This window comes from Erythrolamprus reginae, chromosome 1, assembly GCF_031021105.1.
Source record: "Erythrolamprus reginae isolate rEryReg1 chromosome 1, rEryReg1.hap1, whole genome shotgun sequence".
In the NCBI taxonomy this organism is placed as follows: domain Eukaryota; kingdom Metazoa; phylum Chordata; class Lepidosauria; order Squamata; family Dipsadidae; genus Erythrolamprus; species Erythrolamprus reginae.
Genome location: NC_091950.1, coordinates 227,541,976 through 227,667,631, shown reverse-complemented (window position 1 = coordinate 227,667,631; position 125,656 = coordinate 227,541,976). Strand labels below are relative to the sequence as shown.

The following is a 125,656-nucleotide window of genomic DNA, read 5'->3' as shown; positions in this document are numbered from 1 at the left end:
AAAACAGCCTTTTGGGGACTATTTTGGCCATGTTCTGGTGCTCTGACACATGCAAGGACCAGCTGTACTGAAAACCAGAAGAACAACTGGTGGTGGCGTGCATGATCACAGAGAGGGCTCTGCCTGCCACCTCTGGCACGTGTGACATAGGTTTGCCATCAGGGGGCTAGACTGAAACTTTCAGGCTTTTCATCATTCCCTTCCCCTCCAATAGTTTAAAACAGCAATTAAAAAGGCACTTTTTGTTTTATACTTCAACATCTTAATGGTCCTGCACATACATTTGGAATAAAACATTGAGAGACATGGCCAAAATAATTTTAAAAGCTTCCCATCAACCCCTGATGATGACCTTCTTTGCTAACTTTCCTAACCTGCTTAGGCCAGAGAAAAACTTCTATGATCCATCCGAGGTCAAATATTCCCCCCTCATGCATTGGTCAGACCCCAACTAGTGTGACCCTCTGGTCAGTCTATCTAGCCCCTTTTAAAACAATTCACAATTATTGTTAGCAAATTCCAGTTTAACTGTCCACTATATAAAAAATGTTTCCTTCTATTGGTTCTGATTCTGTCTACATTTTATTAAAACAGGTGGCATGACATATTTGAACAGTGCTAATGCATTACATCACACATGATTTTAAATACCTCGATCATGTCTCCTCTGTATCAGTTCTGTTAAAACTTTAAATTGTATTAGTTATTAATTCTATTGATTGAATGAATAATTGATTGCCCTGGAGAAAATCTTATCTATGTGTTCACTAAGAATTGATACTGACTTGATGACAAATAATCATCAATCATTAGTTAATCATTACAATAATATTTGAGTCTAGTGTTTTATAGAACAGTCAGATAACAAGGAAGATAATGGGGTAGTTAGCATAGGTCATTTATAATTCCTAATTCTGAAGTCAGTTTTCTACTTCCTGAATTATAGGCAGTGTGCTATAAATACTGGATGATGGAAGGTGACAGTAGAGTAAATGTATACTGCTGTGTAAACTGAACTATAATGGTAAATGTATGGTTCTATGTCTAGTGCAAACAAAATCAATTGGGTTACTTCAATAAATCAGGTTTTACAAGTATAATTTGATGTGTTGTATGAATATAACCTACCAAAAATTGAGGATAAGATTCCGTTTATTATCTTGATATGATTTACTGGGCCAGAGATTTCTGTTTTGCTTCTAAAACCTTCCTGTAATTTCACATCATATTTTCATTGTGTAAGATTTAATTGTCTAAGGGGTGTCACAAACAAAAGGGAGGCAATTTATTCACCATAGCACCTGAGGCAGGACTAAAAGCAATGGGTGGAAACTCATGAAAAGACTTCTAACCTAGAACTAAGGAGGAAATTCCTGACAGTGGGAACAATTAATCAATGGAACTGCTTGCCTTCCAGAGTTATAGGTGCTCCATTGCTGGAGATTTTCAAGGAAAGGTTGAACAACCATTTGTCCAGCAGGGGTTTGGGGTAGAAGACTCCAAGGTCCCAGTGCTATGACTCTACCGTTTTTGTTCTTTAGTTAGATATTGGGGATTCTTAACCAGAAGACCATACCATAAACTGAAAAGAGGTTGTCCTAGGTTCATTACAGTTGTAATAATGTGTGTGTGTGTGTGTGAGTGTAGGTCTTGGTATATTCGGGTTTTTTCCCATATAAGATTGATAGAATTTTGGTGATGTTGCGATGAGGTCCCACTTATCATCTTCAGGCTAGTGTTTTTGGCTTTGTGCTAGGAGAAACAAAGGGTGATCAGAGCGGCCGTCTTTCTATAAATATTGATGGGTGGATATGGAATGCTGGCTTAATTGCTGTAAGCAGGTTGCTTAGCTATGTTGTAATATCTTGATTAGTTGATGGGGTAACACCTTGAGTAGTTGATGGAGTTGATATTTGCAGATTAATTGATGTTTGCAGATTAGGGGTGACATCCTGACTCGTTGTTGGAGTTGATGTTTGAAGATTAGTCGGCTGTTTTGTAGCATATGTCTGTAGTGTAACATCCCAGGTTTTGGTTTGGTTCTGTGTTTGTGGTCTGGCTATGGGTTTATTGCATGTGCCAGTTTGCTTTGTGTGTGTGTCAGGGGGATGCAGCAGTTGGAGGAGCCGCCATGGTTTGCTTCTGGGTGTGGGTATATTTTGTCTGTGGGGTGGGTATCGGTTTGGGTCTGGTGAGGGTGATTGGTGGTGGCACCCTGTGTTGTTCTGGTTCCGGTGTTGGGTTTCATGATTGGGATTTATTTGTTGATTAGGGCTAGTTTCCAGATGTCTGGTATTGTCACGTTTGTTCATGCTGTGGGGGTGTTTCTCTATTTCAATGGCTTCCATAATTATTCTCTTATTGAAGTTTTCGGTTTTGGAGATTAATTTGGTTCTTTCAAAATCAATTTCATGTCCTGTTATTTTGAGGTGTTGGAAAGGGGAGTTTTTTCTTCTTTTCTGACTGTGTTCTTGTGTGCGGCATACAAATCTAATTATTAAATAATAATAATAATAATAATAATAATAATAATAATAATAATAATAATAATATTTTTTAAAAAAAACAGAATTAGCCATGATAATCACAGAAGGAAAAATCAGAAATCCACACTAAGATAATATCTTTGCAGGTTTTTTGGCAAAGTGTTTGGGAAATGTTGCCATTATCTGCTTCCTACAGCTGAGAGAAAGTGACCGATCCAAGGTCTCCCTGCAGGCAGGGCTATAATTTATAATCTCAGAGTTTGTAGTCTGATGCTTTAACCATTGCACCAAACTGATTCTCAATACATTTATTAGGTTTCTTTCTTTACTGAATATGAATGCTTCCAGATCAAATAGACCCATGGCACCTTAAAGATTAACTATTAAATTATCCATAGGGTAACATAAAACATAAACATTCACTATAAAGTATAAAATACTAAATACCTCCATTACTTTTGCCATCCCATATTATATTAATATTATTTTCAAAAGAAACACATTGGGATTTTACATTTGTAAAACAACCTGTCATAATGTACGCATAATTTAATATTATGTTCCATTGGCATTTAAGACAGTAGAAATGATGTATGTCTAAGCTTCCTTTGGAAGGTTTGGAAGGTCCTCGGAGAGGGGTGGCATACAAATCTAATAAATGTTTATTATTATTATTATTATTAACCAGTCCCAAAGAAGAATTTATCATACGGAAAATGGTGTGTGAATGCTGTGCCCATGGTATCCCTTTTGTAAGGATGCGCTCAGTGTGTACTCAACATTCCAAAAAGGTCAATTTATGCTACCCACTCTTCCAAATTCTCTGCTTCATTTTCCTTATGCTTTTTAATTACAGTGGTACCTCGAGATACGAGTTTAATTCGTTCCGGACCTGCGCTCTTAAGTCGAGCAGCTCTTATCTTGAACGACTTTTCCCCATAGGAATTAATGTAAATAATTTTAATTGGTTCCAGCCCTCAAAAAACTCACAAAGTTAGTCTAAATTATGCAAAAAGACATTGCAAGAATAAATGTAACTTTACTTATTAATAAGATGATAAGCTGAGAGCTTTCCTTCCCTTCCTCTTTTTACCCAAAACAATCAACATGGCAAACTTTTATTTTTATTCATTAAACTGTAGTTATTTATTCAACTTCACTGCCACCCAATCCTGTAGAGGGAGGAAAGAATGGAGGAAGGAAAAGGAAAGCAAGAAATGGAGGGAGGAAAGGAAGGAAGGAAGGAAAGAAAGAAAGGAAGAAAGAAAGAAAGGAAGAAAGAAAGGGTGAAGGGACAGGAACAGAGGAAGGAAGCAAGGAAACTTATGAAAGGGGAGAGTAACTTCACTGCCACCCAATCCTGTAGAGGGAGGAAAGAAGGGAGGAAGGAAAAGGAAAGCAAGAAATAGAGGAAGGGAAGGTAAAAGAGAGAAAGAAAAAGAGCAAGAAAGAAAGCAAGCAAGAGAGAAAGAAAGAAAATGAAAGAGAAATAAAAATAGAGAGGGAGAATGAAAGAAATGGAAGGAGGGAAGGAAGGAGAGAAAGCAAGAGAAAGAAAGAAAGCAAGAGAAAGAGAGAAAGAAAGAAAGAGAAAGAAAGAAAGAAAGAAAGAGAAAGAAAAAAGAATGAAAGAGCAAGAGAGCAAGAGAGAAAAAGAAAGAGAGAGAGAAAGAAAGAAAGAAAGAAAGAAAGAAAGGCAACTTCAAAGAAAGGCTCACTGAGCATCTCTCACTCTCTCTCTCTTTCTATCCCTCTCTCTTTCTCTCCCCCCTCTCCCCCCCTTTCCCTCTCTCTTTCTCTCCCTCTCTTTCTCTCCCCCCTCTCCCCCCTTTCCCTCTCCCCCCCCAGGCCGGCAGCGATGTTTTAAAACAGCCGCGCCGTTTGCGAGCTAACTCCTGAGGTGCGGAAGTTCGCCTTTGGCATTTGGGCCACTCGGAATGTGAAATTCAAAACAGCGTTTGGATCCCCCCACCCCCAGCAGAAGCCAAGGACCCCCAGAGTGGGGCGGCAGGGGAGGCGACCGCCTCTCCACTCACCAAGTGCCGGGATACGAGCCGAGAAGAGCCGGGCTGGCTTACTTTCCTTCCTTCCCGCGCTGATGCAGAGCCACTCGAACAAAGCGTCACGCCCCCTGACGCTTTTGGCGGCAAAAGAGCCCAGCGTCGCTTCGGAAGCCGCCGAAAGCATCAGAGGGGCGCGACGCTTTGTTCGAGTGGCTCTGCATCAGCGCGGGAAGGAAGGAAAGTAAGCCAGCCCGGCTCTTCTCGGCTCGTATCGCGGAGAGGGGCGGCATACAAATCCAAGTAATAAATAAATAAAAAAAAAAATGTCTCTCCTCTCCCAGCTCTTATCTCGAGTAGCTCTTAAGTCGAGCAGCTCTTATGTCGGGGTTCCACTGTATACAGAAAAATATATGCACATTTCTTCCATTCATATAATTAAGACCAACATTTGCTTTGTCTTCCAGTTAACTGAAACAGAAATAAATCCTATGTCAGGCCAAAGCCATTTCAGTTGGGGTCTTTGGCCTGCCACACTTTGTGCTATTTAAAAATGTATTGTTTGCTATGGGAATTTGGGAAGAATCATTGCATGAGGGATGTCTGCATGTAGCCATAACAAATTCCTTTTGGATTGTGAAGGTCATCTTCTGCACCTGCATGGAAGGAGGTGGGAATTGCTGCCAACTTGGCAGATGAAAATTGATCAATGTGATGAACTTGTGTGTGGGGGAACAAGAGATTTAACTTTCAACTGGTTGAGAAACCCCTAGGACTTCAGATTTGGGTTTCTGCCAGCTGTGCCAACATGGCTCTGCTAATAAATTGGAACTTTGAGGAATACTTTGCCTCGGATTCTGATTTAATTTCCAATGCTATTTGGAACCCTGACACTCTTGGCCAGTGATGGTGAACCTATGGCACAGGTGCCACAGATGGCACATGGAGTGATATCTGCTGGCACGAGAGCCGTTGGCCTAGCTCAACTCCGATGTGCATGTCTATGCTGGCCAACTGATTTTTGGCTCGTACAGAGGGTCTGGGAGGGTGTTTTTGGCTTCCAGAGAGCCTTCGGAGGATGGGGGAGGGCATTTTTACCCTCCCCCAGCTCCAGGGAAGTTTTTGGAGCCTGAGGAATATGAGCCTACTGGGCCCACCAGAAGTTGGGAAGCAGGCCATTTTCAGCCTCCAGAGGGCCTCCAGGCAGTGAGGAAAGCTGTTTTTGCCCTCCCCAGGCATTGAATTATGGGTGTGGGCACACACATCTACATGATAGCACGCATATGCACATGCCTTTTTGGCACCCAAGGAACAAAAGGTTCGCCATCACTGCCCTAGGCTAATTTCTTAAATAGAATCCATAAAATCCATAAGAATATATGTAAGATTTTTTTTGTTTAATAGTATGATCAAGAATTCAAAATGATGAAACTAGGCAGCTACTAGTTAGAACATATAGATCTAAAAATCATTTCTTCTAACCAAAATACAATATTAAAATACACACCCCATTGTTTTCTGTTTCAGAAGGTGTGGTGGCCTAGAGGTGAAAACGCTTGACTCTAGCTCAGAAGGTTAAAAGTTCAATCTTCAGGGAGCAAAGAGAAAATATCTGCTGTGAACTCTCTGTAGACAATAAACACTCAACCCCATTCAGATCCTACCCTAATTAAGAGATTACAGGGTGATAGAAAGAAAAAAAGTAGAAACAAATGGTTGTATCTCAGAAAGCCTGCAGGATAATGAACTAATTCTAGCAGTGGAATTTGTTGTGATTTGTATATGAAAACAAAAAATGGTTTTTGTTATATATAACAAACAAATTTTTGTTATAACAAAAAGTTGTTTGCTGCTTGTTTACTCCATCCCGTCTTCATAGTATTGAAATTAACTGACTAAATAATTTGATCATATGCAAAATTCAACCCCAAAATGTCTTAGAGGATATATGATGAAAACCAGCCTTTCTTAACTGAGTTCTTGAAACAGTGAAGATGCTGTTAAAAATCCATGTTTACATCAGCTTTAAGGTACTATGTACCTGAGGTAAGGTGTCTGGTCTTGAAAAGAAACTTTTAACTGTGGCATATTTATGTCCACAATAGGCCATCTCAGATTGTTATCAAAGCATAAAAAACAACAGGCTCTCTGTCTAGTTAGTTCTCATGCAAGATGGAGGCCAGCTATCATGAGATGCATAAGAGAAAATTAACACAGGCAATGAAACATTAATAGTGAAGGGTTCCCATTAGGGAATATAGATCTGGTTCCATAGTTCTGTTAGAAATTAGCATTCCTCCATATAATCAGTTGTTCCTTCTCATTTCCCAAGGTGTACAAAACTCTCTTTCAAGCTATTGTGAGATGGGTGCAGTGGGGAATCAGAAGAAAGGCAATGGCAAAAAGAGAAAAGTGGGGGTAGGGAGCGGATGCCAGTGTATATGCTAGTTCATTCACATATAGTGAATAAAAGAGCAATTCCATTCTTTATTAATGTGCAATAAGTACCAAAATAAAATCATTGCCCTTTTACTGATAGCTAATATCTTCAATGCCTCCCGTTATCTATGTTGGCTAAAAGTAAGTACTACTATAAATATTTCTAAAACAAAGAAGAGAAGTAAATATTTTACACAGTGATTAGATTATAGATTTTCTAATTATCTACTTATTGTTTCTAACAGAAATGTAACCAAGAAAAGGAATTCAATGACCTGTTTAATTTATCTAGATTTTTCTCTGTAACTTGGTGAAATGTTGCATATGAAATCTCTATTAAAACAATTGCCAAATTTTAAAAATCTAAGAGATAATTCTGTTAAAGCAGTTTAAATTATTTTGCTGTATTTGTCACTTTTTAAGGTCATACCTTAGTATATCTATACTTCCACTTTCCACATTTGCAGGTTTAAATCCTATGTAAGGGCCATGCAAATTCAGTTCTTCATGAAATACTATAAATTTAAGAAGCTATAAAACCCCAATTCTTATTTAATATGTATAGTGATGATTAAGTAAAAAAGTAACTTTAAAAAAATTGTGCTATTTATATTAAAAGAAATTTTCTAATCTTTTCTGAAGTAATTTCTTTTCCAAATTCTTCAAGAGCTGAATTATTCAATGAAACATTTAATGGGAACATTTTATTAATCATTATAAATTATTAATAATTTATATCAATTCAAATCAAAGCATTTAAGTATAGAGGATGTTTTACAAGCACTTATTTTCCAAATACTGCCATTTAGATACAAAAAAACTATTTATCATAATGTTAAAAAAACAAGAATATATTAAAATTACTGCTAGTTGCCTTTTTCCCCTTGTTCCTTAACAATATTTGTGAGAATTGCCCTTCTGACTGTCCCAATTAATTAGTTACCAAATGTCATGAATTTATTCGTTTGAGGAAACACACCTTTTAATTTTCCCCATACTTCAACTGTTTCATTTTTCATCTCTTTATACCTTAATAATAAAATATTGCAACCTAAAAATATATTATAGTATCCAATTTGCTTTTCCAAAATCTGACTATCAGTATAGTGACCTCTAGTGGCGACATTAATATAATGGAATAGAGCATCTACGGTAGTTAGCAGAGATGGGAATACAACTACAGTGATCTCTCGATTATCGCGAGGGTTCCGTTCCAAGACCCCTCGCGATAATCGATTTTTCGCGATATAGCAGTGCGTAAGTAAAAACACCATCTGTGCATGCGCGCCCTTTTTTCCCATGGCCGCGCATGCGCAGATGGTGGAGCTGGGGAGCGACGAAAGTTCGGAAACCGACAGGTTGCTTTTAATGTCAGCTGCCCCCGCCCCCCAGCACCCGCTCGCCCGCCGTTCGCCGTTCGCCCGCCTGCCCGGCCGGCCGCTCACTCACTCGCCGCTCTCCCATTCGCTCGGCCGGCCGCTGCCCGGCTGGGGAGGTGGATTCGCCGCCCCCACCAGCCCGATCTCTCTCCGGTGGCTGGGGAGGTGGATTCGCCGCCCCCACCAGCCCGATCTCCCTCTGGTGGCTGCCGCCCCCACCAGCCCGATCTGGGGAGGTGGATTCGCCGCTCCTCGCCGCCTTCGCCTCGCTTCGCTTCAGCTGCTGCCCGCTGCCTTCATCTTCTCCCCAAACTCCTCCTTCCCTGCCAAAGCAGCCACCGCAGTCGAGCACGTGAGTGATGCAGGGCAGCCCAATGCCGCCGGGAGGGGAATCCAAGCCGGTGGCTGGGGACGCGGATCCACTGCCCTCGCAGCCCGATCTCCCTCTGTGTGGGGGGAGGGGCCACGAACCGACGATCGGGGGCTGTCCGTCCCTGTTGGGTGGTGCAGGGCAGGCACAGGGAGTGAGGGAGAGAAAGGAAAGAGAGAGAAAGGGAGGGAGAGAGAGAAAATTGAATGAAGAAGGGAGAGAAAGAAAGAGTAAGAGGTAGAAAGGATAGAGAAAAAGGAAGAGAAAGGGAGAGAGAAGTGACTCTTGGTGATGATGTATGACGTCATCAGATGGGGAAAACCGTGGAGTATTTTTTAATTATTATTTTTTGAAAAATCGCGATATAGCGTTTCGCGAAGATCGAGATCGCGAAAATCGAGGGATCGCTGTATTGTACTAGTGAAAATGAATTTAATGTAAAAATTAAGATACATAAGAAAAACACAATAGGTTTGAGAAAGTGACTATATGACTACAGTATGTTTGTCAGTTTTAGTAACTTTAAGATATGCGGACTTCAACTCCTATGCTGGTTGGGGAATTCTGAGAATTTTACTCCATTCTTCTTAAAATTACCAAGGATGGGAAAGACTACACACATCCTCATAAAACATGTACTAAAAACATACATGTGAATGCTAAAAAAATTATTTATTCTACTTTCTGCTTTACTTTGTTGCCTTTGTATCCAATCATTGCCAGTTATCTCCAAGGTGATAAGAGGACTAGTCCATTTTTGCATAATTCACTTAAGAAAATAGACTCAAGATTCAGAGGGCTTGACAGACACGAGCAATGGGTCCTATCCAACAAGAGGCAGTTCAATGGAAAGAAAAATAAGGTGTTGTACTTAGACAGGAAAATCAGCTACACAGGGATCAGGTAGGCAATAACTAACTGAACAGTAGGGCTTATGAGAGGGATCTAGATATGCAGCCCCTTCGCTGGGAGCGCTTTCATCCAGGGCTGTCAGCAAAGGGGCTGCAGGAGAGGCAGGGCGGGCGTTCTGGAAGCGCTCGGCAAAAGCGCCCCCAACGAAGCAGCTGCGAGCGCACTTTCTCTGAGCGTGGAACCCTGGTGGGGGCTGTAATCAAATGGGAAATCCCAGCGGTGACAGTCACAAGGCAGGGGAATCCCTGCGGCAGTCAGAGAGCGCACGCACAGTACGAGAGCCCACACATCCGGGCTCAGGTTCATAAAATGAAAATGGTTCTTAAGACAAGGCAAACAAATCGTAAACCCTGGGTTCGTATCACAAAAAGTTCATATGAAGGTGTGTTCGTAAGACGAGGTATCACTGTATTATCATAATTGTCCTTTTATATTGAACTACATTTTGTAGAGAGTGTTATTCCCAAATATGTAACCTTTTTCGTGATTCTAATTCCTAAAGTATCTTCTAGTTCTAGTCCTGCTTGGCCGTCATATTTTTAATTATTATCTTAGTTTTATTTTTGTTTATTTTTAAGCCAGCAACAATTCCAAATTTCTCAATCTCGTCTAATAGGGGTTTGCTGGTTTCTAAAATTCTGAGTTCAGGTTTCTTATATCTATCAAATGGAATAAATAGAGATAAATAACAAATCCTGTTAGATAATGAAGCCAGCGTACTCTCTCAAATTCTGCAGAAAAATATTCTGAATCTCAGGAAACTGAACAGATGCCTGGAGTTGGATTCTTCATTACAAAATTTGCCCCTTTTATTTCTGCTTTTGTGTTTTTCAAATAGTAAATACGGCAGCAGTGACAGCGGAATTCATGTCATTTTAGAATGGACTATCAAACTTTTTATGTCATTATGCCATTTTTCTGGTAGCACTCACTTTTCTTCCATATTTTCCTCCCACATGCAAACTGTATTTGGATAACATATTCCTTCATGGTTACCTGAATTTTAGTTTACTAAATCAGTCCAAATTCTGAGTTTGCACATTGTACCAAGTCATAAACCAATATATCTGCCTACCATGAGGTCCAAAGCCAGCCATGGCCACCCAACTCTCCTGGAGCAGCAAGGAATTGGAAAAACAACATGGAGGAAAAGGATTAAAATACTACCAAAATTATGATGCCACTTTTTGTATCTTTTATAGCAGGGCTGTCAAACTCACGGCCCGTAGGCTGTATGTGTCATGCTACACCAGGTTTAGGGAAGGGGAAAAAAGTCCAGATACATCACGTGATGCTGCCTGACAATGCAAGTTTGACACCTCATTCTATAGCCTCCAAAGTTTACATTATTTCCTCCAATCAGCTGGAACTGTGTTACCTTCTCCAAACTCTGATGACTGGCTTTCAAAGCACTGATTAGAAGTGATCTCCTTGCAGTTGGTGCCATTTAGGAAAAAGCATAAATCATCATGGACTATTAGCCAAAAATAGGTCTAAAAATTGAATCATAAACTATCAGCATAATGCTAATTATTTTTTGTAATTAGCAAAATTCACAAGATGCATTCTTCATATGAAAACTGTAAATTTACAATAATTTGTACAATTATATCTAGATGTAGTTTCATTGTATTTCTTCTTCATAGTCATAAATTATTCAGAAGTATTTATTAACAATGCATTTTCATTGGGTGTGTTACTGCTATTTTTACTAATAAAAGAATAAACCTATAAACTATCCTGCCACTAGATAGCAATTAAAACTTGATGTCCATATTTTAGAATTATTACTCTATAGAATTCATAAGAAGTCTTACACATTTTATATTTCAAGCTTTCCCTTGTTCATAAGTTTAAAGTTACACAGTGTACTTTACTAGATGTTTCATACTGCTCCACTTTGAAGACAGAGGTCTGAACATCTGTTTGAAAAGCAAATAAAGGGGATGATATAAATGCAGAAAAGGTTTTCTTAATTGGATTCCTTTCTAGCTGGTTTATACCTGATAGTCCAGCAGCTTAATCTTGCAGCGAAGGATAGTCCATAGTCATAGTTTCCTCAAGGTAGTGCTGCCTTGCATAGCGATGATGTAGGGTTCTCCTGAATGTGTAGGATTATTGAGTGAATAGTAATGGAAAAAATAAGTTGACAAATGAGTTTTTTGGTCCTCAGATGGACCAACGTTGACAGTGTTTTTAATACAAAGCTGTCCATTTATTGCAGGGCTGTCAAACTCACAGCCTGGGGCCCGGATGCATCATGTGCTGGCCATGTCCATGCCTGGTTTAGTGAAGGGGGAACTCATGATATGTCTCATAACACCGCTGTGACATGCGCGTTTGATACCTCGGATTTATTGTTTCCCATCTGTTGTCTTTCCCTGTACAATATACAAATGGTGTCCCGGGAAGGGAAAAAGGAGCATCATAAACAAGGGACTAGCTTGCAGTGATGGTCAAACATCTAAATAATATCTCTGGTACTTACCTGAAGTAAATCATGCTTAAATTTCTTAGGTAAATATCCTTTTATTGACAAGAAATCATCTTGGCAGCCAACTTCTGGAAGTTTGTGAAGAAGAAATTCAGTTGTATCATTTTGTTTTGGAAAAGGTAGATTGTAAAGCTTTCAGCAACATGCCCAAACTTGTATACTTTGTATTATACTTGGCACTTTGTATGCTGAACATATATTTTCCTGATTTAGGTTTAGTAAGGATGTAAAACCATTGGGCTTTTAAATTATTTTATAGAGCCTAGTTTCTCTCTTACTGACAAAAATATATCTGTTCATTCAGATAATATTTTGAGACACACATATGGCCATTTCCCCACTATGAGCCAGCCTTTTATTTGATTAAGAGCAGGGATCATAGGTGGCATCTAATGAGGCCATCTCACAACTGTCAAAGATAGTGGGTGTCTTAGTGGGAAGGCATCGTCATACCTTACAGAAAGCCCCATTTTTAGTTTAGCATGTTTAGTGGAAATACCAAGAAACCTGATGAGCTAATTATGCAGCATAGTGTTTTAAGTTCCAGGAGCCATTACAGCACAGAAAAAAAGCAGTGAGGGTACAGAGATGGATAAAATAGAGAACAGCATAAATGCTCTCTTTAAAAGTATTACGTAAGAAAGGGTTATAGATTACAACTTATTCTGGAATCAGTCTTAAAAATCATCTAAGAAAAAACATAAGTTAGCTATTTCTACATTTTGTTTTATTTAAAAGCAAAGACTTCTTACTTAGATCTTGCTTACTTAGTAAATATCCATCTGATTTTAAAGATTTTTCTTTGTAAAGCTTTACAAAAGTATTTTTTCTATAGAAATCAATTATAATCAGATTTCTGCATTTTCTTGATCACACGGGCAGTAGCAAACATCCTGCAACTACACTGTTTAGTGTGAACCTAGTTTTTAATTTGAGTATTTTTCGAAATATTTTTGTGTATTTTCAAATGTTTCTGTAAGCATTTTGAACACATAGAGACAAATCATACTAAAAATATTAATGCATTTGATACAGCTGCCAACAGACAAATGATACCATATGCTGGAAATTCAATCAAGGCCAAATTTGGGGATTTTTGTTTTATTCCCCATTTCACCATTAGGAGGCAATACTATTCCAGTTACTACTCAGATGTCACAAGAAACGTTTCCTGTTGGGGCCCTTTAGCTTTGCACAATAATAAAAATGTGTAGAAACAAAGTTATGAATATTGTATTTGTAGAAAGCTTTAGAGAAAAAGTTTTGGAAGTAACATTGGGATAAAAAAAGCCTAAGTTACCTAGTGTACCTGTAGGTTAAAGATAGCAAGGAACATCTGCAAAGGGTGTGGGCAGAGAGTGCATCAAGAAGAGCAAGGGATTGTAAGTCTTGAGAAGACATCAATTGGAGGCATATTATGTAAAAACATGTAAAATAAGCCTTCCTACACAAAGAGCATAAAGCTGCAGATTCCCTTGTCTAATCATCTCTCCATCAATTGATCAGGGTGGCCCACAAATCTGTGAATACAAGCTTGAATTTTCTAAGAGCAGCATTCTTCTCTATTGTTATAGCCAGTTCACTGTTATCACTTAGCATCTGAAAATAATGTAAAGTTGTGATTATGTCTTTTACAATTCCATATGGCTTGGAAGTAGACAATTTATAAATATTTGTTCTCCCATGCCAGCCTGTCCAAGGTTGAATGGGAAAATTAGGAAAATCCTTTCTTGTCTTCAGAGGAAATGCAAAAGGAGCTGGGCTTTTCAGACACAGGTCTCAGGCCCTGGAATGCCTTACTGTAAGCTGTCAACTATCTTTCTACTGTCAAAAGCATTTTATCTGATAGTCTTGTTGCTTGATATCTAGAATAAGTTTTAAGCTGGAAAACACTACTTGAAATTCAATTGTTTTAGTAATAAACAGATGAATCATTATCATTATATTTTAATGGAAATAGCACTCAGCTGTACTTTAATGTGGGCATTGCCTTCATTATCTCTAGGAGAATCTGTTCTTATTGTAATGGATAGATGGATGGACAGACGAACGGACAAACAGACAGACACCAATACATACATACTATATTGGCCAAGTGTGATTGGACATAGGGAATTTGTTTCTTCTGCATATGCTCTCAGTGAACATAAAGGGGGGGGGAAGAAAAAATACACACATCAAGAATCATAAGAGACAACAGTGATAATAAGCAATCAAATCATACTAGGAAACAAACAGAATATAAATTGTAAAAATTCAAGCAATATGGTTATAGTCATGAGTGGGAAGAGACAGATAATAGGTAGGATGAGAAAAATAATAGTATTACAGTGTTAAATAGTTTGATAGTGTTGCAGGAATTAGTTGTTTAACAGAGTGATGGCATTTCGGAAAATAATGTTATGTCTAATTGTTCTGGTGTGCAGTTTCTATAATGTCATTTTGAGGGTACAATTTGAAACAATTTATGTGCAAAATATATGTTGTCTATAGATATTTTGACAGTCCTCTTTTTGACTCCTGCAGTATAGAGGTCCTCAATAGAAAGCAGTTCTGCAGTTCTGATTACGAGACAATTATAGACATACAGATGACAGACTCAATTTCCCTGTAGAACTATATTAGCAGCTCTTTGGGCATATAGTATTATATTAGGCACAAAACAAAAGATAATTGAGTAGATAACAGAGATTTAAGAGCTTTTGATACACAGACATCTTTTCTTCCACTATAATCTGATCAAAGCAGTTTCACAAGCTTTTGAAGTGGTTTATTTCTCTGAAAAAAACTGCTTGTTTAAAATGGATGACCAGGCTCTAGGGGAAAAGATTTGCTCATCAGAGGCAGTGGTGAGTCTTAACGAGTTCCTGGAAACCTTCCAATCATTTTTAAAAATCCTCTCCAATAAGTCCGAAATATATTTTCTGTAGTATTATTTTTTCCTGGACACAAAGCAGAGAGCATTGAATGTTGCAAGAATCTATAGCCAAAGCTTGACTGAATCCCATGTGCATCAAACATGGCATGAAAAATTACACAAATAATCAGCAGTAATAGCCAAGAGTGTTTGTAGTGAAACAGTACCTGTTTTTGTTATCAGAAATTCATCTTTCAGCAAATCCATTCCTGCTTTTGAATGGATTTAAAGAAGCTTAGCGCTGATTGATGTCAATATTAAAATAGAGCAAGAAAGGTAGATACTTGGCATTCCTGAAGCATAATTACAGAGTAAGACTTTGCCTTCTCTTACCTTCCTGTTGGGACAGCCATGTTTGTCTCCCTTCTAATAAAAGATTCTATAATTACTGTTTAGGAATGTTTCACTGCAAACTCACAAACAATTTATTTTTAAAGTCTAGAAAAACATTTTGTAAATTGAAATGCCTGAATTTTATTCTATAGACTTGTCCTTGAATGTGCCTTTTGTTTGCACATAAAATAATATCCAGCTATTTCAAATTATTACATTTAAAATGAAAATATTCAAATGAAAGCCTTAAAAGAAAAATGACTTTTAATGAAGATTTATCACTTTAATTTAATTCAATTCAATTTAACTTAATTCAGGCTAGTGAATAGCTCTCATAGCTATCGTAGGTTCTATATGGAATATAACTCCTAAGAATAATTACGCTAAACTTAATAATTTTTGCTTTACCCCTATTTTATGAGATTTATAGCTATATATACCGGTAGTTATTTCCTACAAACATTAACTTTTCTTTGATTTATTTATAGGCTTTTTTGTCCCAAACATTTGATCAATTGATGGGGCAGCTAATAAATAGTAATTATTATAGTCAACAATAGTTTTAAAAGAATAAAAAAATTAGAATAACAAAAAAATTGTTCAAAATCCAGGATCCATGATTCCCATGGAACAGAAATTTGGCAAATTTTATAAAACATTTTATGACATCGTATTATCATTAAATAGTGATTCACATATTTCAGAATGTGATCTTTCCTGTGCTAATTTCTGACTACAAGTTTTTCAACACAAATATATCCCAGTTTTCCTGTGAAGCAATACAGAACTCTTATAACTGTTGAAGGCACTAAGGAATCTGATAAAGAAATACTTCTGAAAAGATGACTGAAGAGGTCACGGATTGTCTACACAAAGTACTAAGTTTCAGGAGAAAATTTACTTGATACTTTAGTAAAAAAAATGGCATCATAAATATGGGCTGGAAATATTTCAAATGTAATAACTACATTGAACATTTGCTTGATCTGTGACTTTTGAGCAATTGTCTCATGGCACCATAACTGCTACACTAAGGAATGTGCCAGGATTTCATTTATGGGACTAGAATTCTCTAAATGTGGAACATCTCTTGAGATAAGAAGAGTCCAGTATTATTTGAAATCATGGTGCATCTCCCCCCAAAAGCTACTTATGAGCCAGTACTGAAGGTACATCCAGTGCCACACACCTGTGATTGCACACCTGCGATTGCTGTTATGAATGAAAACAGATATTACAGTGCTGTCTATCTCATTCCCATCCCCCCCCCACTAGGTTTCCATAGGCTTTTTATTCCCTCATGGGGTTCCCATAGACCTTTCCCTCTCACAGAGGCCATTATCTCCCCCCCCCCAATGCCCATACATATTTTATAGTGGCAGAATGTCAGACAAAGCAGGGTACATCCTACCTGAGTTCCAGCTTTTTCATTTAGCTTAAAAAGTAAGCAAGGGATTGGCTGAGCAAGGAAAGCTTAGGGACTTGCAAAAACCAGTTTGTTATCTGTACACTTGCGGAAAATAATTGGTTCTTAATTTTTATTTAATAGGCATAAAATGTCTGGAGGAGAATAAATACCTTATCTCTCCTGATTCCAAACCAAACATGCCTCATTCACATTGTTTGGGGAGCCCTCAGAAAAAGCTAGGACTACCCTAGAACTAGTGGAACTGGTTTTTTGCAGTCTTTATCTACTAATCAAGTCATGATTTGATTTACTGATTGCTTTTCTTTGGTTGTATCATGCTGGGCATAGCTCTTTTGCTGGCCTTGTGATGAAATTTCACTAAAAGAGCTAGTCACTCATATGATGTTGCTGGTAAGATCTTGCTAGAGGTGCAAGAAATTGCTTTGCATCTTCATGACCACCTGAAGATTGTAAAGATAATAATAATAATAATAATAATAATAATAATAATAATAATAGCAACAACAATAACAACGAAAACTCCTTAAAACCCACCTTTGCCGTCAGGCATGGGGGAACTGAAACATCTTCTCCTGGGCATGTTTAATTTATATATGGTATGCCTGAGTGTATGTCTGTTAGTATATGGGGTCTTTTTTTTAAATCGTTAAATATTTTAAATCTGTTTAGATTATTTATGATTTGTTTCCACGTGTTGTGAGCCGCCCCGAGTCTTCGGAGAGGGGCGGCATACAAATCTAAATAATAATAATAATAATAATAATAATAATAATAATAACAACTGTAATTTAATAATTTAATAAAAAATGCTGACTTTGCAACGAGAAAGTTGAAACTGTTTCATACTTAATATGTGAGTGCAGCAAAATCATACAAACTGATGACAAAATTAGACATGATCGAGTTGCTAAATTAGCCCACTGCTCATTATGTAAATGCTATGACATACCTGTATCCAAAATGTCATGGGAGCACAAAGGGAGACAGTAAAGATCTTGTGAGACTTTTGAATACAGACAGTTAGTCATTTGGAACACAACACACCAGATATCATAGTTGTTGAGGGACGAAGAATACAGTTTATTGATATCGCTGCACCAGGAGATGCCAGAGTCAAAGAAAAAGAACAGGAAAAAATTACAAAATATCACAACCTGACCATTGAAACTACATGGCTATGGATGAAACATGTAACAGTGATACCCTTTGTCATCGTGGCACTTGGTACCATGTCCAAGAATTTCACAAAACACATCAAGAAAATGCAGTTTCCTGCAATAATACCAGTGGAACTGCAAAAAACTGTACTACTCAGAACATCATATATTTTAAGAAGATACTTGGTTGATATTTAGAATGATGGCAGCAACCAGTATCAACCATTAGCACTAGTCAGTGTTATTTGTGACCAACCTTTGAGGCCCTGGGTGTTCTGTGGAAGCTAGAGTCTGTGCCATCCCTGGATGGTCAGGGGACCAATCCCTATCTGTGGCTGTCCCTGCTAGGTCGGATTGAGTCAAGGGCAGTGTTGGATTGGTCTGATTTGATGGTGATAAGAATACTGGTTGCAAAGTCAAAGCTAAAGGCAATTGAAATTGAGAAAAAGCTGGAATGAAGGCCTGCTTTCGTGCCTGCCCCATTTGCTTCTCTAGAGCTCTGATTCTTTGCTCTGCCTCTTTAAGGGATACCAAAGAAGATGCAGAGGCCTTGCCCTTGCCCTTAGATGAATGACTTTTCTCTTTGGCTTTCATGGGAGTGGTAGCAATGGAAGACTCCTCTCCAGGGTATTGGTCCCCGTTAACAGCCATGATGGTAATGTGCACAAGCTGAAGGCAAGCTAAGCCAAAGAACCACAAGGTGGAAGTTCTAGCAGGCACTGAAGCACTGGAAACCAGTAACTATCCCTCAGCATGGGGGAGGGCGGAGAGAAACTCACCTCTAAGTGCAATTCTAGACCAAATAATATATCTCAATAATCGAGGTGCTGAACTCCAGAAGGCAAACTGCACAATCAGCAACTTTCCAACAACAAACTGCAGTCAAAATGGCCACTGACACATTCAGAGATGAGAAGAATGGTTACAGACCATTGAATTTCGTGTCTGAGGGTGTTGAGTCATAGGCCTAGCAAGCGATTCTCTGAAGAGGCTATTACTGCAACTGCGCAATTCAAATAAATTTGTTAGACTCTGCCTGGCAACAGATGATGTCAGTGATCCAAAATGGTGACCCGCCAGCCAAAGCCAATTGAATTTGAGTGCGCTGCTCCATTCCAATGCGATGGCGGAAAGCCAGATGCTGTGGAAGCAGTCTCCCAACACTGAAAAAGTGCGATCCCTGCCAATCTGGTATTTTTGGCACAGCAGAGAGACTGCAAGACAAGGCTGATTGCAAGCAAAGGAGTTATGCTCGTGAAGGACAGGGACTCCAAACTGGATTTTTGGAATGGCAGCTAGGCTAAGGAGTTATGCCCATGGAGGGAAGGGACTCTGACCATTGGATGATCTCACCCAATGGTTATTTTAATTAATAATTTTTTAATTAAATTGGGATGAATGTGTATGAATGAGATGGACTGATTGGATAGATTTTAGTGTTGTATAGTACTAAATGTATATTTTAAATGTATATTTTATTATTGTATTTCAGGTATTTAGTTAACTTATTTTTAAGGAAGATTATCTGTAACATTGGATGAATGGACATGATTGAATGTTTGAATTTGTAAATGAATGGGATGAATGGAAGGGTCAGTTCACCTGATGGCCTGAAGGCAGGAGGAGTGGGGGAGCCTATCTCTGGGGTGGTAGAGGGCCGAAACATCCCAGTGTTGCTGGGGAGAGGCAGATATGGCGGGAGACATGGGGTAGGCTGCTCTCGGGGAAAAAGGACCACTGTCTGAAAAAGAAATGTAGAGGAGGCAGTTCTTGCTGTAACCAGCCCTTGTCCAGACAAAATGACTTTTTTCCCCTTGAAATGAAGTCTGTGATTTATTAAAGGAGAGTCCAACTGGATTAATTAGTCAGGAGGAAGGAATATGACAGTTTTAAAAACTGACCTGCTAGGCAGCTAGAGGCTGCGCTTCAATTTGAATAAGTTAATAGTCAGTCCCTAGCAACCAACTAGAGTTGATTCATGTTGGACTCTCCTTAGCAGTGTATTGGAGAATAGTGATGTCTATAACTTGTTGCATGTATCTTTACAATTGATATTGATTGTTTCCTGATTGTTTATTTGTACCCTATGACAATCATTAAGTGTTGTACCTCATGATTCTTGACAAATGTATCTTTTCTTTTATGTACACTGAGAGCAAATTCCCTCTGTGCCCAATTACACTTGGCCAATAAAGAATTCTATTCTATTCTATTCTAATTGGATCTCCTGAACAAAATGAATAAAATTAGTCTACCAAGTTAAGAGTTTGGATTTAGTAAAAATTTCTATTTAAATTTTTCATTTGGGGGATCAATGGGGAAATAGTCCCAGTCCCAGGGCATTTTGATCCCTATAACGAAGGACAAAGGCTTCCATGTATTCAGTTTAGAAAAAGCCCCTGAATTGGCAGATGAATTTCAGTTCGACACCTAAGCAGTAGGATGAGATTATTTTTTCCTCCTAGCTACCTTGAAGGTTTTAGAACATCTGGTGTACAGAATGTGTTTTCTTCTTAAATGGCTGGCTGTCACTTCTTGCTCTACGCCTGCTCCTGCCTTAGTTTGTGTAATGATAGGCCCTACCTACCTACTCTCCTTGTTAAGTCTTAAAATGGATGGCCTCAGAAATCACAAACTGAAGAGAGTAGACAGGGATCCTGTTATTTATATGCCTACCCCAAATAGTACCTCTCAATCTAAAGTAAAGGAACTCCTAAAGAGGGTTAGTCCATTTTGTCTACTAAGCAAGCTTTAGTGCTGTTTTCTAAGCAATCAGGAAACAGTTTGAAAACAGGTTGAAGTTTTAGTTCCAACCAGCCCATCATGGTTTTCAGAGACTTTTTCCCCCATCATGGGCTACATCTTCCTTTTAACAGGAGACGCCCCAGATTGTCTCTAGAATCTTTACCCTGCAAACAATATTCCGGATCATTCCAGAAAGCCTTAAAGACCTGGCTCTGCCGGCAGGCCTGGGGCCATTGATCAAACAATACATCTCCAGATCCGGCTACAAGAAGGTTGCATGGCTGAGTTTTACGTTGTTTTAAATTGTCTTTTTAGATGTTGGCGCCGCCCAGAGTCCTTGGGGAGTTGGAGTTAATGTAATCAACAAATAATAAATAAATGTTATATCTCTCAGCTCTTATCCTCCCAAGCAGGTGGGACGGTCTCATAAAACTGCTGACGTTTCGCTGGAGGGTGGCTATGTAACAGCCTCTCAAAACAGACTCCTCTTGCCTGACAGACTCTTTCCAAAGTTATGTTGAAGTTAACGTGCTGCAAGAAAGACTGGGTACAAACTAGGATCAGCGGCGAATGGCGCCTGCACCTCCCCTTCCTCGTGTTGCTTTCCATTTAACACCGAACGGGCTCCTTATGGAAAGGCCGGGACATACCGAGCGCGCCAAGGACGGTTTCCTGTCCCTCCTCGCGGAGGCGGCACGGGTTCTCGAAAGGAAGGAGCAACCAGCACCGCCCGCACCTGGCAACCGCAGGCAGCTGGCAGCTCTGCCCGGCGCTACGGGAGGGGACGGGGAGCGGGCCCGCCGAGGTCTCGCGGGATTTGTCGCCCCCAGGCCGGCCCCCATTCCCGTGTCTGGCGGGCGGGCAGTACGCAAGGAAGAGGAAGCACGAGTGGACCTGGACCAGACTGCGGAACGCTGCCGCCGCCACCACTACCACCACCACGGAGCGAGCCCGACTCCTCCTGCCCAGGTCGTGCCGTGCGACTGCCGATGGGGGAGCTGCCGAGTCCGGCCTGAGCTTGGCGGCTGCTACAAGCGTGAGGCCCCCGGAGGCTGAGAGAGGAGCGGCGGCGGGGGGGTTGCAGCCCAGCCGGATTCGCGCAGCATGGGTAAGGCGGGAGAGGAGGGAGCCTTCGCTCCATTACGCCGCTGGAATGACCTTCCCTTCCTGGCCTTTGGGCCGCCCCAGAAGTCCGCCTCGTTAGCGGAACACAACCTGCCCCCCCCCCCGCTCCTCCACCTCCGCAGCCTCCACTCCGGGCTGGCTGGGGGCGGGTGGGGGACACACTACAGGAACCCCTCCCGGCGCCCCATAAAGTGTTACGCTGGACTCTTCCCTCTCCCCCCACCCTCCGTTAAGCAGTCTTGGCTGGTTTCGCCCTCTTCCCCAAGCCAGACCCAAACAGGATGGGGAAAAGTGGCTTTTCCCCCCCTTTGCGGTCCACCCCTCCTCCAGCATCAAAGGTTTCTACTAGTCCCTGGGCGCAAACGCTGGCGGAGGCGCATATTTTCTCATCCTGGAAGACTCCAGAGTATCCCAATTAGTCATAATTATGCGAACAGGTAGGATACGGGGCAGGAAGTCTGAATGGGCTTCCTCCCAAATTAAGGCTAGGGAACACCAGTTGACTTCCTGGTTCCTCTAAACTTTCCCCCCCTATATTTAGAAAGTATGTAGGAACTTTTATACCCTTACTGACTTGCTATTGATTTTATTTACGTTGGAAAGTGATGGGAAAGCAAACTCTCATTTATTCAGGTGAGCGTGCTTTTTAATATTATGGCTTGGTTTTTTGTTTCGGGTGGAAAACATGTTTGGACTAGTGAAAATCTGTTGCTGTTTTGCAAGGCGCTATGGTTGGGAGTCTCTAGATTTTTGTTGGATTACAGTTCAGACATTGTGTAGGTTTTTGCCTTGCTTCTGTGTTACGCAGATCAGTGTTATGATAAGTTGTTTGCCTAAAACGGATGCTTTTATGTATTGGGGGGTTTGTATCGGTTTCTTTAAAATAAAGGGGAAAAGGAAGTACTATCTGGATATTTTTGTTTTGAAAACAAAGTACTTGATTTATTGCTATAGAACAAAAACTGACAGTGTTATAATTGGAGGAAGTGGTAGTGGTTGCTAAAACCTAAATCTTGTTTTGGTTGCTAATTAGCAATTGCTTCAGGTCTACTTTAAAAGTTGTTTTCTATGGAAAAATTATGTAATGTTATTTGATAATGTTTCCTGAAGGGTTTTTTTAAAATTCCCAGTTAGGAATGACTTGTGGTTGACTGTGGATTTTACTTTAAACGTGATTGTTTATAAATTGGTATTGCTGAAGCAATGTTGTTGTTGTTAAATGTTGTTGATATTTATTTAGTGCAGCAGTAGTAGTATTAAATGTGTAGTATTAAATGTGTAAATGCTTTGTAGTTACATCCTGTTTCTTGAAGTTTTTTTTCTTTGCATGCAAATATACTATTCCCTGTTTAATACATATTTTAGCTAGTTTTTCATGTATTCAGTGTATTTCTTGATGAGCTATTGTATGTATTGTTTGCAAAGACAGAAGTTAAACAATAACTTTTATACACAAACTATAAACAATCACACCACCCTGAGTCGCCTCGAGAAGGGTGGCATAGAAATCTAATAAATAAATAATAAAAAATAAAATTCCAATCCAAAAGTATTCTGATGTAGGCCTGCCTAGTGTTACAATCCATTTATGGCTAAGCCAAATCCTCCATTGTGATTATTCTTGTATAATATCCTGTATAATTAGATGGAGTTGAATATATACAGTATGCTTCCAACACGGAAAACATTCTGTAAATATACGTATACTGATGTGGAAGTGTTTTCAAAATGCACTTAGGCTTGTTTGTCTGGTCTCAAAATTGACTTATCCTGCCCTATTTGAAATTGAGTAACATCTGGCCATTACACTTTCTTCAATATGATCATTATTTTGATAGAACATAAAATGAAAAACACTATTCACTTTACATAATATCTTGAAAGCCCTCCTGAAATGATAAATTTGATAAGAAAGGTATCAGTACAGTTAAACATAAAAATTGAGAGAACAACAAGGAAAATCCATGGCAAAGACTTGGATAGATGGTTTGGGATTAGTGGTGACCTATTTTTTCTTTCAAGTATTCCGTATATATTTTACAATTATTGATTTTAAGGAAGAAAGATGGGTTCCCCACTGTAAGGTTTCTCTGTGTCACTGATCTTATTCAAAGTCAATCCTAAAATATTAAGGATTGATCCTACTACTGGCAGAAGGATGGAGGTCTCAAAACATTTTCTTCCAAGAAGCTTTTGAGTCTTTCACACTTCAGCTGCTACCACAATGAAGGGGTTGACTAGTGATTTTTCTGAAGAAAAAGTTCCTCTCCTTTATTTACCTGGATGTCCTCCAGATATCTGGAAATTTTAATTAGGAGACATGAGGAAGAATTGTAGTCCTATGTTTTTCATATTTTAAAGGGATCAAACCTTGTTTTATTTCCATTAGAAGGATGGACTAAAACTGTGATGGCGAAACTATGGCACATGTTCCAGAGGTGGCATGCAGAGCCCTCTCTGTGGGCATGTGCGCAGTTACCAGCTGCACTTCTGGATTCCATTGTGTGCATACATGCTGGCCAGCTGGTCTATGCCCATGCGAAGGACAGAACCTGAAGTGCAGCTAGCGATGATGTGCGTGCATCCATGTACACTCTTCCAGGTTCTGTCAACCTGCAGACCCAATGATTAGCTGGTCACCCTGCATGTGCACGATGAAACTCAGAAGTGCAGCTGGCTGCTGCATGTATGCACACCACCCAGCTGCTCTCTTCCCGGTTTCGGTACTCCGGCATGCATTTCTGTTTGAGCACTCCATGCCAAAAAGGTTAGCCACCTCTGCACTAGAAAATTTTACTATTGTAAATGAACCAATAGAATCTCTCCTGAGGGGATGTGGATTGGCAATCCTGTCAGAGTCTGGCTAGTAGACGACATTATCAATGCTAATAACTATCATTTATTAACATGTATACCAAATTCATATCTATATCTCTATTATCTATCTATCTATCTATCTATCTATCTATCTATCTATCTATCTATCTATCTATCTATGAAATAAACTTCAATGAAATAGAAGTATGGAACATGAGGAAACAAAACACTGGATTTGCAAAATAGTTTAATTTCCTCTGAAAATGTCAAAAGGTGTGCCTGAAGAAAGGTATCCAAGAGAATGTTCAAGAACTAGGTTGTCACCAGAGTTTAGACTTGTTTCTTGCTTTCTTCACAGAGAATGTCAGAATGGATTTCTGATCTCAAAAATGCAGACAAGTGCGTATAGGCATTGGCTTAATAGGACATTACAGACAGTTGCAATTCAGTATAGGCTGCAGTTCCTGAACTATCTTTACAATTAGTTTCATGTATCATTGTTAAGTATTGGACAATGCAGTGCTCAAGTATAAATAATCATGAGAATTATTTCTGAGAATTTTTTTAATCTAGCAAGTTCTGCAACCATGTTTACAACATTGTAAAGTTCTGCTGGTAGAAAATTATTTACATGTTAATGATTTTTTTGTCCCTAATCTTCCAGTTTTCATGGAATCCTACTATTCCATTGAACACTTTGGGGAAAAAAATGGGTAAGGGCATGCCAGTTTCAGATTTCAGAGATGCGCTTATATTGGATAACAACAGTCACCCATTTAATATTCATTGTCAGTGAAACTTGAAGCTTAACATTATTATATCCAAATACAGCATAGAACAATGCATTTTTTAAAAAAAATCTTCACATAATAAGAAGGGGGAAGTGTACAAAACCAATCACAATTTTAGCCAAAATTCCCATAATAGATATTAAAAAACAGAATACATGTAATTTAAAAGTCTGTACTAGTGGGGGTATAAAATCCATATTGCTACTGTGCAGTTATTTTCCTTCTCCATCTGGGGAATATTTGGTATTTAGCCTAAATGGAATCCAGTTACCACTGCTTGGATCAAGATTGCAGCTCAGAAACAGCAAAAGGATCAAAAATACAGTAAGAACTTCAGTATTTGGCCAATAATCAGATGACAGAATTTTTCCTATAGTCTCGGTTTGTTGTAAATTTGTCATATACTTCCCTGCCATCTTATAGTTCAGAGGAAAGTTTTTAAAACTTAAAAAAACATTTCTTCCCTATATACATTCATTTCCTGCTTTTCCTGTTTCTGTACATGCTTTTATCTCCTATTCTCCCATGTTTCTTTATCAGGGTAGAGCTCCCTTTTAAAGCTACCAAGTTAAGCATTCAGTGATGTGGTGTCTTCATCAGGAAATACAAAATAGAATAATATAAATTAGTAATAGTAAAAATAAGAATAGAATAGTGAGATGCTAGAATTTCTGAATCTTATTTTAAATATTCTCATTCAAACTTTGAAATTTTTTAATGTTTTTTAAAACATAAACATAAAGTAATATCAGAAACTTGATATTTATGTAGTTTCTGAAGTTTCTAGAGAGTTGATACAAAACAAGATCCTTGGGCAGGTTGGTAATTGCCTTGCAGTAATATTAACTGGTTTCCACGAAATACATTAGCATGCACTAATACACACACACACACACACACACACACACACACACACACACTATTAGTATATTGTATAACTGCATTTTGTGGGGAGAAAATTAATATAAAAATGAATGTGTTCATTAATTTCAGTTGGAAAACAGAAAAAAGAGGACCGTGTGATTTGGATTTGGCCATATTTAGTATTAATTAGTTTTTTGACTGACTGACCTACAAATAGACAGACAATGTACATTAATTTGATAAGCAAATTTTAAAGAATAGGGAACAGGAAATGTCACAGAAGGAAACTGTCTTAATAGCTTAACAAAAATTTCAGCAGATCTTAGGACCATTATATTTATATAAAAGAGGAATGAGTAAATCATGTCTTTGGAGATGCAATGAGAATAATGTCTTATTAAAACATAAGTTTTTGCTTTGTTTTAAGGATATACATATATGCACAATAATACCATATATGATATTGACAAGGTTAAATATGTACTGATGTCCAGACTTATTTTTAACTGTGTATTTATTACATGAAAATTAATGTTTGGACAATGGAAATGGAGTCTAGGTTCTCCTTTTATTGTTAAGAAACTAGTCCTTCAAAATAGAAAATGTATGGCTTCAGTTACTGAATAAATAGAATATAACAAATAACTTGCCATTTATGCTACTGCAAGGGTCATCAATATAAAACCCTGTACAGTATCCATAGCATTCCAACATTAAATATATGAACATTAACCTTTTTAATGGCAGAAATCTCAGCTGTTTGTAGTTTTATATATAAGGAAGAATGAAGAAATCACAATATTTTCATACTCTTGCACAATTTCAGATTTTTATTACTGTATTTATAAAGTATAAGATGCACATTAAACCCCCCCCCCAAAAAAGAGGGTGGAAATGTAGGTGTGTCTTATACACTGAATACAACAATTTTTGGCCTCAAAGCCCCGCCCCACATCTCATTTTTACAAAAATGGGGTGCACAGAGGGTTTGGGAGGCCTGCAGAGAGCTCCTGGGGGCTGGGGGAAGACAGTGGGTCATATTTTGCTAAAACGGGGGCATTTTTTCCTTACCCAGGCCCCCAGAAGATCTCTGCAGGCTTCCCAAATCCTCTGCCCACACCATTTAAAAAAAAAAAATGGGGGGGAAATGGGGGTGGTTTTGCCGGCCCCCAGGAGCTCTCTGCAGGCTTCCCAGACCCTCTGCCCACACCATTTCCCCACAAAATGGATGAAAAATGTGTCATTTTTTGCAAAAAAAAGATGTCTTTGCCTTCCCCCAGCCCCCAGGGACTCTCTACAGGCCTCCCAAACCCCAATTTTACAAGAAACAGGTGGAAAACAGGTCTGTTTTTGCAAAAAAACAGGGTGCACAGAGGGTTTGTGAGGCCTGCAGAGTGCTCCTGGGGCCAGGGAGGACAAAAACTTTTTTTCTTACTTACCTCTTTGAAATCGTGGTGTATCTTATACACCAGTGCATTTTATAGTCCAAAAATACAGTATTTATTTGTATACCTAAGAGGAGTGATCTGTTACATGATGTACTGAAATCCTGCTAGATTCTGTGGTATTATTATATAAATAGAATGCAGCTGCGAGAGCAATCATGGGCTTTCCCAAATATGCCCATATTACACCAACACTCCACAGTCTGCATTGGTTGCCGATCAGTTTCCGGTCACAATTCAAAGTGTTGGTTATGACCTATAAAGCCCTTCATGGCACCGGACCAGATTATCTCAGGGACCGCCTTCTGTTGCACGAATCCCAGTGTCCAGTTAGGTCCCACAGAGTGGATCTTCTCCGGGTCCCGTCAACCGAACAATGTCGCTTGGCGGGACCCAGGGGAAGAGCCTTCTCTGTGGTGGCCCCGGCCCTCTGGAACCAACTGCCCCCAGAGATTAGAGTCGCCCCCACCCTCCTTGCCTTTCGTAAGCTACTTAAAACCCACCTCTGCCGTCAGGCATGGGGGAATTGAGATCCTCTTTCCACCTAGGCCTTTACAATTCTATGCATGGTATGTATGTATGTATGTTTGGTTTTTATATTAATGGGTTTTTAATCGTTCTTAGTATTGAATTACTATTGTACACTGTTTTATTGTTGCTGTTAGCCACCCCAAGTCTCTAGAGAGGGGCGGCATACAAATCCAATAAATAAATGATAAAATAAATACATTTGAAGCATTGCCTGTAGATATTCAAATGAAAGGAGTAGTATATTACAGTTGTCACATAAATTTCATACCCAAACAGAATAAATCATGTACAGTCTTATCTACAGTCAATGATTGACTTGTTTCAAACTATAAACTACATCTCCTTTTTCAATATACTGCTAGATCTTATATATGTAGTAATCTCTTATTTATAATATGTATTGATGTTTATGTACAGTGATAAATCTTAAAAACAAAAAGTTTGAACTGGTTATTTTTGTTTGTTTTTTGAAATTACTAGTTTACTCTAAAAAAACTAAGTACAGTTTTGTGCACTGGATGTAGCAAAAGTCATGTCTTCGGCATCCTAGTATTGATAATTGGATCAATGTCTTAATTCTTTTTCTGGAGAAACCTGACATGCTATATTGTAGGTAAGGTCTTTAAACATTGGTGATAATTTTGCATACAATGACTGCTGCTGTCATTCTAAACAGGATCAGCCTCCCTGGCCAAACATAGCCAAACTGTTTTGTTGTCTGTCTATAAATGTTTATATGTCGAAGTAACAGTGAGTCTGGAATCATTTTGGGATGTGTAGGCAAGCACATTTCAACCTGGAGCATTACTTGGCAATCTTAGGAGACATATTTCAGGCTATTAATAATTTCAACAAGTAAATTATATACTTCAATTTATGTTGTGGAAATTTAATAGCTGATTCACAATTAAATATTTCAGCCTTGGGATACACATTAGAAGTATAAAAGGCTCACATATTATCTAGAGGGCAGTTCAGACAGGGAACAGTGGAAATTGCTTCTGAGTAAATACAAATAGTATGCACTGCAGTATTAACAGTAATTTTGGAATAGGGTGGAGCAGAGCTTGAAAAAGAGAGAGCTACAGATTGACAGGCACTTTTTCAAGTAAGTTTCTTGGGCAAAATTATTTCATATAATCTCAAAGGTGGCGCTAACTCTATGTGAGAAATACCTTCCTGCTGTTACTGCCAGTGAGAAAATAATCACTTCAATTAATGTAATTGGGAGGAATTTCCATGCATCAAACTTTTGTTTGTACAATTTCCTCTCAAAATCATGGATTTGTTCTAATTCTTGGTTTTAAATAATTATTAATATTATCACTTCACATCTGTGCCCATACTGCTGCTTCCTACCATGATTTCCAGACTTTGACTTAATCTAGATTGTTCCAATAGCATAATTTTATGAAAAATTCAAATTCAGTGTAATGGGGCTTCAGCTCTATTGACGGCTTTTCTACTAGATAATTCAAATGAGTTTTATTTTGACAACATTTTACAAAATAGTATAACATAGTGCATATTAATTAAGAACATTTGAATACCAGTATAATTAATATGCTTGAGCTATAATCAGATATTGATTACTATAGCATTAGTATTCAGTATTATCATTCAAGTTTTAGCAATAAACTTCGGTTGCTTTTTTAAAATTGTGTTTCTGTCCTTTAAGTATAAAAATTCCATGTTTATATAAAATTCCTGAAAGCTTCCTTCTTTCTTCTTAAACTGCTTATTACTTGAACAGAAAACAGTTGCCTATGCAGTAAATGTTTTTGTGGCCTTTTATGTGGTAGAAAAATGGCAGATGCTCAAAGGCAACTAAAATTAACTCTTGATTATTGACTTCATAGGCAGGATAGTTCTAAGGCTATGATTTGGAACAGAAGTACCTGCCGATAACTTTTGTTTTACCACTGTACAAAGTTTATAGAAGTCAGTAGTGAAGTCTCATGTATTTATGATAAAGTTGTACCTAACTTTCTTCTTGGCCTTTCTCTGTAAGCACAGTGTTGGGTTCCAAACTTGCACAGGACAATATTTTGAAACATTTTCCTACTGGCAAATGTTATATCAATAGGCCCACACCAATGCTGTGGCTTTTTTCATTTCCTAAGAAATTATATGCAATATATCTCAGAACTAAAAAAAAATACAATTTTTCTCTGCACTGATAGATTTTGAGTACAATAAAAAAGCAGTACTAGAAATGCAGAGATCAGGGGCTAGAGTAGATAACTTTAGGATCATTTGGAGGAGTTACAGCACAAGAGTTAACACTACAGTAAAGGATATTTTGCAATGTGATACTCAGCACCAATATAATATAAAGAAGAGTAGTCATAGCATATCTCTCAGAACCTTTCCAATATTCAGTATACATCTTTTAAAATAATATGGCGAAATTCCTTCTAGATATATTACAATGCAGTGAAAGCTATTACAATACAGAAGTACACCTTTTTTCAGTTAAAAAAAGTTTCCCCAAACAGTTCCTAAATTTTAGAAATAAGGCTTTGCTTATGAAGGAGAAGAAAAAATGAGTTTTGTACAATAATTTACACGTAACAGACTTCCATAAAGGTAGGGATATGCACACATTATTAAGAACCAATGCTCCCCACCCCTTGCATGCCTTCTTCAATAGCAGAAAGTGAGTGGAGAGAAAGGCTTGATTTTTTCAAGTACTTGTTGATAGAATGGGAAGGATTTTAGCAGGTATTAGCGATTCAAACACGTGCCTTTGATAATTTTGAATGGGAGAAATAACCCAAAATACTTTGTCTAAAATATTTTTTTTAAAGTATTTTAGACAAAGAACTAATTTGGCTGAAATTTTTACAAGAATTCACACAACAGAAATATTGCAAAATTTTGGCATTTCAAAAATGAGGTCAATGAATACTAGTGCCATCTAGTGATATTTCTGACAAATATTTATGGCTTAGAAAACGTGTTTATAGAATTTGTAAATTTAGCTAGAATTGGTTTGTTGATAAAATTGAAGCAATTGAAATACAGTGGTTGTTAGGGATGTCCAACTCAAAATAGAACATTTGAACTTCTTCCATTGACAAAAGAATTTTGGAAAGAAAGTTTGGAGAAAATATACAATTAAATTATTCTTCAAAATGGTGTCTTTTTCCTAATTATCTTAATTTAGCAAGAAATTACTTTCTCTGGATATTTGCAGGATAATGCTCTTAATTTAGAACTTACCGGTAATTATTTGCTGTTTTCAGAGTTGCATCCCTAAATGGGTAAAAGAACCTCAGTTCCCAGCTTGGCCCTAAGAGTTTAGGCCTGTGATAGAAGTTCTTGAAGGGAATTGCCACATAGTTTGGCATATTCGCTATGAAAAAAGCTGATTTGCATGAAAGATTAAATTGGTGAAAATAACAAGTTTAACTAAGTCTCCCCAATACTATAATCAGGGATCTACAAGTTATTATTCAATTTGATAGTGAAGTGAGACAATTGGAACCCCACCGTTATATGTTATATGTATTTATCAATTTGAAAACTGTCAAATAATTATGATAAATCAGGACTTTAGATATTTTTCTTTCATTTTCAGTCCATTTCACTATACAGGTAGTCCTCAATGTATTACCACAATTGAGCACAAAATTTATGTTGCCAAGTGAGACATTTTTAAGTGTGCTTTTTGCCCCATTTCATTTTTGCCTCTATTGATGTTGCTTGTTGGAAGCCATGCCTCTTTCCTAGTGACAAGAGAGAGAGAGAAGGAGAGAGAGACTAGGTCTGATGTCACTTGTTGGAAGCCATGCCTCTTTCCTAGTGACAAGAGAGAGAGAGAAGGAGAGAGAGACTGGGTCTGATGTCACTTGTTGGAAGCAATGCCTCTTTCCTAGTGACAAGAGAGAGAGAGAAGGAGAGAGAGACTGGGTCTGATGTCACTTTGATGGTTTTGTGGCCTAAGGTGAGACCTGAACCGATGTTCTCCAGGTTTTCGTTTGATGCCTTAACTACCACAAAGGTGCTTTTTTTCCATAGACTCCATAGACACCAATTTGGCTCTCTTTAAACTGTTATAATTCATCCTTTAGATCAGACCTGTGCAAGGGGCGGCCCGCGGCCTGCATGTGGCCCGTCCGATGTCTGTGACCGGTCTGCAGAGGTTGGGGTCTGCTCCAGTGCGAGTATGAAAGAGTTTACCACGTCTGCCGGGACTCCTCTCATGAATCATGAGGAAAGCAGGAACCCGAGGAGTCCCAGCAGACACGATGATCTCTTTCATCCTTGCGCTGGAGTGGACCCCGACCTCCTACCGAGTGCAGCCGAGCACAGAAACCATGCAAACACTTCAGCGCAGTGACTGTGGTGGTGGTGGGGTCTATAGAGTGGGTCTGGGTGTTTAGGTCAGGCCAGGATCTGGGTCTTTACAGTATTGCGTAGAACTGAGTTAATTATATTAATCCGATCCTCTAAAACCATCCCAATTCCTCATGCGGCACCATGGCAAAATTAATTGCCCACCCCTGCTTTACAGTATCTAGATAATTAAGGAAGGTAATCAAACATTGCTGAATTGTTTTCTTAATCTCTCATTTCTGATATATAAATAGAATGAATTTAGAAATTTTAAATGTTAAAACTGAAATTGAATTTATTTCTTTAGTAAATGTATAGAGCTTCCCACTTCATATAAAGTGATTCTGGTTTTCCTTTCAAAGTTGCTAGGCCAGAATATATTTTTAAGAAAGTCAAGATCGGCCTTTTATTTCTTCTTTCTTATAAAATAATTTATAGTATACATTCTCTTGTAAAGTGATTGGTTTGGCTTGACGTAACTTCCCTCAGTTTGAACTTGAGTTATTCTGTTATAAATGTAATTAATACGCTCAAAGAAGCTTTAATGAGTTCATTCTTATATCTTCATTCATTCTTCATATCAGGAGGGCCTGCCTACATTCATTTTCTAATGAAGCATCTTAGAAAAGTATGTTAGATTTTGGTAATGGCTATCCTGATAAACAAATGCTAAAAAGAAGAAAGAAGCCAATATTTACTTTTAAAGATACAGTGGAACCTCTACCTAAGAACACCTCTACTTAAGAACTTTTCTAGATAAGAACTGGATGTTCAAGATTTTTTTGCCTCTTCTTAAGAATCATTTTCTACTTAAGGACCCGAGCCCGGAAAAATTTCCCAGGAAATTTGAAAGTGGCACAAAGGCCCGGCCAGTTTCGTGCCATTCCCCCTTTAATCCCAGCCATCTCGGTCTTTTCTGGGCTGCCAGAGAAGCCTTTCGGTGGCACTTAAGGAGGCTTTGGCAGTCCAGAGCAAAGGAAGCATTTTCCTTTCTCTGGGTGCTTGGAGAGGGAATAAACCACTTCACTGTGGTGACTCCCTCGGGTTGCCTCCCATACACCCGGCGCGAGGTTGCCTCCCGGAGCATCTAGACACAGAAAGGCAAAAGGGGGCGCTTCGCTCCAGCTGGATCAACTTAGCTTCAGCTAAATTGAGGAGTCACCACAGCGAAGGAAAGGCGCTGGCTACAAAGCGAGCGAGCCAGAGGAGAGGGGAGCCTTCAGCATGGGAAGGAAGAGGCAGCAGGTAGCAACAGCAGCCACCTTTCAGTCAAATGAGTGAGAGGTTTCCCCCTCTCACCGGCCAGGGTTTCTCTCTCCGGTGCAGTGTAATTGAGGGAGCCTCGCGCCCCGTGTACTGGAGGCACATGTTCCGCCTCAGAGTCCCTCTTTTTTTGTTTTTTAAGCCTTAAAGTTTTGGATTTTTTTGATTCCCCTCACTTCATCTTCCTTCAGCAGCGATTCTCCTCCTTTTCTTCTTCCTCCTCCTCCCACCCATATTCCAAGATTTTATTTTTTTCCTAATGAGTTTGCACGCATTATTTGCTTTTACATTGATTCCTATGAGAAAAATTGCTTCTTCTTAAGAACTTTTCTACTTAAGGCCCTGATCATGGAACGAATTAAGTTCTTAAGTAAAGATACCACTGTATACCTTTCCCTAAAATTAAAATTTCTTAAAATATATGACAGAAAAGTCCCTTTACTAGTATATTCAGTATAAAAATCTGGTGAATAGTTGGGGCTGTTGAGTTGGTGATCTCTGATGATTATATAAGAAAATTCCACTGTCAGTCTATAGCTCTTCCAAGAATATTTGTGTCCAAAAACATATTTATTGACTTCCTCTTCTTTTACTCCCAACAGCATTAACAACTATAGTCATTTCTTCCCAATCCATCTTCTTTTCTCACCACTTTGTAAAATTATATGGATTTCTAATCACTTCAATGGAACAATCAGCGGTCAAATATTGATGGTTCCACCAAATCTATCAGGCTTCTATATACTTTCTCTCATTTTTTCTCAGAGCTACAGTTCACAGATGTACATTAACATAGGTAAATCATCACATTAATTATCCTGAACTTCATTGTTATTGAAGTATTCTTCCAAGAAAGAGAAGTACCTCTGTATCTTCTATAAACTGCATCTCAATCTCTCTTATACTCCTGTAGCAGCACATTGCCAATTTTTATACTTTTATACTTGAGTTCAAGAAAACAAAACTACAGTGATCCCTCGAGTTTCGCGATGTCGAGCTTCGCTAAACGCTATATCGCGATTTTTCCACCCGATGACGTCACTCTCTTCCTTCCTTTCTCATCTTTCTTTCTCTCTCTCTTCTCTATCTTGCTTCTTCCTCTCTCACACTCTCTTCCTCCCTCTCTCATCTCTTTCTTTCCTTCTCTCTCTTTCTCTATCTCTCCCCCTCTTGCAGCGCAGCACCAGCGAGGAGCCGAAGATCCGGGTTTCCCCTTTCCGTGGGCAGCGGGGAAACCCGGATCTTCGGCTCCTCCTGCAGCTGCTAGGCGAACGAAGGAACCTTCCCTGGGTCTTCCCCCGCCGCCCACGGAAAGGGGAAACCCGGATCTTCGGCTCCTCGCTTCCTTACGCCAAACGCGTATTTTTTGAGCTGCTTCTGGGAGTGGCTTTGTGCAGAAGGAAAAGAGGGAGGAGGGAGAATGGCTGAGGGACCCCCCTCTCCCTCTGTAGCGAAGGGTGCGCGTGCTTGCGTTTGGCGTAAGGAAGCGAGGAGCCGAAGATCCGGGTTTCCCCTTTCTGTGGGCGGCGGGGGAAGACCCAGGGAAATGCCGAGCAGATCAGCTGCTAGGCGGACGAAGGAACCTTCCCTGGGTCTTCCCCGCCGCCCACGCAAACTCCACCATCTACGCATGCGCGGCCATAGAAAAAAGGGCGCGCATGCGCAGATGGTGTTTTTACTTCCGCAACCCTATATCCCGAAAAATCGATTATCGCGAGGGGTCTTGGAACGGAACCCTCGCGATAATAGAGGGATCACTCATATCCATTGCTTCATCTTAAACTTAACACTTAACATGTTAATTTTAACATATCAATGTTAATTTTAATAATGTTAAATGGTCATTTTAATTTTTTGATTTGAAATATTAACTTTTCTTTTTCATTTTTATTTTTATTTCCATAATGAACTCTTTTAGGAATTTTTTATTTTAGCTAATAGAGTTGTCTATAAGAGTTTCTATCTCCAGTTTTGTTCATTTTTCAATCCTGCAAATTTTATATTTGCTCTGTAATTTACAGATATGAGGACAATATTCATGTTTGCCCCATACTCTAGATCTCATAGTTTTGTTCCATATTTGTTCACACAGAACTGTTTATGTCCAACTGTTTTCTCTTCTGCAGATTTAAGTCGATGAAGGGGCATTTTACTTGCACCTGGTGATTTGGTATTTGATAAATGGTCTCTTATTTCCATTACAAGGTGTTTGCACTATCTTTCTTAACTTCATTTAACATTATGAAAATTCTTTCTTGACTACTCTTATGTCATAAATGGTAATTTTTCTGGTAATTTTGCTCATCTTCTTAAAAAGACCTCATTTTTGTTTTTATTTTGTTACTTTTGTCTGTTAATTGACATTTTTAATTGAGGTAGCTTTCCCTATTCCTTACATTTTTTGAAGTATAAGACGCACTTTTTTCCTCCCTAAAAGAGGCTGAAAATTTGGGAGCGTCTTATACTCTGAATGTAGCTTTTTTCGAAGCTTTTTTTTCCAGCCCTAACTAGATGCTAACAATCTTCCCAGCTTTTACCTTGCAGGCTCTTTCTGCAAAGAATGTTTTCCAATCCCTAAGTCTTTGCAGGCTTTAAAAAAAATTGCTCTACTTGCTCTGAATGTTTCCTTTCAGCCCTAATGAGGTACTAATGATGTTCCCAGCTCTTACCAGCCTACAAGGTCTGATTTCCCCCCCTATTTTCCTCCCCCAAAACTAAGGTTCGTCTTGTGCTCTGGTATGTCTTATACTCCAAAAAATATGGTAATTTTGCAAATTACTGTTCCATCATTGTACTTACTATTGAAAGCATTTATCCCCCATCTTTCCTATTGCTATCACTTATTATAAAAATCACATTAATCTTTTTTTTTAATTTGGGGATTTTTTTTCTCTTCAATCTTCATAGTGTTTCTTGTGCCTCCCCTTGTTCCTCAAGTTCTCTCATAAAAGTACCAAATAAATTCCTTATATTGATATTATAGTCTCACTACATACGCTCTCTAAGTCAACTCTTCCTGGCATATCTAGTTTTTCAATTTTCTAAGTTATCTGACACCAATAATTTGTGGCCTCCTCTGCACTGTACACTGGACAACACCCTGGCTGACATAATCACATTTTTCTATTTTCTATTTCTAATTACTTGATCCAACCTTGTTCATATAAGTAATGCCCAGTTCCAAAATAACTAGAGCACCATATAAAGACAGTTGGCATTAACAAAATGACAATATGTTAATTGTAAAAGGTAAGCTTTATTGGGGACAGCTTCCATCCTGCAATAATACCTTTAACACCATGAAGCAACAACATCTACCTACTTTGGGTCCTTGGGAAGGACTTGATAGGTGGGATGCCAAATCCAGTCTAAACTCTTGACTGGCTGGGTGACAAGCCATAATAATAATAATAATTTGTTCCTGACAGTCAGAAAAAAATTCAGATTGAACCTATTTTCTGTTGGTTTGCCAGCTAATTAACAAGCAGTTTATGTGGTGATATATTAAGGAATTGATTCAGTAACACTTTTTTATATTAGGAATTTTAAACCTTTATGATAGGGCTGAGATGAAAGTTTTCAGTCATTAAAAAAAATCAAAAGGATTTTGAATGACTGAAGAACTTCTTTTGCTTATACCTGCTTGATTGCAATAGCATAAATTAAAGAATCCATTCTTGAAAAGTTAGGGTAGCCAAGTTCTTTGGTAGGTTTGCAGTTGTCCCCAGGTTATCTTATGTGTACACAATCATTTCATTTTATGAATGATCTTTGTATACATGGTACCTGTATATACACATGCCATTTCAAAGCAGTCACTTGACTCTCAGAAGATAAGATTGTTTTAACTTCAAGGAATGTTTTGCTGTGCTAATATACTTTGCAAAGCAACCTTATTGAATACTTTGTGTAGCTCTTCTGAAAGCCCTGTGTTCATTTTCACTTTATATTTTCTAAAATGTAAATTATTTTCTTTTACATTTTTATTTTCAACTAAACTGACTTTTTCTTTCCTTACCTCAGTTGAATATGTTGTGGAATATAATTATGATGCTGTACATGATGATGAGCTAACCATTCGAGTTGGTGAAATCATAAGGAATGTGAAAAAGCTTGAAGAGGAAGGATGGCTAGAAGGAGAATTAAATGGGAAAAGGGGCATGTTTCCTGATAACTTTGTCAAGGTAAGCATTCATTCTTCATTAAAGTTGTTGGTTAACTTTATTTATTATTTATTCATTCTTCATTAAAGTTGTTGGTTAACTTTATTTATTATATCTATATTAAGAGCCATGGTGGTGCAATGGTTAGAGTGCAGTACTGCAGGCTACTTTTGCTTACTCCTGGCAACCAACAGTTCGGCAGTTTGATTCTGAGTGACTCAAGGTTGACTCAACCTTCCATCTTTCCAAGGTCGGTAAAGTGAGGACCCAGATTATTGGCAGCAATATGCTCTCTGTAAATCACTTAGAGAAGGCTGTGAAATGGTGTACAGTGTTCCCTCGATTTTCACGGGTTCGAACTTCACGAAAAGTCTATACCACGATTTTTCAAAAATATTACCGTATTTTCCGGCGTATAAGACGACTGGGTGTATAAGACGACCCCCTAACTTTTCCAGTTAAAATATAGAATTTGAGATATACTCACCGTATAAGACTACCCCCGGCAGGGAGAGCAAAGGTGGCAGCGGGAGTAGCGGAGGCGAGGCGGAGAAGAAAGAAGCGGCGGAAAAGTATAGTGTCTGAGCGGCAGTCCCCTTGGGACTGGGCAGCATAGAAGTATAAATAAATAAATAAATAAATAAATAAATAAATAAATAAATAAATAAATAAATAAATAAATAAATAAATAAATAATAAAAAATCTCTACTTTTTTATTAAAATAAATTAATAATAAAACCAAACCAAACTATTACTATTAAAACTAAAACAACCAGCAAATCCAAAAACATAACTATTAATAAAAACAGGTGAGGGCTGGGTTTTTTTTTCTCTGTTATTATTTAAGTGCTTTTACCATATGCTTTAAATCAAGAGTCACTTCTCTCTCTATTTAGAAACATAGAAACATAGAAACATAGAAGACTGACGGCAGAAAAAGACCCCATGGTCCATCTAGTCTGCCCTTTTACTATTTCCTGTATTTTATCTTACAATGGATATATGTTTATCCCAGGCATGTTTAAATTCGGTTACTGTGGATTTACCAACCACGTCTGCTGGAAGTTTGTTCCAAGGATCTACTACTCTTTCAGTAAAATAATACTTTCTCATGTTGCCTTTGATCTTTCCCCCAACTAACTTCAGATTGTGTCCCCTTGTTCTTGTGTTCACTTTCCTGTTAAAAACACTTCCCTCCTGAACCCTATTTAACCCTTTAACATATTTAAATGTTTCGATCATGTCCCCCCTTTTCCTTCTGTCTTCCAGACTATACAGATTGAGTTCATTAAGTCTTTCCTGATACGTTTTATACTTCAGACCTTCCACCATTCTTGTAGCCCGTCTTTGGACCCGTTCAATTTTGTCAATATCTTTTTGTAGGTGAGGTCTCCAGAACTGAACACAGTACTCCAAATGTGGTCTCACCAGCGCTCTATATAAGGGGATCACAATCTCCCTCTTCCTGCTTGTTATACCTCTAGCTATGCAGCCAAGCATCCTACTTGCCTTTCCTACTGCCCGACCACACTGCTCACCCATTTTGAGACTGTCAGAAATCACTACCCCTAAATCCTTCTCTCTCTTTCCTGTCATTCTCTGCCTCAATCATTTTCTCATTTCTCTTCCCCCCTTTTTTCTATCATTTCTCTCTCCCTCTCTCTTCCTTCCACTCCTTTCTCTCTCTTGCTTTCTTCCTCTCTCTCACTCTCTCTCTCTTCCTTCCTCTCTCCTCTCTCACTCTTTCTTTCTTTCCCTCTCTCACTCTCTCTTCCTTCCTGTCTTCTCTCTTTCTCTCTCCCTTTCTTTCCTTCTCTCTTCCTTCCACTTTTTTATCTTTTTCTTTTCCTTCCTTCCCCTCCCTCTCTCCCTTTATATTTATCTCTTCATTCCTTCCTCTCTTCCTCCCTTTCTCTCTCCCTCTCGTTCATTTTTCTCTCCCTTCCCTCCCTCCCTCCTTCTTTCCTCTCCTCTATCCCTCCCTCTCTTTCCTTTCTCTCCACGTCTCCGGCTTTGCTGACATGCACAAGGCTCAAGCCAGCTGCCCGGAAAAGCCATGAAGGTCCTCCTGCCCCCCACCCCCAGCAGAAAACACAACGGAGGTCTTCCGGTACCAGCTTGAGCCTCGCATTGCTCCACCCCGCTTCGCCTGTCATCCTGGACCTCCGTTGTGTTTTCGGGTGGAAGCGGTGGGAAAGCCCTGTGCTGGCCAGGAAAGCCGGGTTTGCTTTCCGTGAAAGCAGCGCGCCTTTTAAACACGCTGCTTTCTTGCAACATTTTCCTGGGTGGGTGGGGGAGGAGGCCACTCCCCTCCCCCCCCCCCAGGAAAGAGGTCCAGGAAACAGCGTGTTTAAAAGGCACGCTGCTATCACGGAAAGCACAGGATTTTCCAGCCGCTTCCCCCCCCCCCCCCGAAAACACAACGGAGGATTACAGGCAGGACGAAGCAGGGTGGAGCAATGCGAGGCTTGGCGCGTTTCTTTTGGCGGAAGAGGAGGCGAGGGAGCGGATCGGGCGGGGGCAGCACCTTCTACTGTCGGCGCCTACCCGCCCCCGACCCCCATGGGCTGGCAGGGGGATGGAGACTGCGTGCCCATGGAAAAGGGCGCATGGGGCGGTATTTTGGTCTGTGCGGGCGCAGCCTACGGGGAACGGTGCTATGGAATCAGTATCCGGCGTACAAGACGACCCCCCACTTTGGGAAAGATTTTCAGGGGTCAAAAAGTCGTCTTATACGCCGGAAAATACGGTAATTAAAAAACTATACCACGGTTTTTCCTGCCCGATGACGTCATATGTCATCACCAAACTTTCATCCATAGAAACATAGAAACATAGAAGACTGACGGCAGAAAAAGACCTCATGGTCCATCTACTCTGCCCTTATACTATTTCCTGTATTTTATCTTACAATGGATATATGTTTATCCCAGGCATGTTTAAATTCAGTTACTGTGGATTTACCAACCACGTCTGCTGGAAGTTTATTCCAATGACCTACTACTCTTTCAGTGAAATAATATTTTCTCATGTTGCTTTTGATCTTTCCCCCAACTAACTTCAGATTGTGTCCCCTTGTTCTTGTGTTCACTTTCCTATTAAAAACACTTCCCTCCTGAACCTTATTTAACCCTTTAACATATTTAAATGTTTCGATCATGTCCCCCCTTTTCCTTCTGTCCTCCAGACTATACAGATTGAGTTCATTAAGTCTTTCCTGATACGTTTTATGCTTAAGACCTTCCACCATTCTTGTAGCCCGTCTTTGGATCCACTTTTAATAATTTTTTTAAAAATAAACTTTAATAAAGAAACATGGTGAGTAATACTCTAAATGGTTGCTAAGGGAATGGGAAATTGCAATTTAGGGGTTTAAAGTGTTAAGGGATGGCTTGTGATACTGTTCATAGCCAAAAATAGTGTATTTACTTCTGCATCTCTACTTCGCGGAAATTCGACTTTCGCGGGCGGTCTCAGAATGCATGCCCCGCGGAAATGGAGGGAACACTAAGTGCTATTGCTATACTAGTGAGAATTTAGCTTAGAGATGAAAATAATCAGAAAAAGGGTTTTCAAACAATGATGTAACATAGCATATTTACATAAGATATTTCAGTGTGCTTTTTTTATCCTGCTTTTATTATTTTTATAAATAACTCAATAAATAACTCAATAAATAAGTAAGTAAGTAAGTAAGTAAGTAAGTAAGTAAGTAAGTAAGTAAGTAAGTAAGTAAGTAAGTAAGTAAGTAAATAAGTAAATAACCTCGTGAGGTGGGTTGGGCTGAGAAGTGAGTAACTGACCCAAAGTCACCTAGCCGGCTTTCATGCCTAAGGCAGGACTGATGGCATTTCCTTTTGTTAATATTTCTGTAGTGAGTAATCACTACATCCTTTCTATATGTAGATGCTAGTTGTACATTGAACTGAAAATAGAATAGTAGGTATTCAATTCATGCTAATCTGGTCATGATAAAAATAATGTACAGTACTGTACTTGCCTTCAGGGACCTAGTCTATTGATATGTCTAGTCTTGACCTTTCCTTCCGAAATACTTAATGGAATTCAGGAAATTGTGACATCAATATATCCTGATAGGTAATAAAGAAAAGTAATATGTTTTACTAGTAGATACTATTTCACTGATAGGTAAAAATCATTTTTTTAAAAAAAATAATTTTTTTTTTTTTGTGGAGCAAAACTAAAAATATACTTGGATAGTTCTAAATGTTATTTATTTATATTTTTTTGTAAAAATTCAAAGTCTAGTATTTCCATAATTTTAAGCCAGGAAACATGACTTATGATTCAGGCTTCTTTGCACACATAGCATTCAAAAAAAGAAGACAATCACCCTGTACCTATAAATATTGAAAATATTGAAATAGGAGCAACCAGAAGCAAACTACTGTATAATGTTATAATTATTCATTATATTACCTAAAAGTAATGTAATGAATAATTTAAAACCAGTGATATCACAACAAGAAAACTCATATGCAAAATAATGATAATTTACAGCTGAGGAAGACTCAATTCTCAGTCATGCCTAAAAACCTCTGAAGAAAGCCATGTTGGAATGCTGTTCCCTAGCAGAGATTTGGTAGCAGAAAAGACCCTTGTTTTCCAGAGTGGGGACCAAACCTGAGCACTCAGTTTTTAATCTTATTAGATGGGCAGAGTTAGTTCATCCAAAAACTGTCCAGATACCTTTAAAAGTGACAAAACAATACATTAAATGTACCCAGAAACCAACCAGTAATTGTGTAACTCTTGAGTTAGAGGTGCTAACTCACATAGAATAAATTCTTTATATTACAATGCTAATATGTTTCACAAGCAAAATTGTACTGCTTCCTTGAATTCCTTTGAATTCCAAAAATTATCAATCTTTATCTAGCCAAAGAATCCCTCCCTGCCTTCCAAATTCCAACAATATTTTGTATCATGACAAGTAGGAACCATAAAATAAAAATTCATTAAAAAATTTCTTTTGTTACTGGTTCCAAAATAGAATGAATTACTATTAATTACCAAATTAATAGTAATTATGCCTATTTTTAAAGAACCCTCAGATTATTTTAATCTGGATTTAATTAGCTGTGGAAATCTTGAGGGCATCAAGAGCACATTATTAAAAATAATGTATTGATATATATGTCATCCAACTCCCAATGACTCTGGGTAGTTAGCACCAATTTAAAACAGGTGAATAATGCAGTATTATAGTATTTTCCCATGAAATATTCCATTGTTAAATCAAATGATATTCATGGTCAGGACATAAACTTATACTGGGATTTGTCAAATGCTTTGGACAAAGCATGAGCTGAGTCACCATTTTGTACCTAATACATCTTTGATGAAACCAAGTAATTTAGCCAAATTAGAGTGTTGCAACCACTTCCAAATTTCTATCTGAAGAAATTTGAAGTTAGCATGCATTTGTGAATCTGGATTTATGTTATTGCAGTACAACCTCTATTAACTGAGAGGGAGATCCTTAGAGCTGCACAGAAACCCTTCTTTGTCCTTTTCCATCCTTGAAGCAATAGGATGCATTTGCAGCACATGGCAAAACTTTGTTCAGAACACTTGTTAATGTTGTATATAGGATGGTGCCCTTAGCATCTCTGCAGGCCCAAGCTTGCCTGTGTTGGCACACAATGCAAGCCATGATTTAGCAACTGCAATGACTGGGTCACACAGCACCGATAGGAAAGACTGCAAATATAACTCTTTTTATACTAATATGGGTTAAGCGGCAGCACCAAAAAAGACTAGGCAAGCATTTTGGTTGAATTAACATTTAAAAAAAAATATTTTTAATAATTCTTTAATAATCCTTTTATATTCACAGATCCCAAATTCATAGACATAAAAGGCAAGAGATACAAAGCATATGTCTAAGCTTTTTCTTTTCTTTTTCTAGGAAAAGAGATGGGAAAAGATCTGAGAAGTATAAATAGCAGGTTCCTTACTGACAATGAACATTATTAATTTTGTAAAAAAGTATTTTTTGAAAAGGGTAATGGTCAGTACCATAAAGTTGCTGACAGTTTCTTAGGTGAACTGTACCATTAAGTACAAAGGGATAATAACTTTTGTGGGGGGTGGAGGATTGTTGATCTTCTTTCATAGGTGTAAGTAGGTAATGCTGCAAGCGTAGGCAAACCAGGAAATGTTTGCTTAGTTAATATTTGAACTTTGGCCACTGCAACAACTAGGTAAAAATTTCTGCAGCACATACACCTGGGTGTGTTGAAGCAAATATGTCTTTAGAACCAGTAAGTTTTTTAAAAAAACAATCTTGCTAGAAGTTACTACCTAAACCTAGTTAAATCATGATTTTTTTAATGTAATGTCACAGCATTGTCTAAAGGACTGTTTGCAAATAATATATTTTTTCAGCCTCAGACAGCTGTTTATTTTTCATAAACTTTATTTATTTGGATTTACATAATGTTTTAATTAGGATATGGATTTAGATATTGCTTCCATTTTATGGGCTTTAATGACTTTAACAAGGTAAAGTTAAGCTTATTTCATTGTGCATTTCTTTTTGAATCTTGCTGAAAGGAAAAAACAAAGCAGGCACTTAAGATGTTTTCAAATAAAAGTCAGCTCTTTTGTGGAAAAAAACCTGACTAACTCTATAACTATTGTTAAGGCTGAAACAAATGGAATGCTTTATTTTCTTTTGCATCCAGTTATTTAAATCAGCTTCTTTGTGGTAACTATGCTGGGAAACTGTTATTTTTGGTGAGGAATTTTTAATTGGTTGGTAACTGAAATAATAATATTATAATTTCTAAATTATTTTTATTCCTGTGTTAGAGATTTTTTATCTCTTCCTGAGCTCTAATGGAGAAAGGCATTGATGATGGGTTTATTGGTATATAATTGTGTATACAATTATATACCAATAAAGTAATAGAATGCATACTGTGTATCAGTGTTTTATCTAGGTAATACTGGCAATTGTGATGCAGTACATAGGTAACAGTATTAATTTAAAATAATACAAAGGAAATACTCAAATGTTTTCTGCTAAACTGCTTATATACAGTGGTACCTTGTCTTACAAACAATTCGTTCCATGACGAGGTTCGTAAGGTGAAAAGTTCATAAGATGAAACAATGTTTCCCATAGGAATCAATGTAAAAGCGAATAATGCGTGCAATCCCAAAACTCACCCCTTTCGCCTTACGCCGCTGGGAATCCCCACCTGCAGACTTATCTTGCCAGCTGAAGCACCCATTCTTGCGCTGCTGGGATTCCACTGAGGCTCTCCTCGCTGGGAATCCCCAACTCCGGACTTCCGTTGCCAGTGAAGCGCCTGTTTTTACACTGCTGGGATTCCCCTGAGGTTCCCCTTGCTGGGAAACCCCGGACTTCAGTGTTTTTGTGATGTTGCGATTTCCCTGAGGCTCCCATCACTGGGAAAACCCACCTCCGGACTTCCGTTGCCAGTGAAGCACCCGTTTTTGCACTGCTGGGATTCCCCTGAGGCTCCCCTTGCTCCGGACTTCTGTGTTTTTGCGATGTTGCGATTTCCCTGAGGCTCCCCTCACTGGGATTCAAAGCAAAAATTCAAATTCAAAATGAAGGGAATCCCAGCGAGGGGAGCCTCAGGGAAATCGCAACAGCGCAAAAACAGGCACTTTGCTGGCAACGGAAGTCCGGAGGTGTGGTTTCCCAGCGAGGGGAACCTCAGGTGAATCCCAGCAGTGCACAAGCGTGCAATCCCAGCAGTGCACAAGCGGGCACTTCTGGCAACAGAAATCCGGAGGTGGGGTTTCCCAGCGAGGGGAGTCTTCGGCTGGCAGTGGAAGTCTGGAGATGGGGCATCCCAGCGGCGGTGGCTTGGGTTCATAAGGTGAAAATAGTTCAGAAGTAGAGGCAAAAAAATCTTAGACACCGGGTTCGTCTCATGAAAAGTTCGTTATATGAGGCGTTCATAAGACGAGTTACCACTGTACTTGCATTAGGTTAACCTTAAAAGGTTTTTACCTGTTGTTCACTATTTGTTGCATTGCTAATGTAATGGTAGTTTAAATTTTAATAATCTGACTAGGATGTCATGTAAGGATATAAATAGTACACAGAAATCTATAGTTTGAAATGAGGGAAGCATTTCCTATTAGGAAACCCAATAGTTTACGCAGCCAAAAGGGTAATCCAAAAATATTTGGGAACGTACTTGCAAATGCTGCAATCAGAGCTGAGCATGTGTTGTTCAGTGACTAAGGAATATTGAATGAAGAGTCAAATAATGGAAAATTAGGAGGAAGTGAAATGGGATGCAGTGGAAAGGAGTAGATGGAAATATAGTACGGTGGTACCTCTACTTACGAATTTAATTCGTTCCGTGACCAGGTTCTTAAGTAGAAAAGTTTGTAAGTAGAAGCATAGGAATCAATGTAAAAGCAAATAATGTGTGCAAACCCATTAAGAAAGAAATAAAAGCTCAGAATTTGGGTGGGAGGAGGAGGAGGAAGAAGAAGAGGAGGAGGACAGTCGCTGTGGAAGGAGGAAGGTGAGGTGAGGGGAATAAAAAAAATCCAAAACTTTAAAGCTTAAAAAAAAAAGAGGGAATCTGAGGCAGCGAGGAGGAGCCCAGAAAAGCCTGAGATGGCCGGGATTAAAGGGGGAATGGCAGGAAACTGGCCAGGCCTTTGTGCTGCTCTCAAATTTCCTGGGAAATTTTTCCGGGCTCGGGTTCTTAAGTAGAAAATGGTTCTTAAGAAGAGGCAAAAAATTTTTGAACATCAGGTTCTTATCATGAAAAGTTCTTAAGTAGAGGCGTTCTTAAGTAGAGGTACCACTGTACCTGGAATTCTATGAAGGACTCCAAACGCTGCAGATTTCACTTTGTGTTCAAATAAGGGATTGTGTTGTTTTGCTGAGTTATGTTGTTGCTGAACTGAAAACAAAAGTAATAAGAAATGAAAAGAAGAGAAGCATTCCCTCCCCTCCAATTTTACAGGTAGTTCTCAATTTACAACCATTCGTTTAGTGACAGTTAAAAGTCACAATAGTACCAAAAAAGTGATTCTACATTTGATCTTAGCCAAAAGGGTGAGAAACAATCATTCCTCCTTATTTATTAACAAAAACTTTTCATACTGATGACTATTGCAGCATCCCCATGGTCGCATGATCAAAATTCAGACGCTTGGCAACTGACTCATATTTATGATAGTTTCAGTATCCTAGGGTCATGTGATTTTTGCAATCTTCTGACAAGCAAGTCAATGGAATCCGGATTCACTTGAGAACTGAGTTACTAACTTAACACCTTCAACGATTCCCTTAACAATTGTGGCAGGAAAGGTCATAAAATGGAACAAAACTCACTGAACACCTGTCCCACCTAACAACTGAAATTTTGGACCCACCCGTCTACATGGATGGAAGTAAGCAGTGGGGTCCCAAATGTTTTGCCTTAGGTTCAATATATTCATAAACAATTTGGATGAGGGAATAGAAGGGGAACTCACCAGATTTGCCGATGACACTGAAATGATAGGAAAAGCCAGCACCCCAGAAGATAGGCTCAAGATCCAGAAGAAACTTGACAGATGAATATTGGGACCTAACTAACAAAATGAAATTCAATATAGAGAAAATAAAGATTTTAAACTTAGGTATAGAATAGGTGGAACCTGGCTCAATAGCAGCAACTGTGAATGGGATATAGAGTCCTAGAGACAGCGATTTAATTATGAGCAGGCTGTATACTAAACCACCAAAAAAGCTAATGCAGTCCTAGGCTGCATTAACAGAAGGATAGAATCAAGATCACATAGGCAGTGATGGTGAACCTTTGGCACGGGTGCCACATATGGCACACAGAGCCATGGAAAGGTCAGACCGATAAAGGTCCCACAGAGTTGGCCTTCTCTGGGTCCCGTCGACTAAGCAATGTTGTCTGGCGGGCCCCAGGGGAAGAGCCTTCTCTGTGGCGGCCCCGCCCCTCTGGAATCAAATCCCCCCGGAGATTAGAACGGCCCCCACCCTCCTTGCCTTTCACAAGTTACTCAAGACCCACCTTTGTCGCCAGGCATGGGGTAACTGAGATACCCCTGAGCACACATAGCTTTTATGAATGGTATGATTGTATTGTATGATTCTTAATGATAGGTTTTTAAATGTTTTTGTTTTCTTTTTAAATATTGGATTTGTATATTGTTGTGATTGTTGTGAGCCGCTCCGAGTCTCCGGAGAGGGGTGGCATACAAATCTAATAAAAAAATTAAATTAAATAAAAAAATTAAATTAAATAAAAAAATTAAATTAAATAAAAAAATTAAATTAAATAAAAAAATTAAATTAAATTAAATTAAATTAAATTAAATTAAATTAAATTAAATTAAATTAAATTAAATTAAATTAAATTAAATTAAATTAAATTAAATTAGCTGGCGTGCAAGCTGTTACCCTAGCTCAGCTCCAATGTGTATGTGCGTGCTGGCCTCCAGGAGCCTGGGGAGGGCAAAAAATGAGCCTACCAGGCCCACCAGAGGATGGGAAATAGGCTGTTTCAGGCCTCCAGAGGGCCTCCGGGAGGGGTTGGGAAGGCCATTTGCACCGTCCCCAGGCATTGAATTATGGGTGTGGGCACTCACAAATGCCTGATAGCATATCATACACGCTTTCAACACCCAAGGAAAAAAGATTCACCATCACTGACGTAGGGGATTCAACCAAAAGCATCACGGTGAGACAGGGTGAGAAATAGCGAGCTCCGATGAGCTTCACAAAATTCAGACTGACAAACCACTGCTGGGGGTTTTTCAGACCAGAAGTGTCCTAAAGGAATGGTGAAGAAGGAGAAGCATGTCGGATGACATCCAGGAGCAGGCAATTTCCTCAATTGGCCAGAGACAGCTCTTTGGACTGGCTGCGGGGGCAAAGGCCATTTTTGAATGACCACTACAAAGCTGGGGCAACCAGACCACATTTATGTGCAGGAGCGGTGTTTGGACAAAGTGCTGAAACCAGGTGAGATAGTGACCAACTCACAGCTAAAAGGCAATTTTTAATGTGGAATTTAAAAGAATTTCCCATGCTGAAATAGCAGCTAATTGGCACCAGAAAACTGCAAAGAGGAAAGGAGAAAACAAACAAACATGGAGGCTAAATTATTAAAGCCCAAGAAGATAATTTGTATCTTGGATATAATTTCAATTGGAGAAATATAAAATAACAAAAGGAAGAAATTTGGGAGAAAGTCCTTTTGTTTTGTTTTGTGGATTTCAAGTTATCTTTTGACAGCTTTGACCATCAGCTGTGTGAGTATATTGGGGATTGGAGAGTGCCATCTACCAGAGAGAAGAAAATACTGCAACAACTTGTGGATTGTAGGAGAGAAAGTGCAACTGTCTCACCTTGGCTCTAAGAAGATAATGCGGAAAGGCTCAGAAATTTTAAGGAGTCTTTGTTTTGGCTATATTGTTTGGCTTTATTTTTCTACAGTTGTGGAGGACAATAAATGTAATTGGAATGGATTGAACTATTATTTGAATGGGACACAATAAGAAATTGAAAATAAAAAGAGACTATATGGACTAAGTTTTAATTTAGTGTGATATAATATAAAAAGCTTAAATTGGCAATATGGAGATTTGGTTGTATGAGGAATTATCTGTCGTGTTAAAAATGTGCATGAAACTGTAAAAGTGATAAAAAATAAGAAATTTTGCTGAAATACACAGTGCAAGGAGCAGGAGAGGAGGTGGTAAAAGAGATAAAGACAAACAAGAAAATTACATTGAAGAAGAAGGGACTGAAAGTAAAAAACAACTTGATGATTTCACTGGGATATATAGTGGCAAGAAAAGAGTTGAGAGAGGGGAATATCCTTCTAAAAAGAATCATCAAGGGGTAAAATGGGAAATAGTGGGAAGAGATCAGAGAAAAGTGGGTGGAGAACCAATTTTCACGAACTGAAAACAAATAATAAATTCAAAAAAGAGAAAAAGGACTCTGGAGAAAGGATATAAGACACATAAAAGTAAAATGATTGATATATTGACAAGGAAATTATAAGATTGTATTTATGTATTAAATATATAACAATTGTTAAAAGGAAGATATTCCTTTGTAAATGAGACGTAAGCTGCACATAAATTACACTACTCTTCAAGTAGTGCAAATTGTAAATAATGATACCAAATATGTTATGTATAAAGCAGGATGCTTTATTGCTTTTCTTTTTCTTTTACTTTTTCTCATCCTCTTCTCCCTTCCTCTTTTTTTCATATCTGTCTTATATGTATATATTGTCAATATGTTGTCCCTTGTTGTGTATTTTTAATGTACATACTTAATAAAACTTTTTTCAAAAAAAAAAAGATATTGAGATCTGGAAAAAGTGCAGAGAAGAACAACAAAGATGATTAGGGGACTGGAGGCTAAAACATATGAAGAATGGTTGCAGGAACTGGGTATGTCTAGTTTAATGAAAAGAAGGATTAGGGGAGACATGATAGCAGTGTTCCAATATACCATGGGTTGCCACAAAGAAGAAGGAGTCAACCTATTCTCCAAAATACCTGAAGCAGAACAAGAAGCAATGGGTGGAAACTGATTAAGGAGGGAAGCAACTTAGAACTAAGGAGAAATTTCCTGGTAGTTAGAACAATTAATCCATGGAACAGCTTGCCTCCAGAAATTGTGAGTGCTCTTATCACTGGAGGTTTCTAAGTCAGTGAAGCAGTGGAAGTGATGTGCTGGTGCCTGGAGGCTGTTGGGGTTTGGATGGGTGTCAACAGACTCAAACTCAACCCTGATAAGACGGAGTGGCTGTGGGTTTTGCCTCCCAAGAACAACTCCATCTGTCCATCCATTACCCTGGGGGGGGATCACTAACCCCCTCAGAGAGGGTCCGCAACTTGGGCGTCCTCCTCAATCCACAGCTCACATTAGAGAAACATCTTTCAGCTGTGGCGAGGGGGGCGTTTGCCCAGGTTCGCCTGGTGCACCAGTTGCGGCCCTATTTGGATCGGGAGTCACTGCTCACAGTCAGTCATGCCCTCATCACCTCGAGGCTCGACTCCTGTAAACGCTCTCTACATGGGGCTACCTTTGAAAAGTGTTCGGAAACTTCAGGCCGTGCAGAATGCAGCTGCAAGAGCTATCATGGGCTTCCCTAAATATGCCCATGTTACACTAACACTCCGCAGTCTGCACTGGTTGCCGATCGGTTTACGGTCACAATTCAAAGTGTTGGCTATGACCTATAAAGCCCTTCATGGCATTGGACCAGTATATCTCCAGGACCGCCTTCTGCCGCACGAATCCCAGCGACCAGTTAGGTCCCACAGAGTTGGCCTTCTCCGGGTTCCGTCAACTAAACAATGTCATTTGGCGGGACCCAGGGGAAGAGCCTTCTCTGTGGTGGCCCCGACCCTCTGGAACCAACTCCCCCCAGAGATCAGAGTTGCCCCCATCCTCCTTGCCTTTCGTAAGCTCCTTAAAACCCACCTCTGTCGTCAGGCATGGGGGGACTGAGATATTCTCCTCCCCCTAGGCTTACAAAAAAATTTATGCATGGTATGTCTGTATGTATGATTGGTTTATTAAATTAGGGTTTTTAAATTAACTTAAATATTAGATTTGTTTATATTGTCTTATTATTGTTGTTAGCCGCCCCAACTCTACGGAGAGGGGCGGCATACAAATCAAATAAATAAATAAATAAAGAAAGAAAGAAAGAAAGAAAGAAAGAAAGAAAGAAAGAAAGAAAGAAAGAAAGAAAGAAAGAGTTTGGACAGCTATTTATCCAGAATGGTACAAGGAGGTTGGACAAGAAGACTTCCCAGGTCCCTTCCAACTCAGTCTGTTATTCTATCTACAAAGTGTGGGTGAGGGCTTGGGCTTCCCTGGCATCACTCCAGCCAGTGACAGGAGACAAGCTGACTTTACTCTTGCCAAAAGACAATAGCATAAAGAAATTTAAAAGAGTGCATTGCCATCACTAAGCAATGTAGTCAAGCTTAATGACTGCATCACTTAATGATGGGAATTCAATGTCGAGGACTATCATCACAATTCAGATCAAATTGAGATAGCATTGGTGGTATGTGCAGATGACTTCTGGGAAGGTCAGACTTGGGCTGGCACATTCATCCTGGCCTTTTTGGATCTCAGCATCACTATTTGCTAAGGTAAGGCTGGAGCCCAGCAAATATATGACAAGGTGCTTTGGGAGTGGCAGGGCAAAGTGTATTTTTTTGCTGCTAATATTATTGTCCCCTTTTGAGTGATGCTTTGGCCTAGAAATGAAGATGCTCACCTTCCAGTTAGAAGATTGTGTGTCCAATTCTAGGCAGCAACAGATATTTCTCTATCAGAGTTCAAAGAAAATATCTGCTGCAAACTCCATTTGGGTTTCAGGAAGGGCATCCAGCCAGTAAACACTCAGCTACTTTCAGTTGCCCTGACATCTCCCTGAAAAAAGAAATATGCCCCTTTTTGTGCTTTATTGTTGTGAACTGACAGAGATTGTTGTTTAAAAGTTAAGAAGCCATAATAGTATTTTAAACAAACGAAATAAAATATATTAATAAACAAAGTAGTAATATCTTTGGGGGGGGGGTCAAATTCTGAAGTATGCTATGCAAAAACAACACTCCTTTCAAAGGGGATCATCTTTATTATGGATAAATATTAAATAAGGGAATCTGAAACTGATTTCAGAATGTAAAAGCATGTGAACTTAAAATCCCTGGCTAAGTTGCTTCTGCTTAACTTTTCTAGGTGTGTACCTGTTAAATGTGCTCATTTTTGCAATTTATATTTATATGGCAGGAAAATGACACTAATCATGTTACATTTATTTTCCTATGAACCAAACAGTTAACATGGGCCATTAATTTCCCATTTTATATTTACCAGGAAGTTAAAAGAGAAACGGAATCTAAAGAAGATGATTTGCCAGTCAAAAGAGAAAGGCATGGAAATGTAGCCAACCTTGTTCAGCGTATGAGTACTTATGGGCTTCCAACTGGAGCATTTCAGCCTCAGGGTAAAGGCTTCAGAAGAAGTATGTATTGCAATTGATTTCTCCAGTACGGTACTTTTAAAAATATGTTATGTTGTATTATGTTACGTTACTTTAGGTTATGTTATTATATTAAAATATAATATTTATAATATATTTGTGAAGTCACAAAGGAATCGAGAGAGGCTTAATTTGATCTTTATTGGGTTAGAAAAAGTGGTATTGTATTTTTGAATTTATCTTTTTATTCATAAAGTGGGAAATTTGAACGCTCTATTTAGAGCAACCCTTTAAATATTCATAAATTGCAAAAGTAAAGAAGTCAGAGTGACCTGTTTCTTTCCTGCCTTCTTGGAAAAAACAAATGGGATGTCCCTTCTTACAGGGCAACTCTGAACTTGCATTATTCTTTGCTAAGGGTAGGTTCTGAGTAGCGATAACTGGAATATTAAACATTCCAGTCACTCTCAGTGTCTGCCAATCCATTGAAATGATTATTCTACTAAATGTAGTGTTTTTGGTGTTCTCTGAGCTTTCTTGTTGTTTGCAGAAAAAAATTATTATCCAGCTAGGTAACATCATCAGTACAAGTGAGTGTTGAATTTGCTCCCATATTATCTGTAATAACCTGCCCTGGGTCAACCCCAAACCCAAAGATTATGCAGCGAGATCCAGTTGAATCAAAACCTTTATTTGCTTAGATCTAATGGGCAGAATCTTGCCAAACCAAAACTATAATCTTTTAATCTACTAGATTTATCTTGAGAGATTCTAGGGTGTGGCTACCCTCATTCCCTTCTCCCCCTCCATTCAGCGCAGAACTGCATAGTCTTTTGATCTGGCCCTCTCTCGGGTAAAGCTCTGTGTTTACTAAAACTCTTAAAGTATTGATTCTCCTGTGCACATTCCATCACATCCTGCCAATGTTGTTGGGAGTGTGGTTTTCTTTTTGTTACTTCCTTGCTTCAAATATTTTCTGCTTGATTATTTGTCTGTTGTTAATCCCTGCTTGTATTGGCCAATGGAGAGGATATGTTCTGGGTTTTGAGTGTTTTTTTCTTTTTGTTAGTTTTCTTTTTTTGGGGGGGGGGGGGTTATTGCTGTTTTGGATAGTGTGTAAATATGGTTTATCTCAGTGGTAGGTGGCTATTGATGGCTCATTTATTTGGATCCCAAGCTTCCAGTAATTCCCTAGCATTTAGGGATTTAGCTTGGTTCAAGATGCCTGCAATTTATGAGCTGTGGTTGTGTCCATCCATGTGTTGTAAGATTCAGGAGTTTTTATTACATCTTTTGATTGCTAGTTGTTATTCATGAATTCACTCTGCTAGTTTTCTGCCTAACTGTTCTACGCACAGGTAGTCCTTGTACTGTCACAATTGGGATCAGAATTTTGGTCACTATGCTATGGGATCATTAAGTGAGTCATCACATGACTGATCTGATTTTATGCCCATTTTATATGGTTGTTAAGCAAATCACCATGGTTATTATGAATCATGTGGCCTTTAAATAAATCACATAGTTATGTGACTGGCTTCCTCATTGGACTTGGCTTGCTTGGAAGCCGGCTGGGCAGGTTACAAATTGCAGTCATGTGATATCTCCCAGATACTGCAACTGTCATAAATGCACACTGGTTGCTAGGCATCCAAATTGCAATCACATTCTTGCAAGGATGGTGTAAGAGTTGTAACTTTAAGGACGGGTTGCCAGTCATTTTTCCAAAGCCATTATAACTTTGAGCTATGTGAGGACTAACTATAGTAACTCTTACAGCCCTTCCACTGTATGTGGCAGATGACTCCTGGTTTTTCTTCTTTGGCTTCATTCTAATTCCCTGAGAGGCAATTAGCAGCACAGATGACCATTATGACAGTTGGGGATGACCGTTACGACAGTTGGGGGGGGACCGTTATGACAGTTGGGGGCGACTGTTTTGGCAGTTGGTGATGACTGTTATGACAGTTGGGGACAACCTTATGACAGTTGGGGATGACCGTTATGACAGTTGGAGGTGACTGTTATGACAGTTGGGGGTGACCGTTATGACAGTTGGGGGGGACCGTTATGACAGTTGGGGGGGACCGTTATGACAGTTGGGAGGACCGTTATGACAGTTGGAGAAGACTGTTATGACAGTTGGGGTCGTCCCCAACTGTCATAACGGTCTTCCTCAACGGTCATAACGGTCGTCCCCAACTGTCATAACGGTCATCCCCAACTGTCATAACGGTCATCACGAAGTGTCATAACGGTCGCCCCCAACTGTCATAACGGTCATCCCCAATTGTCATAACGGTCGTCCCCAACTGTCATAACGGTCATCCCCAACTGTCATAACGGTCACCCCCAACTGTCATAACGGTCATCACCAACTGTCATAATGGTCATCCTCAACTGTCATAACGGTCGCCACCAACAACTGTCATAAAGGTCATCCCCAACTGTCATAACTGTCACCCCCAACTGTCATAACGGTCATTTCCAACTGTCATAACGGGCGTCCCCAACTGTCATAACGGACGACCCCAACTGTCATAATGGTCATCCCCAACTGTCATAACTGTCATCCCCAACTGCCATAACGGTGGTCCCCAACTGTCATAACGGTCGCTCCCAACTGTCATAACGATCGCCCCCAACTGTCATAACTGTCGTCCCCAACAGCATTTTCCAATATATAAAGGTTTAGGCACTTTAGCCTTCAAATTGTAGATTTCGCTAAGTGAAATGATGCTAATACAACCTTTGCGCGGTATTTACCGGTATTTATTTTATTTATTTATTTATTTTGTCCAATACACAATAATACACAATGAAGGTTATAGAGGATATAGTAGAGAAGAAATACGAGATATAGAAACATAGTCTGACGGCAGAAAAAGACCTCATGGTCCATCTAGTCTGCCCTTATACTATTTTCTGTATTTTATATTAGGATGGATATATGTTTATCCCAGGCATGTTTAAATTCAGTTACTGTGGATTTATCTACCACAAAGACTATAGGACAGGGGACGGAAGGCACTCTAGTGCGCTTATATACGCCCCTTACTGACCTCTTAGGAATCTGGAGATGTCAGCCATGGATAGTCTAAGGGTAAAATCTTGGGGGTTAGGGGATGATACAATAGAGTCCTGTAAGGAGTTCCATGCTTCGACAACCCGATTACTAAAGTCATATTTTTTACAGTCACGTTTGGAGCAGTTAATATTAAGCATGAATCTGTTGTGTGCTCTTGTGTTGTTGTGGTTGAAGCTGAAGTATAGCTTTAAGCATACAGAACTTTTGTGTTTACAGTTAAAGTTGTTTACAGATGAAAAACAGAAATGCACTGAGTTGGAATAAGTTGGTCATCCTTCCCGCTAAACTAAAATGAATATGATCCAGAGTCCAAATTCTCTCCATCCATTTCTGATGAGCTGATATCTCTGGTGGGATTTCAAGAAGGGAAAGTCATTCCCTAAAGTACTTTACTTCAATCTTTTTTTCTTGCAGTATAAAAAAGGAATTATTTCAATGTGCCTGAGGTTATTCTTCCCTTCATTACGTATATTGTGCTTTTCTCCTTGTCTGGATATTTGTGAGCTCAGAGTTACTTCTCTGAAGGAAAAGGAAACAGTCATCCACAACTCTTTCAATACAAAAAGAGTGGGGTGTTGGAGAGAGGGGCTGATACTTTAGGCCAAGAACAGAAGCCTTTTATAGTACTTTATACCCAGTTTGCTGCCTAAGATTCTAACTCTGGGGGGATAGTGTGCTACAAATTTTATGCCAAAATATATGCATATTTTTAAAGGACTTACAAATCAACTTATTTCTTTTATAGATCAATGAACTTTCTACATTTACACTTATCATTTAAGTATCCTTAAGTATCCTTAACAATAGAATCTTGCTGTTTTAATGAAACTTTATTTTGAATACCTTTTCTTATTATCAACAGGGTCAAAAAAGCGACCATGTAAAGTTCTGTTTGAATATATTCCTCAGAATGAGGATGAGTTAGAACTGAAAGTAGGTGACATTGTAGATGTGAATGAAGAGGTAAGCTATTTAAAAGAATTTTTGTGAAGAATTAAATCTGAAAGTCATAATTGAATTGAATTCTAGAAATATCTGTTTTGCTATTACAATTCCAAGCTATCAAAAAGACAATGACTATCTTACTTTCTATCTTACAATTTCTGTCTTTCTATCTTACAGCTAACTAGACAGTTACTAGAGTATATTTCTTGTTTATGATATAAATAAGGATTGAAAAATTGAAATAGGAAAATTAGGTCTGATAGTATTATTATATAGATTTACTGTAGTAAGTAAAATACTAGAAATGACAGATCCATTCAATGGGCTGCAAGTTTGACACCCCTGATCTGGAAGTATCTCTCAGTTTAATTTAAAGAACCACATAAACCAAATTCAAACTCATGCACTACAGTGATCCCTCGATTAGTGCGGTCTCGATTAGTGCGAAACGCTATACAACGGTTTTTCAAAAAATATTAATTAAAAAATACTCCACGGTTTTTTTGCTATACCACGATTTTTCCCACCCGATGACGTCATACGTCATCACCAAGAGTCACTTCTCTGTCTCTTTCTCTTTCTTTCCTGTCATTCTCTGCTTCAATCATTTTCTCATTTCTCTTTTTTTCTCCCCTTTTTTCTATCATTTCTCTCTCTCTTCCTTCCACTCTTCTCTCTCTCTCTCTTTCTTCCTCTCTCTCACTCTCTTCCTTCCTTTCTCATCTTTCTTTTTCTCTCTCTTTCTCTATCTTGTTTCTTCCTCTCACACTCTCTTCCTCCCTCTCTCATCTCTTTCTTTCCTTCTCTCTCTTTCTCTATCTCTCCCCCTCTTGCTCTCGAGCGGCGAGCGAGCGGCCGGGCGGGTGAACGGGCGAGCAGCGAGCGAGCGGCCGGGCGGGTGAACGGGCGAGCGAGCGAGAGGGCGGGCGGGTGAACGGGCGAGCGAGCGGCCAGGCAGGCGGGTGAATGGCGGGCGGGCGGGTGTTGGGGGGGTGGGGGCAGCCGACATTCAAAGCGATCTTTGTCGGCTTCCGCACTTTCGTTGCTCCCCGGCTCCACCATCTGCGCATGCATGGTCATGGAAAAAGGGCGCGCATGCGCAGATGGTGTTTTTACTTCCGCACCACTATACCGCGGAAAATCGATTAGTGCGGGAGGTCTTGGAACGTAACCCCCGCACTAATCAAGGGATCACTGTAGTATAAATTTTTAAAAAAATGTTTTAGATATTTTCATTTCTGTCTTCTTTCACTATGAGAAAGATAGGGACTACAATTGACTCTATATAAATAGCTTGTTTACCAACTACTTGTATGACTTCAGAATTAGTGGTGCTGCAAAAAATAACTTTGTGACTATAGTATGCACTGACCATCTTCAATGTGTTTGTCTTGGTCAGGTGTTTGCCATTATAGTTAGTACACATTGTCTTGTGTTTGACCATTTCCCCCCTTTTCTTCCCTCTGACAGTGAAGAGATTGCTTAAAACAATTGATCTCTTCCTGATCTGTTTTTCTCTGCAGTGCTTTTCCAAAAGGTGCTAACTGCAACTTAACAAGCTCTGCTCTGTTACCTTAATTATCTGGCTGCCAGCTGCTGCCTATAACTGACAATACATTAATAATTTTCACACCTTGGGCTTTTGTTTTCCTCCTAACCATGGGTACTTGAAGTCACAAATACATTAGGCAGATAGCTGCTGCTGCACATTCCTTTCCATGTGTATTCCCCATTGTGTGCCTGTTTGCTCTCTTGTAATCCCTTCCTTTCTCAGTGAATGTAAATACCAACTTTAATTCCCTTCTTGCTAATTATCCCAGTGCTGATCTGAGCATTCCAAAGGGCAGGGAAGTAAGGAAAAAAGGAATGTAAGAAAGTAAGTAAGGAAAAAGGAAATAAAATTATAAGCATAGAAGCAGTCACATGATTTTCTTTTTAATGACTGCATTACTTAGCCACTGAGTTACTTGTTAAGTTGTGTGAATGATGACAGGAAATAGAATTCAGAATAGCTCTTTACTCAGCAACTGCTCAAGACAACCAACAACTTGCAGTCTGACAGCTAGCCCTTTTATAGGGAACTGTCAGATGCAACAACCAATAGCGTTTGAGCATTCTCCCATTTAAATGCTGGACCTGAATGAAACCGTGTACAACTTTCAGTACATAACATTACAAGTGCCAATTGTAGTGACTAAATGAGGAGCACTTGTGTTGCAGATTTTTCAAAAGTACCAGTTGTACATCCTCAGCAAAAACAAATATGCTACAGATCTTACAAGCCATTGAAACAGTTCTCTTCTCAGCCTTCTAAGAGTCCTCATCAAACTTATCTTCTAAACTTCTTGCTTACAGTAGTTTTCAGACTCCTTAGAACTTGCAATCATTTACTAATGTAAGGGAAAAGAAAACTAAAGACTATTCTTTTTTCCTTTCAATTTATACTGCCACTATACAGTATTTTCTCTCTTCTGGTTGCAAGACATTGGCCCAGAATGTCAGTTTTCCTAAATAGTTTTTACTTTGTTATTTATAATATATTTGGTCATACTTATGTTGGGAGTAAAGTTGAACAGAGTAGTATCACCCACTGCTCTGTTTTCTTAGTATCATACTCAGACGGGAGTTGAAACTTACCTCTACTACTGGTGCCGATGCGCTTGCAGGTTTGGGTGACCGGCGTGTGTGCACGTGGGAGTGAGATTTGGCTTCTGCACATGCACAGGAAGCAAATTTTGTGAGAAGACGCGCGAGTGTGCCAGATTTTGGTAATTTTGCTTTTGTGCATGAACGGAAACAAAAAATCGCCGAAAATCATCAAAATCTTTCGCATCCATGCAGCCTCTTTCAAGATTTTGCTTCCTACGAATGCACAGAAGCCAAATCACAGTTCGCCGCACCTGCTCACTGGTCACCCAGAGCTGCACATGCAGCTCCATTTTTGCTACCGGAACGCCGTCCCACCCTGGTCCAGGTAGGAACCCAATATTGAACATAGCGTTAGGTAGAGCAATTTCTATCCATTTGTGAACGATTTATTCTTTGTCCAACATCACTATTCCTTGCCTCACATTGTCTGACCATTTAAGTATGGTCACTATATGTACTAGTCCTGCATAGTAGTGAGTTCCTACCACTGCAGTCTAGTTCGCAATTTCCTGCTATTTTTTTTTAGTGTGTCTGTGTTGAAAGAAGCCCTCCCACCTGTCCTGTCTTTATTCTTTGTCCAAGCACAGCTGAGAAACTCCTCAGCTATGTTTCAGCTTGCAATGTGGCCCTGAGCATGTGAAATTGTGCGGTGGGACACGTGAATGTACACAGATGCGCACTGGTAGAAAAATTCAACTGAAACCTGCCCTTAGTCCTGCATATTCAATGTACTCCTGAATTCCTGCATATTTCTGATGGTATTTTGTTCTAATGGTGAGAACCATTACCTTTGGTGAGCATCTTTACTTTTCATGTTAGAGGTAATCCAACATCATTTTTCTCCACAGGTGGAAGAAGGCTGGTGGAGTGGGACTTTAAATGGCAAGACAGGCCTTTTTCCTTCTAATTTTGTAAAAGAACTAGAGATAACAGATGATGGAGATGTACAAGAAAGCTTAGAAGACACAGGTAATAACATGCAGACAATCAGAAGGTAGACTAATTATCTGGATTTATTTTTTTTTCAGTTTCAGGCTGCGATTCAATACAAAGACTGCATTGGTCATACATGCTGATGACCTAGTGGAGCCAGGATGGAGAGTTGGGTGCGTCCTTGCTCTCCCTGATCTTCTCAGTATCTTTTGATACTATTGATCATGATGTCCTTGTGGATCGACTGTAGGCTTAGAAAGTGAAGGCACTGTAATGTGGTGATTTCCTCCTTTCCTCAGCAGTCAGTTCCAGTTGGCATTGACAGGAATCAGCATCATAGCACTGAAAGGCACTGTGGTGGCCTTCCAGTCCAACCAAGATGGTGTTCTCTGCCCCTCAACCGTGGGATGCCTTAAGAATCAATACTATCTCCTTCTGTTTACCATTTACCTAAAACTGCAGAAAAAGGTCAGCCATAGTTTGGAGTCCAGCACATGTAATTCTGTACTGGTTAGCCATTAGGTCATTAGGCATATATCCATTGTAAGATAAAATACAGGAAATAGTAAAAGGGCAGACTAGATGGACCATGGGGTCTTTTTCTGCCGTCAGTCTTCTATGTTTCTAAGATACAGAATAGTAATAAGATAATGTTTTAAAAAATAGAATAAAAAACATAAGTAAAATGGATTACTGCAGTGTGTTTCAAGGGAGTTGAAGACAACTAAAAAGGTTCAACTGGTCCCAAATGTGAAGGTGCACACAGTATTGGGTTTTGGTAGGTTTGCCCACATTACACCTCTTGCATGAACTGCATTGATTTTCAGCTTCCGCCACGGTGCAATTAAACATACTGGATATCACTTTTAAATAGCATGATCAGACCATTTGCAAGACTACCTATCTCTAAAAACATCTGCCTATATCTCCAGATTGAATAGGATAGGTACCCTCCAAGGGGGTTCCTTCTCTGAAATCCTGCCACTTAGTGGTATCTCAGAATTGTGTCTTTTCCATGGCTGCCGCGACCTTATGGAACACATCCCCCCCTTGATGATTTTGGTAGCTCCCACTCATTTAAATTTTTGGAAAACTATGAAAATATGGCCTTTTACCCAGGTGCTGAATAGAATAGAGTACATAGACTAGATTAGAATAAGGGTAATTGGAATTGGCTAAGGACATGATTAAGGTTGTCATTTTCATTTGACCATTTTATGGTTTTATAGTTATGTTTTACAGTAATTGGATTTTATTGTTGTTGTGACCAGCCCAGTTTGGTTTAAGATGGACAGCCATACAAATAAAAGAAAATGCAAATAATATTACAGTGGTACCTCTATCTAAGAACGCCTCTACTTACTAACTTTTCTAGATAAGAACCGGGTGTTAAAGGTTTTTTTGCCTCTTCTCAAGAACCATTTTCCACTTACAAACCCAAGCCTCCAAAACTAACTGGAAAAGGCAGGGAGAAGCCTCTGTGGGGTCTCTCTAGGAATCTTCTGGGAGGAAAAGGGCCGGAAAAGGCAGGGAGAAGCCTCTGTGGGACATCTCTAGGAATCTCCTTGGAGGAAACGGCCTCCACCCTCCCTGTGGCTTCCACAATTGCACACATTATTTGCTTTTACATTGATTCCTATGGGAAAAATTGCTTCTTCTTACAAACTTTTCTACTTAAGAACCTGGTCACAGAGCAAATTAAGTTCCTAAGTAGAGGTACCACTGTATGTAAAAGATATTTAGGTGTACATTTCTAGTCAGCCAAGTGAACTTCAGTGACTTGTCCCTGGGTCTGAAGGTCTGGTGGGGAAAAAGGAATTCAGGTTCCTTCATGCCAAGACTGAGTAGTTGTGGATTTTTCATTTTCCCAGATCTGGAGTCTTTCCTTCTTTAGTCTTAAATAGACTTGCACTAGTGAACAACCTGAAATTGTCTTGGACTTATATCGTTTGCTTAGAGAGCCAAGAGGCTAGTGAGCATCTGTATCTCCATGGCATAGAACCAAATTATTTGAGAGACTACTTATTTTCCATAGTTTTCTCAGCCAGGTTGGATTGATGTATTAGGACCCATATCTTTTTCACTGCAGCACCTATCTTCTAAAATGCTATTCCCCCAGTGATCCACATCCATTTGGATGATGTTCCGGATGTCTTTAAAAACATGGCCTTGGAGTAGGGTGCTTGCAGAGCCTCTGATAGTTGTATTTCTTGGCTATAGAATATAGCTTGTCCAATGCATATAATTTTTAAAAATTGTTTTTTATTTTTTGCGAGTACACTTCACAGAGTCATTCTGAAATTGGGCAATTCCAAACTAGCATTACTCTAAATTAGTAATATGTAGTATCATTTATATAGAGTGCAGTTAAAGATTAGTTTTAGTTAATTGCATGAGGTAGTTAATTTTAAGCACATTTATTAGTCCATTTAGAGATGCTCAAAACTAAACATATGTAAGTATTTGAAGAATTTAAATTTATATTCCTCATCATTTGGAAGCAAACTTACACATGTTACTGTGTAATCCTAGTTAGATACAACCTTGTTTTGATCAACAGCCCTTCCACGATAGTGTAATTATTATTATTAAGTATTGCTACATTTAATTAAATATGTCAAGGATAGATTCTACTCCGTGGAGAGGAGGAGTCACCAGTCAGGATAGGTTGTACTTGCTCGTCAGAGGCGTGGCCGGGTCAGAAGAATATAAAAGCACTGGAACTACCCATAGGCCCCAATTTTTCTGACTCGCTTCCACAGAGCTTGACGTGGCAGCACAACCAGATCACTGACTTTCCTCTCCATTGAGAATTGTTCTTTTCCTGTCATCTTTATCTTTTCACCCCATTCTAGTGTTTCATTTCTTTACACAAGTAATGAGGAGAAAGGTTACAGTCATAAAAACATCATGTAATGGAACCTCATCAGTTAGATCTCAGACAGAGCTTGAGATTAAGGGCATCCTAGTGAAAACAGCCCCAATTGTCTCAGAATAGATAACTTTTCATTCTCATGCCTTGTGGATGCTTTGGTTTCAAACTTCAGGCCTCCCTGCACTTGCACGATGCTGCACTATCTTTCTTCCCTGTGGTTCTGCATGGCCTACACTGGGTCTCCCTGGCCTCCATACCTGCTTCCCATCTAACAACCTGCACTTCCTGGAGTTACAATGAAAGCTAGCAGTACCAGGATTGCTACTAAGTGATACTATCATCTGATGTGCTTTACAACCACATCATTTAGCAAAACAATCCCGGTCCCTATTGCCATTGTAACTTGAGGGTTACTATATACAACACAAAAGTAAAATCTAATGGTTGAGCTAGAATCAAAGAGTCTCCACAATAAAAGTATAACATAAACTACTATAATAAGACCCCTCATGAGTTTGGTGAGATGATTAATACCCTGGACTAGAAACAGGCAGAGCAAAAATAGAATTCACCGACCTTTTTAAAAATGTATATTAAAGTCTGCGGAGAGGGGCGGCATACAAATCTAAATAATAAATAAATAAATAATTATATTATTAAGGACAGAGTGTAAGTGGACCTAACATTCCTGTAGAAGTTACAATGTAATAGATCCTGCAATGAAAATCCCAATGCTAGCATATACTTAATTAGTCCTATGTGGATGTTTGACATAAGTGCTAACCTAATTTTTCCATTTTTAGAATCTGTTTTTCATGGACCACAGTCTCCTACCTCAGCAGGGAATGGTAGTGAGTCTCCACAGATAGCACAACCAAAGAAAATCAGAGGAGTTGGGTTTGGAGATATTTTCAAAGAAGGCTCAGTAAAACTTAAGCCGAGATTGTCTAGTAATGATTCAGAAGAAAAAAAGCAAGATAAGGTAATGGGCCTAAATGATACAGACTTCAAAATGTAGCAATTGTATATGTTGTGATAAAAAGCTTGGTACTTTGTACATTTATAAAAACAAGATTGTTTATTTTTTGAATAAGTTTATTCTACCTCTTCTTAAGAGTTGCTGTTTCACATGTAATATTATTCTGGATCAGTGGTTGTAAAAGGCATCCAATTGATGCCTTCTACATTAAGCAGTTTACCATATTCTGCACATCTTTAAAATTCCATTCTTATGTATAATTTGGAAAAAGTTGAGAGCCAGAAAAAGTCTGACCAGAAGTGGGAAGATCTATGTTCTAATTCACCCTCAGCCACAGAAGCTCACAGAAGCTCACTAACTTTGTTGCAGTCACTCTTAATCCAAACCCTCTTGCAAATAGATATGGGAGATCACTGTGGATACTTATTTTTCTCCCCGAGTTAATGGTGGGATACAATTAAAAAAAAACAACCAGTGGCATAAACTGTCATTTGAAAGCTTTATCCAAATTAAAAAGGGAGGTTGTCAAGAGTATGGCGAGCTGCAGCAAAAAACACATCGGGAGTCAGGCAGTATACAAATTGAATGGATAAGTCACTAAAAGGAAGCAAAAACTTCCAGATGCCTGCTCATGTCTGTACCAGCAGGGGTGGGATACTGCCCGGACAAAGGGGAACGCAGTGGGATAGCGAAAATGGAGCTCCACCACAGAGCACCCAATTTGCACTGAAAGATGTTGAAAGAAAATGCAGAGCACCCTGCATAAACCACGCCCACAGTGTGGTAGTAAAAATTTTGGTAGCCCTTCACTGTGTATGAGTAAAATAGCACATGAGATTGGCATTAAAATTAGCAGTGGGTTTGACTAGTTTGACTAGTTTTTGGGAAAATTTCTAAAAGAGGACTATGCATATAATCTGACTTTACGTTGGGTACTTAAGGCAGCACAGAGTGCTCCTTTGTAAATGATGCATTCTGATAATAAAACTATGTAAAGGCCTTTTGCTGCCATGGCTCAGAAAAAATAGCACTTGTGTAGTTGTACTTTCATTGCTCAAAATCCATTTGGGAAAAATTCATAGTTTAATGTTGCAGTTGTAACCTTTTCCATAAACTGAGATAGTTTTTAAAGGCTATTTGACCCTTTTAAATGTTATGGCCAACCGTCCATAGCATATCTATTATTTGATCTATACTTTCTTCTGAGATGCAATCTTATCTTCATGTCTGTTGTTGTGATTTATTATATATAAACACTTTATACATACATGTTTGTGTATCTATATTTTGGCGGGATTAATTGTGGTTTCTAGTATAAGAACCTTTGCAAAATAAACTTTAGAAGTCTTTCACAGGTACTTGAGGTTAGTTTTATTGCCATGTGTAATTTCCTTCCAGTTATATAAAGGGTTGTCCTGCCTTGTTTATTTTGTATTTCTTATATTTAAAGTTGCCCTCTTGTCATTAGATGAAGTTGTTGTTATTCCAGTAGTGTTGAAACTTTAATGCACATTAATAACACTCAATGAAAAAACATGGAATGCTAATAAAGATGAAACACATTGGAGAAGATGAGCTGATACCCAGAGAAATCTGAAGGCTGGTTCAAAAAATTGATTATATCTAAATAACATATGTTTTGACTTGCAGCTTATTATTAGTCTTTCCAATAGATAGATAATATTTTGATTTACAAGCAGTATATATTTTATTGCATTTAAATGCATTAAAAATAAATACATTTTATTAACTTCTTGTTCTGTAAGATTTATAATTTGCAATTTATTTTTCTGGAGTGATTCAGAGATACAAATTAAAATGCATTTGGTGTTTGCCTAATTCTTGTTTTTATCTCCGTGTTCTTATGTAGCCATTACCTAATCTTCCATCTGGACCAAAAGTAACCTCATTCCATGGCACAACAAAATCAGAAATGGCCACAGAAATAGTAAAAGCAGAAATGGAAAGCAAACAAAAACGTATGATTTTATATCTACTTTATTCTAATTTTAAAATATTTAATATACAGTACAATATTCTCAAAGGCAGACAATTTATTCCTGTTTTTTGATGAAAATATCCTTAAAAGCTGAGTGAAGAATATGTATCCTAGTATAATTTCCATTTGACTTCACTAATTCTTTCTATCTTTTCCTAATGATTTTGTGGAGTGATTCTATATCCTTTACTAACATAGCTTTTAAATAATTAATAGTAATGTGCCACACTTCATGTAAAGTAATACAAATGAAATACATAAAATAGAGTAAATCCTTGACTAAAGTGATCATGGCTCATTTGACTATGAATGCATTGGGCAGAATCTTTCTGTGACTCATGTCTGCAATATGCATTACATAATCTTATCAGTGGTTTTATGTATGTGTAAAATATGCATGCATAAAATCCATATACAGTGGTACCTCTACTTAAGAATGCCTCTACTTAAGAATTTTTCTAGATAAGAACTGGGTGTTCAAGATTATTTTGCCTCTACTTAAGAACAATTTTCTACTTAAGAACCTGAGCCCTGAAAAATTCCCCAGGAAATTTGAGAGTGGCATGAAGACTCAGCCAGTTTCCTGCCATTCCCCCTTTAATCCTGGCCATCTTGGGCTTTTCTGGGCTGCCAGAGGAGCCTTTTGGTAAGTAGGCTTTGGTAGTCCATAGCGAACAAATCATTTTTCTTTCTCTGGGCTCTTGGAGAGGAAATAAAACTCTATCAGCACCCAGAGAAAAGAAATGCTCCCTTCGCTCTGGGCAGCCGAGGAGTCACCACAGTGAAGGAAAGGCGCCCGCTACAAAGTGAGCGAGTGAGAGGAAAAGGAAACCCTTCAGCATGGGAAGGAAGAGGCAGCAGGTAGAAGCAGCAGCAGCCAGTGTATGGGAGGCACCCTCACACCGGATGTATGGGAGTCCCTCTTTTTTTTTAAGCCTTAAAGTTTTGGATTTTTTTTATTTCCCTCACCTCACCTTCTTCCTTCAGCAGCAACTCTCCTCCTCCTCTTCTTCCTTCCCCTCCTCCCACCCAAATTCCAAGCTTTTATTTCTTTCCTAATGGTTTTGCATGCATTACTTGCTTTTACATTGATTCCTATGGGAAAAAATGCTTCTACTTAAGAATGTTTCTACTTAAGAACCTGGTCACTGAACAAATTAAGTTCTTAAGTAGAGGTACCACTGTATATAACATTCACTTCCCATATGCAAGATCCTATTCAGATTTAATAGACATTCCACTTTCACCTGAGCTCCACATTAATTACTTCTTATGAAATGTAGACATTTGTATTCAAGCAACAACCATTGGAATGTGCTCAGTGTTCACAACTTTTATTCCTTCCTTTAAGCTAAAGAATACTGCAAAACTGTGTTTGCCTATGAAGGTACCAATGAAGATGAACTTAATTTTAAAGAAGGTGATATTATCCAAATAATAAGTAAGGTAAGTTACACTGGTCTATAAGAAGAAGACGTCAGAAATTAAAGTAGTTTAACCTTACCAGCTAATTGGGTCATTAATAAAGGAAAATTAAGTTCTGAGAATTAATTGGCTCCAATTTCCAAGAAATAGCTTCAGGTCAAAATTACATGGAAATTATTCAAAATTACGAAGCTCCATAACTTTTCTGCAAAATGTGGCATAGCAGTGAGAATGGTGCCACACCAATTATTATAACTTTATCTTTTTATTTATACCAGTATAACTTTCCATTCATTTATTGATTTTTCATGTAACATCTTCATGCTTTTTGCATGAAAAACTGACAAGCTCTACAATCGGATTAAATGGCAAGGTTCCATCTTTATTCAGTATCTAAACTGCACTTTTTTGTCATTTCTCTTGTGAACTGCAATAGGATCATCCCTGGGGAGATTCTAGCAGTAATCAGCAAGCATGGACAGATTCCATTTCCCTTGGTATCTTTTCTCCATGCCTGCAATATCCTGGTGGAATCTCTCCCCATGCTCATCCCTCATTGCCCCACAGTTCAAAGGGAATTTGTCTAAATGTGAGTGTAAGAAGTGAATTTTCAGTGACATGCTTGCATCAAGTGCTTTAAAGAACCTAAGCAAATTTCCATGTGTTTTTTATAGTCATCTGCCTTGCTATTCTCAAAAGGAAAATAAATTTATACACTTCCATGTAGTACCATTCTCCATTGTAGAATGGTACCATTGAGCTAGCATCCAGGAATAGGTTGACCTCATCCATTTAGCATACAGGACTGAGTCTATTTGAGTTTAGAAGCTCTGCCTCTGTTGCCGGGACTCCCAGTTACAACTCAGTCCTAAGATTGGACGGACATGTCTAATTTTTTCACATTTTTGTTGACTACCTAGTGGATTGTTACAGCTTTATTCCTGACCATGAGTTATCTCTATCTCTAGACCCATTTTCCATCTTGAGTTGCTTAGTGGATCGCTACTTCGTGGATTTTTCAACACCCTATCCTTCTCTGAGTTGTCCCCAGTTGACTCATTTCCAACTAGAGTCACTGGGTAGATTACACCATGGAGCTTTCCCAGGGGGAAATAAGAAAAGCAGCATTCAAGAGGGCTAGCAGAGACTTCCTTGATGGGTATGCTTTGCTGCCCATCTGCAGCCTAGTCACACGTCACAGGAGCCTAGCACTCAAGCAACTTTGGCCACAGGAGGCCATGCTCCAATCCAGATACTGCCAATCGCTGAGGCTGCTATTGATGGGGAGACTGTGTCGCAGGAGCTTCACACTCGAGCGACTGTGGGAGAAGTATTACTTTCCCGCCCCTGGGAACTGGAGCTCCAGCTCTTTCCCGCTTGCACTATTTTGATCACCATCTTGCTGCCTCACAGCTGATTCCCGCTCACACGGCCTACCGCCTTACATCTGATTCTCTTTGACCATGTGGTCTAATTTCTCACAGCTGATTCCACCTGGTCAAGCGCTCTAAGCATGCCATGCTACAACTGGGGAAGAGGATCTTTTAGTGGGCCATCTTATTTAGGCGCCATTTTGTTAGCGGCAAGAAAATCAGTCTACAAGATGGAAGACTAAGCCTCTGTAGTGACAGCTAGCAAGGCTAAGTCTGGTAAGCAGAATACAAAATCTACACCTCCCCCTTTCCCTGAAGAACAGCCTGGCACTTTTAGGAAAGACCCTAATAGGGTCAAGAAGTGCCAAGATAAACCCAGAGCATTGAAAACTACAGAATGTGATGAGCGTCATAGGGACAGACAAAAAATCTGCTACAAAAAATGTGCACGCAGTCTGCTATTACACTTCCTCCCACTGCTCCTCTCCAGGGGGCAGGAGACCCCACTGGCAGACAGCATCCCACAGCCCCTTCTCCGAGACCATCAGGAGAGCAATTACTGGTGTCTCTGGATAACCCAGACCTTGTCATCCATAACCCAGATATTGGAGGTACTGCTGGGCCAAACCTGCTTACAATGGCATCCTCAGGCGCAGCTTCTTCAGGGACTGCAGCCATGGCCTCATCATCTTGGGTAGGGGCCACCATCAACTTAGAACTGGCCCTCATGATTCCCTCTAGCATACAGACAATGATTGCCAAAGCCATGAGGAGAGGGGCGGCATACAAATCCAAATAATAAATAAATTGCAGCAGGCCTGCAGCAATTCAGCTGGCTGCCTTTAGTGGTTTCCAGAGCTCTCGTGCTCGTCTCTACAAGCCCCAGAGCAAGTCGGTCCCAGCTCCAGTTCTAGGTTCCAGAGTGCTGCTCATCAGCTTCTTCAATTGGCAGACAGTCACATCTGTCAGATGAGGAGGAGTGCAGGGACCTCGATCTTTCCAATGATGAAGGTCTCACTCCGGATCACCCCATTGCCTCAAGCTTATTTCAACCGGGTCTTTTCAAGTTATTATTGTTTAAAGGCAAGAATTTGGCCAACCTTGGTCTGCCTCCATTTTGTCATTTGATCCTTCATCCAGCCACACCGACCCATTGTTTGCTGAACATACTTCAGAGGCGAAGATTATACCACAAATCTTTGTGGACACAGTCCAGCATCAGTGGCAGACTCTTGCTTCTCGTAGGAAGGAGCTAGCATCCAGCCCCACCTAAAGAATCCCTGGTCCATGTGAGATGACAGTGTTCTTGATGTTGATGGATTTGTGTCTATTGAGAGAAACATTTGAGACATTGCCACGTCGCATATGATCTTCGGCTTCATAGTAGCTCGGAGTCCTGGCAACAGAGGCAGAGCTTCTCAACTTTAACAGACTCAGTCCTACATGCTTAATGGATGAGGTCAATCTATTCCTGGATGCTAGCTCCACCCTATGAGAAGGAGCATATCATGGTAAGACCAATTGGTAAAACCAATTCCCCTATCATTGTTCTACCATACTTTGTTGAGAATTTATGAGGCGTCGTGATCATTAGACACACCCTCCCTAGTAGGCAAATATACTCACCTGTGTATAAATCTATTATAAAATACTTTGAAAACTTTATCACCTGTTTTCTGATTCATTTAATCAAATATGGAAAATTAATACATTTTATCTCAGAGGTAGATAATTTCCAAAAATTTGTAGACCAGTGTTATTTATATTTAAATATCAGTCCTCCACTTACAACCACAATTAGGCCCAGAATTTTTGTTAGAAGTCAGGGTAGTCATAAAAATGAATCATGACATGTCAGTCTGACCAAATTTTATAATAATTTTACCATGGCCGTTAAGCCTCCCTAGTGGATATTTTTTCTGGTTTTTTGCCAGAAACTAACTAAACAGGTTTGCAGATAATGATCAAATGGCTGCATGATGTTACAACTGGTCAAAAATGCAAGCCTGTTGCTAAGTGCCATCATTGTGATAGTATGACCATAGAAGTGGTGCAATGGCCATAATTTTGAGTACTGGCCATAAAGTACTTTTTCTGTGGGCCAGAACCTCTGCAGCTTAGATATAATAATACCTATATCATTAAAAAGGAGCAAGGGAAATCCCAAGAATTAGTGACCAATCAGCCTTGTGACCAATTAGTGGCCAATCAAGACAATATTAGAGAAACTGGAAGACTGGATAGAGATTAACAAGATTACTTATAATGAACAAATAGATTTCAAGAAAGGTCAACTGTCAGGTTTTGTTTTTATATTGCTTCTAAATACGAGAACAGTTCCACCCAACATTTGAATGTAGCAACTACTAATTTGATGGCGTACTTTGACTCAGTAGAAGTAGGCTATGGTTGAAATTAGGTAATACTAGCATAGATAAGCATGCTAGTATCTATAGAAGCAGTTCTTTTCAGTTATATTTACGAGAATGAAAGAGGTTTATGTATATTGCTTACTGAAGCAATATCAACAAAATAAGAAGTAATGCAAAGGCTGAATCCTAACAACAATATTGTTTATTACTTACACACACACTTTATTCCCTCATATGTCAGCTAGGTTCTTAGAACGTTTCCCTTTTATCCCACTCTGATAATATAGTTAAACTCTCAACAAGAGTTGAGTTGAAAGAATGTTTAAAAAGCTAGAGCATTACAGCTAATCCTCATTTAGTAATCACAATTTGGGGATGACAGTGCAGTTAAGCAAAGAGGTCACTAAGTGAAACTGCACTTTCCTTTGCTTTACAGATCTACAGAGGTCATAAATGTGATCATTGATAATTTTTCATCGCTGTCATAACAGAACAGTTGTTAAACAAGGGCTATCTTTATGTGCATATAAATGTATGTGTGTGCATACATTTGTGTGTGCATCAGCAAAAATATGCAACATATTTTTGCTGATAATGAAAAGGAAGGGAGACTACTATAGATCTATTTCGTGCTTATTTACCTTCATCAGGTAGCCACACCCTTTTTACTGGGATTTGAACCCGGGGCCTCTATATATATCATGCATATATATCTTAACCTCATGAAGTGGTATGATATGTTCAATGGAGTATTCATATGGGCTGAATAGCCATCAGTCCAAATTGTTTTAGCAGTTATACGCTGAGCAGGAAATTTGACTACATGACTTCTGAGATCTCGTCTAGCCCCTATAATTTTACACACCGTGAAAGAATTCACTAGTACACATAGTGAAAGAGCACAATCCTTCACTGAATTAGAAATGATAAAGGAAGTTTTTGATCAGCTGTTACATTTTAACATTTGAGAAGGAAAGGATCAAGTACTAATAAAGTTACTGGCATTGATTAAAGTGGGATGCCTTCTAACATAGTATCAATATTTGCCACACCTGTGATGAACATTTTATAGCTGAGCACACTAATACAAAATTAGGGGACAGTTTTAAACCATGGTTTTTGAATAAACCATCATGGATTGATTTACCACCACTCAAGTCAAAAGCAAAGAAACTAAGACAAATCCGGCCTTAGATTTGTAGGCAGGCAAAAGTGTTCATTGTGCATTTTCCCTATTCCTTGTTTATCCATTCTATGCATACCTTTTAGATGAATTTTCAAGAATATGTTCATGGCAAAGAAATATATAATCATTTACAATTCTTTCAAAATAACATCAAACCATGTTCCAAATTAGTTTATGGACCTAGAGCAAATTCTTGCTTATTCAGTGATCATGTGCATATCTCATATTAAGTTTTTAAACTAGCACATTATTAATGGTTTAGTATGATACAGGCCTAAATTTCTAAAAAACTGCAACTTAATGTAAGCTGGTGGTAGATGATGAAGTGTGAAAAATTTTTGTTGTGTAAAATGAATATAGATTTATTAATTTGTTTTAGGACACTGGTGAGGAAGGATGGTGGAGAGGCATTCTTAATGGAAAAGAAGGAGTTTTTCCAGATAACTTTGCAGTTCAGATTCATGAATCTGATAAAGATTTTCCCGTAAGTACTTATTGCAGTTTTTAAAAACTTAGCTTTTCTCTAAAAAGCTGGTTTAATAATCAAGTAGTGCGTTTTATAGATTAATATATATGGTATCCCAGGCTTTTTCCATAATTAAACATTCCATTTTCCTCGCTCAATTATTTTGGACTTGCAATTGTTCTGTTAATATAGCATTGCCATAACAATGGAGCTCTTTGGAGAAATCTTATTTGAATGACATAATGGTCCGGTCTTTATCATGTGGCCTAACCTTCTTGCCTTTTGTAAACTCCTTAAAACCCACCTCTGCCATCAGGCATGGGGGAACTGAGATATCTCCCCTTGCCTATATAGTTTTATGTATGGTATGTTTGTGTGTATGCTTTTTAAATAATGGGATTTTAGACTTTTAATATTAGAGTTGTTATTTTAGACATTTAATATTAGATTTGTTATTGTATCTTGTTTTATTTTATTACTGCTGTGAACCGCCACGAGTCTGCGGAGAGGGGTGGCATACAAATCTAATAAATAGTAATAAAATAATAATACTACCACTGTTCAGTATTTCAAATTCAATCTCCAAAAATTGCTTCAGAATGTGCAGGGCCATGGATGCAATCCTTGTCTTCAACTTCTGAAAACAAATCCTCTTAATCTTAAATCATACATTTGCACTATACTACTGAATGTAGACAAATGCTACATTTGCACTTTTATCAGTCTGAAACTTCTTTTGGAAATGTGAACTCAACATGATGTATACCTATAATAATGTTAGTACTTTCATTTTTGGGTCTGAAATATTTTTAATTCAAATAAAGATCCTGGCTTGGATCTTTAAAACCTTCAGCAAAATTATATAAAATCTAAATTTTCTTCCTGGCCATGTGTTATTCTTGAACTGCCTGTTTAGGTTATTAGGTGTGGTGATTAGGGATTACGGAAATCTTTCTAAACCACACAGAACAAGGTATATATCAACTTGCAAAGATTTCAGGTTGCCATGAAAAGGGGAGGGGAACTGGAGGAGGACTAACTGCCATAACTGTAAATGTATTCCGCAAATGTTTATTTTAGTGATTGTGTCCTAGGCTACCAGAATCAAAAAGGAAGGAGTGGGGCTCACAACCCACCAACATGATTAATTGGAGAATGTGATTTATGACATTGTCAATGAGAAGGGGGGAAACAGGGTCATGACGACTGCCAGCCTGCACGAACTCAGTTCTGCCTGTAATGGAGGATTGCTGAGGTGTTGCTTTTAATAAATCTTTTGGACTTTGTCTCATGGCTCCTGAATTAATTAGAGTGTCAGAAACTTCACAGTATATTCTGTATGTAAAGAATAAGTAAATGCAGCTTGCACTAGTGAATTGAAGTATCTGGAAAAAGTGTTACAAAACACATTGTACACTTGGAATTCAATGAATGACTTTAACAAACTTACAAAATAGATTCCTGAGCAAATTTTGGCAAGTATTCTAGAGACAGGTGGTACACTAGGAATAAAAGAATAAAGGAAAAATAATAAAATCAGAGAGAAGTTCAAGGACCTGGGACCAAGAATAATACCAATTAAATGTTTATAAGCAATCTAAAGTTAGAAATAAAGTTAGAGATACCAAATTGTAAAAAATAGAATTGCTAAGTGCAAAATTGCTAACTTCAAATTCTTGGCCTTTTGATCAGTCTAACTTTTTATTTTCCTGATCATTTTAGAAAATTTGGTCTGCCTAAGGTTTGTAATCTTTGCACCAGTAACTTATAGACTGTACAATTGAGTTACAGTATACCTGTTGTTTTCTGGGTCTTAATTCAAGAAAATACATGGCATGAATATTAGTTATTTATATTTTGTCCTCTTTGCAGAAGCCAAAGAAGCCACCACCTCCCGCAAAAAACCAAGGTAGGGTTTTATTAGACCATAATTGCAAAAGAGAGTATAGTTGATTGGAAATTATTAATAGTCTCAATCAGAATGGTTGTTATTTAAGATGTTGCCTATTAGATGAAATCCATTCATACCCAGTGTGTATTGAAACAGGCAGTTTTCATTATTGGAAACAATGATGTGACTTCTTGTGAGCCATCACTTTCTGCTATACATACAAATACTGTAGGTGTCAATTAGTGCAGTTAACAAAACCCATGAAATGGGATTTCACCACAATATTCAAAATAATAGTTGCACAGAAAATAAAACAATTGGTTCCAGTTCAATAGAAATTAAAAATTCTAAATATATTTTATATGTTTATTAATGAAACACTATATAACAGCAAAAAAGGGTAATCCCATACCAAAGTATATGTGGTATCTCTTGTATTGTGCTGTAGTTCTTCAAAATGAGTACAGTATTTTCTTTTCTGAGCTGTCCCTGAGCAGAAAAGTTCTTCTCCATTTTGCACAAACAAAATTCACATCTTCAATCTCAATGGTGACTGCTCAAGCCTAGTATCATTTTATAAATCTCAATCAAATTGTTCACTATTCAAACTCGCATTAATTGTGACATACCTATACAATAATTTATATATATGAATTCATGACTTCTATTAATACAAATGAGATAATTCTGAACATTCTATGTGATAGTGTAATTATTTTTTTCAATAGTAAAAAATCTTTTTAACGATATATTCAGTCATATATTTTAAAAGGCTATGACATTAAAAAAAATCATGTTCTTAAGGTCTAAAATTCCTGCGCTTGTCAGCACTTCTAATTGGATTTTTAGTTCTGCCACATATTTGATAGATATACAATACATTTTAGTATTAATTGTCATTGTGCATTTTTAAAATATTGACTCTATCTGCAGGTTCTAAGGCTGATCTTCTGCCTGTGGAGAAGTTTCCTCATCTCAGGAATGAAGAAAAAGGTAAGATCAAGTTTATCCTGTGATACTAAAAACATAAATGTTCAGGACTGCAGTTTAAAACAAAGCAGCTTTAATATAAGCATATGATGTAGGTAGTTAAAAAAGAGCTAAATAAGAAAATTCATGTAATACAGTATTGGTAGAATTTTAAAACTAGTCGTATCCCTGAAATAGCAATCACTAACTATAAACACTGTTGTGCAATATTGCAAATGTATGTAGATTTAAAAGCATTGCTAATAAATCTTATAGCCAGGGAAAATCAATATTTTACAGACTTTTTGAATAATATGCTGCATTCCACTTGTATCCATTTGAAAAGAGTCTGTTGCTGCTGTATGACCTGAGAGAGTAAAGAAAGGAAGCAAGGGAAGGAAGGAAACAAGGAAGGAAGATTCCTTGGTCTTAATTCAATTATGTGATGCTTTTTTCTTAGTCTTATTTGAAATTGTTTCTAGAATGCAAATTGGGGTATTTGTTCAAAACCACCAATGCCCATGGAAGAAAAATACATTATTTTTATGCTAAACATAATTCTCTGCTCCCAGATGAAAAAACAGTGTTGGATCAGAAGATATCTAAACCAGTGGCTCCCCAAGTACCACCAAAAAAACCTGTCCCTCCAAACAAGACTAATAGCATATTAAAAGGTGGGATGTTGCTTTCAAAATGGCCAGATAAAACAGTTTTGCAACCATCAGTTTCTAAGTAAGTATCTTATTGGGTGCATGAAATTCTTTGACACGTTGTTTTGAAATTACTGTGAGACAAAGTTTGAACATGATAAGAATTGCATATGTAACTATATTGAAAACTATTAACACATCCTTATTTACCATTTATAACCCTGTCCTTCCGAAGAATCATTTTGAGATGGGGAGAACATACTATAGGTTTTTACACTCACACTTGTTTTTGCCATCTTAATTTGTTTTCTTTATTGTTATTTTCTCAGACATACAGAGTAGTGAAATGTAATTTCTCAAATGTATGATGAAACCATAAATTGCTGAGTATGTAAACTATCAATTGTAGTAACAGATAAAAGAGAACTGAAGGAAGAAACCTGCCTGTAAGAAGTGTGTCTCTGCGTATATCTCAGCCTCTAATTCACAATGTGAAGAACTGATGTAATTTTTGTAAAAGCATATAGAAGGTTTTTGTTACATGTTTTATTTTTCCTTAATTGTTGATAAAAGTATTTAACTTTCAAACCTAGGATAAATGGTGAAATTGCATCCTGGAGACCAAAGTCCGAAATTGAGCCAGCAATGAAACCAAAGATAGACTCTGAACATTTACCATTGAAATCAAAATCAGGAGAGGTAGACTCAGCCGCACTATGGAACTTGAAAGAAACAGGTAAATTTGAAAAGTGTACATAATGACCCTCAATTTTATGCTATACAGTATTAGAATAAACCACATCAAAGAATAAACAACATCTTCAGTGGATTCAGTTGTAGAAAAGTTCTGTGGTAGAGGTTGGTAGCAGAGGACCTACAGGTATAGCAGAGGACCTATAGGTACAAGTGTATCTGAAACTACTTCCCTTCATGGCCCTCAGGATTCCTTCATACTTTCTTCTATACTTTTAGTGGTAAATTTAAAGAGAAAGTTGTCTTACAGCAAAGCAGACAGCTCTAGCATTATTCTTTCATCATAAGAATGCTTCTGAGCACCTTCTGGGATCACATGGGCATTGTTAGAAAATGGAAATAAATGGAAATAATGGTTGCATCACGGTGTATTACTTGGATACATACTCACCTGCCTTGAAAAAGTTTGAAGTTTGCTAACTTGATATCTTCTATTCACAATTGCTTCCACTCAATGGCAGATGTTTCTGATCTTTCAAAATTCCAGATGATGTCTCCAAATGTGGACTTTGTCTTGCTTATGGCTTAATAAATATTCATTTTTTTAAATACTGGAAGATTTTCCCTACCTCAGACTTTTGGAATTACAGTATTTAAAAATAGTTATTCAAATAGACTCTGCAGGCTTCTGGAATTTGTTTCTTTGTTTCTTTGTTTATTAATTTACTTTGGAATTATTCCAATACTTGGAAAGCTGAATGAGTTGCACTGTATAATGTTGAGAATGCTTAAGCCCATTAAAAGTTAACATTTCAAGTAGATAATGGGAAAATAATGTTTTTGTATTATGCATATTTTTAAAGAGAATCCTTAAAATAAACACTTTCACATTATGGAACACATTCTGTTATTTTATTATGCTTCAAAAGCACCTATTTTATTAAAGTTCAATGCATATAAAATTAAAAAGGAATAATTTCCAATATTTTATATTTTTTTAAATAATTCGCTAGTTTTGTATTATAATTACAGTATTTGTCCTAATGTCAGAAAGGATCTGCAGAAGTGAGTGAAATAAATTAGTATCTGATAAGCAAATTGAGGGTCTAGTAGGAATAAGTTTGGGTCTCATTCATATTAACAAAGCAGAAATCAAAATACTGAAGCAAAGTACAAAACTTCTTTCATAGTTCCTAGGTTATTAGTTATTAATTGGAGTTGGTATTTCTTTCAGAATCTTTATTTTAATTTGAGCACAAGGTAGTATAGTAGTGAAAGTGCTGGACTAAGAGGAAGAAGGCCTAGTGTGGCTCTCATCTCATTAGTGTAGGTTGTTAAATAATTTTGTTATTTGAGCATGCAAATATTCTAGATGTACCAAAGCTCTTTATCCTTTGCTTGGTTAGAGTAAAGTTAGGGGAAAATTTCAAAAATTCCAGAACAGCGGATTTCATGTAGGGAATTATGGAATGTTTCTGATCATTGCTGTTCAAGTGTCTGTCAGTATGGTTTGAGGATGTTTGTGTGCAAAGTTCACCTGAATCTCCCAGAGTGATTCAGGGAGATGTAAGCAACAGGTTTTGTATCTATACTGTACATCTTCAAGTTCTAAAACACTGTTTGCCTGGACAGGATTAAACAGAGTTTGTAGAGAATCATGCAAATGACTTCTTTCACCTCTTCATAAGGCAGATCTTCCAGTAATTACAGGGCAATAAATCATCTGTTATCTTAAAAGAGTTAGGGCACATAATACATCTCTCTATATCCGTGCATCTATGTTTCTAAGTATGTTTTCTTTAAATAAGAAATGATTGTCTTTAAAAAGAAATCCCATAATTTCCATGTAGTCAGTGACATAGGATTTTTTGCTCAATTTATAAACTGAAATTGATTTACCTTTTTAACCTCCTTTCCCTTTTCCCTTCCCCCATGTATTATTTTACCGGAACAACTTTTATAAAAGACAACACTATAAAACTGCTGTTTAGATTACTAGAATATAATTTTGAAGGATTTGCTGCTATGTATATGCATTCTGTAGTGTTAGTGGCACACATCCTTTACTACTTTAGTAATAATGCTGATGGCTTTTGATTTGTACATATTTGCAGTATACTTTTAATCTAATTTAGCATTTAGAAAGATAAACAATTTTTGATTTATATATATATATATATATATATATATATATATATATATATATATACACACACACACACACACACACACACACACACACACACACACAGTGTTCCCTCGATTTCCGCAGGGGATGCGTTCCGAGACCGCCCGCGAAAATCGAATTTCCGCGAAGTAGAGATGTGGAAGTAAATACACCATTTTTGGCTATGGACAGTATCACAAGCCTTCCCTTAACACTTTAAACCCCTAAATTACCTTTTCCCATTCCCTTAACAACCATTTACTCACCATTATTACTGGTACTCACCATTGAATAAGACACTTAGTGATCCTGATATTTATAAACATAATTATTTATTAACAATAATTATTTCTTTTGTTATTTATTTGCAAAAATTATATGTTTTGAGATGACATATGACATCATTGGGTGGGAAAAACCGTGGTATAGGGAAAAAACCGCGAAGTATTTTTAAATTAATATTTTTTGAAAAACCGTGGTATAGGCTATTCGCGAAGTTTGAACCCACGAAAATCAAGGGAACACTGTATATATGTTTTCATAGATATTCACGGGTACAGGTATGACGGTCTTGGTATATTCGGGTTTCTTCCCGTGTAGGATTTGGAAATTTCTGGCGACGTTTCAACGAGGTCTCACTCGTCATCTTCAGGCTGGTGTTTCTGTCCTTGATCTAAGACGAACACTGCGAGACCTGAGCTGCCTTCCTTTTATAAATACTGGTGGCTGGGTGTGGTTTGATGGCTCAGCAATTGCCTGCTGTGTAGAAACTTCCTGGTGAGTCAGTGGGGTAACAATTGGGGTCGTTGATGTAGCTGAGGTATGCTGATTAGACAATCATTAACTAATTAACTACAACCATTAACTAATCAGCATACCTCAGCTACATCAATGACCCCAATTGTTACCCCACTGACTCACCAGGAAGTTTCTACACAGCAGGCAATTGCTGAGCCATCAAACCACACCCAGCCACCAGTATTTATAGAAGGAAGGCAGCTCAGGTCTCGCAGTGTTCGCCTTAGAACAAGGACAGAAACACCAGCCTGAAGATGACGAGTGAGACCTCGTCGAAACGTCGCCAGAAATTTCCAAATCCTGCACGGGAAGAAACCCGAATATACCAAGACCGTCATATATATATATATATCATATTAAAAAATTCAGCAAAAAAACATGTGATACATATATGTGTGTGTGTGTGTGTGTATGCATGCATGTATGTACGTATGTATATAATATTTGTTATGTTTATATTTACACATTATATGCATATATTAATCCAATTTGAACATGTACAAATTGTGTACATGTACAAGTTTTATGAGTGTAGTAGTGTAAATATTTATTAATTTTCCCACTAAATATTTCTGATTTCTGACTTGCTCTCTACCTGATTGGATTGCTGTCTTCCATTCTGAATCCCAATAATGTCCTTTCCATCTGAACTTAAGACAAGATAGTCCTCAACTTACAACAGTTGATTTAGTAGCTATTCAAAGTTACAACAGCACTTAACAAAGTGGCTTTTGACCACTTATGACCATTACAGCATTCCATAGTCACGTAATCAAAATAAAAGTGCTTGGCAACCGACTCATACAGTATTTATGACAGTTCCAGCATCCCGGAAACCCGGATTCCCTTTTGTGACCCTTTGACAAGCAAAATCGATGGGGAAATCGGATTCACTTAACAAGCATGTTACTAATTTAATAAAACTCATTTAACAATGTTGCTTAGCAACATAAATTTGGGGCTCAATTGTGGTTGTAAGTCAAGGACTATCTGTAGATGTGCCATGGCACCTATGGTGGGTGTGTCTTTTTGGAGAGAGATTCCTCCTCCAGAGTAATAGATCAACAGGCCTCCTTCCCATACAACATCTGATGCATTGGATCACTCTTCTTTCCACATGTAGTATAGGCTCACACAATTTGCCTTCATCTCAGTACCCTGAGGAAAAGCTCTGGTGAAGCCTCCTCTTCCTCCTCCTCAGCTGATCCAATGGATTGCTTGCCACTGCTGAGGGGAGGGGAAACCAAGAAAGTCACAGACCACGAAGTCAACTAAACCCCTGCTCTCCATTCTGTTATGTGCCCAACGATTCCCTTCCCTATAGGGAGGAAGGGGACTCACCCATCAATGCCAGTGCCCCTCCCGAGCCTGTCCTACCTTACCAGCAGGCGCATCACTCCTTTCCTCATCCTTCCTCTTTCCAGAATATAGGCTTGGGGAAATCAATAGCCAGTCCTACCTTGTCAGCAGGTATTCCAGAGTCATTCCCTCATCCTTCACTTTCTGGCACCGCTGTTTGAGGTTTCAAATTTTGGCCCCACTTTTAACACAGCCAACAGTCATTCAGCCAATTGGGCACAGGCGCAAGGGGAACACGGGAAAGAGAGTGGAAATACAATCTCTCCTTTTGCACCCAGCCTATGGGTTTCTGGGAGAGTGCCATTGGTATTGTTGCACTGAAGTGCCCACAACTTTCCCAGATTTCATTTCCATAGGAGTCATGGCTCTCAGCATTCTCTAAATTAATCCATGTCAATTGCTTGGTTTAATAATTGTTGCCATGTGCTTTCCAAGTTTGCACAATTGAAGTTACAAATTTACAAACAGACATGAGAATGTTAGCAGTAGTCAGATACGGCATTTAAATACCTTAATCATTCTCAGGATAGCAGTATCATATCAGGTATCAATGATCATAGTACAGATAAAACCTTTAAACAACTAAATCTGCTTTTCTTAAAACCTGTAATAAAATAGGCAAATAACAGTAGACTTCCCTATCTGGCGGGAATTATATTGTTCTCTCTAATACATGACCCAAATAATAATTTGGGTCATGCAGTTGAATAGTTTTTAATAATGGATTGCTGTCAAATTCATTCACTAGTTTCTTTCCTGCTATTTTCCCATTGTGTATTACAATATGCTATTTCCTTTTCATTTTTAAACTGTTATCTAATCTTGCTCTGTAGTCTACAATATAACTTTGTAACATTTGTAAACATTTTGTGGGTATTGTTAACATTTTAGCTGTTAACATTTTAGCTGCTTTTAATCCCTACTAATTCAGTCTTCAAGACATTCCAATTAATAAATTATAAACAAACCATGCTAGCGTACCGTTGCATTCAATAAACTAAATACTGTAGTACTGTACTATTTAGTTAAGTCCAACTTTGTAAAGTTGAGATAAATGTGAAAAATACTTTAGTTCTTTATTTCTGTAAACCTTTGATGTTGTGTGTATGCATGGAGTTCTGTTCAGCACTATGGGACAGGACTTCAGTTTGCATAGTGAATTTTTTTATTTGTGAGGAATCTAGAATCCATATCCTAGCAGAAAAGCTTTGATATGCTTTTAGAAGATGTACACAATACTTTAATAAGTAGAAATCAAGAATCCCTGTCTTCTACCTCTTTGTTCAGAGATAGCTGAATTTCAATACTTCTGAAAAAAGATGGTCATGGATCCAGTGAGTTACGGTAGTTAGAAATGTACCCAGAATCAACTTAGCATATTTTTTAAAAATAACATAGATTCTTCCCCTGAATGAAATGAATGGATGTTGCTAAAATAAAAATGTCCTGATTATGTACTGAAGATAATGCTACCATATTTTTCCTGCAAGATACTTTTTTTCTGTTCAAAACCTTTTCTAGATATTCGTCTCCTTGACTTTTCTTTCCAGATTTTGTTTCCTATCCTGTTTGCCATGTTTCCCTTCTTACGTGTCAGGAAATTACCCTCCCCTTCTCCATTTTGGTAAGAAACTTTCTTTATAGCAATCCACATCCTTTGTTCCATATTAATTCTTGAACCTAAATTTCTATTCTTGGCTATTATTAAACTATTTTTTAAAACTAATGTGTTTATGTCTTAAAGAATTTACACTAAACTGTATCAAATGAAAACTGTTATATTTGGATGATTTTATAATATTGTTGCATAAAAGGTAAATTTTGGTAATTAGTAAAATCCCTCTCTTTTCCCATTTCCATCTCTTTTTCCTCTCTTGAGCTCTTCAGCATATGGTTAATTGGTATAGTTATTAGGCAACTACTTCATTAAAATGCAAAATAAATTTTATTTATTTATTTTATTTATTCAATTTTTATGCTGCCCTTCTCCTTAGACTCAGGGCAGCTTTACAACATGTTAGCAATAGCACTTTTTAACAGAGCTAGGCTATTGCCCCAACAATCCGGGTCCTCATTTTACCCACCTCGGAAGGATGGAAGGCTGAGTCAACCTTGAGCCGGTGATGAGATTTGAACCGCTGACCTTCAGATCTACAGTCAGCTTCAGTGGCCTGCAGTACAGCACTCTACCTGCTGCGCCACCCCGGCTCTTTAGTACCAGTAAGTGCTCTGATTTTGAACATGGGTGACTGGCAAAGGACAACAAAATTTAGCAGGAAGAGGAGTTAAACTGTACTATTATTGGGGCAAATTCATATTATGCCTATAGAAAACAGTACATTTGTGAATTTCTGCCTGCTGTGTAATTGCTATTAATGATTGGGGTTTTTGCATCTCTTATTTCCTAATATAACTTGCCTCATTAAATAAATATGTACTGTGTCAAGGTACGATTAAAAATAGTTGTTTATTTAAAATTAATTGTTTGATGACTGTTCACAGTAACAATGGCCTTGAAACAAATGCTTTATAGCCATAAAGCACTGTTTGACTGTTATAATATGTCCTGCCATGTGTGCCCCTCAGTCATGTGACTGTATTTTGGGTGCCTGCAGCCTGTTTGCATTTATGACCAGTTGCCAAATGCCCTGTGATCATGTGATCACTATTTACAACCTTCTCTGCCAGAATCATGATGGCAAACCTATGGCATGCTTGCCACAGGTGGCACGCAGAGCCATATCCAAGGGCACGTGAGGTGTTGCCCTATATCAGCTCCAGCGTCCAGCTGATTTTTGGTCTTCCAGAGGCAGGAAGCCATTTTTGCCCTCCCTAAGCTTCAGAAAAGCCTCCTCTAAAAGCTGTGCGCATGTGCCAAATGGCAGAGTGCCAGACCCAGGCTGCCCAGCCAATTTGATGAAGCGAGACAATGTCAGCCATTTTCCGGTGGCAGAGCTAAAAGGGTCCAGTAGAGCAACTATGAAGGCATGCCAAGGGCAAGGGGCTGGGATGCCAAGAGGGCTGGAGTCGGTCTGCAAGAGAGTGACAGGCAAAATCCATTTTGCCTGAAACAACGGGTATTTTTTGTCTGAAACAGAGGATGGGACAGGAAACCACCCAGACAGCAAATGCTGCCCCACGTACCTGAGTAGGCTCCCAGCATTCCTCGTGCACAGCATCACCATCCCAGAAAGGAAGCATCAACAGCAAGCCTCTTTGTGGCTGTAGCGGCAGGCGATGGGCTCAACTCCAGGCACCCCTCCCAACCCCCGCCCTGCCTGCTGTCAGCCGAGCAAGTAGCAGAGTGGGGAGGCCAGCTGGGTTGGTCTCCTCACTTTAGTTGCCATGGTGGGCTTTGGCAGCATGTCTCCCCATCTCAGGAGGGAGCCTGACTCGAAAGGCCTGGCCGGGCTCTGTTGGTGGTTGGCCTCTCTGCGCTGTGCTCTTGGATGCTGTGCCGGCCATTGGCCCTGCCAGCCCCTGCAGCATTCCTGCCATGCATGCCCTGATCCCAGCCACTTCTCCCCCGCCTGCCAAAGCAGGGCCCTTGTCCCAGCGCCCCTTTGATTGCTCCTGAGAGGAAGTTTCTCCCAAGCTCTGCTGCCTACGGTATGAGATGTTTCTCCATTGGCCAGCTCACTTGCCTGTCTGCCTGTCTTCACCACAGTTATTGCAAGGAGAGAGAGATCCGAAAGGCTCTGGTGAGCACCTGGTGCCAATGGAGAAAGGAAAGACTAAGGCCAGGTTCACCTGCCTTTCTGATCTTGCTCTTTTTGCTGGGAGACTCGGCTCCTTTTCTCCCTTTTCCTGCTTGGGTTTTGGAACATCTTCGTGGAAATCCCACCCCTGGCTAAGGGCGAAGCGACCAGAAAAAAGCAGGAGGCGCGAGAAAGTACAGGCAGTGTTTGGCAGCCTGGATTCTTCTTTTCGCCTTCTCATGGCTCAGAAGTCCAGCAGGAAGGGAAGGGGAATTGGTGGCTGGCCTGAAAACAACCAGAGATGTGCCATCGCTACTGCCTTCCTCTCCCCCCCCCCCCCAGCGCCACTGTCGCCCAGCAGGAAGGAGTCTAAAAGCTGAGTCAGACTCCTCTCGAACTGGAGAGACATGCTACCAAAGCTCACCATGGTTATTAAAGTGAGAAGAACACCCTGGCTGGGATCCCCACTTGCCCTCTTCGGGATGTGGGAGCGCTGGCTTGGCTGCCTGCCCCCTTCCCTGCCCCATTGTGGTTTTGGTTTGTGTTTTAAAATGAATCAGGCGCTTGTGAAAACAGCAGCAGCGGCAAAGCCTGATAGGAAGAAGATGGGGCATGTGAGGGAATCCTGGGGGGAGGGCAAGGTGTGCATGAGCTAGCCGGTAGCTCTTGCCCTTCCCCCTGCAGCTGCCGGTGCTTTTCTGGGGTGGCGGGGTTGCACACAAGGAATGCTGGGAGCCAGCTCAGGTGCACAGGGCAGCATTTGCTGACTGGGTGGCTGCCTGCCCTACCTGTGCTCCTTCACCAGCTCTGATCATCTGGCGGCAAGAATGGTGGGGCTCATGCGGGGATGTTGCGCCAGCTGCGATTGACTTTGCACTCCACAATTTTTATCAAGCAAATTCTGAATAAAGCACAGGCACAGTGCAGTGCACATTTGGGAGGGGGGTTTGCATATGCATGTGGTGTGTGCGTTACATTATGGGTACTGCCACGCATGCAGTAGCGTATATATGCTGCCATTTTTGGCTTGCAACAGCAAAAAGATTTGCCATCATTGGTCCAGAAAGTCAGTGCAAACAGAACAGACTTTAGATTTGAGATCTATTCCACAGAGTGCTGAGGTACCGGATTTTTCAAAGTACAAGCTGCATTTTTTTTCCCCTTGTAAAAGAGGCTGAAAATTTGGATGCCTCTTATACTCTGAATCTAGCCCCTCCCACCAGTCATCCCTCGCCCTTTGGCCCCTGCCTCCCAGCAATTTGCCTCTTTGCAGCAAACTAAATGTTTAACTAAACATCTTGTTCCCATAATCATTCGCTAAGCAAAATGATGTATCATAAGGCAACAACTTTTGAATCAAGATACCCAAAATGGGTTAACTTACAGAATGTGTCCAAATTCCTGGACCCATGATTTCCATGGAATTGATATTTGTTAAATTTTATAAAACAAATTATGACATTAAAATTATCATAAAACTATTTATGAAATAATATAAAATTTCAGAAAATCTTTCCTGTACAGATGTTTGACAATAGTATACAGTTCTGTATGGGCTATTTTCAAGGCAGATACATCTCTGAATCAGGGGCTCCTACCTCCTGCTACCAGTGCACTCTGCACGCAGCATGGGGAATCTCATGTGTACATATCCCTAGTGTGATTTTGCTTCTGTGCATGCGCAGGAAGCAAAAATGCACCAAAATCTCACGAGGGGACACGCGCACAAGATTTTGGTAATTTTTTTGCTTCTGCTCATGCACAGAAGCAAAAATCCCTGAAATATCATGTGTGTGTGTATCCTTTCTTACGATTTTGCTTCTGCACATGCGCAGGAAGCAAAAAGTACAAAAAAATTAAAGAGAAAAGATGGTGGTGCCCGAAGGCTGGCACTGGAGCTGTCATGTGCAATTTGCACAATCTGACAGCTGCTACCATTGTGCAGTCGTCTACCGCACCAGTAGCAACCCATCCCTGCTCTGAATGTATGTATCTTAGAAGGTAGGACATTAGGAGTACTGTCATTGTTGAAGGCATTGAGGAATCTGATAAGAAAATGTATCTGAAATTATAATCCAAGGGCACTATGGGTTACTTAATAAGGGATTAAATGACTGGAAAGTTGAAGTGTAAACTGGGCGCTGGTCTGAAGCCTGCCACCTGTGTTGATTTGAATATATTTATTTATTTTATTAAACAAATTTATATAGCTGCCCAACTCACAAAGTGACTCCAGTGGCATACAGCATTAAAAATCCACCATTGAAAAATCCACAGTTTAAACCCCACCAGTCTATTCTAGGTTGGATATTCAGCTTTTGATTATTTTGATCATTATTTAGACTACTTTGAAAATCTGGTTTGATTTTCTGGCTTCTAGATTCGAGACATTTGAACCTAATTCTAGATTCTGACATACAGTCATTTATATTAGATTATATTTGGAATATATTTAAATGCTTGTCCATTTTCCATTTTGTCAGATTGAGATGAAAATAGCAGAGGTAATAGTCTTAAAATGACAGCTCACTCTGACTCAAGAGTTTCACTGCAATATATATTTTTAAATGTTCTTCTGTTTGCTTTAAAACAGAGGTAACGCATATGGAAAGGACAGCTTAGTGGCCTCATGTCTTTCTAGTCATAAGCTTATACACAGATTGTGCTGAAAGTTTTTCTTTTCCATAAAAAGAAAATAAAATAAAAATTTTCTGGACTGGCAGATAAGATATGATTTTTTTAGCAGTTCATTATCTTGACAAATGGCATTTTGCAAGTTTGTGCATGTTGTAACTTCCAGACATGAAATTACCTTCTTTAGACTTGCCAAGCATATTAATTTTGAGAAATAATGTAAGAAGGTCAATAATCTTAGTGTGACACAAATTCCAGCAGTAACTTTTTGACAGTACTCTATGCTACAGATTAGACCAGTAATGGTGAACCTTTTGAAACTGTTGTGAAAGCATGCCCCATCCTTGCACAACTTTCAGAGACTCTGGAGGCCATGCAAAAGCACACCCCATTCTCGTGCAGCCTCAAAAAATCATGCAGGAATGGGTATGCTTTTGAGAATAGTTGTTTTCAGGTGTTGATGAAAAGGGGTGTGTCACTCAAAATGTTGTGGCATCTCTCAGGTTTACTATCACTGGATTAGACAGAAAAATGTCTTAATCCCACCTAATCTTACTATAGCGAGAGGTCATAGTTGCTCACAGAATGGCCAGCGTGTGATTTCAGAAGCTCTCAGAATTGAGTGACTGCATCAGATGGAGGAGGCAGGCTTTGGAAAAGCAGGCTGGCATATCCAGTGGCAAAACACACATCCTTTTGTTGGACCATTGTAGGTAGACTAGTTGGTATATCACGGAGCAAAACACACCCTTTAATTGTACTATTATAGGTAGCCTAGTTAAGTATAAAAAAGATACTGTTAAGTATAAAGAAGGCCAAAGTAGCACAATCATTTGGTGTCAGGCCTTGGCAGTACAGTAGCACAGAAGCAGGCTGGCACCAGGAGAAAGGAGCCCTCAAAGTTAAATGGCTGATGTAGAAGAAGAAGCAGATAGTAGTGTAGCAGATGTAGTTCTGAAGTAGTCCCAGTTAACTTATTAAACCAGGTCAAAGAAAATTGATTTGATACCAGACTTATATTATTACAGAACTGTTCAAGTGAAGCAGTTGTACTGTGTAGAGAAGGTTTGGTAGAAGTAGGTTGATGGGTAGAGGAGGAATTGTAAATGATTCATGCATATGCATTATTAGATTATTTTAATGAGTAAAACTCAGCTGGGTGACAGACCTGTAAAATGCATGGGCTTAAGCGCTTTCTTAACTTAAACACAATAACTGTTTATTAACATTTCAATTGTTAAATTGTTAACCTTGCTGTTCTTAAAAGTCATAGACATGATGGTTCATTCTATTCTTAGCTTTTACTCAGTATGGAGATTAAAACATGCTCCAAGCAAAAAGAACAAAGAGAAAATTTTTGATTTGAAACTCTACTGTTGAAACTAAGTTCATATTCAGAGGGCAGAAAGAGTTGAAATGACCAGAAAGAATAATATTGGCATAAAGCTGCTTAATTAAATTAAATATTATATTCCAATTAAGAGCATTGAATGAAGTTGAAGCATGCTCAATGCCAATCACAGTCTATACAAAATATTGTCTTACATGCCCAGTTTAAAAGTTAGTTTTAAGAGTAATTACTGAACAAATTTTGGTGCCAATATGGGATAGGTTGTTGAATATTGATTGTCTTCCTGAACCATCTCAGCAGATGTTCACAAGCAACCATAGTCATATCCTTCAACCTCTGTCTTAGACTGCTTAGTACTCCAAAGAGTTAAGGTAAGGGTTTTTACTTAGTACTCCAAAGGGTCTCACTTCCTCACATAAGTATTTAATATCCTCTCAATATCTCCATATCCTCAATAAATTAAGTAGCAATGGAACTTGATTTGATGCCTTGAATCCCAGCCAGTCTTGAAGGTAGATGAATTTATTGCTGATTACAGTAGTCCTTGCCACTCTTTTATACTGCTGCTGATGGGTGTATTAGCTGAAGAGAATTAGATATCAGGACTGTGTTTATCAGCTAAACATAATCTTCCAACTGTAGCTCTGCCTTAATTGTCTATACATTTGTAACTTGTTTAGATTTTTGCAGAACATTGAATATGGGGCTCCATTTAAAAATATTCTTGAAATTATTTAACAGAGTTGGAAGGGACCTTGTAGTCCATCCCTCCACCCAAGCAGGAGACCCTACACCAGTTCTGAAAAATGACAGTCTAATCTCTTTTTGAAAGCCTCCAGTGATGAAGCTCCCACAACTTACGAAGACAAAATGTTCCGTTGGTTGATTGCTCTCACAATCAGAAAATCTCTCCTTATTTCTAAATTGAATTTCCTTGATCAGTTTCCATCCATTATTCCTTGTCTGGCCTTCAGGTGCCTTGGAAAATAGCTTGACCCCTTCCTCTCTGTGGCAGCCCCTCAAATATTGGAACATTATTATCAGGTCTCCACTGGTTCGTCTCTTCACTGGACCAATTCCTGTAACCATTCTTCATATATTTTAGTCTCCAGTCCCCTAATCATCCTAGTTGCTCTTCTCTGCACTTTTTCTAGAGTCTCAACATCTTTTTATAGTGTGGTGACCAAAACTAGGGGTGGTCTTACTATTGTTTTATAGAGTGGTATTAATACTTCCCTTGATCTTGAATGTATCCCTCTGTCAATGCAAGGATTAACATTGGCTTTTTTGACTGCTGCAGCACACTACAAGCTCATATTCAATGGGTTGTCCACTAAGTTTCCAAGATCCTCTCACAGTTACTTCTATTAAGCCTGGTTTCACCCAGTCTATATGTGTACTTTGTTTTTTCTAAGTGTAAGACTTTACCTTTCTCTACATTGAATTTATTTTATTAGGACCCAGTGTTCAAGTCTGTCAAGATCCATCTGGATCTTGAGACTATCATCTTGGGCAGTTATGGTGAATGTTTTCAGTACTGAGTGCAGAAAAAGAAATGCACACGGCATAAAGTGCTGAAAAGGGAGCACACACGTGCTCATCTGGGCTGCAACCAGGAAGAGGAACTGCCCAGGGGGCATGTGAATGCCAGAAAACAAACTTCTGGTTTCCAGTGCGCACATGTATACTAGCCAACGTCTTCCAGTTATTGCCACACATGCGCATGCACCAATCATCTGGCTGGCGTACATAACTCACACCAGAAAATGGAAGACAAGCTCTTCTGGTTTCCGGCATTGCCATACACACAGAGGACAGCTGATCATCGCATGCGCACACAGACCAGAAACCTGGAAGAGGAATGGGCAGCAACACCCATGTCAAGTGGCATGGCTCCACGTGCCACTTTCCGTATGCATACCATAGGTTCCCCATCACAGAGCTAGGATGTTAGCTATTGCTGCCAACTTAGTATCATCCTCAAATTCAGTAAGTTCCCCTTCTATTCCCTCAGCTGAATCATTTATGAATATATTGAAGAGCACTAGGCCTAAGAAGGAACTTTGTGGTACCCCACTGCTTATTTCCATCCATGTAGATATAGGCCTATTAAGGACTACTCGTTGAGTATGGTTTGTCGGCCAGTTACAAATCCTGATGGTGATGCTATCTATCCCACTTTTTTCTAGCTTATCAAGAAGTAGGTTGTGGACTACTTTGTTAAATGCCTTGCTGAAGTCGAAGTATGTTATATCCACAGTATTTCACTGATCTACTAATTTAGTCTCTGTTGAAGAATGAAATAAGATTGGTTTGCCATGATCTGTTTTTAACAAACTGCTGCTGGCTGCTAGTTACTAATTTGCTCATTTCTAGATGTCGGCAGATCTGATTTTTTTATTATCTCCTCCAATATCTTCCTGGGTATTGATGTTAGGCTAATTGGTCTGTAGTTTCCTGGGTTTAGTTTTTTTTCCCCTTTTTTGAAGATGGGAACCATATCAGATCTTTTCCAGTCCTCTGGTAGTTCTCCTGGGAATTTGTTTTATGCAGCTAATAGTCTTAGTAAAAAGCTATTATATTTATGCAAATAAAGACTATCTTTTAATAAGGACTTCATTTCCTTTTTCGTAATTATGAGGGTCCTCACTTCAATTAATCAAAAGCACTTTTGATAAATCAAGTATCAGGAAATGAGAATTTAACTTGAACCCTTGTACAATTGTGAAGTAGAAATTTAAAGAAATCATCAGTAAAGATAGTATTCACTTAATGACTGATCTGTACAGTGTCTGTTTGCAGTTTTAGTCCTGGAAAACTAATTTGCAATCATTACCAGTTTTTCTGACCTTTACAACTTTTCTCTTTCTGTCAGATGTTTGCCATTCCAGTCGGTTAATATGCATTGTCCTGTACAAAAAATAGTTGTACATTTGCAGTTACATGATTTTCATTTAGGAACCACTTTGCTTAACAACTGAATTACTGGCTCAAGTTACGGTAACTAAATGAGAATTATCTCTACTCTAGAGCTGTGTTTCCCAACCATGGCAAGTTGAAGATATTTGGACTTCAACTCCCAGAATTCCCCAGCTGGCTGGGCAATTCTGCGAGTTGAAGTCCAAATATCTTCAACTTGCCAAGGTTGGGAAACACTGCTCTAGAGTATCTCTACTCTCTTCTTGCTGCTGCTAGGAAAGAATGTATGAGGGACGTAGTTCAATGAAAAATCTGTTACCTGGAGCCTGGAGGGCTCTCTATATATGAAAGTATATTAATTGGGATCAGTAATGTAACTAGCATTGTCTGAGAGTAAGGAGATATGGTGAATATAGATACTACTTAGGTTACTGTCATTCATTCAACAAAAGTTCAAATGGTATTGAACAAGGGAGACTTATTACTATCAGTAACCCTGTGATCACATGATTGTGATCTGTGTGCTCCACCTGCCTCATAATTATTGAAGCAAGCTGCAGTCACATGATCACAATTTCTGAAGTTTCCTGCCAGCTACCCACAAACAAATTAAGTGGAGAAACCAGTAGAAAGTCAGAAATAGCAATCACGTGAGATCTCCTAAATAGGTCAACCAGGGATGCTGGAATTGCCATTGCTAAGTGACACAGCCACGTGATATCTCATTTTACAGTACAACTGCATTGCTTAGCAATGGCAGTTTTGGCCCAGTTGTTGTCATAAGCCAAAGACTACGTGTAATGTAAAATAAAGGTTGTGTATAATTGGCTTGGTGGGCATAATTTTGATATGCTTCTTAGAGATGTATAAACAAGATACAAATATTATAAATGAAGAAGTGTACATGAGATGAATAGGCATAAATAATATTTCAGGGTCATGTCCTATGGGACATGTCACAAACCTGGAGCATGGGAGCTGGCTCAATAATGTCTCTATTTGAATTGCATGCTGTTTCGGTGGAAATTTGTGAGTCTCCGACAGTGTCTTGCTTTTTCAACATTTTTTAAAAATGGCATATTCTTTTAACCCATTAATACTCACTCCATTTCTTTTCCATGCTAGAATGTAGAGTATCCTTGGTAGCAACATCTCAAAGTAGATATGAGATGTTGAAATCTCTTGAGCTTTCATTATGTTCTCTGCTTTCAATTTTGTTTAGAACTTTTAAGTTTTGATGATCTATCACCTACCTCAAATAATTTATCACATCCAACTGCAAATAGGCCAAAGATGCCTGGCAAAAGACTTCCTGCTCGCTTCAATGGCAAGAATCCTGTGAGTATATACCTATCATAATGATTAAATTAAACAGGCCCCAAAGCATGACCATTATGCCTGACTGGATTGGACAAATAAAAATATTTTGGGCAGAGAAGGATGGGTATTTAGCCTGCACTTGGAAAATAAAAAATATCAGAGTGTCTATGGAGATTCTTAGTCATTCCGGGCATAGTTGTCCCAAAGATGTTTTCTTCAAGAGGCAACTGGATTTTCTGTTTGTGCTTTGAAGATGTTTCACTTCTCATCGAAGAAGCTTCTTCAGCTCTGACTGGATGGTTGGGAATGGAAGGATTTATACTCCTTGCATACAGCTGGTCATTTGCATTCTGTTAGCAAGTTGTTTAGGTCACCTGGAGGTTTATGTGTGTCATCAAGGTCACCTGAGTGGTGCCAATGGATGTGGAACTTCTTGGAACTGTTGAAAGGACTGTTATAGACTGGAGATAGATGATGACATATCCCTTCCCCTGAGCGAGAGAGTGCTATTCAGTTTTGAGATAGATGGCCTTATTAACCCCTCTTTTAAACCAGCGGTCCTCTCTGTCCAAAATGTGGACTTTTCTTTTCATCGAAAGAGTGGTCTGTATCTTCTAAATGCAGACGAACTATTGAATCTAGTCCTGATGGTTTTTTTCTCCTGTGTTTTGCCATGCATTTATGAAATGGTTGGTTTGTTTTCCCAATGTACAGATCTGCATGTGGCTAACTGCATTGTACTGCATATACCACATTACTCAGTTTGGGTCTAGATGTTTTATCCTTGGGGTGGACAAGCTTCTGCCTTAGTGTATTCTTGGGTTTAAAGTTATGTATGTTGTGTTGGATGGAGCTCCTTCTGAGTTTTTCCGATATTCCTGCAACATATGGAATGACAATGTTGCTTCATTTATTGTTCTCTTCATTTCCTTCAAAGAAAAACAAAAAAGTCCAGTTGCCCTTGAAAAAAGCACCTTTAGGAAAACCGTGACCTGAATGACTGAGAATCTCCATAGACATCTATAATAAAGTATTCAGAGACCATAAAAACAGACAGACAGGGAAAGGTATTTACAGTATATACAAGTTTTGCTTGTGAGATTCAAGTCAATTTACAATAAATGTCCAAAACCTGTTAAAGTACTCCCACATGAAAATCCTCTCTCCCCAAAATATTGCATCAAATCCAATCCTGTGAAAAAGAGAACATTATCCACCAGATGCCTGCTGAAATAAGATAGTGTCTTCCGGCTTCCAAAACACTAATGGGTTAGGGACATCACTCACCACATTCCAGGACATAGTGCCAGTAGTTCTTATTTGGGTAAAACTGTAATAGCATAAATGCTAATGATCATTGTAGATTGTGGAGTTTCCTGAAGCAGCAACCCCCATTTGATTTCAGATCATGAATCACAAGGTGAAAAGATTTGGTTGGTTGGTTGGCTGGTTGGTTGGTTGGTTGGTTGGTTGGTTGGTTGGTTGGTTGGTTGGTTGGTTGAATTGAACGTATATGCCACCCCTCTCCAAGGACTCAGGGAGGCTTACAGCATATAAAAGTACAGAATACAAAAACAAATTCAAAGTACAATATTAAATAATTTAAAAACCCAATTAATAATCTAAAAAACCTATTTAAAAACCATACACTCATACTCATTCATACCCCAATCAACTTCAAATTAGTGGCTAGAGCAAAATGTTAAAGCAGAACGGCCCCAGTCACAAGTAAGTTTTTAAGGCCTTCTGGAAGGCCAGGAGAGTGGGGGCAATGCCTAACTCCAGGGGGAGTTGGTTCCAGCAAGAACCAACTTTGCGTTTGGAGACCAACTGACAGCCAGTGCAGCTCACAGAGTGATGTAGATACATGGGCAAATCTTGGTAAGCCCATGACAGCTCTCACGGCTGCATTTTGCTTAGCTGCAAAACTGCTTAGATAGCTGTTTTGCAAAGAAATAGTTGCTAACCAACATCTTGAATTTTATTAAGAATATAATAAAATGTACTTGATGCTTTTATAAATGGGTATACTAAAAAGCTTTTAGAACAACTACACTACTCAAAAACACTGATTTTTGTTTTATGTATCCTTTCTTGATTGAAGCCTACTCAGACTCATAACATAGAAAAAAATGTCAAAGTACATAAAGAGGAAGAAGAAAGTGCCAAATTAAAATTAGCTGAGTGTAAAAAGGTATGCTTATATTGCTTATGTTTATCTGTACTAAAAGGTCAAAATGATTAGAATATCCTAATAATTTAGTAAATTATATTCTTACTGTGATGATCTAATGTGGTAGTTTTCAATCTTTTCTTCACCATGGATTCCCTTTAAATAGCATTTATGGGCATGGACAACCAAGACTTAACTCAAGATTTAAATCAAAACATTTCTTGAAGTCTTTGCGAAGCCCCTGTGATGACAACATAGCCTCACCGTGGTCTGTGGACCACAAGTTGAGAACCACTGTTCTAGTTCATTGGTACTGATTTAGCTTCAGTAATCATGGGTGGAAGATTATTAAAGTTAGATTTTTTATGTCAGCCTGATGAAACAAAATGCACAAATACAGTGATACCTCATCTTACGAACCTCTCGTCATACAAATTTTTCGAGATACGAAACCGGGGTTTAAGATTATTTTGCCTCTTCTTCCGAACTATTTTCACCCTATGTACCCGCCACCACCGCTGGGATGCCCCACCTCCGGACTTCCGTTTCCAGCCGAAGCACCCATTTTCATGCTGGTGGGATTCCCCTGAGGCTCCCCTCCATGGGAAACCCAACCTCCGGATTTTGTGATGCTGCAGGGGAATCCCACCAGTGCGAAAACGGGCGCTTTGGCTCGCAACGGAAGTCCGGAGGTGGAGTTTCCCAGCGAGGGAAGCCTCAGCGAAATCGCAGCATTTGTGATGCTGCGATTTCGCTGAGGCTTCCCTCACTGGGAAACACCACCTCTAGACTTACATTGCCAGCAAAGCGTCCGTTTTTGCGATGCTGGGATTCCCCTGCAGCATCGCAAAAAGGCAGAAGTCCAGAGGTGGGGTTTCCCGTGGAGGGGAGCCTTAGGGGAATCCCACCAGTGCGAAAACGGGCACTTCGGCTGACAAAAGGGGTGAATTTTGGGCTTGCACGCATTTCGCTTTTCCATTGATTCCTATGGGTAACATTGTTTCGTCTTACGAACTTTTCACCTTACGAACCTGGTCCTGGAACCAATTAAATTAGTAAGACAAGGTATCACTGCACTGTTAATGATTAAATAAAATATTGCTTATTATCTAGTTCAGTTGTGGGTAACATTGGAACAATAGCTTTTTGATTAGCTTTACTCAAATTTCACTTTATCAAAAATATTTTTAGAAAACTAAACAAATTTTTCTGCTAAATTTTTGGGATGCTGGGCAGTGTAAATGAGGTATTTGGGTACTTTTTGATATTCATAGCCCACAGGTTGCCATATTCTTGTCTTCTGATTATAATATATAATTTTTCTAAAATAAAAGAGACCACATTTTTATTAGAAATCTTTATTCATGCAGCATCTTGCAAAATAATTTTGGCTTCCTAATATATAATCTATTAATAGTTTTATTAATAATCAAAGTATCAGTGAAGTACCACAAACCAATAATTTAAGCCTTTATTTTATATAAAGATATAGATTTTGCTAATTCTTCAATAAATAGCTATGGTGGTGAAGTGATTAGAATGCAGTATAGTGAGCTGACTCTGCCCATAGTCAGGAGTTTGATCCTGAGTGGCTCAAGGGTGATTCAGCCTTCCATTTTTCTGAGGTTGGTAAAATGAGGACCCAGATTGTTGGGAGAAATATGCTGACTCTGTAAACCACTTAGACTGTGTAAGTCTAAGTGTTATTGCTATTGCTTAGTGAATAAATTTGATTGCATTCTCACCATCCTAATTTAGACCACTGTTCTTTTGTTTCAGCCATCAAAACTTACTTCACCAGTTCTGACTTCATTTCCACGACCAAGTTCTGTTGTAATAAATGCAATTGCTGGAGACCTGAAGCTCAGCCAAGAAACAGATGTAGGGGAAAAACATTCTATAGAAGAACTAAGATCTCAGATATTTGATCTTCTGTTGGCTGTAGAAAGCTTGAAAAAAGAGCATGGGTAAGAGCTTTTCATTTTTTTCCACAGTGGCTTTTTAAAGCAATTTAGGCATCATGAAGTCCTTCTGGTATTGATGTACTATAGCTCCCATTATCACATACCATTGGTCTTATTGCCTAGAGTTGACAGAAATTCAACAGTTGGAGAATATTCCTACTATATAGATAGAAAAAATGTACTTATATTAATTCAATGTTTTTATACATTTCCAGGATTAATTTTGAAATACTTTATAATGTGTTTGTTGATAAAGGGCTAGCTAAAACAACTTTACTTTGTTCATAAGTGAGAACTGCTGTAATTTTCGGAGTATAAGAAACATCTTTTTCCTCCCTAAAAGAGCCTGAAAATTTGGGTGCATCTTATACTCTGAATGTAGCTTTTTCAAAGCTTTTTCCCCAGCCCTAACTAGGTACTAACGATCTTCCTAGCTTCCTATTCCCTCCAAAGACATTTTTTCTTAAGCCCTTAGTCTTTGCAGGTTTGTTTTCATTCCTACTCCCTCTGAAAAGGCTTTTTCAATCTTAACACACTGCTAACAATCTTCCTGGCTTGTAGCATTTATTTTTATTCCTACTCCCTTCGGAGCAGTTGTTCCTGCCCTAGGTCTTTGCGGGCTTTTTTTCATTCCTACGGCCTCTGAAAAAGTTTTTTTCAGTCATAACCAGTGGATAAAATAATGTGCTGAAGCTGAACAGACTAAGGACGCCAGCCAGATAAATACCTGGTAGTTAGATTTTTTCCCCCCTATTATCCTCTCCCAAAAGTAAAGTGTGTCTTATACTTTGGTGCATCTTATACTCTGAAAAATACGGTATGTATATAAGTCCTGCAACAAGAATAGCTGAGATTTTATTTTTGATTGTTGGTTTCATGTTTTATTGGTAATATATGAGTGCATGGGTGAGGAGATTATACTCTCAGATAAATATGCTCCCTTCTGGTTCATGGAGGAAGTTTAAGATGGTTAATACTCTCTCAAATTTCTGCTCTCAAGGTAGACTATTCCTACTCTATTTGGAAGCTGTTTATCCTTTAAATCGAGATTTAGCTAGTATACTGCACAAGCTATGTAAGGATGGTTTTTCATTGCTATTTTTTTATCTGTGCAAATTTTAAAGGAAACAACTGGAAAAACTGAAAAAAGAACTGGAGGAAGAAAAGCAGATGCGAAGTAACCTAGAGGTGAAATATTTAAATAGAAGCTCAATGGTTCCTATTACTTTCAATAAAGTAATGCAAATTCTTAGTAGGAACATAACAAAGCAGTTAGACTTTTCAGGGAAAGGATTTTTTTGTTGTTGTTGCCAATTTTCCTCCTATTCTGTGAGATTTTCTGTGGTGATTTTAACCAATGATATGGAAGCTCCTCTGAAGTACTATGAAAAGTAGCTGGTGATAAAATGCAAACACAAAATCAGAGGCACAGCAAACTGCTATATTGTGTAAATGACTCTATAAAACAAGGACCAGTAGTCTTTCACTTATGATCCTAAATGAGCCCAAAAATATGGTTGTAAACCATGCCACTCATTAAGCAAGTCATGTGACCAAACTAATTTACAACATTTTTGCAGCTATTGCAAAGTGAACATAACAGTTGATTGCAAGATTGCAATTTTGGATAAAATATTTTAGAGAGAAAATTGGTAAAACACTAGATACATGTTAGATGTTACTTCCAGTTTTACTATACAAATGACATTCAATTTTAATTTTTGTATTTAATCTCCATTGTATAAACTACATTTATATATTTGTAGAAAACATAATTGGTGTTTCGTAGACTGTCAGTGATTGATCTTTTTTTGGCTTAGAAATTAAGTAGAATTTAGTCCAAATTTAATGCAAATTGGCATAGAACTGTCAAGGGTGCAGCTAAATAGAAACTTAAAAACACTTCCACATTTCTGCATAGTCACTTGAAGTTAAATCTTGAGAAAATTAAGATTTTTCAAAGATTTTAGGCAATTTACTCGTAGTTCCCATCAAAACTGCAGTCTTATAAATTTGCAGAAGGAAAAATCGTCTCCTGTAAAATCTGGTGTTGAAACTTTAATCATCTATAAAACTGAGATTGTCAGACCAACAATTTGAAAGCTAAGGGTAGAGAATAAAACAGCTACTTTAGATTTAATATTTTATCTAAGATTTCATCTTTAATTGATATTTATTCCAGGCTATAGTTTTCCCAAAAAACAAATATTACATTGTATCAAAGAAGATTGTGGTGTTAACTGAAGATTCTCTGTTCAAATTTATTTGGTTATTTTCATGAATTTCTAAGATATCCAGCTCAAATATTTGGCAATCATTCAAGTCAAACAATGGCTATCTCTGGGCAGTACAGAACAAAAGTAAACAATAGAAAGAATAGGACCGCTTCCTCCACCTTTGTGCAAGGAGGAACAGGAAGAGCACTGCCAGAGCCCTGCAAAATGACCCCAGCAGGCCACAAATGTGCATGTGTCTGCACAAACGGTTAGAAACTGATTTCATGAGGATGGTGTGAGAGCCGGACATCCATAGATGGGGGTTGTGCTCACAGCCCAACACCGTGCAGGACGCTTGGCATTTGCCACAGAACACCAGGATTGGCAAGTCGCCACTGGTGCCCTGTGCTCTTCACAGATGAAAGTAGGTTCACACTGAGCACATGTGACAGACGTGACAGAGTCTGGAGACGCCGTGGGGAGCGACCTGCTGCCTACAACATCCTTTAGCATGACTGGTTTGGCAGTGGGTCAGTAATGGTGTGGGGCATAGTTCCCTCTAAGCTGCGCAGCGCGCTATAGCGCAGAGGTTTTTAACCCCCAGCCCGGCAATTTCAAATTCCAGCGCACAGGACCAATTGCTGCGCCGGAATTTGAAATTAAAGGAACTGCCGCTACTCTGTAAACAACAGTTTGCAGCAACAGTTCCTTCAAGTAAAGTCGGGAAAGAAAGGGGCCAATTATACGCCCGCTTTCTTCCCCGCCCCTTAAATCCCAGACGTTCTCCACGTACACACACACCCCGAGCCAAATGGTTGTTTAGCTGCTGGCCCGGTAAGGTAAGAAAACCGTTGGGGGTCCCTGGGTCTGGCGGCGCGGTCTGCTGCTGGGCCTTCTAAGCATCCATGGGGTGGGGGTGGGAACGAGGGTGGGGGGTGATGACCGGGGGCCCTGGGCCAGGCCGCTGGCCTATCACGGTTCCCCCGCCGCCAAGAGCCGGCTTGCCGCGGCACGCCCGCCACCGCCCAGACCCAGCCGCCAGCCTACCGTGGCTTTCCTGGCTTGCCGCTGCCCGCCGGCCACTGCCGAGACCCGGCTGCCGGCCTACCGCGGCTTCCCCGGCTTGCCGCGGCCCGCCCGCGGCCGCCCAGACCCAGCCGCCAGCCTACCGCGGCTTCCCACGCCGCCATGGCTTCTCCGGCTTGCCGCGGCCTGCCCGCCGCCACCCAGAACCAGCCTACCGTGGCTTCCCGCGCCGCCACGGCTTCTCCGGCTTGCCGCGGCCCATCCACGGCCGCCCAGACCCGGCCGCCAGCCTACCGTGGCTTCCCACGCCGCTGTGGCTTCTCCGGCTTGCCGCGGCCCACCCGTCGCCGCCCAGAAACAGCCGCCAGCCTACCGTGGCTTCCCACGCCGCCGCGGCTTCCCCGGCTTGCCGCGGTCTGCCCGCCGCCGCCCAGAAACAGCCGCCAGCCTACCGCAGCTTCCCGCGCCGCCGCAGCTTCTCCGGCTTGCCGCGGCCTGCCCGCCGCGGCCCAGAACCAGCCGCCAGCCTACCGCGGCTTCCCGCGCCGCTGCGGCTTCTCCGGCTTGCCGCGGCCCGCCCGCGGCTGCCCAGACCCGGCCGCCAGCCTACCGCGGCTTCCCACGCCGCCGCGGCTTCTCCGGCTTGCTGCGGCCCGCCCGCCGCCGCCCAGAACCAGCCGCCAGCCTACCGCGGTTCCCCTACCGCCCAAGCCCGGCCGCCGCCCTGTCGCAATTCCCCCAACCTTCCCATGGGTACTGCCCGGTGTCTCAGCAGTCTACTTCATTACGCGAATTGCTCGGGGTGATGGCGGGGCTCTTGCCTCCGAGCCTTTTCACCCCAAATCCGACGGCCACCTTCTCCGGGTCCCAGGGAAAAAGGAAAGTTTCCCAGGAAGCCCCCGTGCTTCTGGCCCCAAAAAACATACTTGTGCGAGAGAGTGGTGTTGCAGGGCAGGAAAAATAAGAAGAGAGTAAGACAGAGAGAAAAAAGAGAGGAAGGAAGAGAGAAAGAAGGAAAGGGAGGGATGGAGAAAGAGGAAAGGAGGATGAGAAAGAGGGAAAGAGGGAGAGGGATGGAGGGGGGAGGGAGAGAGAAAGAAGAGAAGGGGGAAAGAGAGGGAGGGAGGAAGAGAGGAAAAGAGACACAAACAGATAGAAAAGAATGGGAGCAAGAAAGAGAGAAAGAAAATCAAAATCTAGTTTGAAACTAGCTCAACTATTTAAGTGGATTTTAAAGCATAGATTTATTAATAGTTTTGTTTTTGTTTTTGCTGGTTGTTTTAGTTTTAATAGTAATAGATTTTGGTTTTGTTTTATTATTAATTTCAATAAAATAGAAGGGAAATAAATAAATATATATATATATATATATATATATATATATATATATATATATATATATTCAGCTAAAAACATTATATATACAGTATACAGTATATATATATATATATATATATATCAGCTAAAAACATTATGTGTATATATATATATATATATATATATATATATATATATATATATATATATATATATATATATATATATATATATATTTTACAACAACACAAAGATTGGAACTTTAGCCTGATGACGGTGAATGTGATTTCGCCGACACGTCGCATAAACATGCAAAATATTACACAGGGCAAAACCCGAACTCAGAACAATCTACATATATATATATATATACACACACACACCGCCCAGTCCTGAAGTGACTGCTGCTCAGACACTATAGTTTTCCGCCCACACCGAAAAAAAATTAGAGGGAACACTGCTGTGGGGTGGCATTTCTTAGGAGGGCCGCACAGCCCTCCATGTGCTCACCAGAGATAGCCTGACTGCCATTAGGTACCAAGATGAGATTCTCAGACTCCTTGTGAGACCATATGCTGGTGCGGTTGGCCCTGGGTTCCTCCTAATGCAGGACAATGCCAGACCTCTTGTGGCTGGAGTGTGTCAGCAGTTCCTGCAAGATGAAGGCATTGAAGCTATGGATTGGCCCGCACATTCCCCAGACCTGAATCCAATTGAGCACATCTGGAACATCATGTCTCACTCCATCCACCAATGTCACGTTGCACCACATACTGTCCAGGAGTTGGTGGATGCTTTAGTCCAGGTCTGGGAGGGGATCCCTCAGGAGACCATTTGCACCCTCATCAGGAGCATGCCCAGGTCATACAGGCACGTGGAGGCCACCCACAATACTGACTCTCATTTTGACTTGTTTTAAGGACATTACATCAAAGTTGGATCAGCCTGTAGTGTGTTTTTTCACTTTAATTTTTTGTGTGACTCCAAATCCTGGCCTCCATTGGTTAATAAATTTGATTTCCATTGATGATTTTTGTGTGATTTTGTTGTCAGCACATTCAACTTTGTACAGAACAAAGTATTCAATGAGAATATTTCATTCATTCAGATCTAGGATGTTATTTGAGTGTTCCCTTTATTTTTTTGAGCAGTGTATATTTGATGGGTTGTAAATGTGTATGAAATATGAAACATTCTCTATTTGCTTAATGTTTACTATTTATATCATTCACAGATGGAAATAGAAAAGCTCAAGAAAGCTGTCAAAACTACATGAACGAGCCGCATTCCATTGATCCTTAATGTGCCAGGATTTCAGAATCAGAAATGAAATTGACTTTTCTAAACCTCAAGCCAACGGATGATAGCATTCCATTAGGAAAAAAAAATGAGTATAATCTTATTTATATTCTGTGAGCTATGAGGAAAAAATGGATAGCTTTTTTTGTTTGTTTCTTGCCAATATAGGAGAGGCCTTATTTCTTACTGTGCAGTATGGCAGGGTTTGCTTGAGAATACTACTGAATCTGTATAAAAGGGGGAGTCTTAGTATATTTTTATTGAATATACCCTAATTTTAAGAGATCTCTACTTTAAGGCAATATAACTTTGCAAATAAACTGTAAAATAGATAGTATAGGAGAGAGGCAAATGGTATAGTTTTGTACATTTACTAGTCTTTTTACCATGCTAAAGGGAATATGATGTTAATCATATGCTGTTTTATTGTTCAGGTCTTTTGAGTTTTTTCTCACTATGAAGCAGAAGGATCACGAAACTCTAGCACTATGATATTGTAATGTTTCCTTAACTAAGAACCCAGAGTACAATACTGTGGTTCTTGCACTATAGAATTTATAGAAAGGGTCTATAATTGGGACACATATAAACACATGAATACTTACAAAAATCAAGACACATTTTTGCTAATTACTACAGAATGTGATATGTTAAATATTCTCTTGAGTGCTTCAATTCTTTTTACAAATTATAAATCTAACACTACAATATTATGAGCTTTAAAATGCTTTGCACTAATAATTGTAACATATTAAAAACCTACATATAACAAAATATTTAAAGCTAAATGCAGTCTTAAAATAAGGGTATATCATCTACATAGTTGTGAAAGTATTCAATAAATCAGTAATGAATTTTTAGATAAATATTTGGCTTATGTTTTAGAATTCAAATTGAATTACTGTATATTTAACAAGGTTTCTTTGAGTCATCTTGTTTAAGTTATTTCTACAGCCTAAAATCTCATTTATTTTCTGTAAAGAAGAAAAACTGAACTTATTCAGTGCTCTGTTCAAGCCAAAGATAAAAATATAATTCATCCCTTTTTTTTTCTTCTCGCACTGCTATCCTAAAACTTTACAGAAAAAGGGAACTGTTTCATGAATGATTTTAGGCTTGTTCTAAGAGAATTGAATGTTTTTATGCCTATGTCCTGTTTTACATGGCATTAGTATTTTGTCTTATTTGGATGTGAGCAAAACCATGTTGGTGTTTTTAACATTAAAAAATCTAAATTCTAATTAAAATATAAATCAGTGGATTAAAATTGGAAATGAAAACATGGGTGTGTAAACATATAACTTATATATCACTTAATGGTCATCCTCTGTTGCCAGTTTTCCTTAGTAATCATAGTAATAAATAATGTTTTCAGATTATTAAGTTCTTAACTCAAAGAGATTGTTTTCATACTAATTTATAAAGAGATTAATAATTTTTGGCTTAGTAGTCAAAATCACTATTTGTGGGTTTATTGGCTTCTTCATTTTGCAGAGAATTCAGAGTTGGGAGGCATTTTTGGTCTTGAACAGATCATTTGCAAGTAATCCCCTGCAAAACTCAGTTAGGAGAAAGCAATAAGCCATCTTCTTCAAGAAATATGGTGGGCTGATAGACAAAAAAGTTGCCAGTCATCCAAGGTATATAAAGTACCATCATATTTTATTGTTGCTGTTTTATCTAAAAAGTACCGTATTTTTCAGAGTATAAGACTCACCGGAGAATAAGACGCACCTTAATTTTGGGGGAGGAAAATAAGGAAAAGAATCTGCTTACCAGATATTCATCTGGCTAGCATCCTTAGTCTAGTCAGTTTCAGCACATTATCCCCTGGATAGGACTTTGAAATAAACCTTATTTGGAGAGAGTAACAATGAAAGAGCTTGCAAGCCGGTAAGAGCTGGGAACATTTTTAGCATCTGGTTAGGGCTAGAAAGAAACTTACTTGGAGCAAGTTAGAGTAATAAAAAAAATTCTGCACAGACTTAAAGCTTGGAGAACACTCTTTGCAGACAGTAACAATGAAAGAACCTGCAAGATAAGAGCTGGGAAGACCGTCAGCACCTAGTTAGGGCTGTGGGGAAAAAAGCTTGAAGAAAGCTGCATTCAGAATATAAGGCGCACCTGAATTTTCAGCCTCTTAGGGAGGAAAAAAGTGCGTCTTATACTTCGAAAAATACGGTAGTTAGAAAAGCCTCCCCCACTTTTTTTGACATAGGAAAAACAATTTTTTTAATATATATATTCATTAATAGCAGCAGTTACACATTCTAGATGTTTTTCAAAATCAAAATTTTGCAGAATAGAAACTTAGTAACCATTTTGCCTTTTTCTTTCCCAATGTTCATTAAAGTATTTTTTCCAGTACAAGATAGATTTTTGATAAGCACCTTCAACTCTGACTTTCTATTTTCTTTAACCTTTAACTTACATACTCACACACACAATACAATTGAGAAAGCTTGGGGAATTTTAAAACCAAAACCCCAAGTACCAACAATGAGAGATAGTTCGTACTTTTTTGGGAACATTCCAGCATAGAGCAAAGCTGCCTTTTCTTTATTTCATACCCCCACAGAAGGAAGATTTTTTTTCCCAAGGGGATTGTTTTTAAGCTGCAGAGATTTTTTTTTCACCAGAAATCCACTTCTTCCCTTTGGTAACTGTACTTGAAGGAAAAATGACGTCTTCATCTTCTTAAGATAAGAAAAGGAATGAATTTCCTCTTCCCTTCATACTTTTGCTGAAGCAGAATTAATAAATAAAAATGGTGCCTTACAAAGAAAAGCCTTACTTGCACTAGTCAAAACACAGTTCTGTTCCTCCCTAAAGCTGTACTGAATTGTGCCACAAGAAGAGGTTTTGGTGCAGTACAGAAAGTGGACAGAGAAGAAGAGCACACTCAGTAAGAGGAGGTAGATGTATGAGCTCTTAGTTGATCAAATCCATCCTAAATTTTTAAAAAATGGCTTCAAGACTTTTTTTTTCTGATTACAATTCCGTTACACCCTACCATGATTATGCAAACAAGAATTGGTTTTAATTTTTAAAAAGTCATTTATATATTGAATGTGAGGCAGAATAGATCGCTGTAAAACAGGTTTTTTTCTACCTTGAAGCTTATAGCAGATAAATTTAGGACAATCATGAAATTCAGAAGTGTTAATTATTATATTATCTTTTTTTCCTGTAGCAATAAATAACTAAGTGCAATGACTGGTATAATAACAAATCCTAGAGATTACCGCTATGAAGCTTTTTTTTTAAAAAAAAAATGATGGCTATTTTCTCTAATGTCTGTCTTTATGCTCTGTGATGGGAAATGGGAATGGATGCAGACATTCCAAAGAATAAAAATTATTTCAAGCAGGAATATTTACTGACTTGTTTACAGGTGCTTCAAAATTATGTATGCTATAAAAATGCCACAAATAAAATTATATGTTCTTAATGTAAAATGTATTTTTGTTTAAAAGCATTCAAAAACCTTTTATGTCATTCATCTATATTGTGTACGGAGAAAATGACATCTGTGTGATTAGAAAACAGATAATTCTATTTTCATGTGAGAGGTGACCAAAAAAATATTTTGATATGTCATTACAATATAGTACAAAATTTAATTAGGTTATTTAATGATACCGTGGCCTTGAATTCAAAATCATCTTTGAGGTGATTAAGGGTAATATTAGGGGAATCTGGAAATCTGATTAATATAAAATTGATGAGATAAAAGCTGATTACTTGGATTTTCTAACTCATTGTGAAACAAAAATAGGAATTAGACTACTAGGAAGATGGAATTATTTCCCTATAAAATATTAAATGATCTAATTAATGACAGCATTTCCTCTCCAGAACCAAGATGCAATCGGTGGCAAGGAGTGGTCAGCCTGTGCCCAAAACAGTATTTGGGTCTTTTTCTTTGTTCAGTAGAATATGTCACATTTTAAGAGAAAACACTGTTAATTATAATAAACAATTCCTCAATATTAAAGTATACTAATAAGTAAATTAACTGATACGTCTCTAAATCAGTTTAGCCAGATCAACATATAGTGAGGTACTAAGCCAGGGCTGTCAAACATCCAGCCCGCAGGATGGATGTGTCACATGTTGGCCATACTCAGTTTACCAAAAGGGGGAAATGTCCTGATACGTCACTTGACAATGCCATGATGATGTGAGTTTGACACCCCTGTACTAAGCAAACTAATTCTCTTAGCCTTGAGTAGTTTGGCTATGTCTGTCTTTCTGATAAAACTTAACATCCAATTAAGAATAATTAAAAGTTAGGACCAAAAAAGTTTCAGAATTGCTAGTAAAAGCCATGTTCACAATGACTTGTCATTGCCCTTGTTTTCACTTAAAAGTTAAGACTAATCTGTGAAGGAGCTCTGAAAATGAGCAATTACATTCATTTTATGCTGCTACTTGTCACATTCTGTTAATTCTACATCAAATTAAATATCCTGGTTACTCTGATCAGTTTTATTTAAAACATTTTGTTGAGTTTCAAACAATTCTACCATGCAAGAAACCAGCTGTCTAGTTGGCTCTCAACCTAATGAACTAATCAGCATTAACTACAAGCATGTAATAGATTTTATGGCTTAGTCATTGACCACAGTTCAGAAAGCAAATTCATGGTTAGTATGTCTCTAATCCCTAAATAGAATTTCTTAGTTTCCTTTAGGGACTGTGTTTTGTAAGGAAACATATCAAATCAGTTACTCTGTTTATTATATTTGCAAACAGTGTAATATGAACAGATCACAGGGTATTTGATTGTGGAGAACATTATTTGGTTTTCTCCCACTACCTCCCAAACCTGTTCTGAATGCTACAATAGTAAAGGGTGATGCAAACAAAAAAAAAAATAGGGAAGAGGTGATAAAGAAAATAAAAGATGCAAAAGACAAAGGAAAACTCTTTTAAGAAAGCAACTTCCTATTCTAATCATAACAAGTATAAACAATTTCACTCTCTTTTCACCTCTTAATTAACAGATTCCTCCCCCCAAAAATCTCTTCATCATCCCATAATTCAACTATAAGGAAATTCAGGAAGTAATATCTTTTCCAATCCAGCTGTTAACAAAAAAAAATCAAATAGTGCTCTAAAATAATATTACCTAACAAACATAAGACTCAGCATTCTATATCTTGACTCTTAACTAAGAAAACCCACATTTATAAAGCATAAAGCCGCTCCGAGTCTTCGGAGAGGGGTGGCATACAAATCTAATAAATAATAATAATAATTATTATTATTATTGTTAAGTAGTCCCAGTATCCTAGTATAAACCAAAAGCTGAAATTGAATGTGACAGGGGAGACAATATATCCTTTAAAGAGAAGAAGCTCATAAAGTTCTCTTAATTTAAATGAAAAGACAAGCCAATTTAGATGCTGCCAAACATGAACACAGTTAAAGGCTTAAACATTTTCCCCTTCTATTCAATTGTGTCTCAGAGTCTGCGTGAACAAGTTATTGTAATTTTAGGAGCAGTTTTTCAGAATTTCACAATTACCTAGCTGACTTTGTGCCTCAGGCAAGATTGGAACTCATGACTTTCCTGTTTCTATACAAAACTTCTCTCCAGACACCATATTAACCATAAGCAAATTCAGTACACAATTTTTTTTCTAATTCAGATGTCAGCAAGTCCAAAAAGAACCACACAAAATAATACAATATGTCTCAATTTTAACCCTGATTGTGTAAACTAAATTTGTGTTCCTTTTGCATAAAACAGTCTTGCTCTTTAATCCATTTAAATCAGCGTTTCCCAACCGGTGTGCCGCGGCACACTGGTGTGCCGCGAGACATGGCCAGGTGTGCCGCCAAGCTGCAGGTGGGCGGGGCGCTGCCGGTACTTCCGTCCTGGGGCTCCCGCTCGCAGCTGTCCCCCGCCTCCTGCTCGATGCCGCGGTTTTCGGCGCTCTCCTGCTGGGCGCCAAAGAAGGAAGGCAGGAAGAAAGAAGGAGAGCTCTATTCTTCGCGCCTTTTCCCCGCCTTCCTTCTTTGGGACCCAGCAGGAGAGCGCCGGAAACCGCGGCATCGAGCAGGAGCCGGTTGACAGCTGCGAGCGGGAGCCCCAAGACGGAAGTACCGGCAGCTGGAGCTTCTCCTGCGTCGACGGCAAGTTTCCTTTGTGGCCCGGCGGGAGGGCACTGGCGATGGGAGCGGGGGGCGGGGCGGCCGCAGTGGCCGCAGGCAGTCGTGGGGAGATGGCGGCGGCGAGAGGGAGTGCTCTCTCTCTCTCTCTCAGCTGACTGCAAGCGGGAGCCCTGACGGTGGCGGTTGGACGTGCTGCTAGACGTCGTACATGCTGGCGCTGCGGGCCTGGCATATACGGTGTCCAGCAGCACGTCCAGCTGCCGCCGTCAGGGCTCCCGCTTGCAGTCAGCTGAGAGAGAGAGAGAGAAGGAAAGAGAGACATATAAGAGAGGCAGAGAGAGAGAGAAAGAGAAAGAGAGACATAGCAAGAGAGGCAGAGAAAGAGACAGAGCAAGAAAGAGAGGCAGAGAAAGAGACAGAGAGAAAGAGAGAGAGAAAGAGAGACATAGCAAGAGAGGCAGAGAGAGAGACAGAGCAAGAAAGAGAGGCAGAGAAAGAGAGACAGAGCAAGAGAGGCAGAGAAAGAGACAGAGCAAGAAAGAGAGGCAGAGAAAGAGACAGAGAGAAAGAGAGAGAGAAAGAGAGACATAGCAAGAGAGGCAGAGAGAGAGACAGAGCAAGAAAGAGAGGCAGAGAAAGAGAGACATAGCAAGAGAGGCAGAGAGAGAGAAAAAGAAAGAGAGACATAGCAACAGAAAAAGAGAGACTTAGCAAGAGAGGCACAGAGAGAGAGAGAAAGAGAAAGAAAGAGAGACATAGCAAGAGAGACAGAGAGAGAGAAAGAGAAAGAAAGAGAGATAGCAAGAGAGGCAAAGAGAAAGAAAGAGACATATAGCAAGACAGTGAAAGAGAGAGAGAGAGCAAGAGAGAGAGAAAAGCAAGAAAGAGATAGCAAGAGAGACAGAGAGAGAGAGAGCAAAGGAGAGAGAAAGACATAGAGGAAGGGAAGGAGGGAGAGAGAAAGAGAGCAAAAAAGAGAGGAAGAAAGAAAGAGGGATGGAGAGAGAGAAAGAAGGGAAGGAAGGAAAAGAGAAAGAGGGAGAAATAGAGCGAAAGGGAGGAAAAGAGAGGGTTTTTTTGTCCAAACTTTTCTTTAGCCCTCCCCCCGCCCCGCCCCCCCCCTTTCAGTGTTCCCCGGGATTTTGAAAATATGAATAATGTGCCGCGGCTCAAAAAAGGTTGGGAAACACTGATTTAAATGATTGTTGATCCTTGTCTCAAATTTCTTCAAAAAAAATTTAAAGCCACTTTTCTAAGTACACCCAAAAAATATACTATTCCAATTACTCTCTGGGATTGCAATTCTTATTTTTTTTAAAGCCTTGTCTGATTTTTTTTTATGTCTAATGACAAATTCTTGTTCACATTCTCAGATAGACTTTGTTGCAAATCTTTTTCTATAACAGCCTCATCTGGGAAATAGAATGTTGCTAAGAACAGACAACATAGCTGACATCAATGATTCAAGGTCCCAGTGCAATTCCTCAAAAATGTCTTTGAACACCAAGTTGCTTATCCTTGTTATTTCTCTTCTAGTGTCTCCAGTATTGAAAATAACTTTCCTTTCCACAAAAATACAATTATTCTTTACAATTTATTTATTAATATTTAAAATCAAATATTCCAATTTTTCAAATCCCTTAATCTGTTTAAAACTTTCTAAACATCTTGTTTTTTTGTTGTTTATATTATATTCTTAAAGCTTTTAAAGTAACTGTTAAGAAATATTAAGGAATAGCTTTATCCGGCCACCCATTGCTTAGTCTGGTTTGTCTGGTTTGCCGACTCCAGAACATGCAACATTTTCCATGTGAGAAGCAATCTGTGTATAGACCTAAACCGCACAATTCTAAAGCTTGGCCTTGAGCTTTGCTGATGGTGATTGCAAATGCCAATAAAATTGGGAATTGAAATCTCTTAAATTGAAATTGGCATATCTGTTGGAATCATAGGAATGCAAGGAATGAGAATATTTTCACCTTTGAAAGATCCTGTCAAGACCTTTGCATGTTGAATGGCAATTTCAAAGCAGAAATGCACAGCCGGCGGTTTGTTTAAAGCCGCCGGTTGAAATTGCCACAGGACGGGGGCGACGCTGAGCCAGCTCTTCTCAGGGCTCAGCACTTCCGGGTTCATTCGGAACCCGGAAGTTCGGCTTCTGGCAGCGCGCCAATGAAAGCGCGCTGCCGGCTTGCTCTGCCGGGTCCCTGATCGCCCTATTTATAGGGCGATCCGGAAGGGACCCCCATGCTCCTTTCGGGCATCATTTAAGGGTGATGGACCGCCTCTCTCCAGGAACTAGAGGTTTGAGCAACGTCGGGGATTGGAGAGAGGATGTCCATGGGAATCATCGGATCCAATCTCCCCCGGGGATTGGAGGGTGAATTCCTCCCACACGAAGGGGCGTGGTTTGATCCAGGTGAAGGTGGTACCTCCACCTGGTTCAGCAAGGAGTTCATTGCCCAATGTTGCCAAGGAATGTTATGGTAGGAATTTCCGCCCCGTTAGTTTGGCTCTGCAGGTCCTTAGTCTGTTTGAATTATATATTCAAAGTTACGTATTTAAATTTATTTACAGTCATTTAAATTTATGATAATTAATAAATGACCCTTAATCCACAATATATGTCTCAGCGTCTTTACTCCGCCTCTGGGGGGCAATGAGCAGTTCTTCCACCAGGTAGCAATGTTGCAGCTATTCCAGACGACGCAAGAGCCAAGGCTATGTGATTTTGAGATCGAATTGCTGACAGAATCAATCTAATTAGGAACATTGTACCAGTTCCTCCTGGCGCATCTAAGAAGATTTCTCCAACACTGTTATTGACAGCTTGCATTATTTCATCGTAAATGCTTTTTGCTCAAGCGTTAGCTTAGGAATATTTGATTGCACATACGACAAAAGATCATCCGTGTTGTAATTTTGTTCATGACACAATTCTACATCATATGAAGCAGCAGCAGATCGATTCAGTGATGACATTCCCAATTGATTGAGAACTTTGTTAGCGATTTCTAAGCATAAATGTTCAATCTTTATCAATGCTTCGTTGTAGTTTTCTGCTGTGAAATCCATTTTAATATTTGAATGTTCCTTGTGTATTCGATGGAAAATATCTTCAGCCATATGCAATTTATATTTCTCCCATAAATCTGTTGGAGATTAAGGAGAGCAGGCAGTCAATATGACTGCAAACAATGCTTGAATTTGATTTGGATGTGACGTGTTGCATGCGTCATTAATGCCTACATCCCAGTGTCGGCCGTTCTCCAATAAATTCAGAGCTTGACATACACTGCAGAAAGTGACAATTCTCAGTTGCTGGAAAAACATTGGATCAGGGCCATTTACCATCAGCATGTGAAGAAAGAAGCATTCATCTTGATTGGGATGCATGGTGTCTATCATATTTTCTTTGAATATCCCAGGTTTTGCATTGACTTCTCTCCTTGTTTGCGTCATTCAAATGATTTTCTACTTGCATTCCATGTGTAATACATAGGCACTTCCAAATACATCAGGCTTTTTGCAAATGCGTCATTTTGACATAATGTGAAGAAAGCCATTAACGTTGTAGCCGCTGGATTCAGGGCTATTTGTTGCAAATTTGCAGCTGTGAAATAAATGTGGTGTCCATTTTCTAGATGTATTGCTAATTGAACAACAGCTGGACTTCGTTTATGTATGGGAAATGAAAGAATTCACCATACACCTTAATTGTTGCTGTATTTACCTGTCACAGGTGTGACATCTATATAGCTATTTAAAAACACACACAAATTTGAATGCAATGTTTTGTCAAAATTTTGAAGCAATCGGTGAAGGTCCTGTTTTAAGCACCTGCATGTTTTTATCTGTCACAGGTGTGACATCTATATCATATAGGTATATAAAAACATGTATTTGAATGCAACGTTGTGTCAAAATTTCAAAACAATCGGTGAGGAACTTTCAGAGATTTGAGATTTTGAACAAACAAACAGTTACATTTTTATTTATATAGATGAAAGCACTCATCTATGTTTCCAGCCTTGTTATTTTGAAGGTCTCTAACCTTTTAAAAGTAATTAATACCAATTTCTAATAGCTGATTAGCAGAGGAAGTTTTAATTTATATTCCTTTGGTTCCTGGTTTGTTACTTTGAGATTTCACGAAATGCCACTCTATAGAGCATAGCTTGTGTGAACCTGCATCTGTTCGCCCAGAGTGGGTCAAATAAGATCTGCTTATTCACCTGACTGTTTTTAGTTGCAATTGTCAACTCCACTTTCATGAATCTGTCTTCATGCCTCCATTCTTCTTCAGATGTCATCTAGTCACTATGGTTTGGATGTCACACCCAAATTTCACAAACACAAGTTCTTTGGATTTTCATTGACTGTTGATTATATCCTATAATCTACCAGATCATTATTCCTCCAAGCAAGACTTTCAGGCTTATTTAAATAATATTTTATACAGTCTTGCCTAGATTTAAATTTAGAGAATTCAGGCTTCATTTGATTCTGGTTTTCATCTTCTATCTTGTGTCTTCATTCACGGCACACTGGAGCCTCTTTGGTTCATTCAATCTAGACTTTAATAGATTTTATCAATGACCCACATTTTTTCTTCAGAGCATCAAAAACTAATATGTCTAGCTGTATGGAACTTTAAGGTGTAGAACATTTTAAAAAGATTTCTAGATTTATTTTTTATCTAGATTTCATAATGTAATCTTATGTGTAAATACAATCATCCTCGTTCTATCAGGATAGTAAGTAGTGTAATGCAAATAAAACCCTGGCAACCTAGAATTGTGTTTGTGACAATGTTTTCCACAAATCTAAATAATCAATGGGAAATTGGGTGCTGGGCTACTAACTGGATGAATGGAATCTCAGCATTGCTTACTTGGAACAGACCAATTGAATCTTTCCTTTATCTGCTTTTAGGAAATTGAAATCAATCTTCAGCCTTATTCTGAAGTTATTTAGTCAAGCTCTGGAAACTTACCCAAAATCATAATCTGTAAATAAATCTGTCAGTTATCTATTTTTGGAAATAGCAACTTCCACATAATTCCTCTTTGCAATTCTTCTTTATCATTTGAAGTTGATTAAGACTGTCCCTCTGGGAACAAAAGCAGAAAGTATGTTATCTCTTCCATAAAAGGTTACCACAATTTCAGCTAGCTGTGAAGATCCTCAGGCATCAATATATCCAATGAAATAAGCACGCCATAAAGCAAAAGCCTAACTTAGCTATGAAGAGTGCTGATAAGAAAAAATATTTCTAATTAACATTCTGCAATTTTCTTAGCACTTCCAAAATGCTGTCCTTAAGGCATAAACATAACTTTACTAATTTTGTCCATTTAACTTCTAGCCTTCCACAAAAAGCACACGTTATGGGTGTCTAATTGTGTCAAATCTAGTTGAAAGCCAGAACGCCAGAGTGTTATGATGAATTTCTCTAAACCACTGGAGTGCTTTTCAAGTGCAAATATATCTTGCATTTTAAGCATGCTCAATTAAGAATCCCATCTCACTAGATATATATAGTTCCCAATACATCAAATACTGGGCACTGAGAATATACTGGTCACCACCATCATTTCTATTCCTTGTTTTGTCAAATATTGATGGTAGCCATTTTCAAGAATGTCTCATGAGTCCCCACAGAATGGTCCCCACAGAAAATAATAGTGCTGGTTTAGAAGAAAGGACAGGAAAGAAGGAAGGAGAAAGGAAAGAGAGAAGACAGAAAAGAAGGAAGGAAAACAAGACAGGAAAGGAAAGGGAGAAAGGAGAGAGAGAGAAGAAAGACTTTCAGGATCCATTGTTGCCTGGGGAATTCTGGGAGTTGAAATCCACTCATCTAAAAATTGCTCAGCTTGACAGAACTAAGTGATGAATTCAAGAGCATTCCATAAGAAGCATTTTTCTCTTGTGAGGCCAGTCCTATTGATTCTTTTGACACATTTTTTCTGCAATTATTACAGGGATGTAAGGAAAATATGTTCTCGGTAATCATTTAGCTCAAGAGGCTAAATCTTTGGCATGCTTTTACAGTTACGATTCTACGTAAGAACTATTTACTGAGAAATTTTGGGTTTGCAGTGGTTTGATTGTGCAGTGGTTCATAACAAGAGCAGTTCTTGTTATAAATGGAATACATGTGTATGCATGTCACATACACATACATGTATTCCATTTATAACCAGAACTGCTCTTCAACTCGATTTTGTCTATATTCCTTCCAGTTCTATTTTACAAGTAGTTCTTGCCTTAAGGCCATTTGTAATAAATTGATTACGATGCAGTAATGATGATGATGATGATGATGATGATGATGATGAGATATTTTAGCCTAGTCCTGGACATGGGTTTACCTGTCCAGAAAATGAACAAAGGTGAGTAGGGGTACTAGGAAGCATCCTGCAGGAGCAGGAGAGGAGTTAAAGGAAAGGCAGAATATATGCTGGTATTGTATCATCTATCTGTTTCTGCATCTAATTACAAGTGTAAAGTTTCCTGCGATTATTGTAAATTAGTAACATTATAATGAAGACTAGAAGACCTCTAAGGTCCCTTCCAACTCTTTTAGTCTATTATTATGTCATTCAATAGCTCACACATTGCATGAAGCTGAGGTTTGCTTTATCGAGGTACTGTTGAATAAACCAGAATGGTTGGGACTTACCATAATATTAAATCAAATCTGGTTTATAGTCTATAGTTGATAAGTCCACATAATAGTGTAAGCTAAATCAAATAAATTCCAATAGTGCTTAATGCTGGAGTCCTCAGTGTGATGTCACTGGGACTAATGTATCCCTTGGCCTCCTCCAACTGCTGTACTCCATCTGACATTTTGCTTTGTGGCATCTTTGCTGGAGAGACGGAGTAACGACACGGACACAAGAGCTGGATTTAAATTGGGTCATTTTTATTAACATAAATTTGCATAATTTATTCAATACTTTGCATAAATTAGCATAATCAACTATGACCCGGAAATGGACCTGCAGGGTCAAACAAATACTTCCGGGGCGGAAATGACGTATGCCAAAAAACATTCCTGGGCAACTCATGGGCGTATCTCGATGCAAGTCCAGGTGAGGGCCAGGCCGTCACCTGCGACCCTGCCATGCTGTGCATGAGGGGGGTCCCACCGGCTAACCAGAATCCGGGAATTAAAGGTGCAGGACCCAAAGACAGGTTCCCCCCAGCTGCTCAGGCAGAAACTCCCTCCATGAGCTTGCGGAGAACCTGTCAATCATCCCCAAAGATGCCCAAGGGAGAACGCGCGGTTGCTAAACCACCCCAGTTTTCCGCCCCTAACCTGCCACAGGAGTGGGGGTCAGATCTCTATCTTGGCCCCCCGACTCCCCCCTCTAGCTGCGCCAGCTCACGCAGAGACCGCTGCAGGTCCTGTAAGAAAAATGGCGTTCCCCCGCTCAGACAGGTGAACGCCATCAGCCCGGTGAAGCCATGGCCGGTCTATGGTAATAAGGGGATGGGGCACCACCACCCCACCTAATTACCTAACTGTTTTACCCATAGCCCTATTCACCCGTCGCCTAGCCCGGTGAATGGCCCTAAGGGAAGAGCGTCCCTCCCCACAAGCCTAGGCAATATTTCTGACCACACCACTTGCGTGGTGGGCCATACCTCACGAAGCCCTCTCAGGTCTTCGCGTGCCTGAATGATCAGCGCCAGGCCTCCCAGTATGGACAGGTCATTGCCACCTAAGTGCAATACCAGCCACCTGGGTGCGGCCACAGGACGCTGCCCACCCAAACCCACTTGGGCGCGACTCCAGGAGCCGCCCCCCATACTGCCGGGCGCAGCTACAGAATGCTGACCGCCCAGCAACGCCGGTAGGAGACCCTCCCACCGCATACCTCTCCGGCCCATCCAGGCAACCCTGACCCACTGCCCCAGGGACAGCTGGGTCCCAACGGCGCTCCTGGCCGCCAGGCGGCCGGCCCAGAAAACCATGCTGTGGCCACACAGCAGCGCCGCCGGTATCACGTTAGCCTGGGGACCTGCAAGAGGACACACACAGAGAGAGGTTACCTAGCCTAAGCCCTGCCTAGGATCCTCAGCGGGCCTAACATAACCCAGATATGCCGCTGACCGCCAGCGGCCGATCTCCCGAATCCACTGGGCCGGGAAACCAGAAAGTGCCGTGCTAGTGGCGGCGCCGATACGGAACGAATGCGTTCCCTAACCGGCGGGATCCATGCCACCTGGGCCATGCCCTGGATACTAAAGCCCAAAATTGCCAACGGGTCAGAGGGGTACCGTCCCAATGCCTAGACAGGTACCCCGCACCTGACCCCCGAAGAAACAACAAAGCTATAGGGCGGCCACCGTACACATCGATTGGTCGGCGGCCGCACTAAGCTAGATGGTAACCCCTCTGCGTAGCTGATCTGTCTTAGACCCTTTACCACAAGGGACACCCCCCTTGTCTAAAGGCCAGATCAGCGTACTGGAAGGCACGGAGCAAATTGTCAGCCTGAGATGAGGCCAGGCCTCGCTGACCCAAAGGGGCCCCAAAAAACATGACACAAGTCGCTGCCCAAAAGACGGGCCTCTTACAATGAGGAACACAGACTGTCAAAACCACGTTGATTAAAGACAGCTGCTCCACCGTCAGAGCCTGACGAGTGTCACCAGGGGCCCCCTCTTGCTCCCTCATACAGCCTTCCAGCACCTTCCGGATGCAAGTCACCCGAAAAAACTGCAAACCCCCCCGCCTTGGACAGAAAGGCGAGGCCGGCTAACCAGGACCGGATTGTCCTAACCGACAGGCCACGCTGCCCAAGCTGGACGCAGAACCCGGCCAGGCGCTATACAGGGACAGGCCAGCAAAGCTGGTAACCCCTGCCCTGCCTGAAATCCCCAAACTCCTACCCGCACACTGGTATGCCCCAAGGGTGCCGGGCGCTACAGACAAGGGGATTGCCCGGGATGCCTCGTCTCCCCACCCCTCTGGATCCTTCCCAGACTCCAGAGGTGGCCGGGGAACTCGTCTGGCACCTCTCGGGCCCACGGGGCCAGGGTCCGAAACCTGGACAACTGACCACGGGACAAGGCATCAGCGACCCCGTTATCCAACCCGGGGACGTGCCTAGCCAAAAATAATGCGTTTAGGGACAAGGACCTGCGCACAAAATGGCGGACAAGCCGCATGACCCTGTCGCTCTTAGAAGACAGGGCATTCACAACATGGACAACCGCTAGGTTGTCACACCAAAAGTGCACGGTCTTGTCCCTAAACTGCTCCCCCCAAAGCTCTAAGGCCACTATCAAGGGGAAGAGCTCCAAGAACGTCAGGTCCTTAACCAACGAAGAGGCACTCCATTCCGGAGGCCATGCCGACCAGCACCACTGGTCACCTAACACTACCCCGAAACCACAAGTCCCCGCGGCATCAGAGCAGAGCTGCAACTCAGCTTCCAAAAGAAGCTCGTGCCTCCAGAAAGACAAACCATTAAACCTGACCAAAAATTCCCGCCACACGCCGAGGTCAGCCCTGACCCCAGCGCAGAGGCGGGTACGATGATGGGGCAAACGGAGCCCCTTCATCGCATCGTATAACCTCCTGGAAAAAGCCCTACCAGGAACAACTACCCGACAGGCAAAATTAAGAATGCCTGCCAATTCCTGAAGCTGCCGTAGGGTCACCTTCCGGCAGTCCAGCACCTCATCAAGCTTCCTTCTGATTTTGAGCAACTTCTCTAGGGGCAACCTGGAAGATTGCTCCTCTGAGTCCAATTCAATACCCAGAAAGGTAATCCTGGTGGCGGGGCCTTCGGTCTTTTCAGAGGCTAAAGGCACCCCTAATTGAGCACAAAGGGCTTTGAAGTCCCGCATCAGAGCAAAACATTGCTCCGAATGCGCAGGCCCCGCCAACAGGAAATCGTCAAGGTAGTGAACGACCATACCCAGACCACTTTGCCTCCTGAGCGCCCACTCCAAAAAGGTGCTAAAACTCTCAAAAAGAGAGCACGAGACAGAGCAACCCATGGGCAAGGCTCTGTCCACGTAATAACCCCCCTCGAAATGGAAGCCCAACAGCTCAAAGTCGTCTGGGTGTATGGGGAGGAGCCGGAATGCCGACTTAACGTCGCATTTACCCATAAGGGCTCCCACCCCACACTTCCTAACCATAGTCACGGCTGCATCAAAGGATGCATACCGGACTGAACACAGCTCGTCAGGAATGAAATCATTCACTGACTCCCCTTTTGGAAAGGACAAATGGTGAATCAACCTAAATTCACCACTCGCCTTTTTGGGGACCACACCTAAGGGAGACACACGAAGATTCGGGAAGGGCGGTTCCGGGAAGGGCCCGAGGACCCTGCCCTCGGCCACCTCCTTCCGAATCTTCTCCCTAACAATGTCTTCATGACCAACAACCGACCTAAGGTTGTCAGACATGAAGGCCTTCCTAACACCCATGTAAGGGATCCGAAACCCCTCAGAAAAGCCTAGCCAGAGAGCGTCCGCTCTCTGGCGAGGGTGGTAGTCACCCAACCAACCCTCAAGCACTCGCAAATCAATTGGGCTGGGCCCCTTTTCCCCCAGCAGGCGGGGGAGGCTTTGGGAGACCCAAGCCCTTCTTTTCCGTCCCCTTCTTGGGGCGGGGGCACACGGCTGCGGAGTGGTTCCCCCCACAACTCCCGCAGGCGTGACGAAACCTGCAAAGGGGACGAAAACACGCCCCCTTTGCAGCGAACTCGTGACACACCAAAGAAGCCCCTTTTCCGACGGCACCCGCCACGGCCTTGGCCGGCGCGGGCGTCACGGGCTCCTCTTCCATAAAGTGACCGCTATCGGTCCTATCACAGCCCTCCTTCCCAGACATATGCGTGGCCTGGAACCACAGGTCCGGAACCACCATATCCCAGGGCAAGTAGGGGTCATGGGCAATACGCATCCTGAACCCCTTATCGTAATGCCTCCATATGGTGCCCCCATATTCAAAGTGGGCCCTCGCTATAAGGTCGATATATTTCAGCAAGGCAGCGGCCCTACCCGGCTGCCTCTGAATTACCACCGACGCAAAGGTCAGAAAGGCGTACAGCCACGAGCTGAAGCACTTTGTGACCTTTGTTTTCTTAACCTTCTCCCCAGGGACCACCTCCTTGTCCTGTTTAGGGACCTCCCTGTTTAAAATGGAGAAAAGATCGACATACTCCCCCCGCCATATTGCCTCCTTCACTGACGGGTGAAGATGGTACCCTAAAGGCGTCGCGGGCAACCCACAAGGGATGGCCCCAGGCTTGATGCTGGCGAACGGGTCCCACACCGTGGTGGCCCCCGATCCCAGCACACCAAGCCCCGGTGGATACACAAAAGGGGGGGTGGCATAATGGCCGCCTGAGGAGGGATCCAACCCCCCACCCCCGCCCCAGGTGGGAAAGATACCCCCGGGGCCCCTACTGGCGGGGCCGGCGGGGACCAGACCTGTCCACAGGTGCCCGCAGCAGCCCCCATGAAGCTGGTGCCACTCCCCAATGCAGGCGGGATGAACCCGGGACCCTGCACGGGAAGGAGCGGTGAAGTGCCTACGTGTGGTGCTACCTCACCTGCCCCGTAAGGGGTAGAAGCCATCCACGGGGGACCCATCCTTGTTGGTCCCTGCAATGATGACCACTGCCCCGACTGGGCCACCTGCCCCGCTGGGGCCATCTGCACGGTGTGTGCCAGCTGCGTGGTGTGGGCAACCTGCCCTTCCTGGGCCGACTCCTCTTCGGGGTCGGCACCCCAGGCTGCGGCAGCAGTCATGGGAAGCCCCTCCGAGCCAGCACCTGACCGCCACCGCTCCAAATCATCAAGCCGCTCCAGGACCCTGGCCCAAGAAAGAGAAGGGGAGACCTCAGGTTGAGGGACCGTGGGCATAAAACCCACCCCCCCACCACCGGGACCACCCCCGGGGGCCCCTCTGCCGCAGCCCGAGCCCGGGCAGACGGCCTGGCAGCCCTCCTGGGCCGAACCACTGGTTGGGCCGGGAGGGCCTGAGCTTGCCGCTTTTTAGGGGCCATGTACCTAAATTAGTGTATTCTATTTTTTACACAGAAAGAAATAGGAGGAGGGAACAACCCCAAAGGCCTGTACCCACGAGGCAAGGCCTGCCCTAAGCAGCAGGCCTCACCAACGCCGACCTCCCGAGGACGAACCTCCTCCCCCAACGGCGGTGGCAGCAAGGCCTCACTGCTCACCGCTTACCGCCTCGGCCCTTTATAGGCAGGGCCGCACCCTCCCAGGTACCCCTGCCGCCCGAGGAAAAGCCCCCTAGACCCCCGACCACCGGGGCGACTAAGGCTCCAAACCAGAGCGGAGACCAGCCTATGCTGGCTCCGCTGACCACTGGGCTTCTCCTGCCGCCAAAACACCGACAAAGAAGCCTTCCCGCCCGACTCCAGCCACTCAAAATGGCGGCCGCACACGAGGCCGCACTTAAAATGGCCGCCGCGAGCAGACAACTAAGTGTCTGCTCAGCTCTGCAGTCCGGGCGAAAAGGGAGAGCCCCGGGCCTGCTCGCCCTTATATAGGGCAAGCAGGCCCCGCCCGGACCAATCAGGAGCCTGGCCAATTAGGCCCTGATCTCCCGAGCGAAGTCTCGCATCGCGAGACTTCGCCCGGGATTCAAAATGGCGGCCGCCATGAGGGACCGTGTCTCCCGGTCCCTCCAGCAAAGCCTGCCTGCCGGGTAAGTCCGGCGCTGTCATTCTCCAGCACCTACAGTCTCAACATGTTCTCAAAATCCAAGTGTGCCTACTGAGCAAAATAGTTGGAAATTCCTGAAGTAGAGCAATCTGTGATAGCCATCAGCATTAGCAATTATGTGGCAGAATCCAGGAACAGATCTGACCTCATGTAAGCCTGAACATATTACCTGTGTTCATGAAATAGACTTGACCCTTGTCCAACTTCAGTAAAACCACTGCTGCTTAAGTCCAAAAATTTTTTTTGATTTTCCACCACAGGTACTCTTCTGTTCTGAACTACTACAGTTGTTAACTAAATCACACAGTCATTAAGCAAATCCAGCTTCGCCATTGACTGCTTGACAAAAAATGACTGGGAAAGTTGCAAGTGATGTTCATGTGACCCTGGGACTCTGAAACCATTGTAAATAGGTCCTGGCTGCCAAGCACCCAACTTGCTCAGGGAGTCTTTGCTCACAGTCACACATTGCCCTCATCACCTCAAGATTCAACTACTGCAATGCTTTCTACATAGGGCTACTTCTGAAAAGTGTTCGGAAACTTCAGATCATGCAGAATGTGGCCGCGCGAGCTATCATGGGCCTCCCTAGGTACGCCCATGTCTCGTCAACACTCCGCGGCTTGCACTGGCTGCCAATCAGTTTCCTGTCACAATTCAAGGTGTTAGTAATGACCTATAAAGCCCTACATGGCATTGGACCAGATGTCAAGCTGCCAGTCAGAATTCAGACAAATAAAACTCAGAGTCCTTTTTGTACAAGTTCAAAAGTGAATTTATCAAAATCAGAACTAGAAGCATCGAAAGAAAAGAAAAGTCTGAGAAAATAGCGCGATACACACATATATCAAACCCCCTTTTCTACCCCCCTTGGGACAAAGCCCAATCCCCATTGTCCATAATCATCAGGTGGAACATCAGGTCACTCTTCTGGAATTTTCCTCTAATGGTCACCTCCTGGTACCTAGGAAAATTAAACCTAACTCTTCTCCAGCACTCTTCCCACCCACACCCTTCTCACTCCCCCACCCCATAACTATTGGCACCCAAGCGAAAGAATGCAGCAGCATAAGTGAAGGTTGACACCAGAATACCTACGGGCCTGCCTTCTGCCACACGAATCCCAGCAGCCAATTAGGTTCCAAAGAGTTGGCATTCTCTGGGTCCCATCGACTAAACAATCGTCTGGTGGGACCTAGGGGGAAGAGCCTTCTATGTGGCAGACGCAGTCCTCTGGAATCAACTCCCCCCCTGAGATTTGAATTGCCCCCACCCTCCTTGCCTTCCACAAGATATTGAAGACCCATCTATGCCGCCAAGCATGGGGGATTAACTTCTCCCACACCTTTCTGATTTAAGCATATGAGATTGGTGTGACTATTTTAGACTTGCTAGTTATTAATAATAATGGGTTTTAGTATAGTTTTATATTGGATTTGTATTCTACTGTATTACTACTGCTGTTGTGAGCCACTCTGAGTCCTCGGAGAGGGGCGGCATACAAATCAAATAAATAAATAAAAATCTAATAAATCTAATAAATGTATTATTATTCTGATCACATGACCATGGGGATGGTACGATGGTTGTAAGTGTGATGACTTATAACCATAAGTCATTTTTTCAGGGCCACTCTAACTTTGAATGGTCACTAAATGAAGGATTAAGTTGAGGATTACCTATAGTGAAATATTTACAGAGACTAATTGGTCTCTCAAGATATAATTTAAAATGTGACCAGCATTACAATATTTTACCTTCTTGAATTCTGCTAAAAAATGTATAATTGATTTTCTTCTTCCCTGCAACAAAATTTAACAGTTATACCTGGGGAAGACAGTCTATCAAAATGATCATATATGTCTGCAGAAATGCCTTGTTGTTAATTCCAAAGTCATGTCCAACCCATTGCGATCCCATGAACAACATTCCTGCAGGCCTTCCTGTTCTCTGCTATCCTCTGGATTCCATCCAGCCATCTCATTCTCTGACATCCCCTTCTTTTGCCCTCAATCTTTCCCAGAATTTGGCTCTTCTCCAGTGAAATGCCATCTGTAATATATATGTATGTAGAAACATATAAAAATATATGTTAAAATATATAAAAATTTATAGAAATATATGTACACTGTTCCCTCGATTTTCGCGGGTCCGAACTTCACGAATAGCCTATACCAGTGTTTTTCAACCAGTGTGCCGAGGCACACTAGTGTGCCGTGAGACATGGTCAGGTGTGCCGCAAAGCTCAGAGAGAGAAAGAAAGCAAGAGAGAGGAAGAGCGACGAGAGAAAGAACAAGAGAGAGAAAGCAAGCAGAGAGAGAAAGAGAACAAGAGAAAGAAAGCAAGAGAGAGAGAAAGAGAGAGGAAGAAAGCAAGAGAGAGAGAGAAAGACATAGAGGAAGGTAGGGAGAGAGAGAGAAAGAGAGCAAAAAAGAGAGGAAGGAAGGGAGAGAAAGAAAGAGGGATGGGGAGAGAAAAAGAAAGAGAAAGGAAGGGAGAGAAAGAGGGAGAGAGAAATAGAGTAAAAGGGAGGAAGAGAGAGAGATAATTTTTTTTGTCCAAACTTTTTTTAGCCCCCCCCCCCCCCCCCCGCTCAATGTGCCCCAGGGTTTCGTAAATGTAAAAAATGTGCCGTGGCTCAAAAAAGGTTGAAAATCACTGGCCTATACCACGTTTTTTAAAAAAATATTAATTAAAAAATACTTCGCGGTTTCTTTCTATACCATGGTTTTTCCCGCCTGATGATGTCATACGTCCTCGCCAAACTAATAAATAGCAAAAAAAAATAATTATTGTTAATAAATAATTATGTTTATAAATATCAGGATCACTAAGTGTCTTATTCAATGGTGAGTACCAGTAATAATGGTGAGTAAATGGTTGTTAAGGGAATGGGAAATGGTAATTTAGGGGTTTAAAGTGTTAAGGGATGGTTTGTGATACTGTTCATAGCAAAAAATTGTGTATCTACTTCCGCATCTCTACTTCGCGGAAATTGGACTTTCGCAGACGGTCTCGGAACATATCCCCTACGAAAACCGAGGGAACACTGT

The 125,656-nt window shown here is 39.8% G+C and overlaps 1 protein-coding gene across 1 annotated transcript; it reads left to right on the top strand.

Moving 5' to 3' along the window:
- The first annotated feature begins 21,312 nt into the window (after positions 1–21,312).
- CD2AP (CD2 associated protein) lies at positions 21,313–107,205 on the top strand. The gene is made up of 18 exons (XM_070732405.1): positions 21,313–21,769; positions 37,862–38,022; positions 52,908–53,055; positions 56,964–57,064; positions 60,544–60,664; positions 64,307–64,485; positions 66,353–66,461; positions 67,833–67,927; positions 73,217–73,321; positions 75,176–75,212; positions 76,128–76,187; positions 76,736–76,895; positions 77,407–77,549; positions 93,655–93,770; positions 95,857–95,946; positions 97,705–97,892; positions 99,014–99,077; positions 103,683–107,205. Exons 1-18 carry the CDS (start codon positions 21,766–21,768, stop codon positions 103,722–103,724), a joined length of 1,923 nt encoding a protein of 640 aa, XP_070588506.1. The 5' UTR covers positions 21,313–21,765; the 3' UTR covers positions 103,725–107,205.
- The last annotated feature ends 18,451 nt before the right edge of the window (positions 107,206–125,656 follow it).

What these genes read in the sequence shown, in the direction of transcription:
- CD2AP (XM_070732405.1), top strand. An exon ending in TTGCAACCATCAGTTTCTAA is followed by an intron (nt 76,896 to 77,406) that starts GTAAGTATCTTA and finishes TTTCAAACCTAG; the next exon opens with GATAAATGGTGAAATTGCAT. An exon ending in AGCTTGAAAAAAGAGCATGG is followed by an intron (nt 97,893 to 99,013) that starts GTAAGAGCTTTT and finishes CAAATTTTAAAG; the next exon opens with GAAACAACTGGAAAAACTGA.